We start from the raw sequence: 144,179 nt of genomic DNA on the forward strand, positions 1-144,179 counted from the left end.
TTTGTTTGAATGCCTTCAAACAGGCCAGCACCGACTGGGCACGCTCGTTCGTAAGGCGCGCCGTCAAGGAGACTGAGTCCAACTCCAAACCGAGAAAAGAGATGCTCTGAACCGGGAGGAGCTTGCTCTTTTCCCAGTGTGAGGTGTGAGAGCACAAAACAGCCGCGCCCCGCTCTAGTGCCATTCTTCCCGGAGGTGCATGAGGAGCTGACAAAGTCGTGGGAGGCATGAAAAGACAGTGATCATGACCATCCGAAGTTGAGAGAAAACGACCGCAACCAGGAATAACACACGATCGGAAAGGCATCTTTAGAAAGATGCGTCTTTAAAAAGACGTTCCGTGTGTGCGCTCTTTTAGAGAAATATACTCTTTTAGAGGGGAAAAACGCTCTTTCAGAAGATATACTCTCTAGTTTTTCTGCCGAAGCACCCAGGGGCGTTCTCTCCAGTGCATCAGTGCAGAGGAGGGAGAAGCCGCTGAAATGCGCCATCAGATCCAGCATAGGTGAATGAACAGTGCTATTCAGCTCAATGAGCATGACCGTTCGGCTCCGAAGAGAAAATCTGAATGAGTGGTTGCATATCAGCTCCTTTTATGTCCGGGGGAGTGGCATGCAAATACCACTCACCAATTTTCATTGGCCTTTTATCAAAGACCAGAGGTGTCTCGGGCTCCCAAGAGTGACCCCTAGTGTCACTACATGGACACCAACGTCGAGTGAGTGACAGATAGGGAAGTTCAGCTACACCCATTCCAGCAAAAAATGCACTATGTGTCTTTTACTTGAAGCTTTGTTAGGTTCACAATAATCAAGTGTACTTGTAAGCAAGCTACAAAATTAAAACTGAAACGTCCTGCTCAAGTCGTGCGAAGGTGGTTCGGGTCGATCAGCTTTTTCTTCCAAACTTTCATTATCGGACTCAAACTGGTACAACAAAAACCAATGCCACTCTTACTATAGTTACAATAGTGTTTACAGAGCTGCTCATGAAGCCTCGGGAGCTGAAACTCGGTTATGGTAAGGGGCGTTACATTTCTGACACACGCTCTACGTGGTTGACCAGTCACAACAGACTAGGCCAGACTAGGGCTTTTTGGAAAGGGGGGCTTTAAAGAGACAAGAGTTAAATCAGAGCGTTTGAGCCAGAGGATGAAGAGAGGGGAAAAGAAATATACAGTATGAGAAAAATAATGTGTTTTTTGAACATTAAAGCATGTAAACCTATTCTAGTAGACCCTCAAAATAAAATTATGAACCTGTAAATTAGCATAATATGGGCTCTTTAATTTCTGTTCCACAGAAGAAAGAAAGTCACAAGGGTGAGTAAATGATGAGAGAATGATAATTTTTGGGAGAACTATTCCTTCAAAGTCACTGTAAACTGCCATTGTATTGAATAGATGGAGCAGGATATTCATTAAAACATCTCCTTTTGTTTTCTGCTTAAGAAAGGGATTATTCATGGGGGGCCTGGGTAGCTCAGCGAGTATTGACACTGACTACCTCCCCTGGAGTCACGAGTTCGAATCCAGGGTGTGCTGAGTGACTCCAGCCAGGTCTCCTAAGCAACCAAATTGGCCCGGTTGCTAGGGAGGGTAGAGTCACATGGGATAACCTCTTTGTGGCTGCAATTAATGGTTCTCGCTCTCAATGGGGTGCGTAGTAAGTTGTGCATGGATCGCGGAGAGTAGCATGAGTCTCCACATGCTGGGAGTCTCCAGGGTGTCATGCACAACGAGCCATGTGATAAAATGCGGTCTTAAGAAATGGAGGCAACTGAGACTTGTCCTCCGCCACCCGGATTGAGGTGAGTAACCGCGCCACCATGAGGACCTACTAAGTAGTAGAAATTGGGCATTCCAAATTGGGAGAATAGGGGATAAAAAAAAAGAAAAAAAAGAAAGGGGTTAATTGGGGGCCTGGGTAGCTCAGCGAGTATTGATGCTGACTACCACCCCTGAAGTCACGAGTTCGAGTCCAGGGCATGCTGAGTGACTCCAGCCAGGCCTCCTAAGCAATCAAATTGGCCCTGTTGCTAGGGAGGGTAGAGTCATATGGGGTAACCTCCTCATGGTCGCTATAATGTGTGGTTCTCGCTCTCGGGGGGGGTGCGTGGTGAGTTTTGCGTGGATGCCGTGGAGAATAGCGTGGTCCTCCACATGCACTACGTCTCCACGGTAACGCGCTCAACAAGCCACGTGATAAGATGCGTGGATTGATGGTCTCAGATGTGGAGGCAACTGAGACTCATCCTCCGCCACCCAGATTGAGGCGAGTCACTACACCACCACAAAGACTTCGAGCTCATTGGGAATTGGGCATTCCAAATTGGGGAGAAAAGGGGAGAAAATAAAAAAACAATTGTATTGTTAATGTAACATTGTTTGTGAGTGTAACTTTGTTGGATGGTTCATGTCATGTCAAGTCAAGTTAAAGTCAAGTTCATGTTTATGTTTTGTTCACATTTGGATTTATATTCTTTGGAATTTCACATTTGATAATAAACTGCACTTGGGTTCATCACACGTCATCATCTTTGTCATTGCCAGCGACAGCGTTACAGAATACCTGACCATTGCAAGATGAACTCAGCAGTTCAAATCCTGCATCTTCACCAGGGGAATCAATCCCTGGAAAATTATGTGGAGGACTTCTGCGCTCTGGCCTGCCGGGTGGACTTTAATGATGTTGCCCTCATGGACATTTTCCGGGGGGGATTGAGTGAGCCGGTTTCCTCCTTGATGCCTGGCGGTCGCAGTCCCCTCAATCTTGCTCAGTATATCGAACTTGCCCTGCAGATAAATGGTTCTACATTCACTGTGGGGGAGGTGGATGCCGAGCCGGAATTCCACGTCATGGCCGCCAAGCCCGAGTTCCACGTCATGGCCGCCAAGCCCAAGTCCCACGTCATGGCCGCCAAGCCAGAGTCCCATGTCATGGCCGCCAAGCCAGAGTCCCACGTCATGGTTGCTGAGCTATCACCATCTTTTGCCCCGGATCCTGAGTCTACTCCATGCCATGTCACAGCCACGAATCAGTCTGCTCCATGCCATGTCACAGCAACATATCAGCCTGCTCCATGCCATGTCACAGCAATGCCTCAGCCTGCTCCATGCCATGTCACAGCAACGCCTCAGCCTGCTCCATGCCATGTCACAGCCACACCTCAGCCTGCTCCATGCCATGTCACAGCCAAGCCTCAGCCTGCTCCATGCCATGTCACAGCCACGCCCCAGCCTGCTCCTTGCCACGTCATAGCGATGCCTGAGTCTGCTCCATGCCATGTCATAGCCACGCCTGAGTCTACTCCATGCCACGTCACAGCCATGCCTGAGTCTGCTCCATACTATGTCACAGCCACGCCTCAGTGTGCTCCGTGCCATGTCACAGCCAAGCTTCAGTCTGCTCCATGCAAGGTCACAGGCTCACCTCTGGCCAACAAACCAGCATTGCAGGCCTCATCCATTCCAGAGCCATCTCTCGCTAAGCTCTTTGAGCTGGAATTGGTTCCCGCCCTTGTGCCCACCCTTAGTTTTCCTGATCAGGCAAGGGGAACTTTCAACCCTCTGACCCCGCCTAGAACCTCAGAGCCCTGGACTCCACCTTGGTCCTTCGATCCCTCAGTCCCACCTTGGCCCTATGTCCCTTGAGCTCCACCATGGTCCTTCAGCCAATCGGCTTCTCTGGGGTCCCTCATCCCTCCGGCTCCGCCTTGGTCAGTCGGTCACCTGGCTCCGCCTGGCCTCTCCTATCCTCCAGCTTTGCTTCGTCACTCCGAGCCTGCGGCTTCACCAAGGACCACCTTCCCTACGGCTTCACCTTGGTCCTCAGTCCCACCGGCTCCGCCTCTGTCTTCCGATCCCCAAGCTCCACTTCGGTCCTATGAGCCTACGACGCTACCTCGGTCCTCTGAACCTCTGGCTCCACCATGTCCCGTTGGCTACTCTCTGGGTACCAATTTCCCTGGTGTCGCCCTTCAAGTCTCTCATGGCTCCGCCTTCCATGGCTTCGCCCTTCAAGTCTCTCATGGCTCTACTTTCCATGGCTTCGCCCCTCTAGTCTCTCAAGGCTCCGCCCCTCGAGCCTCTCATGGCTCCACCTTCCACTGGTGTTGCCCTGATCCCATGTTCCATGGCCTGTCTTGCCAAGCCATGCCTCAACCTCCCCCCCGCAGCTCCCTACAGAACTTTTTGATTATGTCATGTTTCATGTGTTTGTTCATGTTTTGGGGTGTCGGGAGCCACCCCTAGTTGGGGGGATATGTAATGTTTAATGTGTTTGTTCATGTGTTTCATGTCATGTGGTCCCCTGGTCATGTGATTTCATGTTTCCCTCCATGTCTTGTTTTCATTGGTTTATTGTCTTGTTACCTTGTTATCAGTTCTGTCTTGTCATTGGTTATCATTTTCATGTTTCTCCCTTGTCCGTGTATTTAAGCCTCATGTTTGCCATTGTCCATTGTCAGGTATTGTTAATGTAACATTGTTTGTGAGTGTAAATTTGTTGGATAGTTCATGTCATGTCAAGTCAAGTTTAGTCAAGTCAAGTTAAAGTTCATGTTTATGTTTTGTTCACGTTTGGATTTATGTTCTTTGGAATTTCACATTTGATAATAAAACTGCACTTGGGTTCATCACACGTCATCGTCTTTGTCATTGCCAGAGACTCTTCAGTAGAAGAGTAATCTCTTCAGTAATCAAAATAATTTTTGAATGTAACTGTATTCTAATTACCAATGATATAAATTGTAACGGTAGTGGAATACAGTTACTTATGTTTTGTATTTTAAATACGTAATCTCGTTAAAGGTATTCCGTTAATCGCCAACCCTGACTATAAACAACATCATCTTATAAAATAATATTAACCAAGATTAATAAATGTTGTAAAAATATTATTGCTCATTGTCAGTTCACGATATCTAATGTATTAACAGTTAACCTTATTTTAAAGAGTTACCTTAGAAAATAATATTTTTCTCTAATGACGTGTTTTCTAAGTAATTCTGTTGTGCCCTCTTAGTAAAACTAACTAATTGTCTTGTCTATTTAGCTTTGCTACTCTACAAACTGTTTAATGTAAGGTGGAAGTGAATCAAGGACAGGTGCCTCATTCCTGCTGATTGGCTCTAAGCAGTTATTTTAAAGCTACAATGAGTGATGTCAAGGAAGTCATGTCAAGGAAAGGGTTAACCTCCCTTTTAGATTTTGTTGAATCCTCATAAAGAAAGTTGACAGTGTTGTCAGAGACGTGTTTAACATTAGCATTGGAAGTTAAAAAACACCACTCGAGTGTCCTTGCCCAAACAAGGGCATTATTACATTATAATGCAGAATACAGTATTGTTGGATACTTTACAGGAGTACAATAATTGTGCGTTGGTGTAAATGTGAAGTGCTCATTCATAATGTAATGCTTTTTCAACAGTTGTCCTTCATCAGCAGGTTAAGATTTCACAGAAACTGTCTTTAAAGGTTCACTATGTATTTAAAATGTGAAATAAAAAAGGGAAAATAGAACCTCAGAATCACAGTTGTCATTCATTATGCAAATGTAAATATTTCCTGGATACAATGCAGGATGAAAACCCAGGTCTCCCATATGGTTGATGCAGCATGCTGTCACTCCACAGGAGAAGGTAAACACATATGAACCAATGCAAAAATGTAAGCAACATGCCGACTTCATGTGTAATTATTTTGGTTACTGAAGAACTGACATGTGAAGTTGGAAAAGCGTAAAGGGAAACTGGTCTTACATGAGTCAGTGGGCTGCAAATTGACCCTTATGGATTCAGTGATTAGTGGCTTGTCCTGTCTTGATTGCTGTGGCATTTTCAACTTTCTAAGAAATATGGTTTAAAGGCAGACCCTACATTTAAATCTTAGAACACAAGCATATTACTTAGTATGCACTGCACTGCACAAGTGCACAAGTAATGGATTTTGAAGCAGCAGAATAAATGTTTTTCAGTGTCTATAAACATTCTAATATGTTATGTAGCTTAATATGCAGTCTAGCTGCTCCACAGGTCTATTTCTGCTTTGATACCAGCCTAACCTAGAGAGAGAGAGGTGAAAAAACAAACAGGGTTAATCAATAAGCATGACAAACAAATGAATGCAGAATGAATGTGTCACCTTATGTGTTGTTTACCAAGTAGCTTTAAATAACCTTCAAGAAGGAAGATGGCATTTGTGTGTGTGTGTGTGTGTTTGTGGGTGGGTTTGGGTGGTTTACGAGGACATTTTTAAGGTTAAAAACTGGTAATTACAAGGGTATTATGCTATAAATATGGTTTATGAGGACATTTCTAGTGTCCCCATAATTCAAATCGCCTAAAAAACATACTAAACAATGTTTTTTTGAAAATGTAAAAATGCAGAAAGTTTTTTTGTGAGGGTTAGGTTTAGGGGTAGGGTTAGGGGATAGAATCTATAGTTCGTACAGTATAAAAATCATTATGTCTATGGACAGTCCTCATAAGGATATCCACACCAACGTGTGTGTGTGTGAGGGTTTGGGTGGTTTATGAGGACATTTGTTTAGGTTACAAACTGGTAATTACAAGGGTATTATGCTGTAAATGTGGTTTATAATGACATTTCTAGTGTCCCCATAATTCAAATCCCTAAAAAAAACATACTAAACAAGAAGTCACGTGACACCATGTGAGGATCGGACTTGTGAACGGCGAGCTCTGCGCACTTTGCTAGTTTTAATACCTTTTATGACATAAACCGGTGAGATTTGATACACTCTGTTCCATAACTGTTCTAGGAGGACAATATGTCAAAGAATTCAAAATCCTCAGGCTCTGGAGACATTAAAAGACACTTACGTGCTCAAGCTGACACTCCCGAGCAGGCCGCGGGCCTGGGAGTCAATTTAGTCGGAGAGATGCAGGAAATGTGGCGGGAGATGCTGAATATGTCAGCAATGCTGATGAAATTTGTTGCTGACTTGGAGGATCTTGCTGTGATACGTAAATCGATGACTGCCATGGAGGCAAAGTTTACTGATGTGGTCACAAGAGTGGGGGATGTCGAGAAACAGAACGATTATCTGGAGTCATCGGAGAGGGAATTATCTGCTACTATGCTAGCAACCCAGGTGGATTTGGAGCGTGTCTGGGAGAAGTTGGAGGACATGGAAAACCATAGCCGGCGGAATAACGTCCGCATCGTGGGAGTCCCAGAGGGAGTAGAGGGACAGGATATGGTGGAATACCTGGATGGGCTCTTTCTGAGTCTGCTCGACATAGCAGGCCATAAGCTGGAAATCAAGCGAGCTCACAGGGTTCTGGCTCAGTGATCCGCGGAAGGAGACAGGCCCCGATCAATTCTGGCCAAATTTCTGAGATCATCTGATAAAGATCGTGTTATATGAGGTGAGGAGTAAAGGAAGGCTTTCTTGAAAGAACCACAGCACTTGTTCCCAGACATTGCGAACTCGACAAGAGAAAATGTGATCGATTCAAGGAATGCAAGAAACTTTTACATCAACGGAAGGTCACTTTTGCACTGATATTCCCGGCCAAATTGAGAATAGATGTTAAGGATGGCCATAAAACATTCACATGCCCACAGCAAGCGATGTCCTTTATAAAGTCAATGGAGTGAGTAAGTCATCTTGTGGTACTAATGTTGCAGCCGAGTGGACCGGCTCACTGAACATTCGCTTGACTGTTTCTGCATGCTCTTTATGTGCTGGTTCCACTTAGCGGCTGGAGTTTATTTTGTAGAGCGACACACCTTCGGGACGGTTTTGTGGATGAACCTACACACTTTTTGTGCTTATTCCGCCTATCGGCTGGAGTTTATTTTGTGGAGTATTTCTGGAAAAGTCATTGGAGTAAGTCATTTTCTTGCACTCATGTTGCAGCCGAGTTGACCAGCTCACTGAACATCCACTTGACAGTTTGAGGAACCTGCACATTTTGTTTTGTGCTGGTGCCGCCTATCGGCTGGAGTTTATTTTGTGGAGTATTTCTTGCAAAGTCATTGGAGTAAGTCATTTGCTTGCACTGATGTTGCAGCTGAGTGGACCGGCTCACTGAACATTCGCTTGACTGTTTGTAGAATCTGCGCATTCTTTTTGTGCTGGTTCCGCCTAGCGGCTGGAGTTTATTTTGTAGAATAACACACCTTCAGGACAGTTTTATGGATGAAGCTACAAGCTCTTTGTGTTTAATGCGCACGTTTTTCTTTTTTCCGTTTATTTTTGTTAGTTCTAGGGGATGTTCGGGGTTTGATTGTTGCACTAATGTTGGAATCTGGTTTTTATAATATTGTCTTTGACACACAATCTATTTTTTCTTATATGTCAAAATGTCAAATGTTAATATGAGTGGATTGTCTGTCTCCACGTGGAATGTGAATGGGTTGGGGCACCCCATAAAAAGAAGGAAGGTTATTTCCCTTCTTAAGCATTAGAAATATGATATAGTGTTTCTTCAAGAAACGCACCTTTCTTCGCAGGAAGCTGAAAAATTTGGAAAGATATGGGGTGGGCATTTTTTTTATAGTGTTGGCTCATGTAAGAGCAGGGGAGTCATTACACTGATAAGTAAACATCTACAATTCAAATGTCTCAAACAGAGTAAAGATAAATTGGAAGAATCATTATTGTTTTAGCTGAAATTCAGGGACAAAATCTTAATTTGAATAATATTTATGCATCTAACATTGATGATCAGGGATTTTTTATAGATCTTGAAGGGATGTTGTAAGCCGCTGGCACCCCTCATGATATAATATTGGGAGGAGACTTTAACCTTTTAATGGACTCAGACCTTGATCACTGTGAAGCAAATCAGTGTCTATATGGAGACCAACTGGGTCTCAGTATCCTCTGTGGGCATGGCTTGGGAGCCACTTAAGGCGGTTCTTAGGGGCCGGATCATACAGTATGCCGCATTCACCAAAAAATCCAAAGTATAAGAACTCGTGGAATTGGAAGGGGATATTAAAAGTGCTGAAGTGCCGAATGTCATCTAATGGTCTCAGGGAGTTGACCAGACTGAAATACAGATATAATACTATTTTGTTGTGGAAGGTGGAGTTTTGGCTATTCAGGGCCAGACAGTCATACTTTGAGTCGGGAGACAAGGCAGGGAAACTTCTGGCTAGATATATAAAACAGAGAGAGTCTTTTTCTACCATTCCCTCAGTGAAATCTGCTGGTGGTGAAATATTTACCTCGGCCATTGACATTAATAATGCTTTTAAAGAATTCTATCTTGATCTCTATAGTTCCACGTCTTTGTCTACTGATGAGGGTATTAGAAACTTTGTGGAACCATTAGGACATCCTAAACTGATGACTGAGCAAAAAATAAATTCTTGATTTTGAGATAACTTTGGAGGAGCTTGGTGAGGTAAGTAAAGTCTTGCCTACAGGCAAGGCTCCAGGGCCAGATGGCTTTGCTGCTGAATTTTTTTTAGATCTTATGCTACAAAACTGGCTCCACTTTTGCTAGAAGTTTATACGGAATCATTAAAGAATGGTAAGCTTCCACCAACCATGACACAAGCCTGGATCAGTCTGATTCTTAAAAAGGACAAAGATCCAAGTGAGTGTAAGAGTTACAATACAATTTCCTTGATCCAGCTAGATGTTAAAATATTTGTAAAAATTTTTGGCTAACCGATTAAGTAAAGTTATGACATCTCTTATACATATAGACCAGGTGTGGTTTATTTGTGGCCGTAACTCTTCTGATAACATTAGGCATTAAATTAATGTCATGTGGGCAGTGGCAAACAATCAGACTCCGGTCGCTGCCATCTCACTTGACGCCGAAAAGGCGTTTGATATGGTAGAATGGGATTATATTTTTAAGATTTTGGAAACGTATGGGTTTGGGAATACTTTTATTGGGTGGATTAAGTTACTTTATAGACACCCGGTAGCGGTGGTTCAAACAAATTGATTAATTTCAGATTATTTTACACTGAATAGGGGCACCCGGTAGGGTTGCCCTCTTTCCCCCTTATTGTTCTGTCTCTACCTGGAACCATTAGCAGCCACGATAAGAAAGGATGATGATTTTCCAGGGGTGGTGGCGGGAGTGTGGCGCATAAGCTTTTGCTTTACGCAGATCATTTTATTTTATTATTCTGCTCCGATCCTACTATATCTATGCCTTGCCTCCACAGAATTATTAATTCCTTTTCTAAGTTCTCACGAAACAGAATGATTTGGTCTAAATCCGAAGCTTTGGCTCTGACAGTGTACTGCCCTGTAACGGCTTTTCAACTGGGCACCTTCCAGTGGCCCAAGCAGGGCATTAAGTATTTGGGCATTTTATTTACAGCAAATTTGAGTGATTTAGTTAGAGTTCATTTTGACACTTTAAAAAAAAGGTTTTCAAGTGATGTGGACAGGTGGGCTTCACTACATTTATCTATGACTGGGAAGGTTAATGTTATAAAAATGAATTGTATTCCAAAATTCAACTACCTACTACAGTCTCTCCCCATTGAAGTTCCCCTCTTTTATTTTAAACAATTTGATAGTATAGCTAAATCCTTTATTTGGAATGGTAAACACCCTCGGTTGCATTCCAGTAAGTTACATAGGCCAATTGACAAAGGTGGGTTTGGTCTCCCCATTATTTTGTTTTACTATTATGCTTTTGGTCTCAGACATTTGGCACATTGGTTGCTTCCACCTGAGAGAGCCCCTCCCTGGCTCTTTATTGAACAGGAGGTCTTTGCCCCTATCTTGCCATTGCAAAGTCTTTCTACCAAGCTGCTCGGAGAAGTAAAGATACATCCTGTTATCTCGCACATGCATTTAGTTTGGACAAAAGTTTCCCGCGTGTTCAATTTGGACAATTACCTGAACGTTGCTGCAAGTATTTGGTTGAACCCTAAATTATGCATTAATAAGTCCCCTTTCTGCTGGACAGAATGGATTGAGAAGGGTGTTGCTACGATGGGTGACCTGTATGAAAATGGAATGTTGAGATCCTTTGAAAATATAATACAGCGGTTTGGGATTCCCAGATCTAAATTCTTTAGGTACTTACAGCTGCGCCATCTACTCTGTACCACCTTTGGGTTATAGTACGCAGCCCTCTAAAGCGGAAGACGCTCTTGAGATGGTACTTGCTGCTTTTAGAAAAGGTCATGAAGCTTCAGCGTACTATTCCTGGCTAATTCAGAGTCTAGGGGATGGGGTTTTATCATCTCTTAAGAAGTTATGGGAGAGAAACTTGAATTTAGTACTAGAGAATGGAGTAGGACTTGTCAAGTCTATGTCTAGGGCTGCAAGGGTGCACCTCATTCAATTTAAAATTCTGTATTGTTTTTATTGGACTCCCTCTAGATTTTACAGGCTTGGCCTTAAAGACACACCTACTTGCTGGCGATGCCAGTTGGAGTATGGGGACATAGCCCCTCTAAGATTCAAGAGTTTTTGTCAAGAGTTCCGAATTGTATCTATTAGGTCTTGAGCACTCAGATTTTCTTGGCTTGGAATGGCATAGCGTAGGGCATGGGACCAGGGCGGAAGGTGGATGGTCAGTGGAAGGTGGGGCCCTGAGAGGCTCGAGGGGTGGAGCTGTGGAAGGTGGGGTTGTGAGAGACTTGAGGGGTGGAGCCATGGAAAGCGGAGCCGTGAGAGACTTGAAGGGTGACACCATGGAACTTGGTGCCCGGAGAGTAGCCGAAGACTCGAAGGGCCAGGGTGGAGCTGATGGCAGAGAGGACCAAGGTGGTGCTGGAGGCTTGGAGGAGCAAGGCGGAGCTGGGGGATTGGAAGACTGAGGTGGAGCCGGTGGGACTGAGGACCAAGGCGGAGCCGTAGGGAAAGAGGTCCCCGGAGGAGCTGACGGATCGGAGAGCCAAGGCGGAGCCAGGTGACCGACAGACCAAGGAGGAGCCGGAGGGATGAGGGACCCCAGCAAAGCCGACAGGCTGAAGGACCGCAGCGGAGCTGAGGAAACTCAGAGCTGAGGCAATTTTGAGAGCTCGGAGGGTTCAGGCAGGGTCGGAGGGTTGAAAGTTCCCCTTGCCTGCTCAGGAGAACTAAGGGTGGGTACAAGGATGGGAACCATCTCCAGGTCCAACTGCTCAGATGTGGCCATGACATGGCATGGAACAGACTCAGGCATGGCAGTGACATGGCATGGAGCAGGCTCAAGCCTGGCTGTGACGTGGCAAGGAGCAGGCTCAGGTGTGGCTGTGACGTGGCATGGAGCAGGCTCAGGCATGGCTGTGATGTGGCTGTGACATGGCATGGAGCAGGCTGAGGTGTGGCTGTGACGTGGCATGGAGCAGGCTGAGGTGTGGCTGTGACATGGCATGGAACAGGCTGAGGCATGGCTGTGATGTGGCATGGAGCAGGCTCAGGCATGACTGTGACGTGGCATGGAGCAGGCTGAGGCATTGCTATGACGTGGCATGGAGCAGGCTGAGGCGTTGCTGTAACATGGCATGGAGCAGGCTAAGGCATTGCTGTGATGTGGCATGGAGCAGGCTGAGGCGTTGCTGTGACATGGCATGGAGCAGGCTGTGGTGTTGCTGTGACATGGTATGGAGCAGGCTGAGGTGTTGCTGTGACAAAATATGGCGCTAGCTCATCGACCATGATGAAGAACTCTGGCCTGGTAGCCATGAAGTGGAACTCTGGCTCAGCAACCATTTTGTGGAACTCTGGCTCGGCGGCCACGTCGTGGAACAAGGCTCGGCAGCCATGTCGTGGAACTCTGGCTCGGCGACCATGATGTGGGATGCTGGCTCGTCGTCCGACTCCCCCACAGTGAATGGTGAACCACTCATTAGAAGGGCAAGGTCGATATACCGAGTCAGGCTGTAGGTGCTCCGACCGTCAGGCATCAGGAGGAAGCTGGCTCACTCAGACCTGCCTGGAAAATGTCCTTGAGGGCTACCTCATTAAAGTCCACACGGCAGGCCAGAGCGCAGAAGTCCTCCACATAGTCCTCCAGGGGACTATTCCCCTGACGTAGGCGGAGGAGCTGGATTGCTGAGTTCATTGTAGATCAGGTATTCTGTAACGAGTGGCTGCTGGCAATGTCGAAGATGATGATGTGAAGAACCCAAGTGCAATTTTATTGACAAACGTGATATCAAAAAAACCCTAAATAAAAACATGAAACATAAACATGAACTTGACTTGACTTAAAACTTGACTTGACATAAACATGGCTTGACATAAACTGACAATGTTACATTCACAATACCTGACAAAGCACAATGGAAAAACATGAGGGCTTAAATACATGGACATGGGAGAACACATGACAAAGATAACCAATGAACAAACAGAACTGACATCAGGATAACAAGACAATAAACCAATGAAAACAAGACACATGAACATGGAGGGAAAACAGGACATCACCTGACTAGGGACACATGACATGAAAAAGGAAATAAACTTTTCAAAATAAAAGACATGAAAAACATGAATCAACAAAATACACATGACAGTGATGATCGGCAGGCAGGTAATTCTTAGGGGATGGAAGTTGGGCAGAGTGGCGGCTTTTGAAGAGATGTCACATAGACGGCTGGGCAGTTTGGGTGCTTATTGTATGAAGTGGGGCACTTATTTGGCCTTCCTAGAAGGTTGCCAGGGAGGAGCAGTAGAGAGGGACAATTTTGATTAATAACTGATAAAAGTTGATTCCGTGTATTCTTGTGCTGTTTGTTTAAGCATGAGTATGGAATCAATAAAAAAAAATTTAATGAAAAAAAAAAAAACAGAACAACAACAACAAAATACTAAACAATTTTTTTTTTTTTTATGTAAAAATGCAGAAAGTTTTTTGTGAGGATTAGGTTTAGGAGTAGGGTTAAGGGATAGAATCTATAGTTCGTACAGTATAAAAATCATTATGTCTATGGATAGCCGCACCAACATGTGTGTATGTGTGTGTGGGTGGGTTTGTGTGATTTCTGAGGTAATAAGGAGGTAATTACAAGGGTATTATGCTATAAATGTGGTTTATGATGACATTTCTAGTGTTCCCATATGCTTTAAAACATACTAAAGAATGTTTTTTGAAAATATAAAAATGCTGAAAGTTTTTTATGAGGGTTAGGTTTAGGGGATAGAATCTATAGTTCATACAGTATAAAAATCATTATGTCTATGGAGAGTCCTCGTAAGGATAGCCGCACCAACATGCGTGTGTGTGGGTGGTTTATGGGGACATTTTTTTAGGTTACAAACTGGAAAGTACAAGGGTATTATGCTATAAATGTGGTTTATGAGGACATTTCTAGTGTCCCCATTATTCAAATCGCTTAAAAAAACATACTAAACGATATTTGTTTGAAAATGTAAAAATGCTGAAAGTGTTTTTGTGAGAGTTAGGTTTAGGGGTAGGGTTAGGGGATAGAATCTATGGTTCATACAGTATAAAATCATTATGTCTATGGAGAGTCCTCATAAGGATATCTGCACCAACATGGGTGTGTGGTTAACTCAATCCTTAAATGACTGCCTCTGTCTGTACAGACTTCTGTACAGCACCGAGTCAATGTCTGCTGCAGAGATGGTAATCAAGCCTCTGTGAGTAAGTCAAGTCTCTCCCTCTCTCTCTCTCTCTCTCTCTCTCTCTCTCTCTCTCTCTCTCTCTCTCTCTGTGTGTGTAACTTGTGTGAATGTGCATCATGTTGTACTGCTTCCACCTGCCACACATGAATTTTTCATAGTCCCTGCACATTCATTTATGAAAATATAGTGCTGCCGTAGTGGGCAATAAAGTTGATATAGCAATTGATCTTCAACACACTGTCAGTGGTTGGTCTTGCACATGGATTGCACTGGTACAGCAATGAATCCCTTTGAGTTTTTCCAGAAATACAGACCGGTCCTCATCGTTGTTATGCTGTTGCTATGGTAAGAGCAAGACTCAGGGAATAGTGTGTTCTGACTGGAAAAACATTCACCACAGCACGTTTGCTTTTCACATGATGGTGTACATGTTTTTTTTTTAAATAATATTACCGTGGTTGAGTATGGATGATGTCATAGAATGTTTTAAGTGTCTTATGCCATCTTTACACTACAAAAGGTGGCACAGAAGCTATATCTAAAGTAGCATTTAGGTGTATTTACACAGACAGTTTTCTGTTCAATGCTGCTCAGAGCTCATAAATGCATTTACACAGCGATTACAATTACATATATAATGTTAAATAAAATTATGAATAAAGAAATATGAAATGAATAAGAATATGAATTATACCTTAAATATGAAACTAAATTATGAAATATATGCTCCATCATGACAGCAACAAAGATTAAGGCTGCTCTGATGCTGCATTTCATTTACACAGAACCAAAGCAGCATCAGAAGTACCTTTGATACTCTAGGCTGAGGTGGGTCAGAGCAGGTTTAATTTATTCTGGCTTTTATGCAGCATTGCATATCTACACATAATTTTAAGCAGGCACAGAGTAGCATTAACTCAGCTGTGTAAAGATGCCTTTAAATGATTTTAAGTTTAGTCATGAAGCTCTATATGGCGCAACCTGATAGGTCCTTTTACATGTCTTCTGTTGCTAATAACCTGGCATACTCCCTTTTTGTAAAGCATTTAAATTGTATTGCCTTAGTTGTTTGCTGGAAACTCAACATTATGAGTCAGGAAACCAGCTTTGTTAAGCCATTAAGTCAAGCTGGCCCAGGCACATGGCAAGTCAGTCCATTAGCGATACGCAATTCAACCAAGCTGGCCAGGCCCACATGGCTTATATATATGTGGTTAAAATGGCTTTTTACAGTACACAAGTCTTGGCTTGCAGATTTGCATTGTTGGGAGGTTTGCGTTTTGTGTTCGTGAAGCTTGCCTGCTTTGCTGAGGGGATCTTATGTCTAACTGTGCAGCAGCGGCATGTTTTATATGCTTGATGTCTGTGTATGTTCTTAGCATTAGCACATCTTCGTACTTGCTCTGCAGCAGCAGTGTAAGCAGATCTAGCCTTCCAACACCAAACTTCTAACTTTTTGCATCCATTATAATACCTTAAATATAGTATATTGTCATGAATGAAATTATTTAAGTTTAGTCATAAAACTCTACATGGTGAAAGCTGACTGGTCCATTGACATGAAATCATTAAGCCAATGGGCTCACATACTTCATCATGCAAGCCGATAAGTCCTTGACATGTAATCTATCAGCCAATAAAATTGCATATTCCGAATTTGTCAAACATTTACAGTATACTATCCTGATCTCATGAAAAAAATTTTGACTGTGGTGACATTTTTGCAAAATGATTAAGTGGCTCCTTACAGATATTATGGCAGTTCCAAGAAATGTACGCTGAGTGGCACTAAAAGCGAATAAACTTTTCCAACCCGATCTCATGAGAAGTCGTACGAATTCATATGAAATGGCTAATTCGTATGAAATCATACAAGTTTGTTCATATGGATTTGTACAAATTGTAGACATGCAAATCCCTGGATGTGTGTAATGCGCAAGTAAGTTAAAGTTCCGCATCAGACGTACATGATTCTTAATTTTATGCCCTTACCCAAACTCCATATCTAAATCTAACCATAGAGTCCCAAAGCTTGATCTGAAGCGGAAAGAGTATGTTATTTATGATGGAAGAAAGTTATTGTCACGTTTTAAAAGGAGACGATGGAGAGTCACCTGATTGGCTGTTGTAAAATTCATACAACCCCAATCATCCGATTTCATAAGATATAGCCTCTCTGTGAGACTATGTTGAATTTTCTCCCAAACAGCTGAGGTTTTTAAGGTTATCTTAAAACTAAACCTAACCGATAATGTCTTAAAAAGCAAATGTGAGTCGAAAAAAAACCCCACATTTCTAAAGCAACCATGCCATTTTGTGGTGCTTCTATGACACTTTTGACCTACATGCTCTTCGGGACTCATATCTCGCTTCTTTGCATCTCAAGTGCAATACTCTATCAGTTGAGCTAGTGCTCAAGTCAATCACACTTGAACAAGCTTATAGAAGTTGGTTACATAATGCAAACATTAAAATTGTTTGTGTTTTCTCTCTAAAGCCTTCCTCCTGAGCACCACTTGTCTAGATCTGCTTCAGGGGGATCTTGCATACAGTATGTCTAATTGTGCAGAATGAACATGACTTACATGCTTGATGCAGCATGTTTATGTATGTCTTAGCAGAAACAAGTCTTCGGACTTGCTCAGCAGCAGCAGCAGTGTCAGTAGCTCTAGTCTGCACACACCAAAACTTCTACCTTGTTTTATGCATTATAAAACTTTACATTTTATTCTGAGTTATCATGACTGAACTGTATATGATGAAGCCATGCTGTGTCTGGCTTTTGAGATATTATGTCTTTAGTTAAGTCTTTTAAGTCTTTAGTGGGTTATATCTAGTTCACAGACACTAACTGTAACTTCTTCCACTGCAGGATATTTGTGCAACGGACCTTGGGAGAAGTTTGTGTGATATGATTGTTATTTTAAGCAAGTCAGAATAAAATGTGTAAGCAATTGAAAACTATGAATTTAACACATTTTTCTGGTGTTGTACATGATGTGTCTATTAATTAGTTGAAATATTGACTGAGTAAGGTCCCCAAATAAAGATAATTTAACATAAAATAATGTAAAATATTATAGAAATACTAAAAATAAATATTATTATTCAGATAATTAAAATACATTACATCATAAACATACAGTATATTGCGGCAACAGACTAGTATTTAGACAATACAAAAAAAGTCAAAAAAAAAGGCTTTAAAAAGTCAAAATACTGTTTGTCTTATTTCCATATCACTGAACACAACCCTATTATTTGCCTACTTCCCTCTGCGCTATTTTTAATTGTTAGTCTGCTGTATGTACTCATGCATCAGATGGACAATTTTGGAGCAACTCACTTTGGTTGCGTCACGCATCACTAGTTTTCAGCATTTCTAGTCATTGGCGCTGTGTTTTTAGGATGCTGTGTCAAGTAAATGTAGTTTAAAACCTTTAAAAAAATGTGTTTCTGCATTCTGTTTGTTGGTTTGACAGGGCTTGTTGGCTGTACAGCTGGAGCGTTGACTGCCCCAAACTGCCACAGATTTGCAAAACCATCAAAGTGGTACATCAAGCTTGAATTGCTCCAATGGAAGGAACATTCCTATTATGGAATTTACGTACAGGTTACTTAGGGGCATGATTATCATGGACGGAAACTAGAGCAGGGCTACCGGGGATTTAGCCATGAATGTTTTCAGTAAAGCCCAGAATGTTTTTCTCACCTTGTAGTGATGTCAGAAGTACCAGTGCTTAGGTATCAAGTTGATACTAAAACATACTTTATTTTAATATTTAACAATATACTTATATGTAAGGCATAAGGCACAGTCAGCCGGTTGTTATCGCACAATAAACCCAGACAAGGTGATCAGGACCCCATGGACATAAAATATTGATTTGCTTTAAATGATTGAATTTGAGAATAAATAAATCGCTGAACAGCTAAAATCAATCTCCGGTATGCGTCGGAGTTCTGTTGGTGTTTATTTTGTTATTAATGAATGTCTAAATGTTCACTATGCATCTTATTACAAGACTACTTGCCAAATAAATAAATAACTGCACATGAAACATTGATTTTAGTTTAAATTATGTTATTAGCTTACTTGTAGAGATCGCAAAGTGCTACGTGAAGCAAGAGAGATGGCTCGCAGACCCCGGATGAGCGGTCTGATACGTGGAGCTGCGGTTGTTACAGAGCAATAACAGACCGCTAGATGGCGCCATTGACCAATCAGAATTGAGTATTCCAGGCCGCCATGTAATAATAAGTAATAGGATATTTAAATTAATTATTCCTGTCTTTCAAAAGTATTGATAACACCAAATACAGACTCGATTCATTACACACATACTGTCTTGTTTTTAGCTGCTTTCCAGCAGCACTCATGTGTATGTGTACGCATGCAAGAAGAGTGCTCGCAACACGGCTGTGTGTCTGGTCAACATTCCTATCATGGTGAGCTACTGGAAACTGTGTTGTGTTGGTCCATCCAGATGCAGTAAGTACCAAATATTTAGATATATAACCCTGAAAAAATAGAGTAATATAAAGATGTGCTCAAAGAATTTGCAACCTTGAAGTCACAAGCCAGGACATTTGGGTTTTTTGGCTAAATTTTTGCCAATAAATATAATAAATAAATAATTTATAAAATAAATAAATAAACATTTATCTAATCAGTCTGACCTTAAGATGTGAGTTTAATTGACTGGTCTGATGACTCACCATTCAGCTGCTGGTTAAGGGCACTTAAAATGGCTGATTCAGGAAAAGTCACTCTTGCATCTGTAGCATCAGGCCTTCATTGCTAATTTAGGTGTGTAAGCTCATAGTGGTACCTCAGAGGTATCACTTGTTTCTTGTGCTGATCTAAGTTCAATATGAGAGAAGAAAATAAGCATCAGATGCAGTGCCATCTCTGATTCTGCCACACTGCCCCATGACCACCCCTCTGAACTTTGCTGAATCTATGATTTCCCTGGCGACCATCAGCATAACAACAACCACTCCACTATAAGAAATCCATGCAATCTAAGGCCTGCTGTATTCCGTATCTCTTTCTGTATAATGGATTCTGTTCTCCTATCAATTTATTCATCCATCTATGATCCTTGTTGTCTCTCTCTCTTCCATTTTCCAACTTTGTGCAGAGTCAGAGTGTATGTCTTACACTGGAATCAAGATGGGCCCCTTCTCACATCTGAGTACCAGCTACAAATTTTCATAAGTGTCTGAGGATCTGATTTACATTCAGGCATGTGCTTGACATTTCAGAACATACATGGAAATTAGTGAATAAATTAGGAGAGCAGTAAGGTGGAATTTAATTTAACCTCACTGACATGATTGACTATGCAGTATTTTGAATTAGATTAGTGGTCAAGCTACTTAACATGATAAACCTCATTCAAATTAATTTTAATGAAAAGGCATGACATTAATGCACGTACATATTGGAGCCCATCATAATATGCCTGGTTGGTTATGAATACATCTTTATGTGTGACCGAACAGGTGTGCCCTGGCAAAACCTTCAAATAAGACAAGTCAAGCACTATGTTTTTGAAAGACAGTATCTCATATCCTGGTAATGATAATCTCTATGTTGTCTCATTGTTTCTGGACAATCAAGACTAAGGACAAAAAAAATTAAATAAATAAATAAGTATGGCATGGATTTAAAAAAGGTGCTGGGCACATTTCTGTTCCATGTTGACATGATATCATCACATATTTGCAGATTTAGCTACACATTCATACTGTGAATTTGCCTTTCCACCACATCCCAAAGATGCTCTATTGGATTTCAGTTACTGTCAGGCCATTGTCCAGTAACCTTTCTCTTTATCAAAGCGTTTTCACCCGCAGAAATGCTGCTCACTAGATTTCTGTTTTTCACGCTATTCTCCGTAAACTCTTGAGACTGTGTGAAAATCCCAGGAGATCAGAAAACGAACAGTTACTCAATCCACCCTGTGTTGGCACCAACAATTGTTCCACAGTCAAAGTCACATAGATAAAAAAAAGAATGTCCCCATCCTGATGCCTGGACTGAACAGCAATTTGACCTCTTATTTGCATTAACAAGCAGGTGAACTGGTTTATCTAATAAAGCAGTCACTGTGTTAATGTGAAAAACAGGATGTATTCCATTCTGAAGTGCTCATCCCTATCCCCTAATCCTTTTGAAATGCTTTACCCTCTGAGTGAGAGCTTTGTAGGGTTGAAGCTTAAAGTGTAGGGCTTAAAAAGATAATCAGTCAGAATGCTCTAACGCAGTGTTTCCCAAACTTTTTTCTGCTATGGCACACTTTTTACAATTAAACAAATCCCATGGCACACCTCTATCCCACTGTCCCACATAACCATCGTTGATAGTTTTCCTTTTCAAGAACTTCCATGTTTTCTGTCCATTTTAGTTGCGTGTTTACTCATAATGTTTGAAATTCGGCTATGCAAAAAGCGCAAGTCACGTAGGTAGCTAGGGTGTAAAATGAGATCACAGGTGGCAAGAGTGCTAATTGGGTAACGAATAAAACAACAAATTTGCATCTTTTCTTATTTTTAGATTTGTTCTTGCAAATTAATTCTTGCAATGCCACAGCAAATACTTTTTTATTTATCTATTTATTTACATGGCTCCAGACTAACATTTAAGAGTGGTAGCACCGGAGTTAAATTCTACAAATGGTCGCACCAGCACTTGAGTTGGTCGCACCGGTCCAACTGAAAGAAAATTAGTTTTCTTTCACGGTTTCTTTCTTTTATCAGGATCTTGATGATTAAAATACAGTCATCTGAAGACAAACAAAGCCTTTTCCTACAATCAGAGGGCATTAGAAAAGACTTTACACAGAAGGCAAGTTCCACTGTATCCATAGTTTTAACTGTGGTATTTGCAATAAGATCATAGTAACCAAAAGTTAAAGTAAATTATGATTAGCAGTAACCATAAAACAAATTATGGCAGTTTTCATAAGAAAAACACATCCAGAAATTTAATTGTATTCTCTCACTACTATATTGATATAATTTCATGGTAAATATTTTTTTAATATCTGTGATGTGTGGATTGAAACCTTACAATTTCTGTCTGTTCATTGTGCAGATTTCTCCTTTATTCCTTTTCAATGATGTTTAGAAAGTTGGGGCCATTTAATACAATTTTAAACTGGTTTAATCATCGACATATTATGGGCTTTCATAGAGGTTTTAAACAAATAATCAATGCTGAATTCGCAACCCAGCCAATGCTTCTTACAGCTCTGTTTATGATGACCTGCATGGCTGAGCGCTCGAGACCGGTCCACGTGTAAATGCACGTCTCTGCGCTGATCTGTCCATTGAGCAGCGCTGACTGATCCGGGTAAAGCTGTTTCCTTTCGCGTTTGGAACATTTGCCGTTTGATATTTTTCATATTGAACAAAAAACGACAGAGCACAACTAGAGAGTCAGCCAACTTTATAGTCGCACCAATGCAAAGTTCAATTGCACTGTTAGGAAAAATGGTTGACAAATTAGTCTCAGTCCGGAGCCCTGATTTATTTTATGGAATCTGATCATTTTCTATGGCACACTAGCACAGTGGTTGGGAAACACTGCTCTAATGGAATGCAGTAACATCATCAATTGGTTCGTGCACACTCTGATGATGTGGCCCGGAATGCCGTCTGGACCCGTGGCTTTACGGATATTCACCCGTCGGAAGGATCGGGTGACATCTGCTACAGAGACAGAGAGCGAACTAACCTTGCTTAAATGACTGGCGTCCTATTGCTCTGACCTCCATCATCAGCAAATGCTTTGAGAGGCTAATCATAGATTACATCTGCTCTGTGCTGCCTCCCTCACTGGACCCACTGCAGTTTGCATACCGCAACAACCACTCCACTGATGATGCCATTGTATCTACACTACACACTGCTCTCTCCCACCTGGAAAAAAGGAACACTTATGTAAGAAAGCCGTTTGTAGACTACAGCTCAGCATTCAACACTATAGTGCCCTCCAAGCTTGATGAGAAACTACAGGCTCTGGGCTTAAACAGCTCGCTGTGCAGCTGGAATTCCTGTCAAGCAGACGACAGGTGGTTAGAATGTGCAGCAACATCTCCTCATCACTGACCCTCAACACTGGAGCCCCGCAGGGCTGTGTTCTCAGCCCACTCCTGTATTCCCTGTACACACATGACTGTGTGGCAACACACAGCTCCAATGCCATCATTAAGTTTGCTGATGATACGACAGTGGTAGGTCTGATCACTGACAATGATGAAACAGCCTACAGAGAGGAGGTGCACACTCTGACACGCTGGTGTCAGGAGCACAACCTCTCCCTCAACGTCAGCAAGACCAAGGAGCTTGTGGTGGACTTCAGGAGAAAAGACAGAGAACACAGCCCCATCACCATCAATGGAGCACCGGTGGAGAGAGTCAGCAGCTTCAAGTTCCTGGGTGTCCACATCACAGAGGAACTCACATGGTCCATCCACACTGAGGCCATTGTGAAGAAGGCTCATCAGCGCCTCTTCTTCCTGAGATGGCTGAGGAAGTTTGGAATGAACCGCCAAATCCTCACATGGTTCTACACCTGCACTGTAGAGAGCATCCTGACTGGCTGCATCACTGCCTGGTATGGCAATAGCACCACCCACAACCGCAAAGCCCTGCAAAGGTTCCCTCCCTCCAGGACATATATACCAAGTGGTGTGTGAAAAAATCTTGGAGGATCATCAGAGACTCCAGCCACCCAAGCCAAGGGCTGCTCTCACTGCTACCATCAGGCAGGCGGTATCGCAGCATCAAGACCTGCACCAGCCAACTTCATGACAGCTTCTTCCCCCAAGTAATCAGACTTTTGAACTCTTGATCTCTCACGATCAACATACATCAGCACTGCACTTTATTAATCTTCTTATAGCTGGACAAGCCGCCTCTGCCCTGCACACCATGGCTCTCCTGCAAGTACACCAAGCCAAGGCGCTAAAAGAACTGCACAAGGGTAGTTCTGATCCGGGATTGATGCAGGAACTGCGCTCGGCGACCGACCTTGTTCTCCGGGCCAACATACCCAGGAGGCTGCGACACCCAAAAGCCTGACAAAAGAATGGTTCCCTCATCTCCTGGGTCACGTATCCGTTGCACACGGCCGTCGACCACCGTCCACTGTCCCATTTTGTCAGGTATGGTGCTCCAGCGGTGGACCCCCCACCCCTGTGCGCCCAGCTGTGGCACAAACACGCCCACACGGGATTGGTTCCAGTGGACTACAGGGACAAGATTCCTCCTTCCCCTCCTCGGCCAATCTTATGGTGGGCGGCAGGAGCCAGGTAAGTGCTTCGATGTCCCTGGACTCAGCACAGCCACGGGGCTCGAGTCCCCTTGATGTGGCACTCGAGCTCCGCCCCGCCGCGAGGCCCCACCCGCTGGTACGTCCCCCTCCTCCCCGCGATTCAGTTCGGCAGGCGCCCGCCCAGGTTCAGCGATGTCCGCTTTACCTCGGTGAAGGGCGAGAACACCGCTACCTTGTGTGCAGAAATCGCTACCCTTCTGAGCAAGGGCGCGATAAAGCCTGTCCCTCCAGCCTAGATGAAGAAAGGGTTCTACAGCCCTTACTTCATCGTACCAAAGAAAGGTGGTGGGTTGCAACCAATCCTGGACCTGTGAGTACTGAACCGGGCTTTGCACAGACTCCCGTCCAAGATGCTGATTCAAAAACGCACTCTAATGAGTGTCCGGCATCAAGATTGGTCCGGCACAGACCCTTCTTGCGGTTTGCCTTCAAAGGCCAGGCATACCAGTACAAGGTCCTCCCCTTCGGCCTGTCCTTGTCCCCTCGCGTCTTCACGAAGGTCGCAGAGGCAGCCCTTGCCCCGCTAAGGGAAGTGGGCGTCCGCATCCTCAACTATATCGATGACTGGCTAATCCTAGCTCACTTTTGACAGTTGCTGTGCGCACACAGGGACCTCGTGCTCCGGCACCTCAGCCGACTGGGGCTTCGGGTTAACTGGGAAAAGAGCAACTCTCCCCGGTTCAGAGCATCTCTTTTGTCGGTTTGGAGTTGGACTCAGTCTTGATGACAGTCAGTGCTGAACTGTCTGAAGGCATTCAGACGGAGGACACTGGTTCCACTGAAACTTTTTCAGAGGCTCCTGAGGCATATGGCATCCTCAGCGGCGGCCACACAGCTCGGGTTGATGCATATGAGACCGCTTCAGCACTGGCTTCGAGTCCCGAGATGGGCATGGCACCATGGGACACATCGCATGACCATCACGCCGATCTGTCACTGCCTCTTCAGCTCTTGGACCGACCTTGCATTTCTACGGGCAGGTGTTCCCCTAGAGCAGGTCTCCAGGTGCGTCATGGTTACAACAGACACCTCCAAGATGGGCTGGGGCACTGGATGCAATGGGCACACAGCCGCCGGCTCCTGGACTGGCCCATGGCTGCGTTGGCACATCAACTGCCTAGAGCTTTAGGGGCAGTGGTGGCTCAGCGGTTAAGGCTCTGGGTTACTCATCAGAAGGTCAGGGGTTCAAGCCCCAGCACTGCCAAGATGCCACTGTTGGGCCCTTGAGCAAGGCCCTTGGCCCTATCTGCTCCAGGGGTGCCGTATCATGGCTGACCCTGCACTCTGACCCCAGCCTAGCTGGGATATGTGAAAAAGAAGAATTTCACTGTATATGTGCAAATGTATAATGTGTGATAAATAAAGAAAATTAAATTATTATAATTATAGCTGTTGGCAGTACTGCTCACCCTGCGGAGGTTCCGGCCATTGATCCAGGGCAAGCACGTGTTGGTCCGGATGGACAAAACAGCGATGGTAGCGTACATCAACCGTCAAGGCGGTCTACACTCCCGTTGCATGTCACAACTCGCCCACCATCTCAGGGGACCTACAGGCATTCTCTGTCAGCGAGTTCGGTCCGGGCTACTCTCACGTGATCCTGAGACCCCGGCCAGGCTATGTGCCCAAGGTTCCCACGACCCCTTTTAGGGATCAGGTGGTGAACCTGCAAGTGCTGCCCCAGGAGGAGGCAGACCCAGCCTTGGCGTTGCTGTGTCCGGTGCGAGCTTTACGCATCTATTTGGATCGCACGCAGAGCCTTAGAAGCTCTGAGCAGCTCTTTGTCTGCTTTGGTGGACAGCAGAAAGGAAACACTGTCTACAAACAGAGGATCGCCCACTGGGTCATTGATGCCATCGCGATGACATATCAGGCTCAGGATGTGCCACCCCCTGCGGGGTTACGAGCCCACTCTACCAGGAGTGTGGCGGCCTCCTAGGCCCTGGCCAGTGGCATCACTTTGGCAGACATCTGCAGAGCAGCTGGCTGGGCAACACCCAACACTTTTGCGAGGTTCTACAATCTCCGGGTTGAGCCGGTCTCGTCCTGTGTATTGGCAGGCACGTGCAGGTAAGTTCCAGGATAGCTGGCCGGGTGTACCGCTTGCGCATAGCGCCTTTCTCCTCCCTTGAGGTGAAGTCGTGCACTCTTTACGCCCAGTCGTGTTCACAGACTGTGATCCCTGGATGACTTTCCTCCTTAGCCCTCTGGCAGTTGAGTTTGCGGAGAAACTCGCTGACCGGCCCATTACGTGTGCTAATGAGCCCCTGTACTGAGGTAGTTGCTCCACATGTGCTGGTTCCCCGAAGGCGACCCCATGTGATAGTTTCCCTGTCGGCAAACTGCGTCTTCCTTGGGCAGAGGCCCCTCTGCCCCCGGCCGCCATGCTCTGTAGAAACTCCTCCCCCTTCGGGTAGGACCTACCATGGGACCTCTCCACATGACATACTTCCGACAAGACTTGGTAAGACCATGTGACGTATTCCACTCAAAATACCCCCCTCTTTTTGGGTGGGGTGTGGTCTCCGCGGTATCTTCCCCTTGGAAGGGACACCCCCCAACGCAGTTAACAAATTCCACTCTTTTTGGGGAGAAAAGAGAGGGAAAGAGGCCTCGGCTGGGCTAGCCTGTCCCTGTAGTTGGGCAGTCGACTTGTTCCTGATGGACCATTCGACGCTCATAAGAGTGTTGGGGAGGTTACGTGACGGCCTGGTGTGCTGGCTACGAGGCACACAGTGGTCTGCCCATCACACACCACCAGTTCACATAACACAGTTCAGGTAGTTGTGGCGTTTTGTATAGGGACCCCTTGTGTCACTACATCGACACAACGTTGAGTGAGTGACAGATAGGGAACGTCCTGGTTACTTTCGTAACCTCCATTCCCTGATGGAGGGAACGAGACGTTGTGTCCCTCTTGCAACAGTGCTGAACTTCCCGCTGAAATGGCCGGGACCTGGTCTCGGCTCCTCAGCATAAAACCTGAATGAGTGGTTGCATACCAGCACCTTTTATACCTGTATGTCCGGGGGAGTGGCATGCAAATTCCACTCGCCAATTCTCATTGGCCTTTTTAAAAAAAAAGCAGAGGTGTTTGGGGCTCCCAAGAGTGACCCCTAGTGTCACTATATCGACACAATGTCTTGTTCCCTCCATCAGGGAACGGAGGTTACAAAAGTAACCAGGACGTTTTTCTCAATGCTTTCGCTTTGGCAGTTTGTTACTGTTGCACAAAGGCTGACGCTAATGAACATCAGTTGTATCTAATCAGAAATCTTTATACATGGTTTTTCCTCACTATTAACTACTTTTAGAATGCAAACAAAAAAAGAAATGCTTTAAAATGGTTAGAGTTTATGAAGAAATGTAAGCATCATGCTTTAAATGTTTTATTTATTTTAATTAAAAATATTAAACCAGTAGGCTAAACAAATGTACAATTTGCACGTTCAATTAAATAAATAAAAGGCCACTGTGTATACTACTTTAATTGAAACTTTTTTAGAATTACAGATCAAATATAACCACTTTAAAACAAAACTAAAACAAACAGCCAGGAGTTTAAAAAGGGCTTATAAAAGTATAATTATAACAATTAAAGGCTTTTATAAACCAAGAAGATAAATTGTTGTGACACAAATTGCTAAACAAATGAATGTATTAAACAAAAATGGCAAACAAAAGGAAAACATTTTTGTATTATTTTTTTTTTAATCTAATGCAATCAAATTCATACATTTTTCATACACTATCTATCTATCTAAATTGTATTTGATTGCAATATAATACACATTTTACTAAGATGCGTGCTTTGTTTATCATCAACCCTTTGTATATCTTGTAACATGATTATTCAAGTGCTTTATCCACCACATAGTAATCTTAGAAAGCAGTCTCCAGGCAGGCTGTACCCATAAATATAGCCTACACTGTAAAAAATAAATAAATACAAACAGTAAAAAGTCTGGCAGCAAAGTTTCCAGATGGATACCGTCAAATTACAGTGTATAACTATACCACAAAATTACATGCAATAAACTGTAAAAAATACAGAGCAGATTTTACAGTCAAAATTAATTAAATTACAGTATATTATTGTTGATAAATGTTCATTAAACTGTGAAAAAACAGATATATTATGTCAAAATACATTACAGTTTTTATCAATCGCTTTGGCTCATTTTTTGAAACAGTCTTAACATTCTCTAAACTTTAAGTGCAGTTGTCACAACTGTTTTATGGGACATCACAACTCTATTGCATGTCTGCAAAATGTAGTAACACCCAACACATTTAATTCATGCTTCAAAACTTAGTTATTGTGTAAATTGGCCAATGCCACCAAAATGAAAAGATTTTTTTTGACATTGTGAGAGCTGTACTGGTCAAAATGTTTTGATGTTTTTTCACCAAGGCAGTCAGTTAATTTTTGTTCTACTTTTTTCTAAGTATTATACAAGAATGTCAGTTTTGTCTAGCTGAATGCTATTGTGTATCACACTGAGCTTTTTAGATACCAATTTCAACAGTAGGTAAAAGTATACTAGGAAAAGTCAATACTGTACAATACTGTAGTACACAGAAAAAGGATAGGCACATTTGTATTGTATTTCTTACAAGTAAATTCATATACACCTATCAGCCACAACATTAAAACCACCTGCCTAATATTGTGTAGGTCCCCCACGTGTCGCCAAAACAGCTCCAACCTGCATTTCAGAATAGCATTTTGAGATGTTATTCTTCTCACCACAATTATACAGAGCAGTTATTTGAGTTACTGTAGACTGTCAGTTCGAACCAGTGTGGCCATTCTCGGTTGACTTCTTTCGTCAACAAGGCATTTTCATCCGCAGAACTTCCGCTCACTGGATGTTTTTTGTTTTTGGCACCATTCTGAGTAAATTCTAGAGACTGTTGTATGTGAAAATCCCAGCAGATCAGCAGTTACAGAAATACTCAAACCAGCCAATATGGCATCAACAATCATGTCACGGTCCAAATCACTGAGATCAGATTTTTTCCCCATTCTGATGGTTGATGTGAACATTAACTGAAACTCCTGACCCATATCTACATGATTTTATGTACTGCATTGCTGCCACACGATTGGCTGATTAGATAATCGCATGGATGATTGCTGGTGCCAGACGGGTTGGTTTGAGCATTTCTGTAACTGCTGATCTCCTGGGATTTTAACACACAACAATCTCTAGAATTTACTCAAAATGATGCCAAAAACAAAAAACATCCAGTGAGCGGAAGTTCTGCGGATGGAAATGCCTTGTTGATAATAGAGGTCAACAGAGAATGGCCAGACTGGTTCGAACTGACAACGTCTACAGTAACTCAGATAACCGCTCTGTACAACTGTGGTGAGAAGTATATCATCGCAGAATGCTATTCTGAGATGCAGGTTGGCGCTGTTTTGGCGGCATGAGGTGGACCTACACAATATTAGGCAGATGGTTTTAATGAAAAAAAAAACATTCCATGTCATAGATATTTATTGAATATACATATATGTCTACAGATTTTGATAACTGAATGGATCATTTTGCATGCGATGGCTCACACGATGAAAGAATGTTTCGAAGTTGTGAAGAGTATGACAGTTTCACTGAGAATCAACTCATCAGATTTGATCAGCGTATTTAGTTATTGTGCAAATTGTAGACATTTGTACTTATTCTTTTGCACACATGTGCCAAAACACGTGGAATTTTCTTAAATGAATAAGAAATTAAAATCTGGTGTGAACAAGAAACTAATTGTTCAGAGATTTGAATTTAATGTTTAATATATATATATATATATCTCATTTGAGAATTGAGCCAAAGCGATTGAGAAAGTGTAAAAACAACTACCTTATGTTCATCTCTGTAAATATAGGGCTTTTATTGGTTACTTTATGAAACTGCCCAGTCTATCTAAAGTCATTACCTATCAAAATAGATTTTTTTTTCATGTACAATATCTAAGAAATAATATATAAAAACGCAATAAGTACATAAGACCAAACACAAATGTCTGCACATTTACAGTATTAATCAGTCATTTTACAGAACTATTATATTTTAAAAAGTTAATTAAACAGTGGAAAAAAAAGCATAGTACATAAATACATCGAAAATAGCTACATTTATGGCCAATCTATCTAAATTAAAAGGTATTCAGTAGTTATTTTATGAAACTGCTCAGTCTATCTACAGTAATTTCCTATTAAAATATAGTTTTTTTCCCCCATGCACAATAACTAAGAAATAATATATAAAAATGCAATAAGTACATAAAATCAAAGACAATATCGGCACATTTACAGTATTAATCAGTCATTTTACAGAACTATTATATTTTAAAAAGTTGATTGGACAGTAGAAAAACAAGCATAGTACATCAAAAATGGCTACATTTAAGGCCAGTCTCTGTAAATTAAGGGTATTTAGTGGTTACTTTATGCAAATGCCCCATCTACCTAAAGTTATTTACTGTAAGACTTGGAGAAACAAGTAAGAAAATTACAATTTATAAACACATAATATGTACTTTTAATTTATGGCATTAAACAGTCATTTTAGTGAATTGCAAACAAATATTTATGGTTAAAAATGTTCATTTGACAGTGGAAAAACAAGCTTAGTGTGTCAGAACACATGAAAAATAGCTACATTAAAAGGCAATCTCTGTAAATGTAAGGTATTCAGTAGTTATTTTATAGGAAATAATCAATATTTTTAACCCTGGGCCCAAATGACATGCTTTCATGATCCCTATTAGTAGAAACGTTCTGGTTACTTGCGTAACCTCCATTCCCTGATGGAGGGAACGAGACGTTGTGTCGATGTAGTGACACTAGGGGTCACTCTTGGGAGCCCGAGACACCTCTGGTCTTTGATAAAAGGCCAATGAAAATTGGCGAGTGGTTTGCATACCACTCCCCCAGACATACGGGTATAAAAGGAGCTGGTATGCAACCACTCATTCAGGTTTTATGCTGAGGAGCCGAGACAAGGTCTGGCCATTTCAGCGGGTAGTTCAGCGTTGTGGCAGGAGGGACACAACGTCTCGTTCCCTCCATCAGGGAACGGAGGTTACGCAAGTAACCAGGACATTCCCTATCTGTCACTCACTCGACGCTGTGTCGATGTAGTGACACTAGGGGTCCCTATACAAAATGCCGCAACTGGCTGAACTGTGTTATGTGAACTGGCGGTGTGTGACGGGCAGACCACTGTGTGCCTCGTAGCCAGTGCACCAGGCCAACACGTAACCACCCCCAACACTGTTATGAGTGTCGAACTGCCCTTTGGGACAAGTCGACTACCCAAAAGCCCAGTAGCCCAGTCGTGGCCTTTTATCCCCTTTTTTTTCCACTCCCTAAAAAAAAAAAAGGGGGATTATCCGACTGGGCCGGCCAGGTCTAGTTGGGGGGGTGTCCCTCCCAAGGGGAGGACACCACGGAGACCACACCTTGACCAGAGAGAGGGGGGTATTTAAGTGGAAATACATCACATGGTCTTGCCGAGCTATGTCGGAAGTATGCCATGTGGAGAAGTCCCATGGTAAGTCCAACCCTTACTACAAGCATGGAGACTGGGGCAGAGGGGCCTCTGCCCAAGGAAGACGCAGTTTGCTAACAGGGAAAGGAATTAACGGAAGATATATGTCGCATGGGGTTACCTACGGGGATCCGCCACATGCGGAGCACCTACCCCAGTACAGGGCTTTAGATAGCATGTGTACTGGGCTGGCAGCGAGTCTCTCCAAAAACTCGACTGTCACAGGGCTCGGAGGAAGTTAACCAGGGAACACCGTTTGTGAGCACTACTGGGAGAATACGGCGCACGTCTTCAGCTCAGGGGAGGTGAAAGGCGCTATGTGCAAGCGATACAACCGGCCGGCTGTCCCGGACTTACCTGCTTGTGCGTGCCACTACACGGGATGAAACTGGTTCCACCCGGAGGTTGTAGAACCTCACAAAGGTGTTGGGTGTTGCCCAGCCCGTTGCTCTGCAAATGTCTGTTAGAGAGGCGCCCCTGGTCAAGGCCCGTTGGGAAGAACCCCACTTAGCCCACAGATGCCACTTAAAAGGCATACACGTGCCTCGTAGAGGGGACCCTAGCCTGAGTGATTGTGTCTAGCACCACGGGTGGTAGACCACTTAGATCTTCCATGTCCCGGCCAGGGGCCAGACATGGAGATTCCAGAGGTCTGGTCACGGGTGCCAGATGGCGCCCCGTCCCTGAGAAAGAAGGTCCTGAGAACCACATCTGGGTGGGCCAGTAGGGTGCTACCAGGACGACCTGCTCCTCGTCCTCCCTGACCTTGCACAGTTGGCTCACTGGGGGAAATGCATATTTGCACAGTCCAGGGGGCCAGCTGTGTGCCAGCGCATCTATACCAAGAGGTGCCTTGGTCAGGGCGTACCAGACCCAGTGGGAGGATTCTTGGGAGGCGAACAGGTCTACTTGTGCCTGTCCAAATCAACTCCAGATCAGCTGGACCACCTAAGGGTGGAGTTTCCACTCTCCCCTGAGGGTAACCTGTTGTGACAGCGCATCCGCTGCAGTGTTGAGGTCGCCCGGGATGTGAGTGGTTCGCAGTGACTTGAGGTGCTGCTGACTCCAGAGGAGGAGACGGAGGGCAAGTTGTGACATACAACGGAAGCGCAGACCACCTTGACAGTTGACATATGCTACCATTGCCGTGTTGTCTGTCCAAACTAACACGTGCTTGCCCTGGATCAATGGCCGGAATCTCCGCAGGGTGAGCAGAATTGACAGCAACTCAAGGCAGTTGATGTGCCAACACAGCCACGGGCCTGTCCATAAGCTGGCGGCTGTGTGCCTGTTGCAAACAGCGCCCCAGCCCATCTTGGAGGTGCCTGTCGTGACCATGACGCACCTGGAGACCTGCTTTAGGGGAACGCCTGCCCGTAGAAACGTGAGGTCGGTCCAAGGGCTGAAGAGGTGGTGACAATTCGGCATGATGACCATGCGATGTGTCCCGCGGCGCCATACTGAGGTGCGAGAGCACCAGGTCCCTGTATGCACACAACATATCCCGAGAGTGAGCTAGGATTAGCCAATCATCGAGATAGTTGAGAATGCGAATGCCCACCTCCCTTAACGGGGTGAGAGCTGCCTCTGCAACCTTCGTGAAGACATGAGGGGACAAGGACAGACCGAAAGGGAGGACCTTGTACTGATACGCCCGACCCTCAAATGCAAACCGCAGGAAGGGTCTGTGTCGAGGTAGAATCGAGACGTGGAAGTACGCGTCCTTCAGGTCTACCGCCGCGAACCAATCTTGATGCCGAACGCTCACTAGAATACGTTTTTGCGTCAGCATCTTGAACGGGAGTCTGTGTAAAGCCCGGTTCAGTACTCGCAGGTCCAAGATTGGCTGCAACCCACCGCCTTTTCGGTTGTAAAACCCCTTCATCTCGGCCGGAGGGACAGGTTCTATCGCATCCTTCCGTAGGAGGGTAGTGATCTCCGTGCGCAAGGTAGCAGCATTCACTGAGGTGAAGTGGATACCGCTGAACCTGGGCGGACTCCTGGCGAACTGAATCACGTAGCCGAGTCGGACGGTCTAGATCAACCATCGCAACGGATTGGAAAGCGCAAGCCATGAATCCAGGCTCCGAGTGAGGGGGACCAAAGGGACAATCTTGTCAGACGTACCGGCAGGTGGAGCTCAAGTACCTCACAAGTTGCTTTTGAAAGCAAATCTCTTCACATTTACAGTGTTCAGCTAACATTTACATCTGTCAAGCTCCTTAAGTTTGCAGACGACACTACTGTCATCGGCCTCATCCAAGATGACGAGGAGTCTGCATACAGAAGGGAGGTTGAACGGCTGGCTCACTGGTGCAGTCATAACAACCTGGAGCTGAACACACTCAAAACAGTGGAGATGATAGTGGACTTTAGGAGGAACACCCCAACATTGACCCCGCTCACCATTCTGAACAGCACTGTGGCAGCAGTGGAGTCATTCAGGTTCCTGGGCACTACCATCTCACAGGACCTGAAATGTGAGACCCACATTGACTCCATTGTGAAAAAGGCCAACCTGACACAGGCGCTGCTAATCCAGTTCTACTCAGCAGTCACTGAGACTGACCTCTGCACTTCAGTAACTGTCTGGTTTGGTTCAGCTATGAAATTGGATATCAGAAGACTACAAAGGACAGTTCAGACTGCTGAGCAAATTACTGGTTGCCCCTTGTCCTCCCTTCAAGAAATGTACACTTCCAGAGTGAGGAAAAGGGCTGGTAAAATCACTCTGGACCCCACTCACCCAGCCCACTACCTTTTTGAACTGTTGCCTTCTGGCAGACGCTACAGAGCGCTGAGCACCAGAACCGTCAGGCACTAGAACAGTTTTTTCCCTCAGGCTATCCATCTCATGAACAGTTAAAACTATACTATAATTACGTGCAATACACAGCCTTGCCAGTTATATTACTTAACATATCCTACCTCTTCTGCTTCTTATTGTGTATTTCTATATATATATATATATATATATATATATATATATATATATATATATCACTTATTTCTAGCCACAATTTATTTTTTATTCTATTTTTTTTATTATTATCTCTGTCTTGTTGTTGTATTGTTTGTGCACTGGAAGCTTCTGTCACCAAGAAAAATTCCTTGTATGTGGAAGCATAATTGGAAATAAAGCTCATTCTGTTTCTGATCAGCAATCCACAGTCTTTACACATTAAAATGCAAGTATACAAGCTTTACAAGTGTATAAAAACTAAATAGTAAAATCATCAAGGAATGCAACTTGAAACTCGATTACGCAAGGAGAAAAGCAAAACATCAATTCTATGCAGAAACGCCACTGAGGTGGGGGCCTGGGTAGCTCAGCAAGTAAAGACGCTGACTACCACACCTGGAGTCACAAGTTTGAATCCAGGGCATGCTGAGTGACTCCAGTCTGGCTTCCTAAGCAGCCAGTTGGCACGGTTGCTAGGGTGGGTAGAGTCACATTGGGTTAACCTCCTTGTGGTCGTTATAATGTGATTCTCGCTCTCTGTGGGGCACATGGCGAGTTGTGTGTGGATGCTGCGGAGAAAAGCATGAGCCTCCACATGCGCTAGGTCTCCGCAGTAACATGCTCAACAAGCCATGTGATGAGATGCCGGATTGACTGCCTCAGACGTGGAGGCAACTGAGATTCGTCCTCCGCCACCCGGATTGAGGCAAGTCACTATGCCACCACGAGGACCTAGAGTGCATTGGGAATTGGGCATGCCAAATTGGGAAGAAAAGGGGAGAAAATCCCCACCCCCCCAATATAAAAAAGAAACGCCGCCGAGTTCTCTCTGCCTGAGCTCATCTCAGATAGTCCAAAAGACAGTGGAAATGTGTGCTGTGGTCAGATGAGTCCACGTTTCAGCTTGTTTTTGGGAAAAACGGGTGTCGAGTTCTCCGTGCCAAAGACGAAAGGGACCAACCTGACTTTTATCAGCGAAAGGTGCAAAAGCCAACATCTGTCATGGTATGGGGTGCATCAGTGACCACGGCATGGGTGACTTGCATATGTGTGAAGGTACCATTGACACGGAGGTGTATATTGGGATTTTAGAGAGACATATGCTGCCATCAAGACGACATCTTTTCCCTGGAAGTTAATGGTTACTACAGCAAGACAATGCCAGGCCTCATTCTGCACGTGCTACAACAGTGTGGCTTCGTAGACACAGAGTACGTGTGCTTGACTGGTCTGCCTGCAGTCCAGATCTGTCTCCTATTGAAAATATATGGCTCATCATTAAGAGGAGTATCAGACAACGACGACCACGGACTGTTGAGCAGCTGAAGTCTTGAATCAAGCAAGAATGGGCAAAATTTCCATTTGCAAAACTGCAACAATTAGTATCCTCAGTTCCCAAACAATTAAAAAATGTTATTAAAAGATGTAACACAGTGGTAAACATGCCTCTGTCCCAACTTTTTTTGAATGTGTTGCAGGCATCAAATAAAAAATAAAAAAAATTATATTTACAAAATACAATTAAGTTGGTCAGTGAAAACACTGGAAATCTTTTCTTTGTACTTTTGTCTGTTAAATAAAGGTTCGAGAGAATTAAATCACAGATTCTTGTTTTAATTGCATTTTACAAAATATCCCAACTTTTCTGGAAATGGGGTTTGTACATTTATACTTATTGTCACCATGGCCTATGAAAAGAGCAAAACCTACAGTGCATTTCAGCTATGGCCCATATAGCCACCATCAGAAACACCTTATATTATGTACTGTAACTAATTGAACTCCACTGTATTCCAAAAACCTGTTAAAACAAGTCACAGACCTATGTTTTTTCTTTGATCAGTATAATTCACCATTACACTTTTCTGGGATACAACTTCATGAAGTGTCATCGTAACTATAAATTATGCAGACCAAAGCAAAATTGCAAGTTTGTGACTTGTTTTAATTTTAGAATACCATGGAGTTCAATTAGTTACATGACATGAAGTATTTCTGGTGGTGGCGAGATGGACCATAGTTGTTAGTAACAGAAAAGCAATGCAGTTTTTGCTCTTTTCACAGGCCATGTTTACGATAAGTAAAATACAAAATTACACTAGGTGTTGTACTGTCAATTACAATTTGTGTTGTACTGTCCATGCTGTAAGTCTAAAATATTGATCTTCTCTAGCAGCTGATCCTATGCTCCACAAGTAGGTAATGTTGAACAGGCCTCCATACACATTCATTGCATAGCGAAACTGGAAAAAGAAGCCGAGTGGATTCTGTTCAAATCCACACAGACTGAGTGGATTCTGTTAAAAGTATCCCATTGCAAACTTTTTTCACCTATACGTGGTAAGATTAGCCTACCATTTCCTTTTTACCATCTGTATACTGAGTCAGTAATGTTTTGCCCTAGCAGGGGGCATGTCACAATTCAAAAGGTGGCCTAATTTGACATGATTACAGGAGTCTTTGTAACATATAATAGCAGAATCTGCCTTTTACCCATTATGTTCAATAAGCATCATTTTGAGACCTTTTTCCCCAATGCAATGAATGTGTATTGGGAGTCTAAACTCCGTTCCACACTTGTGAAGCACAGGTGCAGCTGATGAAGATGATCAGCAATATTTGGACTTATGTCATGGCCACTAAACTCCACAACCCAAACTTCAACAAAGTTCAATATCACTTCAAGGGAATTGGCCCAGTCCTGATGTTAATAAACCAAAGGTATGAGGATATGCCCAGCAATGAGTGCAGGTCTCAGATAAAAAGCCTGAAGACATTGTAATGAAGATGTGATTAGACTGTACGATTTCAGCAATCTTTACATTCAGTCACAAGATAAAATGTTACTATCAGGAAAGTGACAGGGGCTATGACTGTGATTAAACGAATAGTTCACCCAGAAAGTACTGCCAGGCGAGCTTTCTTCCAAACAATTGCAGTAAATGGAGTCCAGACCTTCGGCTTCAAAAAGGACAACAAATGTCCATAAAATGACTCCATATAGCTCGTGTAGTTTAATCCAAGTCATCTGACACCATGCAATCACTGTTTGTAGAAAAAAAACAATTTGATCCACTAATTCATGAAAATCAATTCGATTTGCATTGTATTTGCTTCCTTATAACCAAACCTCGCAAGATGGAGGTCTCACTGTTGCAATACCAAACCTCGTGCAGCCACAGTGGCCCCACAAGGATCAAATGGATAAATAATAATGGGTATTACTGGATAATGGATATACAGTATAGATCAAATGTACATTTTTGCCACTCTCAGAGTGATTGTATGGTGTCATTCACACACACCAGCATATGTTCCACAGACACAATGCAAATCCTCAACCAGAAATTCAGTTCTAATGAGGGTTGAAAAGTGAAGGGGGTTAGCCCTAGCAAACATCTCCCCTGTGCTTCTGACTACGGTCTGGAAGCTGAGCAGGAAAGGCTTACAGTAACATTAAGTTTTTTTGGCTGCTATGTAACGTTAGCTAAATTTATAGGAAGCAACATTATTTACTTGACTTAGCTGCATCATATTTATACCTACTTGTCCAGTGTTAGGAACGTCAGGTACAAGCTTAGACTAAACTGGTGCACAACTTTGTCCTGTACACATACATCTTGATAATTAAGTTATATTTCCATTTTCACAGGCTACAGGGAGAGCATCTGACCACTTGCATACGTGTGAGCATCAATGGGCCCCCACCACCCAATTCCCCTATAGAGTCAAGGAATCAAAGGAAAAAAGAATTTCGTTTCTAGGACTCATGGTTCAAAAGTTATTAACATAAACGTGAGTGCAAATTTGGGCAATTGGTGGCACTAGAGTGTTTGAGGTAGAGATGCCAAATTTGCTGTGGTAACAGATCAGTCCTCTATCTGTGTGCTACATTTCATAACTTTCCTGCAAGTGGTTCTATGGGCTGCCATAGACTCAAGAGTGGAATAATAATAATAAATATAGCTGCAAGCAGTGATACTGGGGTCAAGACAATTATCGGCACCATGAGCAGCAAAAGAAGCTTTGTGACATGTTTTTGTTAGAGTCCGATCAACAATGTATGAGGAGTTGAAAGTAAACTTTCAATCATAAAAAACACATTTATTTGAAAAATAACTAAAAATAGTTACTTCTTAGAATTTTTGTCCAGTATGTGGTGCTGTTCTGAAACTGCTCAGGTAGTATCTGGGGACGATGGATATCATGCAGGAAAGCGTTCAAGAGTTATAAGCCAAAATAGCATTTTTTCTATATCTTGACCAGTAGGGGGAAGTGTGCTAAAATGCTGCAGGTAACCTCAGGGCCTAATGGTGATGAAACATACCAAGTTTCGTCCCAATCCCTCAAAGCGTTGCAGAGATACAGCCTCAAGTTCAATTTTGCACGTTCTTTGGCGAATTCGTCAAAGTGCCTTTCGAAAACGGTATGGTTTATCAAAATTCTGTGAATTAATTTTTGTCGTGAGTGCCTCTAGATGATGCAGGCCAATTTTCGTGCAAATCGGACAAACAGTCTTGGAGGAGTTCAAAAAAGTATGTTTTCAAAACATTAAAAAATGGCAGACAGGAAGTTTGCTCGATCATGACATAATTGGTACCATTGTTCTCGGTATGAACCATGGAATCTATCAAGACCAGTCTCATGACAGTAGGCAAAAGGAGTCAATAGCTATTAGCATTTTTAGAAATAGCATTATAATTTGACCACAAGATGGCACTAACCTGAAACTTTGAGTCCTTTCAGAGCATAGTGCCAAAGACACATACCGAGTTTCGTAACGACATGCCAAGTCTTTCGTAAAATACAGCATTTTATGACAAAATTCAAAATGGCCAACGTCCAAAATGGCTGATATAGGAATCTTTCATATCGCTGAACTCGCTATACTCCACTGAATCTAATGAGACCAATTGATGATTTAATGACATACTGTTCAGAAGTTATAAGCAAAAATTTGCTTTTTTCATATCTCGTGACCACTAGGTGGCACTGTTCCAAAACTCAGCAGGCACCCTCGAGTCATGGTGCCTATGACAAATAATAAGTTTGGTATGAATACACTAAAGCGTTACGGAGATATACCCTCATGTCCATTTTGGCGTGCTGTTCGTCCAATTCGTTGAAGCGCTATTCGAAAACGGTATGGTTTATGAAAATTCTGTGAATAAATTTTTGTCGTGAGTGCCTCTAGATGATGCAGACCAATTTTTGTGCAAATCGGACAAACGGCCTAGGACGAGTTCGAAAAAGTATGTTTTCAGAAAATTCTAAATGCCGTAAAAATTTACATGACGGAAAATCAAGAATTTCATTTCTAGGACTCACGGTTCAAAAGTTATTAACATAAACGTGAGTGCAAATTTGGGCAGTTGGTGGCGCTAGAGGATTTGAGATAGAGACGCCAAATTTCTGTCCTCTATTTGTGTGCCAAATTTCATAACTTTCCCGTAAGCGGTTCTATGGGCGGCCACAGAGCAGGGACAGGGTCAGGAGGCCTGGGAGGTGGCTACAGAGCAGGGACGGGGTCAGCAGGCCTGGGAGTTGGCCGCAGAGCAGGGACGGGGTCAGGAGGCCTGGGAGGTGGCCACAGAGCAGGGACGGGGTCAGGAGGCCTGGGAGGTGGCCACAGAGCAGGGACGGGGTCAGGAGGCCTGGGAGGCGGCCACAGATCAGGGACGGGGTCAGGCAGTTTGGCCACAGAAAATGGAACTACAGGGGGTGAAGGCGGAGCCAGGAGCACGGGCGGTGACTGGGGAATGACCTCCATGGTCGTGAGCACGGGCAGTGACTGGGGAACGACCTCCGTGGTTGTGAGCACGGGCAGTGACTGGGGAACGACCTCCGTGGTCGTGAGCACGGGCAGTGACTGGGGAACGACCTCCGTGGTCGTGAGCACGGGCAGTGACTGGGGAACGACCTCCGTGGTCGTGAGCATGGGCTGTGACTGGGGAGTAGGAGCCCTTCTTCTCCTCCTTTTCTTCCGGACAACTGGGAGTGTTGTTACAGGAACGGTCGAGGATATTGGCATTGGCTCTGGGACGGTTGAGGCTACTGGCACTGGCTCTGGGATGGTCGAGGCTACTGGCTCATTAACCATGGCAGGAATGGGCACTGGCTCTCTAACCGTGGCAGGGATGGGCACTGGCTCGTTAACCGTGGCAGACATGGACACTGATAATTGGTGAGGAAGGGTCTTCATGGCCCTATGTACCGACATCAGTGGGGGATCATTCAACTTAGAAGTGAGAGCAGTAATAAACGGGATAAACTCCTTGGTCCCTGAAGCAGGCAGCGGTGGTGGCACGGGGTTCCAGCCATAACCCACAGATTATGAGGGGAATATATGGAGAGTTACCTTGGAGATGGGGGCCGTTGCAGGCTTGGAGACAGGGGCCATGACAGGCGTGGAGACAGGGGCCATGGCAGGCGGCATGAGGTTCCCGCCATAACCCACAATGTGAGGGGAGAAAACTGGGAGAGAAATCACCTTCTCTGTCATGCATATCGATGCAGAAGAGGGGTAATGGAGGTTCAGTGTGGCTAGGACATAGTTCACAAAGGAAAGATTCTCCTCTTGCAGAAGGGCTGTGGGATGATGAAAGTTCAAGCCCATTCGGTAAATGGCACAGAGGTAGGGGTCCGAGATATTGGTGTTGGTGATGAGTTGACAGAACTTGAGGGTGTGTTCAGGGAGTGGAATGTCTTGTCTGAATAAATCCATAAATAAACCGGGAAGCTCCGTGACTCAGGTGAAAGTGGTGGGTGCAAGGTCCGTTTGTCAGTTAGTTCTTCTGTAAGGTGTTGTATGGATAAGGCGAGAGAGCAGAATTAAAGTGCAAGGTCGGGAGTGCGGAGGAGTTCAGAGGAGGATCGCTCAGAGCTGACGCACCAGTTCCGTGAACGGAACATCATCCATGCTGGCGGTAACCCCCGCTGGGTGGCCTGGCCTTTCTATAATGACACGCCAAATCAGGAGCTTGAGATGAACCCAGGTGCGGGAGTTTATTATATTGGACACAGGAAAAGCAGGTAAGCAAGCGAGGTAAATATTCAGGTACAGTACAAAGTCTTTGGAGACAGTCTATGATTAAACAGGGAACTAAGGCAGAGGGCACAAATCCATAAATGGTAATTTATGGATTAACACGTGCCCAAACAGGTAACTTCAACATCAGACAGGGTCACAGGTGAGTCATGTTCATAAACAGAGGAGCAGGTTAGTATATCAAACACAAAGTATTTTCAGAGTTCTCAAAGTCACGTTTCCTGAGCATTCAGAGAGGCTCATAGTATAACAGGTGAGTGTCAAACAGGTAAGTAGATATGCAGTAAACTCGGGTTTCACAAAGTCACTTATCTTGCAGGTCTGGAGCAGACCGTAGACAAACAGGTGAGATTAACACAGGTGAGTAGAAACACAGTGTTCTCAGAGTCACTTGTCGTGTATATCCAGCACAGATCATTGACAAACAGGTGAGGTTAACACAGGTGAGTAGATATGCCGTATTCACAGAATTCTCAGAGTAACTTATCTTGTATCTCCAGAACAGGTCGTTGACAATCAGGAAAGTAATAAACAGAAAAGCAGTAGAAGGGAGAGCGAAAGGGAAGTCCAAGGTATCTACAACAAGGCCAGGCACTGACTGAGTGTGAGAGTGAGACTTAATTGCAAGTCTTAATGAGGTGATGATAAGCTGCAGGTGTGGGTGGTTAAAACTCGGGCGAGTGAGAATGGGTGACTGACGGTGAGGGAGAGGCCGGTGCACTCATGACAGTACCTGTATGCTAGGTTAGAAATCTCAAGGATTAATAGTGGTGTTTTCCTTATTACATCACGTGTTGTTCTGAAAGCAAAAAGAAACAAATGAAACACGGAATGTAGGCTGTCATCCGCGGAGCCTGACCGAAGCAAAGCGGGCGCATTTACTTGTGTGATTAACCGAACGTGAAGCGCTGCCGGCTCATGATGCGTGAATGGCTTCACGCACTGCACGAGTCTGGTGGGTATACTACAGTCTTGTCACATTTTTCACAACAACTTTTTGTTTAGCCTCCCATTCAGCTCATGAAAACACGGTGCGTGATCATGAGGAAGGATTACATCAAGACGTAGACTGGAATGCAGGTGCGGAATTTCATATGAATAAAATAGTCTACTCCTCTCTCGTCATTGCTGGCGTGCCAGTGATTACCCCTCCGCATGCATAGGTAGCGACCCCTGATCTAACGCTTCTCTACTCATTCTTGACATTTTTACAGTGTTTTAAAAGCTTTTGCATAGGCCTATATATTAATTAGCCTACATTTTACAAAATTTTACATACAAATTATTTTATGAAATCAAATTAAAAAAACTAAAAATCTAAATACACATTTAATATATATATATATATATATATATATATATATATATTTATTTATTTATTTTTTAAATGTGTATTTAAAATTTTAGTTTTTCAATTTGATTTGTTTTGAATTTTTGAAAAGAGCGCTTTGTAGTGAGCTGTTTAACTTTACCTCCCGTTTTTTTTTTTCGTTTTTTTTTTTTTCGAAAAAGAATTGAATTAATGATTCTGAATTCGACTCTTCCAATGATTCCAAAACCAAGAATCAGAGTCGATTCCCAAATTTCTGGAATCTAACAGCCCTATTGCTATGTTTGTGCTGTAGGCTATAATCTCTAATATTCTGGGTGGGCCTGGGTCTAATTTGGCTACGCCACTGGTTAGAACAAATATTGTTTAAAACAGACCTGGTGAAAACCACTTAGATTTCTGGACCATTTTGATGCACAAAAGTGAAGGCCTGTGGTGATTCCAGCATTTCTTTTGTATATGTTTGACTATAAAGGAACCCAAGGAAATAGGCAAGGGTAAACTATAACCTGACCATTTATTTGAATGTTTGCTTCAAAGTCAAAATGTGCATTTCCTGAAGAATGTGGGTGATTGCTAATCAACAATGCTGATGGATGCTGCTGCAGTATAGTTAAATTCAATTCAATTCAGTGGGGCTTTAATGGCATGAAAATTTGGAGAAACAATGTTGCCAAAGCATCACAATAAAATTATGTCCAAATATTTGGACAGGACACAATAACAGTAATATAAAAATTAATATAACATTAAGATTGGTATATATTGATTATATATGTACAGTGTAACATATGCATGCATGCTGTCAAACAGTGAACACATATTCTGTTTTCTTTTGGTTGCCATGATTTTTTTTGTGTCTTCCTTTTTTGATTTCCAATTTGTGGCCACTGAGCCTCTACTTGGTTAGGATCTGTCTCTGCTTTTTAACTCTGACAGCAGAGATATATTCTGCCCATTCATAATTTCTTTTTAGGGCCAGATAACATTCTAATCTACTTTGGCTTTTAGTTTCTTCTTTCCAATGTTCCAAATAGGGTTTTTTATATTGCATTATAATTTGGTTTACTCTGATTGGGGTTTGGAAAGCAGTGTTGTTGTGAGACTGGTCATAGTGTGTCTGAGAGGGGGCAGTTAGTCTCAGGACCAACTGACATAAGGACTCTTTTCTGGGCTCAGCTCTTGGGTTTGGATGGCTTTGGAATGGAGGGTGTCTAGGGGGCTGGATTTAAGGTGATTAAAACATTTGAGTGCTCTCTTTTGAATGTTGATTATCAGGGGGTATCTGCCCAATACTGCTCTACATGCATTTGTTGGTGTTATTCTGTGTATGTGTAAAATGTATCTGCAAAATTCTGCATGTAAAGAATCTGTTGGGTGTTTGTCGTAACGGGTATAGCTATGATGACTGAGTGGACCCCATACTTCACTATATAGCGCAATGGGCTGGATAACACTATGAAATATTTTAAGATGGCTATAAGTAGAAGTGGTTGCTAAGCTGTTACAAGGTGATTGCTAAGCATTTAGTGGTTTCGGTGTTACTTGGTGGTTGCTCTGTGATTTCAAGTGGTTGCTAAGGTGTAAGTGGTTTATAGGTTTATGGCAATCGAGGGCAGACCATAATAAGCAATACCTTGCCCATAGCAATCACAGGATAGACCATAATTACAATGCAGAGCCCATAACAACAATAAGATCTCCCATAATAATCAATATCTAGCACATAGAAACCAGGGAACATCCTACATTTATCAATACAGAGCCTACAGCATGCACAAAGTATATGCAACACATCAAATGAAATGACCTTAATTACTATTTCATCAATCTGTGGCCTTTACAAAGCAGGATTGCAGAGCAGAATTTGTGAAATAGCCTTTGATTCAAAGCACTGTCACAACCCTGACTGTGGTAATTCTCACAATTTTTCACTGTATTAAATAATTCAACTATTTAAGAAAATCAATTATTTTTTTTACAGGGTACCATGACAACTAGTCCCCCCTCCACAAATTACATAAATCCATAAAGTCAAGTATCTGTAATTTTACATTCATTTCGTTGTTATCACAAACAGGAAAAATGTGTAAAATATTACTTAACATTTTTTGTAAAATTACATTTTTGAATCTGTACAAGTACTATAAATTGCCATTAAAAAACATAATATTGATGTAATCTCAAATTATGGTTCTTTACCTGTAATTTTAAAGGGTAAAACCTTAAATTATGGCAAATATCTGTAAACAACAGGCATTTCATTGTTTTATGGAAAATTGGGAAAATCTGTAAAGAAATGAAATAAAAAATAGTACAGAACATTTCCTGTAAAATTACATTTATTTTTACGGTGTAAGTTTAAGAGGTGAGACACTTGATATGGGTGATATGAGTTTAATGGAAGACCCTTAAATAATTTTATATTACATTTTTCATACATTTGTAAACGTCGGTAACATTGTAGGCTACAATAAAAATGTAAAGTAAAAACACAAAGAAAGAGGATTCAATATTGATGGCAATGCAATATTCTTTATTAACCACTAAATAATATGCATGGTGCAGACTCAGTAACTGTTCTGTATGCCAGCATCAGAGCCTTGAAATTAATACATGTAGCAACCGGCAGTCAGTGTAGAGAGAAGAGTGTAACATGCACTCTCTTGGATTCGTTGAAGACCAGATGTGCTGCTGCATTCTGGATCATTTGATGGGTGGCATGTTCAGAGTGTGGCATGTTCAGAGAGGAAGGGTCTTATCTTCTTGATGTTGTAAAATCAAAAAATCAAAATCAAATCACTTTATTGTCACACAGCCATATACACAAGTGCAATGGTGTGTGAAATTCTTGGGTGCAGTTCCGATCAACATAGCAGTCGTGACAGTGATGAGACATATACCAATTTACAATAACATCAAATTAACACAACACAATTTAAACATCTGTTATACATAATTACACTCAACTTAAAACATCACATTAACACAACACAATTTAAGCATCTGTTATACACATAATTACACTCAACTTAAAACATCAAATTAACACAACACAATTTAAACATCTGTTATACATAATTACACAACTTAAAACATCAAATTAACACAACACAATTTAAACATCTGTTATACACATAATTACACTCAACAATATACAAATAATAACATACACTGTACAGTATACAATATGCTGTTTTTTTTTTTTTTTTTTTTACTATATAGATACTATATAGATACACATTATTCAATAAAAATTAAAAAATATATAAAAAAAGTATATATATATATATATATATATATATATATAGAATGTACAGTATTGTACTGTATTGACATTCAGGCTGTCGGTTGATAGTCAGTTGTTAAGAGAGACATAATATAATAACAGTAATATAATTTATGACAGTCCGGTGTGAGATAAAAGAGTAATAAAGTGCAGGGCTGATGTATTTTGATCGTGGGAGATCAAGAGTTCAGAAGTCTGATTGCTTGGGGGAAGAAGCTGTCATGTAGTCGGCTGGTGCGGGTCCTGATGCTGCGATACCGCCTGCCTGATGGTAGCAGTGAGAACAGCCCATGGCTCGGGTGGCTGGAGTCTCTGATGATCCTCCGAGCTTTTTTCACACACTGCCTTGTATATATTTCCTGGAGGGAGGGAAGCTCACCTCCGATGATGTGTTTGGCAGTTCGCACCACCCTTTGCAGTGCTTTGCGGTTGTGGGCGGTGCTATTGCCGTACCAGGCGGAGATACAGCCAGTCAGGATGCTCTCCACAGTGCAGGTGTAGAACCGTGTGAGGATGTGGTGGTTCATTCCAAACTTCCTCAGCCGTCTCAGGAAGAAGAGGCGCTGATGAGCCTTCTTCACAACGACTTCAGTGTGGACGGACCATGTGAGTTCCTCAGTGATGTGGACACCCAGGAACTTGAAGCTGCTGACTCTCTCCACTGGTGCTCCATTGATGGTGATGGGACTGTGTTCTCTGTCTTTTCACTTGTAGAGTGCAAATCTACATTATTGGGCTATGTGATGAGGAGGAGGGCGGGGCCGGGCCATGACTATGCACGCCCGGCCCCCAATCGGGCTAATCAGCCGAGGAGAGGGATAAGTGCAGCGGAATGCAGCAGTTGGAGAGAGAAAGAGAGAGAGAGAGAGAGAGAGAGAGAGAGAGAGAGAGAGAGAGAGAGAGCCACACGCAGCTGCTGTGTGTGCGTTTGTGATGTGTGTCTTTTTGTTTTATTAAATATTACTTTGACTGATCAGCCAGTTCCCTCCTCCTCCTTTCCCATTTGAACCTTGTTACATTGGTGCCGAAAACCCAGGAGGGAGGAGGGATGCGCTGTCATGGAGTCATCGCCATTGCCGTCCACCCAAAGGAGCAGCCGCGGTCGTCTGCCGGGGGACGGAGAAGTCGCTGCTGGCCACCTGGGCGCGGAGGAATGGCCGCCATCCACGAGGGGAGGAGGGGCTCACTGGCCACCTGGAGGGGTGGAGCCGTTGCCAGGGGCGGAGTGGCTCCCCATCGGCCGCCAGAATGCGAAGGGGCATTCCATCCACCAGGGGTCGGAGGATTTGCTCCGATTCACCTGGGGAGGAGCAGCTATCGTTTGTAAGTTTTTTGTTTTGTTTTTTCTCTCTCTCCTCTCTCTCTCTCTCTCACTGTCGCTCTGCCTTGCCCTTTCCCTCTCCTCTTTTTTTTGTTTTTCCCTCCCCTTGTCCCACTCCCCAGCTCTAGAGAGGCAGGGCCGGAAGGGCAGCGAGTTCATTTTTCTAGCAAACTAATGAGCTAAGGGCATTAAAGGCCTAACTTTCCTTAGGTAAACATAATGTTAGGTGACAGGTTATTCACAAGCTGTTATTGACGTCTTCCCACTGTTCAAACAAAAATTTGGTGATTACACAAGAGACAATACATTAAAGTAAGTTGTACTGTATCTTTCAACATGCCCTCCGATGTTCATTCATGTTTTATTTCGTGTTATAACTTGTATTAAAATGCAGAAAAATGATCGGTTCACTCACACTCGTTGGACATACTGTACTAAATTCTATACTCTTGTGGGTTTTTCTTTTTTGACATTGCAGGCTATACTTCGTACACATTATTATTATCTCACACTATTTGTCATTTGTCAGTATTTATACCTTAAGTTGTCCAATTGAAAAAAAAAACAATTATATCCTCTTTTAACTGAAAAGTGTCTTTGGCTCACAGAAAATATATAACATATGATTATTATTATAATTAGTAGTATACTGTATGTTAGTAAATGTAATAGTAGTAGTAATAATAATAATAATAATAATAATAATAATAATAATAATAATAATAAATGCATGAACTTAAATCCAGCATATTTCGTAGGTAGTGTAAGACTAAATAAAAAAAAAGAAAAAGGTTTTATGCCTTAAAAAGTATACTATTTTTTTGTTTTGAAAATTATTACATGACAAAATTATTACATTTTTAATTCAAATGTTTTTGGTGAGTTCATAATGTAATACATTTCTCATATTGTAATATCACATTTTGCCAAAAAACTTTATTACATTATGTAAGAGTGCATACCTATATATAAGACCTATATTTTGAGAAAATTATAACGTTATTATATAATGTTTATTACATTTAACTTTTTACGTTATGTGCAGTTATTAAATTATGCTTTGTTGTTACGTTAGTTGCTACACATATATTTTTCCACTTTTTGAAATGTCTATGTTAATGTTTAAAACCTTTCGAGTGAGATAAGGGGTGTTGATTATGATTAAAAAGAGCGATTTCTTTTTAAAACAAAGCAAACACAAGACACCTACAAAGAAGGAGCTCTGACGGTTATGTAGGGCTGTATCAGGCTGCGACATCATCGCAATGAATTTGCTGGCCATATTCACAATATTGTGAATATCACAGTCATTTGAATGTTTTTTTTTTGTTGTTTTTTTTTTACACTTTATTTCCTAAAGTGCTCATCTTTAGACTAATTTCATGATCCTTCAGGCCTGCACAATTAATCAAAATAGCATCAAAATCGTGATACTGCATATGCGATTATTAAACTACAAAAAGCTGAGATTAGGCTAAATGAAATTACATTTATATATATTTTTAAATATAGATTTTTTATTTCATGCATTAAACACTTTGAATCTACAGTACTTGTCTGTTAGGTTGAAATCATGGTGCCTCTAATTAAAAAAAAAAAAAAAAATCACTTTCAAGCAATTTCAGAGCAAAAACATAATTATTGAGATATACAGTATATCCCTACTATACTGTATAGCTAAATTATATTGGCATATGTACATTTATTGTAAAGCCAAAGGATGAAGGATGCTCCCAGCTGAGTCTTATTTCTCTCAAAGTTTTTTAATCCACTAACTACATTTTATGGAGTTCTTTTTTTTTTCCGCTTGCCACAGTCGCCTTTGGCTTGCTCACTGGGGTCTTAAAGACATCTAGGCATTATTTTCTGTAAAACTGTTCAAAGAGGGCTTTAAATGCCGGTGATTTAAACACTGGCCACTACAGCACTCCTGTTATAGCCCTTTTACACCAAAGGTTCGGCTGGTTCACGGCCGGCTCAATCTGGAGTCTATTGCAACCCGCTTTCCAACTGACTTGGCTCAGCAATAGTTTTACGCAACTACCTCACCTGCCCACAAACAAACATGGCACAACACAGTGTTTGTATACAGCTTTTACTCCTGTTTTTAAGGACATGTTTAAACGTACAGAAAAAAGCAGTCCAACATTATTACATTGTTCAACAAGATTGCCAGAGAAGACATCTACACACAAGACGACAGGTAACATAATTACATGATTTTGTATGATGTTTTTAATGTGGCTTAACTTGCTAAGTACTATAAACTGTAACAGTGGAATCGTTATTAACACTGATGTAGTAGCAGATGGTTATATTTTGCCATAGCATATAATATCAAGTTTACATCTTGATTGAGAATTTCATCCGTTTACTTAACAGATAGCCGCGATCTTCCTAACTAAGTCGTCCCCTCCTCCTCGTCACATCCCCTTACTCAACAAAAACAATGCACAAGTAAAATGAGAAGAGTGTAAGGAAAGCTAACAATGTTGGCAAATTTAATAACTTACTGAGATCAGCTGCAGAGGACACTGGCGATTCAGTGTTTGTCTCGAGCGTGACTGTTGCTGAATTCAGTGTTAGCTGTTAGCTGGCTGTAAGCTGGCATTAGTTAGCTGGCTGGTCAGTGTCTGAGCACAAAGTCCAAGACATCATTGCTCCCTCCACTGCCGCTTTTGCTTAGGTACTTTGCATGGTCCCTGTACTCTCTTTTAAGTTTTTTTTTCAATTTGTTCATGATTTGGTCAATTGTTCGATTGAAGCCGCGTGCATCCTCCTCGTAGAGTATTTTATTTCCTTTGTGATTTCTCTAGTTCATCTTGGATCTCCGTAGAAGACCATATCGCAAGTAGTGCACTCGTTTCCTCAGCATTTCCTGAATGGTTTTGATGTCTGACATTATTGTGATTTAAAAAAAAAAAAAAAAAATGTATTGTTGTTCTAGATAAAATAAGTACTCCTTCATGCAGAAGGTAGCTAGCCAAACTGTTGTTGTATGGAAAACTTTACCTCGTGATGAAACATTATCTCGACCTCCGCCACCTGATGCAATCGGTTCCTGCGTTTGGGGCCAGTTATCTCGCCCAGTTGGTTGATATTGCTCTGTTTTGGATCCTGACCAACTTTCTGCTCAGTCTGCACTTGTGTCCTTATGCCTGATAGTACAAACTGGCCAGAATTGGACTCAGCAAACGATCAACATGGATATTTTTTTAACCCTCTCCCCTGTCACAGTGGCCAGAGTGCAGAAACTTCTCTTGCTACTACAAGGTAAGAGATCTGTGGAGGAGTTTAATGTGTTGTATGGGCTACAATGATTCCTAGCTGAAGGACCTCTTCAGTGCCAAACTCAATGAGCCCTTGAGGTTGTGCATGTCTGACAGACAGAGCGAGATGAGTTTCTCCGAGATGATAGATTTGGCCCTCCATCTAAGCTATTTCTTCTTAGTGTTTTCCTCGGTGGACTGTCTCAATCTGCCCTCCCTTGAGGACCACTGTTCTTCCTCACCTAAGGCATCCACCGCTGCCTCCCCCCTGGAGGTGTTTACCCTCACCACTACAGCCCCTCTGGTTGGATCAGTCCCTGTCCTGAGGTCTTGCTTCCTGCTCTGTTGGTCCTGGCTACAGAGATCCCTCTTTTTCCACTGTTGTCTGCCTCGGCCACAGGTCGTGGGCCCCTGTCTGCCAAGCCAGGTCTTGCTCTCCTGTCTCAAGCCTGTATCTGGACTGCCAGGCCTCGCTGTCCTGTCTGCCCCACCAGGTCTTGCTCTCCTGTCTACCAAGACAGAGTTTGGCTCAACAGGGGTCTCCAGGGCTGCTGCCCTCTTAGTCCTTCACTTACGATCCGGAGCTGTCTGATCCTGCTCATGCACAGGAACCCCCTGACCACATCCCTGTTTCGGGAGCTGCCCATCCCTCTTCTCACTCCAGTACCGCCCAACCTCATCCCTGCTCTGGAGCCTTTGGACCCTCTTCCTGCCCCAGTGCTGCAGTGCTGCCCTGGATCTGTCACAGCCTGGACTTTAATGGGGTAAGACCAAAAAAAACCAAAACGGTTGGTCAAGATAATATCGGACAACAGTTGGATCATAAATTGTGCTTTAGCTCAGACCACACAAAAAAGATTGGTCCAGCTAATACGCATGAGTGTTCTCAAGTTAACTGACAGGCGGTGTCTGTATGTTAAAGGTGATTGGCTCTTTTACCTCTAAGATGGGACTTTCTTTTCTACAATGGCCATACTGGGTGTTCCAATTTCTCCCATTAATTTTAATACAAGTGCTCCATCTCGGGCTAAATAGTCTCTGGTAGGTGTTTTTTTTTTTTTATTATTGCTCATCAAGTATTGCACATATGCAATGTAAATAAACATCACATATATATTACGGAAATAAACAGTTATCTCATGTGACTAAAAGTAATCATATAACCATTTCTCTTTGAATAATTAATCATCATATATCTCAGCATGCTTAGATTCACAAACAAAAATCAAGATAAGCTTAACATGATGAATTACAAACAAACATTAAAATCATTAATGTAATTAAGCAATAATGTAAATTATATGGATTTTACTTATTCTTTTACTCATACACTGTCCATATAAACTTGAGCAATCATGAAAAAACTTCTATAGCTTTAATCAAGTGCAAATGCACCATTGCATAATGCTACGCTTAATTAACACAATGCATATTGCTCAGTGCTGCGCTAATTAATGGACCTTGTGTAGGGCTTATTCACATTTTAAGTAGTTGGCAAGGTTTGTTTGGTTAATGCTTTGTTTGTAGACTGTGTGAATGCATACATTTATTTGCAGAAAGGCACTTTTGAGCTATTAGTGTTTCCTCTTTTTGCTGTTTTCCGCAGACTCCTACTTCCTTATAAATCTTGGTACAGGTTTCAGGTGTTCAGGGCATTCAGTTCAAATAAAAACAAATTTGCTCCACAAATCTAAATACATGTCTACATACAATTCTGTGCCCACAAATTCTCTAATAACAAACAGACATAAAAACTTTTAAAATCCAACATAACGGAATGTCACAGATCACTATTTTACAATATATGAAAAATCTTACTCCTCATCTTACACCGCGGGTCTTCTTCCTCCATCTTCCCCATATCATAAGCATATTGTCGACTCTATTGAAGGTCTGACCTTGAGTCAGTGCTTGTCAGCAGACAAAAGATAATCTTCATCCATTCGTCCTATGAAAACACTCTTAGTTCATGGTGAGAGATCTGAGAGGTTAGAATGAATTATGCAGAAAAAGGGTTAAACACACAACCTGAAAAAGCCCTTTAAGTCTTTCTTTAAGAATGCAGAGCCCTCTGCACTCAGAGACGGCGAGGAAAAGCCACAGCATAGGACAGCATGGACTCCTGACAGCTGTGTGCAGTGGGTGGTGACATTTAAAGTCCAGCTGATGTCACCGTCTGCCTCAGGGTGTGATGCATTTGTCCATGAAACTATTGCTTTAAGTAAAAACTGCCCTTTTGAAATGATCTTGGATTAGACGTAACAATTATGTCAAGAAATGTACTATTTTAATAACTGTAGATCAGTAGCAAGATGCAATCTATTAAGAGGAGATTGTTCGAGATTTAATTTCAAAGATATGGACTACACAGAATAATGAAAAAATAAAAATCAGAAATAAATGTCTACGTGATTCTTGAGTGTTTGAAAACATGGGAATGAATGATGACAACATAATCTTCTCTCTGGCAGTCCAACAATGACAAAGTGAAAATCTACAAATTTATTTGCTAAGTAAACTACAATTTGTTTGGAAAAGAGGAATTTCTTGTTGCTTATGAATTGGTCACCTGTTACTGGGGATCTAAAGAGAGCTGGCTTCATTTTAGTGTGTTAAGTGTTTTGCATTCTTTGGCATTATCCTGCTTGCACAGACATATAATCTGATCTGTTTCAAAAAAGTTTAAAAAAAGACATAAAATTGAGAAAATTGAAATAAACAGTTTCTCAATATTCTATCTTTTTTGAAGCTTTGTTTTTAATTATGCTTTAACAATAAGCTAACTATAAGCTAAATTGCTTGACTGCAAGCTCAACCTAATATCATGAATACACAGAATAGTGGTGAAATAAAATCCATGTAAAAACAAATTTAAAGGGAAAATTAATTAATTAATATTATTGAATACAATTATGAAAGAATTGTGTTCATTGATGGAAATATGTTTGAACTGGTGACCATCTCTTTTTAAAAATCCAGTTTTAATTATTGGTATTAATAATAATACCAATTAGATGCTCCCCCAAATCATACATCTGATTCAATATATATCTATTCATTGACTTAAAGTAGCTGTATATGGTTTTATCTAGTTCAAAATTATAATTTACCTGGAAACAGTAATGAGTATATGTAATATGTACAAATGAATTTTGCCAAGTAGGTCTTGAAGGATTCCATGAAGCAAAAAATACAGTGGGATTGCATAGAGCCCTATCAATCTCACCCTCAAATCTCTCAGTCATAATGTCTACTGCCATACTATCCCCTGACCTAAAAAGCATTTACAAATTCATTAACAGCTGAATGTCTTAATATATGAAGAAACCCAAGAATCTTTTTTTTTTTTTAACAGACTGACAATACATACAAATCTGTTAGTAAAACATATAAAAACAATTGATCCCTGTATGTATGTAAATTGTATGTATTTTTATTCATTTTATTTATTTATTATTTTTTATTTATTTTATTTAATCATGTAAGATTCAACATTTAAGTAAAAGCATCTGTTAAGTGGATTTTAGTTCACTAGTGTAGTGCCAGCTGTAAGCACTACTACGCCACCTTCTGGAAAAGGGCAGAAGGATTCCAGTCTACCCAATACAGATAATATAGATCTAATCTCACATAGTCTAATCTTGTGGATTGATCAATTCACTGTTTGTTGAGTCAGGGTATCTGCATCTATCAGCATATCCAGTTTAATACTTTTTAATACCCTTTTGAAGACCTTCACAATCAATCACATTCTCTGTTCCTCACTGATGGAAAGCTCTTCCAACAGATATCAGATCTATACAGTATACTCTAGATATCATAAACATAGTTGTCTTTTTTTTTTTTTTTTTTTCAAATTGTAAATAGACTGTTCTTGATATGTACAGTTTTACTATTAGCTATGTAGCAGATATTAAATTTTTTTGTAAAGCATATGAAAATAATGTTAATTTCACTATATTGAAGGATATCCTAAAATAATCTGTGTTGTAACATATTTAATTTTTACATTGTAATTCATGTTCGTATTAATTTTAAAATGAGTTAATTCAATGTGGGATTTTTATTTTGGAAAAAATGATGCCCAGAAGTGCTTGCCGGCATCACACACACACACACACACCAACGCAATGAAAACACAGGACAGCGCCGGTTACTGCAAAATATGCACAAATTGTGATGCTCCATCATTTGAGTCAGATGTAGTTTATGGGAGAAACACGATTTTAGTCTCAGCTTTCAAATGATGTCATTTTATCTCGAAATTCAAACAATAAATGTTGTATTCATGCTCTTTAATGGTGTGTGTGACAGATTGCGGCAGTTGGCCGTTCAAACAGAGCGGGGAACAATGCTCTCTCTCTCCAACTTATAGCACGAAAAAACATGATTGAACATTTGAGGTTTTGATGAAAGATACGGAACAGCTTACTGAAATGCATCTTCTCTCTTGTTATCGCCCAGTCTCTTAATGTTGGAATCATAGGTGAATTACAGACCGGGCCAATGGGGCCAGTGCCCAGGGGCCCTTGATTTTGAAAGCAAATGTTTGTATATGCTTAAATATGTGGGCCCCACAGCTTATACAAGGGCCCCTCCACAGGGCCCTGTGACTATGAGGGCCCCAGCCCTCTTATAGGACCCTTTTGCCTTCCGATTTCTAATGACATTTTTTGAGCCACTCTTTAATCTTACAATGCCACCTGGTGAAAGTTTCCATGCTCTTCTGGAAGTAGAAGACCGTGTAAAATAATTTCCATAGTGTAAACAGGTTTTAAAAATATATAATTTTCTGACTATTATTCCATATATTAGGCTTTATATGGTTAAGCTTTATTCTTTGTATAAAAGGGCTGTTGAACAAAAACATTTATTACACTATTCATTGCTTTAACTGCATGTTTGCCCTACATTACAAAAAATAACTTGGCTTAGATGGTTGGGAAAAAGAAAATACTGATATTTTACTTTGTGTTGTTCAAAAGCATTGATTAAACTAGACATGTAAAGTTTGTTGAGACAAACTGTAATGTTGGTCTGACAAAACCTTGTCTGAAAGTTTAAAATAGTTTTAAATGCTTGAATTTAGAAATGTTTTACAGGTTTAAAAGTAAGAAAGAAAGAAAGAAGAGAACATCTTACAGTAGATTAAAGAGCTTGTGTGTACGTTTTGACAGTTAAAGTTTGAAATTATGAACATTCCAAAACAGACTCGTAGCTCATTTAAATATTCTGTCAATGTAATGTAGTCTAGGGGATTTTTGGACACTTTAAAAAGGCTTAAATGATGCCTTAGCAGGGCTTTTCGATGGAAGAATGATAGTGGTAGCCAAGCATGTAGGGTCATTCCAAACAGAATTTCCCCAAAAATGATCACTATTTTTGAGTCCCACACTTTTCAGTCCTTCAAAGCTCTCACAATAGAGGGTAAAGTCTTTGAAGGAAATAGGGTGTAGGGATGATCACTTCTGAATGGAACACACCCCATCATTCAGATGAGTAAGAAAAGATATAGCAGCGTGAGCCAGAACTGCCTGAAATCTTTGCCGAATTTCACCAAACCCTTGCATGGATACTGTAGGAGCCTACTGTATTTGTTAAATTCATCAATATTTAAAGTGTTTGATGAAGTTAAAATCTTTCATAATTTATTATGGCCCCTTTCAATATATGCATTTTGTATGTAGAATTTGTAGAATTTACACTGAGTTTACAATATGTACAACAAACGTTAAAATGGTACTGTCTCTTTAAGAACAGTGGCTGTTCAGTGAACGTGTTTCGGTTGAGCGGTTTCTTTACCACATCCGTGCTGTGTGTTTGAATGAATCTGACTGTAAATAACAGAACAGGCATTGAAAGAGACGATTGCTATGATTGCGCAGATCAGTGTTTCCCAACCACTGTGCCGCAGCACACTAGTGTGCCGTGAAAGATTGTCAGGTGTGCCATGGAAAATTATAAAATTCCACAAAATAAATAAATGCATGAAAAAAAAATAATAATAATTTCAGGGATCCAAACTCCTCACCTTTCGGAGAAATTCGCCATTTTGAAACAATAATCGGTCACTTTTGTGATTGTAAAGAGCAATGATTAATGTGCAAAAGTGACTAATATTTATACACGTTAAGGTTCTTTCACATGAATCGTATCAGCGCTGCAGAATACATTGAAGTCTATTACACCAAAGTGTTTTTCACACACATGTTTTTGCTTCACCAATAATGTCTTTCAGAGCACTAAGCAACAAGAAATATTTAAAAACTGTCCAAATTTGTGAAGAGATATTGAATGTCTCATCATTTTTTTAATTAAATATTATGTCTCTGATATTAAAAATGTTATTGTGTTATTGTGCACACCTCCCGCTTTTTTACATGGCAAACTTGTAAAATAGCCCCTCCATGACGCTCTCTGCAGCGCTTGTCATGTGGAGGGAAATGTGGCGCTTGACACTGGCATTGAATGGAGCGTTGACGCCTTGACTCAACTCATGTGAAATGCGCTTTACAATGACGAAAGAACATTATTGAAACTCAAAATTATTATTATTTGACTATTATTGTGGTCTTTTCTGATAAAAGCCATGCTCAGCAGTTTAAATGTAGGAAAATGATACCGTAGATCTGCTTTGTGTTTATAATTCTTATACTGAAGTCAGTAGATTTGTAGCCATGCAAGTTTTAATAAAGGAGAAGGTAAGGACGTTATTGAAACTCACTATTATTAAACTATTATTGTTGTCTTTTTGGATGAAAAATAATGCTCAGACTGAAGGAAGACTATAGATCTGTTTTGTTCTTTAATGCTTAAACACTATAAAATCTCTTGGTATGACTCAAAATGATTCACTGACTCACTCATAGCACATAAGATGCTCATTTGTCACCAGCTAGTGACATTTCCAGAAGGGGTCACTGAACTAATCAATTAATAAAATTGAACAAATTTGTGAAACAGAAGCAAGCCTCACAAAATACTCTTTATTTTGCAGCTAATTCTGCACAATTGTAAATTTGAATAAACTTGAATCACTAAAATAGCTGGAATTGGTGCTTTTAGCTTATTCTTTAAAAAAAATATCCCCAGAAAATTTTTTTGTGGACCAGTGATTGTCTAACCTTTTTTGCCCCTCATCCCTGTAATATGTTGTGGCATTGCAAGAACAAATATACAAATTAGAAAAAAGCAAATGTGTTGTTTTTTCATTACCAATTTAGCGTTCTTGCCACCTGTGACCTCACACAGGGTTTTTTTTTTTTTTTTTTTTTTTTTTTTTTTTTTTTTTGCATAGCCGAATTTCAAACATTACAAGTTAACACGCTACTAAGACGGACAGAAAACATGGAAAAGTTCTTGAAAAGGAAAAATATTGACGATGGTTTGCCTATGTGGGATAGTGGTGTGCCATAGAATTTTTTAGTTGTAAAAAGTTGCCATGGCAGAAAAAAGGTTAGGAAACACTGACGTAGATCTCAACCTTAAAGAAAATTGGCCCTGGGGCCCTTGCTAGTCATAATACGCCCCTGGTTGAAATGACAATGAAGAAAATGAATGGGTAATATCTCGAGCCTTGGAGCACTCACAGGATCAGATTCAGTGCTTACTGTATGTACACTGAACGCACACACACAAGTGAAAATCGCGTGCCCACTCTTGCTGCAGTCTGCAAGGCATGGAAGGTTTTCATTCAACCTTACAACCCAAGGAGGGAAATGTAAAAAAAAACAAAAACATTGGGAAATGTAATTTAAAATTTTTTAATACTTTTTAGTGGCCTTAATTTTCACCAAATAGATTTAATACCTTTTAATACGCTTTAATGGCCAGCAAATACCTTGTAAGTGTGAGCTGTACTAAATTGATAAGGTTAACCAAGCACGCAGTGATCATGAGTTGCGCTAAGCGGTCTTTTGGCGCAGGGACATTTACATTTTTAAAGAAACATTACAAATAGCCTGAAAATACATTTCAAAGACATGAATTATTGTAAATAATGAATTCATGAAATTTATTGTATCCTAACTGTGTAAATTAAACTGTATTTGTCATTATTATCTTTACTTAAATAAAAATATTTGGGCTATTTAAACAGTTGTGTGTATGAATAACGAATGCAGACTCAAAGTTAATGTACTTTAACAGAGAAAAAAACAGAGAAAAAATGCAACAGAGACCCACTGACACATAACTGCAACTAAATTACAAACCTAAATGACTTTTGTACTTAGACCAGCTTAACACCTAATGCCTTGAATTACATTTGTTAATTTAATTTAAAGCTATTTTAAGGATATTTAAAAATAGTTAATGACATCATTACAATATAATCTTTAGAAGATCTATGTATTTTTCCAAAAAATAATTATATTAAATTATAGCAAAAATATAAAATTAATAAGTTAGCAAAAAAATTTACAATTAAAAATGAAGATAGATAGATAGATTATATTACATATACATTTATTTGAACAAATAGCATCAAACATATTAACATGCCTAAAAGCTTATCCTGTATAATACACTTCCGGTATAAACATTTGTTATAATGTTAGCGGACATTTCAGGTGATTAAAAATGCCAAATAATCACAGATGCAAAAATATTAACAGAACTTCAAGTAGAAGGTAATAATGTTACTTAACCAGTCTGATGTGGTTGTTGAACTTTGACCCGGGGGTGCAGCTGCTGTCTTCTGCATTTTGGGTTTGGTCCTGTTGCCATGGCAACTGCACTGCTAACAGTAATATATAATGGTAAAAAACAGGTTTTATGTATTTATCGTCTTTCCAAAGGTCAAGGAACCTACACACACACACACACACACACACACACACACACACACACACACACACCATATTTCAGTCAATTTTTAATAAAAGTCTTTTATTTGTTGTGAAGTAATGTGTTTTACCTCAGAAAAACGAACTCTCCTGTCAGACGAGGCAGAAGTAAAAAAGTGCCTCAGAAATGCACATTGTCAGAGGAGATTTTGTCAGGTTTTATGTAAATATAGAAAAATTCTAGTGTTATTTTCATAATTTAAGACAATTTTATATTTTGTTGTGAAATAAAAAGTGTATTACCCAGGGGTGTAGCCAGAACTTTTTTTCAGGGGTGGCCAGGTAAGACCCAGTGATTTTATTGGGTTGGCCAAAAAATTTCACTACTGGCTGTGACATGCTGTACCAAAAGCAAATTCTACAGACAGAAATTCTACAGAATTTATAGATCACAAATGTACACAAGGAATTTAAAGTTATCAATTTATTTCCATTGCCGAACAAAAGAAGGAAAAAATGTAGGCTGATGATTTCAGAATAAAATGACAAAAAGCTTAAAGTCAGCAAACAAAAAATCTTATGGGACTCTCATTAAACAAAATGAACAAGTCTTTCACACATGAATAGTGTAGACAGTCTTCCCCTGCTTACTCTGAACATGAAATGTGAAAAGTTTGAGAATAGACAAAGGGTTTGGCTAATCAAACTTTTGCCCTAAAAACAGAAAACAGCTGTCAAGTAACATTACAAAAAGAGAAATGTTACAAATTATAGGAACATTAGGAAAGTTATCTGAAACAACATAGAGAGAAGTGTGTAAAAAAAGAAACTATAGCCATTTTCTGTGTCCAAATGCTAAATTAATTATTAAATAAACTCATATTATCCTATGTCTCCTTGTAAAGAAAAATCTAAATGTTAGTACTAAATCTCTGGACACTGACAGGTGAAAATGCTCTTTATTTACCAAGAAAAAGCAAGAACCATGAGTCTTTGCAAGACTATATGTGGAGACAAAGTGCATTGTGTAAGTAACAAATCATTGCATTTCTAAACAATATCAGTTTACTCAAGGAACTTAACATTTTACTTGTCTCCAGATAAAACAATTATTATTATTATATATTTTTTTTGCAGCATATTTTAAATGTGTTTATATATTTTTGATTCATGCTTGTTATTTTTTGATCTGTGCTTATTATTTTTATCTACGCTTATTATTTTTTATCTGCGCTTATTATTTTTTGATTCATGCTTATTATTTTGATTCATGCTTATGATTTTTGGAACCGTGACTGCAATACATTTGGCGGGATTTTGATCCTATACACTGCAACGGTCGTGATATGATGTCACACCTCTACACAAAGAGGTTTGTGCCGTGTGGGCGGTTCGCAGCTGTTCAGCCTGAATAGCGCAGACTGGTTGCATCATAGAGTGATGAAAAAAGTCACCTGTCTATCAGTGTTGTCAAAAGTTCTTTGCACAACAGGGGTGGCCAGAGGGGTGGCCAAGCTTCAATCAGGGTTGGCACTGCCCACCCATGGCCACCACGTAGCTACGCCCCTGGTATTACCTCAGAAAACAAACGGTCCTATCAGACACATTTCTGTTGTGTGCATGCTCAGTTTAGATGATGCACGCAAGAGTTCAGGTGGAGGCGCGTGCAGTTACATTACAGTATGTATTGTGTATTTACCATCCATCACTATATTAAAATATCATTGTTTATGCGTATCATGTCAAATATGTTTTAACTTTGCGAAAAGCAACACATTCTATCTTCAGAGAGATTTTCTTTTTCTATGTTGCGACTGGAGACTTTTTATACATTTTAAATAGCAAATTCTGGTCATCATAACACATGCAAAGTTATTGTGGTTTCAATTTGTTATTGTGTAAATATGTAGGCACTTGATTTATGCACATTTTGTGGATGTCTCCCAACAGATCTAATTCAAATCACTGATATTTTTATTTTATTTTTTACTTGAATTTGACATGCAGGCTCTTATATTGTGCAGAGGATTCAGGATATTTAAGGTACAAACAATTAATCATCTAAGCCTGTAAAGCAAACAGATACAAAAGCAAATGATGCATGAAATACTAATTAGTATGTAAACATTTTTGTTTTAGAATGACACATTTTGTATTTCATGTCCACTCAATCATCCAAATAATTTGTACAAAACTTGAATGATAGCAATTATTAAACTGTTACAACACAAATCTGTCATAGAAATGCAATTTTCCTGTGTTGCAACTGGACTTTTTTTTTTTGGATCACATAGGAGATCGTAAAAAAGTGGAATTGGAATTTGAAGTGGTAATTATATTACGGACCTATGACGATGCACTTACGTTGCCAATAAATCACAGAATTACCCAAATATTATGAGAACATTATGTAACTGGACCATTCTGGGTAAGCTTGGGACATTAGGAGGATGTAAAGACGACGTTGTGAATTAGTAATTTAATGGTAATGAAATTATGGGCCCAAGACGTTGCAGCTACGTTGTCAGTAAGTCATGGAATTACCTAAATATTACGTATATATTACGTAACTGGACCATTCTGGGTAAGCTTGCAACATTAGGAGGACATAAAGATGACGTTGTGAATTGGTCATATAATGGCAATGAATTTACGGGCCTGTGATGTTGCAGTTATTTTGCCTGTTAGTAAGAAATGAAATTACCAAAAAGGACGAATAAATTACGTAACTGGTATATCATGTGTTAGCAGGGTTATGGGGGGGTCCTGGCCCCTAGCACCCCTCAATTCAAGCATTGTGTACGAGTCTTCATTAAGTGTGCTGATCCCAACACAGCATAGAGGACCAACAACTAGCAGGAAGTAGATCTAAATGAAGAAGGGATCATGAAGTTTCCCAGGTGAGAAGAATCCTGTGTGTTTACTGCTTAATTAATGTCTTACCATCTGTCTGTCTTCATCACACACTGGGGGGACAACCACCAGCTGTTTCTTTGATCTCACCTGTCTGTCCTCACCCTCTCATATACAGTACTGTCTGTCTCCACCTGAAACAGCAAACTCCTCTCCTTTTAATGAGTTTGCAAAGTCAGATGAAAAGTATTTTTTTCCTGTTGGTAACCTTTTGGTTAAAGTCACTACACAAGCCTATTATAATTAATTCTGTGCCCCAGAAGCAGGTACAATTTTAATCCTCCCATTCTTCACATTCACTGTTGCATTAAGACCATAGCCTGACCCTAAAACTAATTTCAATTTCCAAACCTTTACAGAAAAGTACACAGGTACAGGGTCCAAAATGATAACTTGCCAAGCACCAATTGCAAGTAAAAATTGGCACTGGCAAGTTAATAGATTGATGAGTTACTGAATTTACAATTTGGTCAGTAACTTAGGAATCATTACATAATGCATTCATTAAATCACAAGAACTAAGTCTGACCCTTGATGTTTTCAATGTAATTCAAATCAAAGACATACAAATGCTCTAATAAAAGATCCGACAATGTGTTTAAAAATATATAATTTTTTAATAAATGTCAATATGGTGGAGAGGCAGTATGGCTGATATGGGAAAAACTTGAAATCAGTATGTCCTAAGGAATCCACAGACACCAACCGCATAATTTTAGGTCATACGGTTCAAAAGTTACGGGCAAAAAAAAAGCAATTTTTCAAAATTCTTGACCCAGAGGTGGCGCTGTCACAAAATTATGCATGTGCCCTCAGACCATGGTCCTCATGAGACATACCAAGCTTCGTTTTGATAGGACACAGCATTGCCGAGATACAGCCTCAAATCCTTTTTCACAGCCAACTCATTAACTATGATTTTGCGTAACTTTTCTACAAAGGCAAAAATAAACATTCGTATTTATTCAATCTGAATGGCTTAGTCTGGAGATTATTTTGAGACCTTGCTTGGCAGAATTGGGTAATGTTTGAAGGAATAGCAGTGAAAAAATGATGAAAGACATAATCCAATATGGCGACCACTGTAATTGGTAGATTTTTAATGTAAGGGTGCATCTGAATCATCAAGAGGAGAGTAATCAGACAAAAAAAAAAAAAAAAAAAGGAATTATGTCTCTAGGCCAAATGGTTCAAAAGATACATGCAAAAGAAAAGTGCATTTTTGACATGGTGGTGGTGCTATAAAGTATGTCCTAGAGACCCCAAATTTGGTATGGGGCTTTTCATGACCACCCCTATCAGTGTGCCAAATTTCATCATTTTCCTATATACGGTTCTATGACTGCCATATACTCCCATTGGGGAGGATTAATTTATAAAAAATAATACAAACGAAAACAATAGTAATAATGTTATTAGTACTGAATCACAAATGCAGTTAACAATATTAATATTGCATATTTTTTGTCACATAGAAATCCACAATTGACAGTAGTGTATTTTATTTGGCATGCAGATGTAAATTTGCTGATATTAACAACAATAAAATCTGTAAAATATTTAATTAACACCTTTTTAATATATGTTCAAACATTCTGACAGTTGGACTTCTTAACTGATATTGATCTTTCATCAGGCTCTTAATTATTGAATTTACTATTTAATTAAAGTTAATCAGAACAGAACATATTTACAGAGGAGAAAAACTCTATATTTGCCCATAATTCATGGGGCTCCAGGCTTTAAAGCTCTTTTGTTAAATTCTCCTTTGTACTTGCCCTTATGAAAATTTTACATTTTTTTTTGCATAATATCCAGAGTTTAACTGTGGTATTAGTAAGATCATGGTAATCACAGGTAAAACCAGGAATTTGTAATGAAAAACAGTATCCTTAACACATGTAGAAACTATTTGAAAAAAACCTTCGTAAAAGTGATTTGTATTCCCCAAATATACAATATGCAATTTAATTATAGTAATAGTAACATTTATTGTATACATACAACATTTATTCCACAACACCATAGCTTCTACAGTTTGTGTTACTACTGTAACTGCAAGGTACATTTGTATGTGTGGAGTGAAAAGCCTTGTAATTGTGCATGGCACAGTGTTTTCCTGTTTACCTCGTCACTGCTGGTTAGAATGTCGGGGCTGTCTATTTTGGTTTCTAGCTTCAGCACGAAGTTTTTAAGGTTCCCATATCAGACGGGTGTATAATAATTCTGTGTTGAATTTAAATGGGTCTTGCAACTTGCGTTGTTTACCACTGGACAGTGCAGTGCAACAAGTGCAGAGCAGGTTCATCGGTGCTGCGCGGGTGAGAGAGACTGGTTCCGCTCTGCTCTCGCGCTGCGGCTGGCGGATGCAAGTAGATATAGCTACAGGCCAGAGACCTCCAAATGGACCAGAATCTCCAAAAGAGGGCGGGGTTACTCCAGAAGAGTGCAAGGTTACTCCAAAAGGGGCTTACGCCAACTCTAAAAGGGGGCGTCACTTCCACTCGCTGTTAAGGTTAGGGAAAGGGTTAGGTAAGGGGCTCCCTATATCTTTGCTGGTGGTTGGGAGCTCCCACCCCTTTTTGGAGATCTGCCTGCAGCTATATCCTTCTCGGCGGATGCACCGCATGGTTTAATCGAGAAGGATATACATTAGCTACAGGCAGAGCCCAAAATGGTGCTGGAGCTCCTAACCGCCAGCAAAGATATTGACCTGTTTCATGTGACGGCACTGTATGACCGCGCCGCCATGTTTGTGACCAAAATACCATATTTCTTCATTGTGCTGCACTGTGGGATGTGGCAAAAGTCAATGAAATTTTCTGTTTCTGTTTATAAATCTTGAAAAGGTGATACTGCTGTTTAATTACCAGAGCCAAAATGTAATTTTTCTTTCAGTAAGTGACACGGATTAATTTCGCCAAAGACAGGCAGGGATGAAGGGGATAGCACGGATAAAATCCCTTGTGGGTCTTAAAAGTAGCTCTTACATTCATACAGACAGGATCATCACAGACATTTTGTAATATTTTGACCAAATCATAGCAGAAAACAACACAAATATTTATAACTTCTGAATGAGAGATGTTCACAGTGATGTACCGGTAGGCGTGTGCACACGCCGTTCACACAACAAACTCGCCGCCGTACGGAGGTAATTTGAGGATAAAATATAGTTAAATGTCCACAAAAGTCAAATTTGGTAATATTTGTTCTGACTTTAGACCTGCATACACCTTTCCTGGGACTTGGCATGGATCAAAAGCATTTTTTGAGGTTTTTCTTTATATCGTTTTACGGGTGTTTTCCATTCACCGCCATTGTTTCCTCCCGCTGATGGTCACAAATATGGCGGCTGTGGGGAAAGAGTGACGTCACTGAAACAGGTCAATAGGGTTAAAGGTGTGGAGTAACCCCACCCTCTTCTCGAGGGTGGCAGGTTCCCCTGATTGGCTCACTACTCGAATGGCCCACCAGGATGGCCAGTCCATCCCTGCCTTAAAATATTTGTTATCAATCCCATTCATTTCTTACAACCCAGAAGCATTTATTTAAAGCAGAGGCTTTTTGCACTAAGTGTATATAGCAACAAAAAGCATCTTCTTTGCATTAAGTTTAAATAGTGTTAGATGCTATTTGCACCCCGGTGCAAATAGTGGCAGATACTATTTGCACTCTTAATTAAATACTAACAGTATCACTGCAGTGTTTTATTGTGTTTATTTAAAGTCCCATAGACACCCTACCCCTAAACCTAACCCTAACCTTAATTTTCAGAAATTTACCATGGTATTTTGTAGTAAAATCATAGTTACCAAAAAATAATCATTATAAGTAGTATTAAAGGAAATATTAAGAGTTGAAACAGGATGGAAAAAAGTAGGACAAAAGGGAGAATTGAACCCAGGTCATCCGCATGCAAAAAGCACATCCACACTGTCTTGACAGACAACGTCATTGCAGTGCCACTTGGGTGGCAGATTGTCTTCAATTTCTGTGTTTTCACCAGACTATTTGAGTGCAAATAGCAGCACTATGTGGCAGGTGCTATTTACACTTAACCCTGAATGTGAAATTGTTTTGTAGCTAATCTGCAGATTGGAATTTGTCCCTCTCTCTCTCTCTGTCTCTGTGTGTTTCCAAATGTCATCGGTCACAGTGTGTCTCATAAGTCAAGGTGAGATGTAATTATCCAATGTGAGTCATCATAGATCTTAAAATCTCATGTCTTTAACAATTCTGAAGATACATTTTAATTAATGTTCCATTAAAGCATAAAAAAGGGGGTTTAACTATGTGGGTAACACAAAAGACTTCTGCGCCAGAGTCACCAAACAGAATTAGATAATAGTCTGCAAAAATAAGTGTTTTCAAAACAGGTCTCCAGAACACACAGAAATATTAAGAAATATTTACTTCCTCCATACTCTTTGAACATAATATGCAAAGGATAATAGGACTTGTGGGGATCCCAATTATTTTCAGAGTGAGATTTTCATACTTCAAAGTCTCCAATGCTGTCATACAGCCATCAATGCCATCATACCAGTGCTTTCACATTAGGAATTCAAAGAGATCCAGTATTGATGCAGCACAGAAAGCTTTGTAAAAGCCTGCTACTGATTTCATCAACTCTCACTTTTCTCAAAAAGGGAGACCAAGAAACCTTTATCATTTTAGGTATAAACACAGCTGATAGGTATTTAGGGGCAACAAAGGACATCACTGAAATGCAACAAAATGGAGTATGTATGAGCATTAATGAACAGAATTTCTAATTACCCTTGCTGGCAGCTTGTTTATGATCCCATATGTGTTGTATTATTATAATTAGCTTCCTGCAGAGAAATAATGATTACATATGTTCTCCAGTGTTGGAGAACAAATCTTCAGCAAATGTTAATTCAGCACTCTACAAGAAAGCATTTATTTACGAATTATTATGGAACGTTTGATAACTCAAGCAAAGATTACGTATGTATGCATTCCGTCATTGTTTATTAACGGAATAAAGTATTTGCATTGGATCTATTATAGCAGTAGTTACGGTGGAACGGTGGATTTGCCGCAAATTTACAATCATGTGTTTCATCAATATTATTACTAATTTACTAAGCGACATACAAATGAGGAATACAACATAAGCGATTCATCCTTAGGAGGCAGTAATATGAGAAGTGCTGAACTACAAAGTTCCAAAATTACTCGGAGTACAGGCTAATGCAAAGATGAAAATGAGAGACAGTGAGACAACACTGATAGCACACGTACATCACCCAGACGTCTATTTTATGTGTGTTTACATCTGGAAGACATAATTTTTAGAACGTCTATAAGACTTTTTCTCAGATGCCAATAAGACATTAAGTAGATGTCTTCGAGACATTTATTTTTTTAAATGTTTGTAAATCTGATCTTTTTAAGATGTTTAGCAGAAGATGTTTAATTAGATTGTGATGCTTTAGAGATGAAAAGATCTAAAACATACATCTTGTGGTGGGATGTACGTAAGTAGGGGATGTACATAACAGATTTGTGGCACCTATTGTTTTCGTTAGTATTATTTTTATAATTAATCCTCCCCAATTGGAGTATATGGCAGTCATAGAACCGTATATAGGAAAATGATGAAATTTGGCACACTGATAGGGGTGGTCATGAAAAGCCCCCATACCATGGGATCTCTAAGACATACTTTATAGCACCACCACCATGTCAAAAATTCATTTTTCTTTTGCATGTATCTTTTTAACCATTTGGCCTAGAGACTTTCTTTTGTCTGATTACTCTCCTCTTGATGATTCAAATGCACCCCTTACATTAAAAATCCGTCAATTACAGTGGTCGCCATCTTGGATTATGTCTTTCATCATTTTTTCACTGCTATTCCTTCAAAAATACATAACAGTGCTGTGAATATCTATATACTCTGTGTGTGTGTGTATATATATATATATATATATATATATATATATATATATATAGTAACGTCTGAATGAAGTCACAAGAGCAGGATCTAGATGCAGCTAATATTTAATAAGAATTATCCAAAGTACAAAACAGGGTAAACACTGGAACACAGCAAGACTAGAAAACTGGGAACTTAAACAAACATTACATCAAACAGGAGCAAAACACACAACAACTGACAAAGACTGAGCAGACATCAGGGCATTATATACACAAGGATACATGAGGTAATGGAAAACAGGTGAGAACAATTGGGAACAGCTGGCAGTGATGAGGACAGTGAATTATGGGAAATGTAGTCCGGGGAAAACAGAAGACAGAGGCTAAACACAAGGAAAAACAACAGTGAATCAAGGCAAAGATGGAGCCGGAGACCAAAGAGGCCAAAGCAGATCAGGCGAAAGGCCGGGAGACCAAGGAGACCAGAGAAGATCGGGCGGACGGCCGAGAGACCAAGGAGACCAGAGCAGATCAGGCGGATGGCCAGGGGACCCAGGAGACCAGAGCAGATCTGGCGGATGGCCATGAGACGAAGGAGGCCAGAGCAGATCAGGCAGAAGGCCAGGAGACCCAGAAGACCAGAGCAGATTAGGTGGATGGTCATGAGACCAAGGAGACCAGAGCAGATCAGGTGGACGGCCAGAAGACCAAGGAAACCAGAGTAGATCAGGCGGATGGCCAGGAAACCCAGAAGACCAGAGCAGATCAGGCGGATGGCCAGGGGACCCAGGATACCAGACCAGAGCAGATCAGGCAGACAGCCAGGGGACCCAGGAGACCACCTCAGGGTAGGGAATGGATCAGGAGGCCTGGCTGGAGGCAATAGGGCTGAAACAGGGTCAGAAGGCCTGGGAGGTGGCCACAGACTAGAGACTGGAACCGTGGAAGACTCTGAGGGCGGAGCCGTAGGAGGCTCAAGGGGCAAAGCCGTGGCATGTGGAGTTGTGGGAGACTCAAGGGGCGAAGCCGTGGCATGTGGAGTTGTGGGAGGCTCAAGGGGCAAAGCCATGGAAGGTGGAGCCATGGGAGGCTCGAGGGGCGAAGCCGTGGAAGGCAGAGCCGTGGAGCATGGACAGAGACTCGGGAATGACCTCTATGGTCGTGAACACTGGCAGAGACTTGGGAACGACCTCTGTGGTCATGGGCATGGGCAGAGACTCAGGAATGACCTCTGTGGTCATGGGCATGGACAAAGACTCGGGAACGACCTCTGTGGTCGTGGGCATGGGCAGAGACTTGGGAAATACCTCTGTGGTCATGGGCATGGGCAGAGACTCGGGAACAACCTCTGTGGTCTTGGGCACAGGCAGAGACTCAGGAACGACCTCTGTGGTCATGGGCACGGGCAGAGACTCTGGAACGACCTCTGTGGGCATGGGCAGAGAATCGGAAATTACCTCTGTGGTCGTGGGCATGGGCAGAGACTCAGGAACGACCTCTGTGGTCGTGGGCATGGACAAAGACTCTGGAACGACCGCTGTGGTTATGGGCATGGGCAGAGACTCGGGAATGACCTCTGTGGTCGTAGGCATGGACTGAGACTCGAGAACGACCTCTGTGGTCGTGAACACTGGCAGAGACTCGGGAATGACCTCTGTGGTCGTGGGCACGGGCAGAGACTTGGGAAATACCTCTGTGGTCATGGGCATGGGCAGAGACTCGGGAACGACCTCTGTGGTCATGGGCACAGGCAGAGACTCAGGAACGACCTCTGTGGTCATGAGCATGAGCAGAGACCCGGGAACAACCTCTGTGGAGGTGAACATAGGCAGAGATTCGGGAACGACCTCTGTGGTTGTGGGCAGAGACTCAGGAACAACCTCTGTGGTTGTGAACATGGGCAGAGACTCCGGAATGACCTCTGTGGTCGTGAACGTGGGCAGAGACTCGGGAATGACCTCTGTGGTTGTGAACACTGGCAGAGACTCGGGAATGACCTCTGTGGTCGTGAGTATGGGCAGAGACTTGGGAACGACCTCCGTGATCGTGAGTACAGGCAGAGACTGGGGCACAACCTCCGTGATCGTGAGCATGGGCAGAGACTTGGGAGCAGAAGCCCTTCTTCTCCTCCTCCGCTTCCGGGCGGATATGTACGCTGGCTCTGGGATGGACAAGGCTGGCAACGCTGGCTCTGGGACGGATGAGGCTGGCAACGCTGGCTCTGGGACGGACGAGGCTTCAAGCTTGGTGGCTGTGGCAGGCGTGGCCGTTGGCTCAGTGGCTGTGGCAGGCGTGGCCGTTGGCTCGGTGGCCGTGGCAGGCGTGGAGCAAGGAGCCATGGGTGGCTTGGCTATGACGTGGCATGGAGCAGACTCAGGTGTGGCTGTGACATGGCGTGGAGCGGACTCAGGCGTGGCTGTGACATGGCATGGAGCAGACTCAGGCGTGGCTGTGACATGGCGTGGAGCAGACTCAGGTGTGGCTGTGACATGGCGTGGAGCAGACTCAGAATTGGCTGTGATCTGGCGTGGAGCAGACTAAGATTTGGCTGTGATCTGGCGTGGAGCAGACTCAGACTTGGCTGTGACATGGCGTGGAGCAGATTCAGGCATGGAAGTCTTGGAAGCCGGGTTCAGGGTAGGGAGAAGAGGATCCTCTGAAGCGAGAGTTTCTAATGTTAGCTTCACATATTCCTCCCAAGTGTAGTGAAAAGATGGGAGTATTCCCATATGGGTAAATCTGCCTGGCTCAATTGAATGAAATATGCAGCTAGATTTATTTGGTCAATTGCTCTGTAATGTCTGAATGAAGTCACGAGCAGGATCTAGATGCAGCTAATATTTAATAAGAATTATTCAAAGTACAAAACAGGGTAAACACTGGAACACGGCAAGACTAGGAAACTGGGAACTAAACAAATGTTACATCAAACAGGAGCAAAACACACAACAACTGACAAAGACTGAGCAGACATCAGGGCATTATATACACAAAGATACATGAGGTAATGGAAAACAGGTGAGAACAATTGGGAACAGCTGGCAGTGATGAGGGCAGTGAATTATGGGAAATGTAGTCCGGGGAAAACAGAAGACAGAGACTGAACACAAGGCAAAACAACAGTGAATCATGACGTGTATATATATATATATATATATATATATATATAGAGAGAGAGAGAGAGAGAGAGAGAGAGAGAGAGAGAGAGAGAAAGGATGAATAGATGGTAGGTAGGTAGGTTGGTTGGTAGGTACCATAGTAATAGTCAGGTTTCAGAATACCACCTGTCCATAAATTTTAATTTCCAGCAAATATTTCTGCCTCTGAGGTGGTAATTGTAGCAGCCTGGAAACTTACAAATAATAAAAACCTGTGTACTCTGGCTGTTGTCATTATATTGAATACTATGTATCAGAATTTCATCTGCAAATTAATTTTACCCAGAAAGAGTTGAATACCCATATTATTCAAGTTATTACCATGCATATGATCAGTCTTTTCAGTAAATAACCTGGGTATCTCACTGCCATCGCTAGACAAACTCATACAAGCTAACGCAGAGTTTAAAGTTGATTGTCGCTTCCAGTTTTTTTGCCATATTGATACAGTTGTGCTCAAAAGTTTGCATACCCTGGCAGAAATTGTGAAATTTTGGCATTGATTTTGAAAATATGACTGATCATGCAAAAAAACTTTTTTCTTTTATTTAAGGATAGTGATCATATGAAGCCATGTATTATCACATAGTTGTTTGGCTCCTTTTTAAGTCACAATGATAACAGAAATCACCCAAATGGCCCTGATCAAAAGTTTATATATTCTTGAATGTTTGGCCTTGTTACAGGAGCAAAATACTTGTTGACCCCTCTCCAAACATAGCGCTTATGGTTGTGACCATAAAGCTCTATTTTGGTCATGTCACTCCAAATTACAGTGTGCCAGAAGCTGTGAGGTGCGTCAAGGTGTTGTTGGGCATATTGTAACTGGGCTTTTTTGTGGCATTGGCTTCTTTCTGGCAACTCGACCATGCAGCTAATTTTTGTTCAAGTATCGTCGTATTGTGCTCCTTGAAACAACCACACCGTCTTTTTCCAGAGCAGCCTGTATTTCTCCTGAGGTTACCTGTGGGTTTTTCTTTGTATCCCGAACAATTCTTCTGGCAGTTGTGGCTGAAATCTTTCTTGGTCTACCTGACCATGGCTTGGTATCAAGAGATCCCCGAATTTTCCACTTCTTAATAAGTGATTGAACAGTACTAACTGGCATTTTCAAGGCTTTGGATATCTTTTTATATCCTTTTCCATCTTTATAAAGTTCCATTACCTTGTTACGCAGGTCTTTTGACAGTTCTTTTCTGCTCCCCATGGCTCAGTATCTAGCCTGCTCAGTGCATCCACGTGAGAGCTAACAAACTCATTGACTATTTATACACAGACACTAATTGCAATTTAAAAAGCCACAGGTGTGGGAAATTAAACTTTAATTGCCATTTAAACCTGTGTGTGTCACCTTGTGTGTCTGTAACAAGGCCAAACATTCAAGGGTATGTAAACTTTTGATCAGGGCCATTTGGGTGATTTCTGTTACCATTATGATTTAAAAGGAGCCAAACAACTATGTGATAATGAATGGCTTCATATGATCACTATCCTTAAATAAAAGACAGTTTTTTTGCATGATCAGTCATATTTTCAATATCAATGCCAAAATTTCACAATTTCTGCCAGGGTATGCAAACTTTTGAGCACAACTGTAACGTCTGTGTAAGATCAGTGATGGCTAATTACACTTTGTTTAAAAAAAAAACCTTTTAGCCTTTTGACATTTGCATATAAATTACTGACCTGGCCTCCGTGTTTACATTTATATGGGTGCTAAATTGCAGATGGTCTTTATCACTATCAAAAGGATGCTAAAACAGGTCGCCTCTGGAGTGTCTCCATCAAGCTTCAAACACATTCCACAGAAAGGGGGGTGACCCCCGTGCCAGGCACCAGAGCAGTTGTCTGTCTCCAGTAATTCCAATACACGTCACACACACACACACATAAAGACATTTTCTCTATTTAGGCCATAGTAAGCAGTTATAAATGTATCTGCTATATGCATGTGTCGTATGTATATTCCCCTATTATATTAACTTAGTTAAAACCCTTTACTTGTATTAGTTAGACGTTAAATGCCTATATTCAAGTGTGTGAGTGTATCTCTGCGTTAATATCGTCTGGAGGTTACCTTCTTGGTATCAAAATGATCTTCTCTTTATTTCTCACACAATAATGTACACCATGTGATCGTGAAATGCATCGAACAATTCTTACTATGTTTTGAATTAAAAGCTGCACTAGCGGTCCAGATCAGCAATAAAATGCGAATGGGCCATAAACGGAGACAAAGGATGTCTCTCCCGCTCAAAATGCATGCCTCTGATTGGCCACTCCACCCACAAAATGGGTGCGGCAATGAACTATTAAAACTCCAGAACGCAGACTAATCATCGCTCAAAAACTCTTCTTCTTGAGACCAACACACTCCAAAACTCTCCTCTTGAGTTTAACCTTCTGGCAGTGTTTACCTTCAAGTAACTTTGTGGATTTGCTGTGGACTTCTTCAACTCACTCCTAAAGAAATCGTTGAGAACCTCGTCTACCGCATCAAGACTCTTATTCAGCAACAAACCAATGCAAGTAACCATTTACAACTGATTAGATGCGTGTTTAAGTTTGAACCCCTTTTAAGGTGAATTGTGCCTCTGATGATTCTCATTTAGGTTGTGGTTAATTGATGTGAAATACTGCCATTCTTTGCTCTCTCTCTCCTTTCCTTACTTTCCTTCATTCTATATATGTATGTTTTGCTTAGTTTGTTTGTATGTTAGTTATAGTTTCATTTATTAAATCCCTTATATTCACAATTGATTGTCTCTGTGTTCCGCTCACAATTCAAAGTCACTGAATGTTGCTCCTTGCTACATGCTAAACTACTGCTAGCACTGTATAAGTAGGAAGGCTATTGTTCCTTGGCCAGGAAAGTAATCTTCCTAGAATTGATGAATAATTATATTGTCAGCTCGGTGGGCGGACAGATCAAATAATTGTAATATCGATTCTGCTACAGTTAATTCTAAGATCTAATCTAAATATTTATTATTAATTATAACCAGTTATAATTAATTATAAATAATTCCCTTTTTAAGCTAATTTGCTACACAACTGTATGTATGGAGAGGTATTGATTTTCAGAGAAGGCTGAAAATGTGTAGTATGTGTACTGACCTTGCAGTCATAAACACAGCCTCATCACAATTTTATACACCTTTCAAAAACCAAGGACAAATATTTTTAAAGAAGTAGACACATGTTGGGCCTCATGTATTCAGATAGAAGACAAAGGCAGGCCTAACACAAGTCGTAAAACCTAACTCCCCACACATTCCATGTCGTAAATTTTACTGATAAAAATCGCGCCAAAATCAAACAAAGGGAGTCCAAAACAGACTACAAATCCATGAAGCCTTGCTCACTAAAGAATCGAACTCTTAACTCCTATTGGATGAGGTAGACAACAGAATGTCCCTCAAACATGACATCATCAGGAGTTAAAATACCTCTGAAATGCTTCCAGAATTTGCTTCCAGCAACTTTGTTCACCGAATATAGATGTAGTTTTTTTGCTGCTCTCCGGTGCAACCTCGTGGCACGGTCCGACTTGAAACTGTAGCCATACAATCTCCATCTCGCTGGACGAGTTGAGATTACTCTGTGTTCAACCAAACACTCTAACGGATCCGAAGGAGACCGCCGAGCAATTCGCATCTTCATCCGTTTGCCTACAGAAGTGAAGAGATTAAAGATTTCTCTTCCATCTTCAGTCAAGTCGACATTTCTGAGTTCTCCGCCAGCCCACCGAGAATCAACAGCCGTACCACCCGCCGACAATCAACAGCCGTACCGCCCGCCGACAGAGCGAGGAAACGGCCTCCCGTCATCACCCAAGCCTCAAGGAACTGGTTCAAAGTTAAAGGACGGAGGAAAACACATTCTACCTGTGTCCTCATGCGATACAAGTAAGAGGTTTACGTCTGGGCAGAGATAGAATATTATATCGTGTTATTCTTGTGTTTCAAGGTTTTTGCTTGTACAGTTTACGGACCGCCATGTCCGCTCATTATTAACACTCAGGGTATTAATTATCACAAATTTGTTTTGCTGTATTGTGGTCCAACCAAATTGGATTGTTGTGCAATTTCGCCATCTCGGGTGAGACAGCAACTGAGTTCATCCACTAAATAGTCAAAGTACGCGGGACTGTTTACGAGCCGTCCACCGCGTCTCTGAGCGATGAACTAAACAGCTGTTTTCTCTCCCACGATCGCGAAATCAGCTTTGGGCCTGTCACTTCTCTCTCTCTCGTACTAACCACACACACACACACACACACACACACACACGCAGGCACGCGACCCCTCACAAACATTCTGGCACACATTTTGTCCCTAAGCTATCGTACAAGCGGATATACGCGGTAACTGGTAGACGCCATCTCCGCCCCCATTCGCGGTCATATTCCCTGGCCGGAAGTCTCGCGTGACATACTCTCCACGAGAGTCACGTCCGCTATTTTGTGTGTGTCCCTCCTTACACACACACTGTCACACACACACACCCTATGTGTTATAGAATTATTTTTATTTCCATTTCTAATCATATCACTGTTTAGTTTGTAGTTGTAAGTCGGAAGTTTATTGACTGCATTGTATTAATTATTAATTGATATTACTGCATAAATAAACTTTTGTTTATATTACAAAGAGAAGTGTTTTGGTTTGTTTTGCATACACCTGTGTCATGCTGACGGGATGTCAGTGCTCGGATTCAAACCTTCATTCATTGTTTCTTTTCCCGAAAATCGATATTCTTCGGATGCCGATTTTCCTAAGAAAACAATCTAATATTGAGACTGTTTTACTATTCGGTTATTAGTCCCTGATTTCAGGGTGGTGCCCTGTCAGTGTTAATCCTTATTAATATTCTATTGATTTTTGATAATTGATAATTATCTTTGATGATTGAATTTAAATGATCAACAAGCTAGTATTCATTTTAATTAATGTTTCATCGATGTTAACAATTAACGATTATCTTTGATAACTGTTGATTTAAAGGATTTAAAAAAGCTAACATTGATTCTAATCAATGTTCTATTGCTTTTAATAATTAATGGTTATCTTTGATAATTATTAATTATTGCTAATAACGAAACTTGCTCCTAAACGTAGCACGCTACATTTACTGGAGTCCCATATGAGGTTTTAATGAGTTAGATTCAACTGATTAATTTAAATATTAATTAATAACTACAGAAATAATTATTAATTATTTCTGATAGTAACACTAATCTAAACAACCAGTAAAGCCCTACACACACATGGGGAAAAACATGCTTTATAGATTTATATATATATATATATACTTTTTCTGCCAACTCCAATTCCACCTCCCTCCCTTTCTTTTTCTTTGTTTAACACAGGTTTTGTTTTTCTGAGCTGTTGCACATGGTCTTGCCCTGGCCAGTAATCAGATCATTGTTTTGTCTTCTGCATTTCTATCCCTCCAAAAAAAATAAAAATAAAATAAATAATAATAATAATTAAAAAAAATAATATATCACCCAAACCTCTTTATTTTATTTATCTATTTTATTTTATTTTATTTTTAATTTTTATTTTTGGTATTGTCTGTAAACAAAATTGGAGATGGGCAGGTGAATCCGTAATCTGAAATTCAGTGATAAAAGTGCAAATAAATGAGTGGTGGAAATTCCAGAGTCATTAATGTTTCTCTAGTACTGAAAGTTGAACTTAATACAATGCTCAACATATCATTATTTAATGTATATTCAAATAGTTAGGAATATGAGATAATGCACTTGTTAATGTTGACTAATGAATTTAACTAACATTAAATATTGTTTAACAGATAATTTGTTAATGCAAATTCATATACTTACAAATGTTATTACATTTTCATTAATATCTGGCCTTGCATTTTTAAACATCTGAAATGTGTTTTAACAAATTATATATAATGATTAACAGCTCTTTTGTTGCCAACTCCAACCATAAGACATGGGATACTTCATATGCCATAGCCTGAACCTTGGATTTAGGATAGACCTCACCGAAATTACCGGCCAGGTTGAATTGCGATGCACCTAACTGACCTCTGCCTGCATCACCTCGGTCTAATGATGGAATACACTCTTGAAATGGAATACATAGACTATCAATTAATTGCTAACAAAACCCTTCATCAGCCAACTAACAAGGACAATTGCATCTATGTGAACTTCTGCAGTTAATCCAGGATGGACTTCAAAGACATTAGTCATTAATCTTACAGTTCATACAAAATCTTTGTTTTAAACACTGACCCTTAACACTTACTTAGTTTAATAATTTTAAACCATGACTTGCACTATACATAAGTAATATTGCCATTATATTCATAATGTTAGCCAGAGGGGAACTGGCCCCCACATTGAGTCTGGTTTCTCCCAAGGTTATTTTTCTCCATTAACCAACATCTTATGGAATTTTGTGTTCCTTGCAACAGTCGCCTTCGGCTTGCTAACTGGGGTTATAAAAATTGTATTTTATGAAACTACACAATGATGACTCTAAGACATTATTGATATTACAGTTGTATCTTCTGTTAATGCCTGATCTTCTGTAAAGCTGCTTTGAAACGATGTGTGTTGTGAAAGGTGCTATACATATAAAAATGACTTGACTTGATTTGTTAATGTACATTTGAATGCTTACAATTGTCATTAATCTTTTTCATAAATTATTCATAAATGAGCTCATGCACTTTTTAACATTTACAAATGTTTTCTGAAATAATTTGTATTTTTCACCACTAAACACTATTCATGCTTCCAAATTATTAATTAATGTCCAGCATAATAAGTAATAATCAAGGTCTGTAAAGGCCACGCATTTGCATTTTTGTGGTAACTGTATGTATGCATGCTTTTACTATTTACATCTTTACAAATTATTTCCTAATTATTTGTTCATATTTCTGTGATACCCAATCTAAAATTAAAATTATTAATCTATTGTAATTATTTATAAAGGTTTACAAATAAATATTTAGTACCTTTATGGGCACTGGAATTTGAGCTACTCTACCAAAGTTTGTGTAAGTGGTGCATTGTTAAATTTAGGGGCCGTTTACACGACAACGTTTTCAACTAAAAACGGAAAACTTTTTATGCGTTTTGGCTGTTCGTTTACACGACAACGGCATTTTGGGGCCTGAAAACGCAAACTTTTGAAAACGGGTTTCAAAGTGCAAGTTTATGAAAATTATGCCGTTATCGTCTCCGTGTAAACATACAAAAACGCGAATTTGTGAAAACGATGATGTCATGCGCATGCGTATTACGTGTTCAGTCTATAGGCATGCGAGTACTTCAAAACAACGCACGAGACATTCAAAACTACAATGGCGGACTACAGGACTGTGTTTGTGCTGCTCAAGATTTTGAGTTTATTGACGCTTCTCCAGCAAAGTAATTGTAGTAATAAAGCAACCTCATCTTCCGTCTACACATTTGTCTAGTTTGTCTAGTACAGGAAAGAACACGTACTTTAAAATAAAGTGCTACCGAATTATGTCTGGGAATGTAATTATACTAATACCTGCATACCTAAAGATTGAATTTTTTTAACAGCCGAGAAGTACGTTATTCATCAAATGCAGTACATACTCTGAGAGCACGCAAATTTGGACTTGGCCAGTGTATTCTTTACACGCCTGGAAGCCTGGCTTCTCTATATGATGACTGGCCAAGCTCTCAAAAGAGTGGAACTTTGCAACAAATGGCCAGTATCTAAAACGACGATGTACATCATTGACAGCATATGAAATGTAAAAGAAGTGTGTTCCGTGGCTTGGAGATACACGCGCAATTTGCAGTCTGATGTCACACATTTATTTCAGCTTTCATAATTGGTTGTTTTGCCTATTTTGTTGCAAAAAAGAGTTTTGAGTTTAATTTCTTTAAGAAATGTTACTGTTCAAGAAGTTTGAGCAGCTTTGGGAGCAACATTGCAGACAACATAAACTAACAGTCTTCCCATGGTGCTTCCTCAATTTTGTAAAGCACCACCACTGTTATATACCCAATAGAAACCCAAACAACAGGGCCACACTATGGTCATTTAATTTTCTTGTTACATTACCAAAAATATTATAACAGTAACATAAGATCCAATCGCATGATGGGTCTACATATAATTTTGTGGACTAGATTATGACACTACGATGCCACTGCAGATGGTATGTCTGACTGTGTTATTAGTGTGTATTGACTTCAGACCAGCAACTCTTATGAGCACCTTAAACCCATTTGATTAACATTGATGGAAATAGATTAATGGCTTTTTTCAAAAGCAGCACTTAGAATATACTGGTGGAAATTGGTTGTGTCTGGAATTACTTTTCTTTATTAGGCCATTCTCTGTACTTAGTGTTTCTGTTGAAATTATTTTAAACTGACTTATCAGTTTTGTGTATTTTATTATAATGTCTATGATTCAGATTTGAGAAGGACAGGCTGGTTCTAGTTAGCACAGATTAATGCATTAGAGAAGGAATAACAGTGTTTGTAATAATAGCTTTGGACAGAATAGAGAGGACAAAGAGAGTTGCAATAAGCTAAACCTCTCAAACACTAATACTAATTGAGGAAACATTCAGTTTTATGAGTACCGAACTAGCTGAGCTGTAGTAATACAAGAATAGCTAGATTAAAACATTTTCACCCATAGTTTAACTTGATTTGAAGCAACTGACACCAGCATGAAGCCTAAGGATTACTCTCTCTGTGAATGAACATGGTCCACATCTATTCAAGCAAAAAACAATAATTAAATGATAAGACTAACCAGCATTAATGCCAGCAAGTCAATGACTCTTATGACAGCATTATCCAATTTTCTCTCCTTTGTAAACTAAATGGATTTTGGGTCTATTTTACATGTAAAAAGGAATTAGTCATACTTGTAGGGTATTCTTTTTTGTGGGAAAAAAAATATTTGAAATTGTTTAACACTTTTTCCCCTGCCTATATAAGGGTTTAACTTTTACCATCCCACCGATAAAATGTATGCTTCACAATTTATTGTCAGTTACCTAACATCATGCCCATTTTCTGAAATCATTAACTAATGCACAATGACATTTTGTGTAACCCATTTTCTCTTTTTTACACACCTTCCTCCTGCTCATTTTCTAACCTAAATGTTAATTGAATTCTGATCCGCATGTGATGTGAAGCTGTCTGTCTGCGGATGTCTGACAGAAAGTCTCAGTGAGGAAGTCTGTGATCAGTGGAGAGTGACTAAGATGGAGTGAGGAGCCACGAGAGTGTGTGTTCAGGCCAACCGCTGATCGCTGTTTAATAGCTAGGATTTGTCAAGGAGAATAGCAGATAGATGTTACATGTGAGCAGAGGTGGATATTCTCTTGAGTAGCACATTGCAAAATGCTATGTTTTTTTATGTTATTTTGACTTTTTCTGATTATGGGTGGTTTTATTAAAGTTTTGTTTACTTTCTTGCTTCTTTTCTTTTTTTCCACACCCTAGTATGTTTACGTATACAAACCTTAGCCCCTCCCCAACTGGGTAAATTCCAATTAGCTCAGTCAATTATACCTCAGTCGATCTAGCAATCACTGCAACACTACACCAACGAGCAGTGATTTATAACCACCTGCTTTGACACAGTACATATTCCTGTCCTAAACCTGCCTTCTGCCGATATGAATTAATACATTGGTCAAAGGAATAATACTGGACTCTCTGTTCTTACTGACACTCGTGCTGGTATCAAGCCAGTCATCAGTAATGCATAAACTCCCTAACATATGGTCCTTCGAGCCGAAACATTAATTAATTATCAGTACCTTCAGTCACTTCTTCGCCCCCTAATGGTAGCCAATCACTAGTGCAGCCTTCAGACTCTTCCTTGTCCTCTAATGTTAGCAATTCACTAGTGCAGCCTTTAGTCCACTTGCCCTTTAATGGTAGCAGGCCGCCGGAGCAGTCTTTAGATCCTTCCTTGTCCTCTGGTGGTAGTGAGCTACCAGTTCAGGCTTTAGTCGCTTCTTCACTCTTTAGTGGTAGCCAATCACTAGTGTTGCCTTCAGTCCCTTTCTTACCCTCTAGTGGTAGCCAGATGCTAATACAGTCTTCAGTACATGCCTTGCACCTTTATGGTAGCCAACTGCCTTTGCAGCCCTTTTGCCCTACCTCAGCCCCTGCTTGCGAAGAGAAGCAAGCATGTGGTCCTGCCTTGGCCTCCACCCTCACCTGTGGTCCCGCCTTGGCCTCCCCCTTGCATGTGGTCCCTCATTGGCCTTGCCCTTGGCTATGGTCCAGCCTTGGCCTCGCCTCTGGTCCTGCCTTGGCCTTGTCCCTCACCTGTGGAACCCTTACCTCTCCCATGACTCTGTAATCATGCTTGATCCACGTCTTCCTCGTGGGAGGGGTTGCTACAATTTATCCCATTGGGAATGGTCGAGTCAGATTGCTGAAGTGAAGGACAAGAGGTACATAAGACCCATAGCCCGTCTTGTCCTGATAAGCAATAAATAATTGATATGAATTATTTGAATAATAATTGCTGAATAAGCAAAGCCGATTTATTGCAACATAACAAATGTTAAATACAAATTTAATATTTTTTACATTTTTACATTTTAAATACGAATACAAACTTGCTTCTGTCCTTTTTTCCACACCCTAGTATGTTTATGTACACAAACCTTTGCCCCTCACCAATTGAGTAATTGACAGTTAGCTCAATAAATTATACCTCTGTCCATCCAGCAATCAAAGCAACACTAGACCAACGAGCACTGATTTATTTCCTCCTGCTTTGACACAGTATTCAGACACAATTGAGAAGCAACTTGTGAAATACTGTATCCTTCGTTGTGCACGTGTATGACTTAAAAACCATACATTGCCCTTGACTTACCTGCAATTTAATTTGGAGGTTCTTCTCCGGATATTGCAGTGTCTGCATTCTATTATATAGTCCATTCCCTCAAGCACCAGTAATATAAACAAAGACAGCACATTCACAAGATGTTGGTAGAATAAATGGATTGTAAATTCATTTACTGAAACTCAAAAACATTAAACCAAAAATATTTCTAAATTCAAATTACACTTCAAATGAAATGAAAATATAATCACAAATAATAAGTTATCAAAAAAATCATACCAAATTCAAGCAATTTACCCTCTCCAACTTCTTCCACCTGCCCCTTTTTCAGTGACTTAAAAATCACTCTACCACAACAGGTGTAAAAATACCAATACAAATTAGATCATAAATACAATTGTAAATATAAACATAATAATAATAAAAATAATTAAAAAATAAACCATGACCTATAGATAGTTTAACACAAATCAACAAATACATTTTTGTTTCATAAAACATCCTCAACATTGATTGTCATGTACATAATTTGATGTTCCACTATATTTTCAGAGTTTGTACATTAACTTTATTACCACCTGCTGGTGGAATATCCAAACTGCAAAAGTAGGAATTGAATTTGAAAGTTTAAAATTGAATAAGACATAGCACACGGTCTTTGCGCATAGTGCAGTGTTCTGTGTGCTTACAAAAATAGAGCCCAAAATATTGATTTGCATTGAAATATTATAATTATGTGAGAAGAAAGAAATCACTGAACAGCCAAATTCCAACTCCGGATTACATCAGAGTTCTGTTGGTGTTTATTTGGAGAAAATGTCCGACTGTTCAGTGTCACATTTTATAGGGATGAGGCGAGAGCACGATCTAAATGCAGCTTTAGTTTAATCCACAAAGAAGATGAGAATACATTGAAGACGATGAAGATAAAGGTTACAAAACATAACAGTCATCTATAGTGACATTCACACATGTAACAATGAACAAGAACTGACAAAGAGGGAACAAAACTAGAGGGAATGGAGAACAGGGCCACATGAGAGCTAACAAACTCATTGGCTAATTATATACAGACACTGATTGCAATTTAAAAAGCAACAGGTGTGGGAAATTAAATATTAATTGCCATTTAAACCTGTGTGTGTCACCTTGTGTGTCTGTAACAAGGCCAAACATTCAAGGGTATGTAAACTTTTGATCAGGGCCATTTGGGTGATTTCTGTTACCATTATGATTTAAAAAGGAGCCAAACAACTATGTGATAATAAATGGCTTCATATGATCACTATCCTTGAATAAAGACAGTTTTTTGGCATGATCAGTCATATTTTCAAAATCAATGCCAAAATTTCACAATTTCTGCCAGGGTACGCAAACTTTTGAGCACAACTGTACATATATACATACACACACATACATACACATATACATACATATACACATACATATACATACACACACATATATATATATATATATATATATATATATATATATATATATACATACATATACACATATATGAATATATATACATATATATATATATATATACATACATACACACACACATACACATACGTAGTGCAAATCTAAATACAAATCGGTTATGTACAGTGCAAGGGAATGTAATGGCAGAAGAGGTGGGATGTGTTGGATAATAAAAAAAGACTAAGCTGTGTTTTGGCTCAGTAATTATTGTTCAAAGGGGCAGTTTTATCTGTTCATGAGATGGATAGCCTGGGGGAAAATTTTTTTCCTGTGCCTGACGGTTCTGGTGCTCAGAGCTCTGAAGCGTCGGCCAGAAGGCAACAGTTCTAAAAGGTAGTGGGCAGGGTGAGTGGGGTCCAGAGTGATTTTTCCTGCCTTTTTCCTCACTCTGGAAGTGTATAGTTCTTGAAGGGGGGGCAGGGGGCAACCAATAATCCTCTCAGCAGTCCGAACTGTCCTTTGTAGTCTTCTGATGTCTGATTTCGTAGCTGAACCAAACCAGACAGTTATTGAAGCGCAGAGGACAGACTCAATGACCACTGAATAGAACTGTATCAGCAGCGCCTGTGGCAGGTTGAACTTCCTCAATTGGCAAAGGAAGTACAACCTCTGTTGGGCCTTTTTCGCAATGGAGTCAATGTGGGTCTCCCACTTCAGGTCCTGTGAGATGGTAGTGCCCAGGAACCTGAATGACTCCGCTGCTGCCACAGTGCTGTTTAGAATGGTGAGGGGGGACAGTGTTGGGGTGTTCCTCCTAAAGTCCACAATCATTTCCACCGTTTTGAGTGTGTTCAGCTCAAGGTTGTTTTGACTGCACCAGACGGCCAGCTGTTTAACCTCCCTTCTGTATGCAGATTCATCATCATCTCGGATGAGGCCGATGACAGTGGTGTCATCTGCAAACTTCAGGTGCTTGACAGTGGGGTCCTTGGTGATGCAGTCATTGGTGTAGAGGGAGAAGAGTAGTGGGGAGAGCACACATCCCTGGGGGGCAACAGTGCTGATTGTACAGTTGCTGGAAGTGAATTTCCTATCTCACAAACTGCTGCCTGTAATCCACTGACAGATAGACGTGGGAACAGAGAGTTGGTGTAATTTAGTCCGGAGAATAGCTGGGATGATGGTGTTGAAAGCGGAACTGAAGTCCACAAAAAGGATCCTTGCATATGACCCTGGTCTGTCCAGATGTTGCAGGACATGATGCAATCCCATGTTGACTGCATCATCCACAGACCTGTTTGCTCGATAAGCAAATTGAAAGGGATCTAGAAAGGGTCCAGTGATGTCCTTCAGGTGGGCCAACACCAGTCTCTCAAATTACTTCATGACCACAGACATCAGGGTGACAGGTCTGAAGTCATTAAGTCCTGTGATTTTAGGTTTCTTTGGGATGGGGACGATAGTGGAACGTTTGAAGCAGCATGGGACTTCACACTGCTCCAGTGATCTATTGAAGATCTGTGAGAAGATGGGGGCCAGCTGGTTAGCACAGGATCTAAGACATGCAGGTGAAACGCCATCTGGGCCCTGTGCTTTCCTTATCCTTTTTTTTTCGAAAGACGCAGCTCACATTATTTTCACAGATCTTAAGTGCAGGTTGAGTAGCAGGAGAGGGGAGGAGGGGGGTTGCAGGAGGTGTTGATGTTTGTGTGAAGTGAAGGTCAGAGTGGGCGTGGGGTGTGAGATTGGGCCTTTCAAATCTACAGTTGTTGGTCCACCACAGGTTTGGGGGTAGGAGTCCTGTAATTCGTAAATTGTTTCATGCCACTCCACACTGATGCAGGGTCGTTAGCTGAAAACTTGTTTTTCAGCTTCTCAGAGTATTTTCTTTTAGCCACTCTGATTCCCTTATTCAGTGTGTTCCTGACCTGATTGTACAATACTTTATCCCCAGCCCTGTAAGCATCCTCTTTGGCCTGATGAAGCTGCCTAAGTTCCGCTGTAAACCATGGTTTGTCATTGTTAAATGTTAAATAAGTCCTAGTAGGAATGCACATATCCTCACAGAAATTGGTATATGATGTAACCGTATCTGTGAGCTCGTCCAGGTCTGTGGCTGCAGCCTCAAAAACACTCCAATCAGTGCAGTCAAAGCAGGCTTGTAGTTCCAGCTCTGCTTCATTGGTCCATCTCTTTACAGTCCTTACTACAGGCTTAGTAGATTTTAATTTCTCTCTGTAGGTTGGAAGAAGATGAACCAGACAGTGATCAGATAGTCCCAAAGCTGCTCTAGGAACAAAGCGAAATGCATCCTTTATTGTTGTGTAGCAGTGATCCAGTATATTTCTGTCTCTGGTTGGGCATGTAATGTGCTGTTTGTATTTGGGCAGTTCACGTGTGAAGTTTGCTTTGTTAAAATCCACAAGAATAATAATAACTGAGTCCGGGTATTGTTGTTCTGTGTCTGTGATTTGATCAGCCAGCTGTTGCAGCGCGGTATTCAAACACGTGTTTGGCGCGATATACACACTCACCAGAATAAACGAGGAAAACTCCCGCGGCAAGTAGAAAGGCTTACAGTTAATAAAGAGTGCTTCCAAATTAGGACAGCACATCTTCTTTAACGTTGTTACATCTGTACACCAACTTTCATTGATGTAAAAGCATGTTCCACCACCTCTCGTTTTCCTGTTAACTCCACGATGCAATCCGCTCTGAACAGCTGAAAGCCCAGCAGATGTAACGTGCTGTCCAGAATGGCTTCACTCAGCCAGGTTTCTGTGAAGCACAAGGCAGCAGAGGTTGAAAAGTCCTTGTTTGTGCGGGTGAGGAGATGTAGATCGTCCGTTTTTTTAGGAAGAGAGCGGAGATTTGCAAGATGAATGCTCGGCAGCATTATTCGAAAGCCCTGCCGACAGAGCTTGACCAGCGTGCCTGCTCGTCTCCCTCGCCTGCATCTCATAGCACGTTTAAACAACACAGCCGCGCCTCTGACTAAAATGTCAAACAAAACGTCCGAATATTCAAAATCTGGGAAAAGATTGACTGGTATATGCTGTCGAATGTTCAGCAGGTCGTCTCTGGTAAAACTGACTGGAAAAAGATTACTAAACACAGGACAAACAAACAAAAACAACAAAACAATAGAAGCGCTCCACACCGAGGCGGCCATCTGCGGCGCCATCATGAGTCTTACAATTCAGAGACCAGTGTAATAATAAACTATACCAGCATGAAACTATACAGTAACATTGCTGTTACAATTGTAAAATCGAGATAAATTTTAGTAACCGTGATAATATGCCATTTGAAAAACCTTTATTTTGGCAAATGCACAGTTTTGTCTCTTATCCCCAGTGCTGTATAGCATGTAAGGGCTGTCTACTGTTTGAGAAATCTTACTTGCTCCATAGCATGTTATACTTGAAAATTATCAGTAGAATTCAAATGGGTTGCATCAGTTTTGTGGTCTTAGGCCCGATATTTTGGGAAGCCCAGCTGACACGCACACGCTCCAGAGATGAAGTAAAGCAGAGCAGAACACTTGCACGAATGTTTCTGTAATTCTCATGCCACACTCACGCAAAAACCAGGCATCAATTTTGGAGTAACCCAGGTATTAATCTTTCCCTGCTGTCCATGACTCTATCCGAACAGATCTGCGACCCATTTTTGTGTCGTGACCAACCAGTTGAGAAACACTGCCCTATGGAACATAAGTGCATATTAAAGTAAGATGTGGAAGAGAGATATACTGCAGAATGGAAGGAAGATTCAGGTTAGATAATTGCCATTACATCTATGGTGGACAGCCCCTACCAGTAACACTGCTTTATGATGACCAGTGGAGAAAATGCTGTAACATCTTTATAAATAGTATCCCTGCTCACTCCACAGAAAGTGAGAAACCCATATATAATAAGCGTAAAATGTAGAAAATAAATCATCCCAACTACCCAACATACAAACATCAAGACCAGAGAATACAAAAAGAGGGATTTTATTCCCAGGGTTGGGAGGGTTACTTTTGAAATGTATCCCACTGCAAATTACAGAATACATGCTGTAAAATGTAATTTGTAATGTATTCTGTTAGATTACCCAAGATCAGTAACGTATTCTAAATACTTTGGTTTACTTCTTCAGGACTGGTAGATTTTTTCACTTGTTTTGACTATAAAAACTCTGCCAGTACAATAAGACAAAATACACATTAAAAATACATTCTCTGAAAAACCTAAATATCTTATGCAGTGTTGCTTCTAAAACAAGATCAATCAAATTGATCTTGTTTTACAGATTTTTTGATATTTTTACAGGAAAACAATAAAAAAAATTATTATCAAGAATTTTTGCCCTAAGATCAAAGGTCTTACTAGAAAAAAAGAAATTATGATCCAACGTGAATTTTCTTGATAAAAAAATATGATCGTGCCTGGTAACGTGCATGTAAATGGCTAGAAATAGCATTTTAGCTTAGTGTAAAGCTGACAATTTACACAAAATTTATTTATATTTTCGCTGCTCCAAACTTACTTCAAAACTTCTCTGTCTGCTCCTATGAATGTAACACATCTTAAAGTGTTTCACCACTGTTCAAATGCACTTTGGATCGCATCATTTATATGTATACATTTTTCTATCTGAAAGGACTAAATATTAAATGAAACAAATGACAATAAAATGCAAAGTAATCTCTTCAGTAATCAAAATACTTTTTGAATGTAACTGTATTCTAATTACCAATTATTTAAATTGTAACTGTAGTGGAATACAGTTATGAATATTTTGTATTTTAAATACGTAATCCCGTTACATGTATTCCGTTACTCCCCAACCTTATTTATTCCAGACTGAATTACAGGCTGCAGTAAAAGTGACACAAATATAAATAGGGTTCAAGCGTCTTAAGTACACAATATTATAAAACCCCAGCATATACAGTAAATCAATGCTAAATTTTCATGAACTTGTTACATTTGTCTAAAAACCCTATTAAAAGCAGCAGTTAACAAGTTCAACAGTAAGGATGCATGTCTAATTAATAAATTAAAGCAGCAATTGATTAAAACAATATTCACACTATAACTTAAAATGACCTATGTTGCACCAACAACTTCTTCCAAAAATAAGTACAAAGACCCATCCACCATGCTATGCTGTACTCAAATCACATCAATTTGTACATAAAAACAACTAATGTACACACAGTGAACAAAAGAATCTCAAAACACCACACACACCACTTAAAATAACATTTAATACAAATAAAAAATCCACAGTCATTATGCCCATTACAAAAGCAACATAATCTGCTAAACTGACATCAAGATGTGCAAGGTTGGCATTTTAGCTCTACTCAGTAAATCAGTATTTAGACATGATCCCTAATATAGTCTTTCATGCTTCATAGCCATATTGTCTGTGTGCTGCTTTGATATTATTAGTACAATGCAAATGTTGCACTAAATGAAAGCAGGCTGTTAAAAGCTAGATCTAAACAGTGCAATACCACTGTATTTTCTGACTATTGTATTTGGATGTTAATTATTTCCCCAGACATGCATTAAGTTCAGAGAAAATATTGAGGCAAAAAAGCAAATAGCTGCTGTAATGCTGTAAGCAATTATGACTATTGAGAGGCCAACTATTCATCAGCAAAATCCTGCTATGAGGATTGTCTATGCAAGGATAACACAAGATTGAAAGTAGGGTATGGAAGTTACTGGTAATAACATGTAATGGGTGCTGGTATCTTAAATTCTGCATTTTTGAAAATTGATGTTTAAGTTTAAGAGAAGAGTGGGTAGATGCAACAAAGAACCACAATAACAACTTTTGTGTTCCTTTAAAGCTACAAAGCTACAGTAATAGCATAATTGTTATGTTTTATCTTTTTTATTTTATGATTCTTTCACTGTGCAAACCCAACAAAAACTTTGTTTACAATGTGAAGCCTCCATTGTAGACACAAAACATACATACATGATTAAAATACATTCATTTAATCATATAATTTCGGTCTGTTCCCAGTTATCTCACATTTTTGAACCAAGCACTTTTCTAGTAATATATTATATAGATTACATAACTGCAGGGCAAAAGTCTTCATTTGAAATTTATCATACACTAAAAATACAATATGTATCATGGCAAGCAAATGGTTGGAGTAATTAAATCATCAAGGGAAGCAAAGAGAGGTCTTAATTAAGTTACAAAGACAGCATATGCTAGAGCCCCAGAGGAATTTCTACTAGAATTTAACATACCGTGACTTATAATGTAATCATTTAGAATCTTGTAGAGTTATAGAGTTAAAATGGGTTGGTGATCATAACCTAATGGCAGGCTTAGAGCTGGACTGGTATCACAAGCATTGCAGATTTGAATCCAGGACAAGGTAGGGGTTTCTCTGAACAGGAGAGTATGCCACATCATTATTGTGTATGGTAATTGCTTTAGGGAGACTGTAATTTAATGTACTGCAACTTGTTTAGATGAAAAGCATCTGCTAAATGACTTGAATGTTGTACTGGGGCTGTGTGTGGAGAAGCACATAAAGTGAAGAGGGCATGAGTCAGCATATTTCAGCTCCACACTCACAGACAGACTCTGAAGACCAAATTTCCTCATTTCAATCACTCAAAATTTTATGTAATGTAGTTTTTATACAAACAGAACATATATTAGAAGATGAGGAACACCAAAGCAATCAAGAATCTTGGAGTTCATGCAAGTCCAAATAATGAATGAATTCAATGTGTTTAGCTTGAGTAGGTTTATTGCATATTAAATCTACCCAGCTCTTCCTATTAGGCAAATTACCTTAGGCAGAGGGACTATAAATAGCAGGTGCCTGTTCACAAATACTCCAGCTGAAGTTATCCAAATACATTTGAAAAGAATCTGCATTTACATTAACCTGTTAAACAGCTACCAGCAATTAGGAGCATCCAGTTGAAGTTGAGCATTCAGTTTTGATGTAATCTCACCCTGTCCTCTATTAGCAAGGTGCAGTGGCATCTCTACATTAGGGGTAGGTGGGGCATGCTGTTGTGCAAAATGCATGGCATAATCATAGATTTATTTGAAAAAATAATATACTTTCCATATCTTAAACTTTTTTATGCCTATTATACAAGACAGTATATATTATTTTGAAAAAATTAAGTTATTAAGGTCTACTGTGTTAAAGCCATTTAATCATTCTCATTTACTCTGCATGGGGCTAGCCTGTCATCTTCAGTGTGAAACAAGGGAGATCTAGAGAATGACATGTGCATGGCAACGAGCGTTTAATGCCTGAGGGGCACTTTGTCTTTGCCCCTTAGCCAATCAAAAGGCAGGCTTTGATCATATGAATATCAAGCTGACTGTCCTTGGAATTTACTGCTCTTGAGTGCAAACCTGAATAGTGAACTTCATTGGTAAGTTTAAAATTTTAAATAATTCTGTGCTGCTGGTTGACTTAGTTAAAGGGCACTGCTCAATGAATAAATGCCATTGTGTTGAGGTGTTGTTGATGAATTGGTTTGTATTAGATTACAATAACTCCAAAATATTGAGAGTTGTTCGTTTTGATTAGTTTTGTAATGCTGTTCATGTGAGTTAGTGAGATAATATGCACAGCTTTTGCCGATTTGCCTATATCTGGTTTGCTTCAGGGGCATCGCTAGACTTCAGTGTCATCCGGGGTTTAGCCCACAGGCCATATTATAATATAAAAATAAGAAGAATCATTCCTTCCATGACTTAATATAATTATTATTTGAAAGGTAGGGTGTCATTTTTTTAAGCGCAACACTGATACCTGTTCAGAACTTTAGATGAGCAAACATCAGGTGCACAATAAACTAATCAAACATGTTTTAATTTAAATTACGGATGATCAAAGCTAGAATTACAATTTGTTGGCTCATTGTTCTTTGCAGAAACTAACGCTAACAATAAAATCAAAGTAATTTAACAATTTAAATTTGCAATTGTCATTTATCATAATGTTTTGAGAAGTAAAAATTAGGAGAAGTTGAAGCATTATGAGATTGAAATTGTAATATTTTGAGAATAAATCGAAAGGAAAGTGACATCAAAGTGATGTGGTGGACAACAGCAAAGTGGAGTGTCTGGGTCTTTACATCATCACTAACCAGGGAGATAACTTGGCTATGCAACTGAGCTGAATTTGTGGGAAGTTTTTTCAAGCTCTCTGTTCATGAATGAGGTGTGTGTAACACTTGTGTCACCTTAGTGTTAAGGTACACTGGACCAGTTTCTAGAGTTGAAGTCAGAAGTTTACATACACCTTAGCCAAATACATTTAAACTCAGTTTTTCACAATTCCTGACATTTAATCATAGAAAACATTCGCTGTCTTAGGTCAGTTAGGATCACTACTTTATTTTAAGAATGTGAAATGTCAGAAAATAGTGAATTATTTATTTCAGCTTTAATTTCTTTCATCACATTCCCAGTGGGTCAGAAGTTTACATACACTTTGTTAGTATTTGGTAGCATTGCCTTTAAATTGTGTAACTTGTTTTGTTTTGGGTAGCCTTCCAAAAGCTTCTCACAATAAGTTGCTGGAATTTTGGCCCATTCCTCCAGACAGAACTGGTGTAACTGAGTCAGGTGTGTAGGCCTCCTTGCTCGCACATGCTTTTTCAGTTCTGCCCACAAATTTTCTATCATGTTGAGGTCAGGGCTTTGTGATGGCCTCTCCAATACCTTGACTTTGTTGTCCTTAAGCCATTTTGCCACAACTTTGGAGGGATGCTTGGGGTCACTGTCCATTTGGAAGACCTATTTGCGACCAAGTTTTAACTTCCTGGCTGATGTCTTGAGATGTTGCTTCAATATTACCACATCATTTTCCTTCCCATGATGCCATCTATTTTGTGAAGTGCACCAGTCCCTCCTGCAGCAAAGCACCCCCACAACATGATGCTGCCACCCCCATGCTTCACAGATGGGATGGTGATCTTCGGATTGCAAACCTCACCCTTTTTTCTCCAAACATAACGATGGTCATTATGGCCAAACAGTTAAATTTTTGTTTAATCAGACCAGAGGACATTTCTCCAAAAAGTAAGATCTTTGTCCCCATGTGCACTTGCAAACTGTAGTCTGGCATTTTTATGGCAGTTTTGGAGCATTGGCTTCTTCCTTGCTGAGCAGCCTTTCAGGTTATGTCAATATAGGACTCGTTTTACTGTGGATATAGATACTTGTCTACCTGTTTCCTCCAGCATCTTCATAAGGTCCTTTGCTGTTGTTCTGGGATTGTTTTGCACTTTTCGCACCAAACTACGTTCATCTCTAGGAGACAGAATGCGTCTCCTTCCTGAGCGGTATGATGGCTGCATGGTCCCATGGTGTTTATACTTGCGTACTATTGTTTGTACAGATGAACGTGGTACCTTCAGGCATTTGGAAATTGCTCCCAAGGATGAACCAGACTTTTGGAGGTCCACAATTTTTTTTTCTGAGGTCTTGGCTGATTTCTTTTGATTTTCCCATGATGTCAAGCAAAGAGGCACTGAGTTTGAAGGTAGGCCTTAAAATACATCCACAGGCACACCTCCAATTCAGTACACCTCCTATCAGAAGCTAATTGGCTAATTGACATCATTTTCTGGAATTTTCCAAGCTGCTTAAAGGCACAATTAACTTTGTGAATGTAAACTTCTGACCCACTGGAATTGTGATATAGTCAATTAAAAGTGAACGAATCTGTCTGTAAACAGTTGTTGGAAAAATTACTTGTGTCATGCAGAAAGTAGATGTCCTAAACGACTTGCCAAAACTATAGTTTGCTAATATGAACTCTGTGGAGTGGTTAAAAAATTTGTTTTAATGACTTCAACCTAAGTGTATGTAAAATTCTGACTTCAATTGTAGGTTCAGAGGAGCAGTAATGAAACTTGGAAAAAAGAATAGCGCACACAGACCATCAAATGTTTTGAACTGCTGGCTTGTATTAACAAAAGTGAGAAATTTTAAATGTCATATTACACATTAAGCTTAAAAAAATAAAAATATTGCTATCCAAAAAAATGACCTTTTGACCTTATCTGCACTTTTATCTCTTCTTAAGCTACTTTCATTCGCCTTGTTGGTTTATATTGTTTTAGTTCAGATCTAATAAAATTCTATTTTATTCACTTTTAGGCCTAATTGATATGTTTATTTGTGTTTTTCACTAAAGTAATATTCAGGATGTTCCAAAATACCTTTTCTGTTTTAACACAAAAAATACAGCACCAAACTCAACATTCAAGAGAATAAGAAAATGCACAAAAGTTGCAATATTCACATCAAAACTGGTTTCATATCAAAAAACATCAGTAGCACACAACTCTGGGTACTGTCAGTTCTCTGTAATCAACTCAGTCCAATTGCTGTCTGCAGGAAACAAAGTGGAACAGTCTTTACAGTCCTACCAGGATGAAAAATATCCAAGTAAAGTTGCCTTTTCTGCAGATGGCTGATATGAAACAGTTTCTGTCCTCCTTAGTGGTTAGTTGGGTGGCTCGCCATCTCATTGAAATGAATTATCAGATGTTCAAAAAGACCTGTCCTGTTTTATAAACAGTACCATACACACAAGAGCAAAAATACATTAACAATACAACACAATTTACCACAATCGACAAGATGAAATATTTGCTTGAAACATAAAATACTCTCCCAGTTTCTAACAACCATAGAGTTTTCTCAAAATGATGGCTGCACATGTTGATTAACACAGCACATGTGGCTCTGGATAAGCATTCACATATAATTCACATCTCATCCTCACATAAATGAACTAAAACACTCACTTTTCATCAGTAACAATTACAAAAATACATATTTTAAAGAAAAACATCATGGTTACTTGTGTAACCTCCGTTCCCTGATGGAGGGAACGAGACATTGTGTCGATGTAGTGACACTGGGGTCACTCTTGGGAGCCCGAGACACCTCTGGTCTTTGATAAAAGGCCAATGAAAATTGGCGAGTGGTATTTGCATGCCACTCCCCCGGATATACGGGTATAAAAGGAGCTGGTATGCAACCACTCTTTCAGGTTTTATGCTGAGGAGCCGATATAAGGTCCAGCCATTTCAGCGTGTAGTTCAGCGTTGTGGCGGGAGGGACACAACGTCTCGTTCCATCCATCAGGGAAGGGAGGTTACACAAGTAACCATGATGTTCCCTATCTGTCACTCACTCAACATTGTGTCGATGTAGTGACACTAGGGGTCCCTATACGAAACGCCACAATTGGCTGAACTGTGTTACGTGAACTGGCGGTGTGTGGTGGGCAGACTACTGTGTGCCTCATAGCCAGCACACCAGGTTGACACGTAACCTCCCCCAACATATTTCTGAGTGTCGAATGGCCCTTTTTGGGGACAGGTCGACTACCCAAAAAGATAGAGACAGGCTTAACCCAGTCGTGGCCTCTTTTCCCCTTAATTTTTTCCACTCCCCAAAAAAGAAGGGGGATTATCCGACTGGGCCGCCAGGTCTAGTCGGGGGGTGTCCATCCCAAGGGGAAGACACCGCGGAGACCACACCTTGCCCAAAGAGAGGGGGGGATATTTAAGTGGGAAAATACGTCACATGGTCTTTCCAACCATGTGGGGAGTCTTCAAGGTAGATCCTGCCCAATGGGAGAGGAGTTACTACATACATGGAGACTGGGGCAGAGGGGCTCTGCCCAAGGAAGACGCAGTTTGCCAACAGGGAAATGAATTAGCGGAAGATATATAATCGCATGGGGTTAGCATTACAGGGAACCGCCACATGTGGAGCACCTACCCCAGAACAGGGCTCTTAGTTAGCGCGTGTACTGGGCCGGCAGCGAGTCTCTCCGAACACTCGACTGCCACAGGGCTTGGAGGAAGTCAACCAGGGAACAAAGTTTGTGAACACTACTGGGAATTAATGGTGCACGTCTTCAGCTCCAAGGGAGGTGGAAAGCGCTATGTGCAAGTGATACACCCGGCCAGCTATCCCGGGCTTAACCGCTTGTGTTGCGTGCCATTACCTGGGACGAAACTGGTTCCACCCAGAGGTTGTAGAACCTTGCACATGTGTTGGGTGTTGCCCAGCCTGCTGCTCTGCAAATGTCTGTTAAAGAGGCACCCCTGGCCAGGGTCCAGGGAGCCGCTACACCCCTGGTAGAATGGGCTTGTAGCCCTACCGGGGGCGGCATGTCCTAGGCGACATATGCCATAGTTATGGCGTCAATGAGCCAGTGGGTGATCCTCTGTTTGGAGACAGTGCTTCCTTTCCGCTGTGCACCAAAGTAGACAAAGAGCTGCTCAGAGATTCTAAAGCTCTGTGTGCGATCCAAATAGATGCGTAAAGTGCGCACCGGACACAGCGATGACAGGGCTGGGTCTGCCTCCTCCTGGGGCAGCACTTGCAGGTTCACCACCTGGTCCCTAAAGGGGTGGTGGGAACCTTGGGCACATAGCCTGGTCAGGGTCTCAGGATCACGTGAGAGTAACCTTGACCGAACTCCAGGCATTTCGCTGACAGAGAACGCTTGCAGTTCACCTACCCTCTTGATGGAAGTGAGCGCAGTCAGGAGGGCAGTCTTTAAGGAGAGTGCCTTAAGCTCGGCTGACTGCAAATGCTCAGAGGGGGCTCTCTGTAGACCCTGAAGAACTACAGAGAGGTCCGATGAGGGAACGAGGCATGGTCTGGAGGGATTCAGCCTCCTGGCACCTCTTAGGAACCTGATGATCAGGTCGTGATTCCCTAAGGACATACCGTTGTCTAAGGACATCGAAGCACTTACCTGGCTCCTTGTGACCACCCCCGGAACAGCCTGGGATGGGGGAGGAAGAGGCCTGTCCTCGTGACACGTGGAGATTGTCACATCGGGGGCGGGTTTGTGCCACAGCTGGGTGCTCAGGGGCGGGAGACCGCCGCTGGAGCGCCAAACCTGCCAAATAGAGTGGTGGACAGTGGTCGTGATGACGGCCGTGCACACCGGATACGTGACCCAGGGAACAAGGAAACCGCTCTTGCTGAGCTCTTGAGTACTGCAGCCACTTGGGCATGCAGCGCAATTAAGTGCAAAGGGTAACAAAAAGATGGAGAGATCTGCTTAACAGCTCCAGAGCAGCGGGTTTCATTGTCCCTGGGTCGCCCGTCTCAAGGGCGCTTTGAAGCCTTTCACGGGTTCTGGGCAGCCGCGAGACGGGTGGTGTCTGCTTCCTGCGGTGGGCTCCATGCCGGGGCCAGGCCGAAGGGGCGGGCTGCGGCGGAGCCAGTGCAGTCACCGCAGGGGGACGCCCTTGGCGATGAGTAGACAGGGTGCGGGATCTTGAGCCGCGCCGGGGCAGGATATGCCAGCTAACATCCATTTACTGCTCCACCATCAAAAACTCCTGGGCAAAGTCCTCGACAGTGTCGCCGAATAGGCCTGCCCGGGAAATGGGGGCAGCAAGGAATCGTGTCTTGTCGGCCTCACCCATCTTGACCAGGTTGAGCCAAAGGTGGCGCTCCTGGACCACTAATGTGGCCATCGTCCGCCCGAGAGACCGCGCCGTGACCTCTGTCGCTCGGAGAGCGAGGTTCCTGCATCAATCCCGGGGCGGAACTACCCTTGTGCAGACTTGCAGGAGAGCCATGGCGTGCAGGGCGGAGGCGGCTTGTCCAGTGGCACCGTAGGCCTTGGCCGTCAGAGACGACGTAAACCTACAGGCCTTGGACAGGGGCTTTGGGCACCCGCACCAGGTGGTGCTCTGCGGGCATAAGTGCACCGCGAGCGCCTTTATCCACTGGGGGATTGCCGAATAGCCCTTGGCCGCCCCACCATCGAGGGTAGTGAGGGCGGGGAAGCTGAAAAGATCGGGACCAGGCAGTAAAAAGTGCCTCCCGCAACCTTGTCAGCTCTTCATGCACTTCCGGGATTTTCGCGGGCTCCGAATAAGAGGTCGAACTCGCCATGAGATGAGCCGGCGGACTCATCCGGAAGCCCGATCGGGGCAGACGAGCATGCTGGGGAATAGGAGGTTCGTGGGGGGATACCCGGCGGAGGCAGTCCCATTGGGGTCCCCAAATCACCCCTAGTGCTAGCCGCACTGGCCTCATACCCGTGGGTAAAAGGACCGAGGCAGGGAGCCTCTGGGGTGGCTTGCTTTCTTACGAAGGCGAGCCGCGACCGCAACGTTGCCATGGACATATCCTTGCAATGAGAACATGACCATCCACGAACGCTGTCTCCGCGTTAGCAGTGCCCAGACACGAAAGACAGTGATCGTGACCGTCAGAAGGCGAGAGATAACGAGCGCAACCAGGAATAACACACAATCGGAAAAGCATCTTTAGAAAGACGCGTCTTTAAAAAGACGTTCCGTGTGTGCCACTCTTTTAGAGAAATATACTCTTTTATTTCTGCCGAAGCGCCCAGGGGCATTCTCTGCAGTGCACCAGTGCAGAGGGGGGAGAAGCTGCTGAAATGCGCCATCGGATCCAGCAGAGATGAATGAACAGTAGTATTCAGCTCAGTGAGCATGACCGTTCGGCTCCGAAGAAAAAATCTGAATGAGTGGTTGCATACCAGCTCCTTTTACACCCGTATGTCCGGGGGAGTGGCATGCAAATACCACTCACCAATTTTCATTGGCCTTTTATCAAAGACCAGAGGCGTCTCGGGCTCCCAAGAGTGACCCCAAGTGTCACTACATCGACACAACTTCGAGTGAGTGACAGATAGGGAAACAATTTTATGAACTCACCAAATCCGTTTCTTTTGAATTTACAAACATGAATAAACTCCAAGTCAATCCCACAGGTGTACATGGAAGGATTTCGAAACTATAGCATTTCAGAACAACTTAGTTACTTTTTCAAACATATAAACAGTTTTCTTCTTCACTCAACCAGTCAATTCCAGCATCTCCTCTCGTCTGCTAATCTAGCACTTTCATTTAATCAGCGCATGTGCCTGGTTCTTAAAGGGCCCATGTTCCTTTTTTATCACTCACGTCAAAACTGTGTTTTATACATTTTAATTGCTTAGTTTAGTATCCTAGAATGTTATGTTAAGGTTTATTTTTTATTTTAGATACTTGAAGGTGCATATTTATATTCATGTGACTGTTAGAATTTTAACCTGGGTTACATGTGCATTAGTACAGGAGTTTTCAACATGTGGGCACCTGTCAAGGGAGGCACAAGATATAGGCTCGCACTCAAGTGAAGCGAAAAATTATTGTAACTGCTGTGAATTATATAAGTCCATATCAAGATGTGGTAACATCCCCTCAGTTACAATATTGTTTAGAGAGGAAAACCCAACACCATTCGGGACTGCATGAAACTGTCTGGTTCTTTCTCCTGAATAAATGAAATGTACATAACCATTGCAGAGTCCATATACTAATAACTCTGTGCTGATGAGCCAAAAGGATTTCTTAATTGCTATATCCTTTATTAGACTTTACTCTAATAATCTTGACTTTATTCTCAAACGAAATTTAATAGCATAATGCTACGACTTTATTCTCAAACTATTATGACTTAAATCTCTTAATGCTACAAGTTTATTCTCGTAATTTTTACTTTATATGCAAAATATTATGACTTTATTATCGAAATCTTAATTTTTTGCATTTTATTTAAGGTGGCAAAAAAACACCATTGTGGGATCACAGAGTAAAGTTAAAAATAACTTACATTTTTTAAACGCATCTCGAAACATCTGCGTGGGGTTTCATGACTGCTATTAAACATGATTCCAGGTTGTTTTTAACAAGCACATTTTCAGTGCTTGATAAACGGTAAGAGAGTGTTTTGTTTCCCCTTTTGCTCTGGTGTGCAGACTTAAGTACAATTATTAGATAAGTTCAATGTCATTTGATTTTAAACCATTTAAATTCAAGGTAACCCAAAGAGGCTATTTCAACGCAGAAGTTTAACTTCACACACATGACATGGAAATGTGAACCAGCACGGGCAGAACGCATATACAGGCAGTGACAGTTTGATCATTTTTGTATGACTTTTAGTTTGACTTTTGGGAGATTTTTCATTTTAAGACCTATGTATTGTGCTATTTACGCTTATAGCTCACTGGACTGCTATTTTGAGTTGTGTTTGAGGAAATTCCATTGCAATAAACATTCTTTATACCGGCATCCCTACTCCCGACTAAACCCGAATAACTGAACAAGTTGACAGGCGTATGCATTAAAATCTTGGTGTGTGGATTGTTAAAAACAAATTTAGATTAGAAATGATGCTTATAGATTATCTATTTACAAATAAGGCTTGCATAATAAAACCTCAGTGCCTCTGATACAGAAAAGCTGCACACCCATGAGAGAAAACAGAAAGCTCCCACTCGAGGCATTCATAATGTGTCTGATGAACTTGAGCACAAACAGCAGGTAAAAGTCAAAGTGTGAACTGTCAATTAATGCAAGTTGGGCTCACTGATCGGAATTCATTTACATCTGAAGCCAGAACTGCAGACTGCCTTGTTGCTTTTGTACCCTGATATAATGAACATTAAGCTTTACTTCTTCTTCTTTCTTTTTTTTTTACCACAAAAAAACATTATGGGGTATTAACAAAAAATCCAGGGCTTCAGCCCTATTAGCCAGGTTCTTGCTACGCCGCTGGTTTGCTTTCATGGTCATTTGAGCTTTGGACATGGATGTGTATGTTTTAGTGGTGTTTTGTGCTCAGATGAAATTATTAGGGATGTTTGTGCATGACATCATGTTCAGAGGTTGCACTAGAAAAAAATCTTTATCTGTCACTTTGATGGACTGAGTTTCCGTTGTGAAATTAGTCTATTTTTAACTGTCATGCTTGTTTAAATTTTTTAAGTACTAGGGGCGTAGTATCCGTTATAATGGCATATACATTACAGTGAATAGGCCTATATGATATATTTTTTGACTCCTCATGCTTGAGCATGGTGAAACCAATGAGTTCTAGGGTGACCTTTCAATCAACCGCTCAGTGGTGCCCTGCCTGTACGCAGAGTATGCACACTGCGTACCCTAGCATTACCAGCATTTCAATATAAATTCTCTGTGACATCATTTCTAAATGAAAGGTGATGTGTGTATTTTTATGTTAAAATGCATTGGGAATGTAACAGAAGTTCGTATTTGGATAAAAAGGAGGAAGCGGAAGATGGCGATTCCCACAATATAATAAAGCTGGTGCTTCAATATAAAAGAACAACAGCAACAGCCAACACACATGCAGCTTCTCAGCTGGGATCTCTCTCCCTTTCAGTGGATGGGGCTGTCTTTTATCTCCCCCGACTCTCACTGTGAACATGGAAATGGTAATTAGTCACAGTTCATCTCAGGTGGATGTCCTTAATGCTTTCTCTCTCCCCAAATGGGCGCTCGACCACGCCCTCACCTCCACATATCCCCACCGCCCGACTCAGGCCGGCGGAACCGTCCGGACTGCCCACTCCCCCACCCTTTTCTGGAGAGGAAGTCCGCGACAGCCATCTGTGTCCCCTGTCTGTGGACCACCTCGAACTTAAATGGCTGGAGTGCCAGATATCAATGGGTGATCCAGGCGTTGGCATCCTTCATGCGGTGGAGCCATTGGAGCAGGGCATGGTCCGAACAGAGGGTGAATGCTCGTCCCAACAAATAGTAGCGGAGAGTGACGACTGCCCACTTTATGGCCTAACACTCCTTCTCTATGGTGCTGTACTTCATCTCTCTCATAGAGAGCTTTTGACTAATGTACAGCACCGGGCGCTCCTCTCCCTCCACCACATGGGACAGAACAGCACCCAGCCCCCTGTCCGATGCGTCCATCTGTAAAAAAAAAAGGAAGAGAGAAATCAGGGGAATGCAGAAGTGGCCTGCCACAAAGTGCAGCTTTTATCTACGTGAAAGCTTGTTGGCATGACTCCATCCACTGGACTGGGTCTGGGGCTCCCTTTTTAGTGAGATCAGTCAGCGGGCTGGTGACATTGGAAAAATTAGGCACAAACCTTCGATAGTAGCCGGCCAGCCCCAGAAACTGTCTCACCTCCTTTTTGGTCTTGGGACTCGGGCAGGGTGTGATTGCTGATGTTTTATCAATTTGGGGTCGCACCTGCCCAAGACCCAAGTGGAACCCCAGATACCGTACCTCCACCTGCCCAATTGCGTACATCTTCGGGTTTGATGTGAGCCCCACTCGTTGCAACAACCTCAGAACCAACCTCAGATGCTGCATGTGCCATTGCCAATCATTACTGTAAATAATGATATCATCCAAATAAGCAGCGGCATACGCAGCGTGCAGTCTGAGGATTCGGTCCATAAGATGCTGAAACGTAGCTGGGGCCCCAAACAAACCGAATGGAAGGGTTACAAATTGGTGTAAGCCAAACAGTGTCCTGTTTTCTCACGGGACATCAGCATCAAGGGGATCTGCCAATATCCCTTTGTCAAATCCAGTGTTGAATAAAAGTGAGCCGAGCCCAACCGATCGAGCAGTTTGTCAATATGAGGCATTGGATAAGCATCAAAATTCGACACACCGCACTGACTTTTCTATAATCCACACAGAACCAGACCAAGCCATCACTCTTAGGCACCAGAACCACCGGGCTGGCCCAATCGCTGTGGGATTCTTCTATTATGCCCATACCGAGCATGGCCTTTAATTCTTCCCGTACTACTTGTTTCTTGTGTTTGGGTAAGCGGTAGGGATGGCTATGTACCACTACCCCTGGGGTTGACTCGATGTGGTGTTTTATGAGATTAGTGCGGCTGGGGAGAGGCGAGAACATGTCAGAAAAATTATTTTGCAACCTGGCAACCTCTGTACGTTGTGACGGCAAAAGGTTGTCTCCACAAGGGACCGGGGTGAACTGATTGGCTTTTAGACCCACCTCCATACCAAGCTCCTCCATCTCCGGAACTACCATTGCCAAGGCTATGGGAACCGCCTCTCTTCATGGTTGTAGTAGGTTGAGGTGGTAAATTTTATGAGTACCGCCTTTATCCGTATGCACTACCTCATAATCGACTTCCCAAACGTGCCGTGTGACCTCAAAAGTCCCTTGCCACTTGAGTAATTTAGAGCTTGATGTGGGTAGTAATACAAGTACTGCATCTCCCTGTGCAAACTCCCGTAGCCGAGCTCCCCTGTTATACAACCGGGACTGACGTTCTTGCGCCTGTAGCAAATTCTCCTGTGATAGTCGTCCCAGTGTGTGGAGTTTTGCTCTCAGGTCAAGAACGTATTGAATTAAATTTTTGCTCTGTGAAGTTCCCTCCTCCCAATTTTCCTTCATGACATTTAACGCGCCACGGGGCTTACACCCATATAACAATTTAAATGGGGAAAACCCTGTGGAGGCTTGTGGGCACAGCAAAAAACAGAGGTTCGAGCCACTTATCCCAATTCCGAGCATCTTTGTGCACAAACTTACGAATCATATTTTTTAAGGTCTTATTAAATCGTTCAACCAAGCCTTCTGTTTGTGGGTGGTACACACTTGTCAAATAGATTTAATACCCAATAATTAATACAGCTCGCGTAAGGTACGTGACTGCCCTGTACTGCCCTGACCAGTGAGGATTTCTTTCGGAATCCCCACTCAGGAGATTCTTCTGAAGAGTGCCTCCGCAACACTACATGCTGAGATGTTGCGACGAGGCACTGCTTCCGGGTATCGCGTTGTGTAGTCCACCAGAACCAACACAAAGCAATGCCCACGTGCTGACTGTTCTAATGACTAATAGACTAAGGTCTATGCCAACTCTGTCAAAAGGAACCTTGATCAACGGAAGAGGGCGCAATGGCACTTTTGGAGTGGCTGGCAGATTCACCAGCTGACATTCGCGGCATGTCGCACACCACCGTCTAACATCCCCGCGAATGCCCGGACAATAGAAACAGGCCATGAGATGGCTTATTGTTTTCCCCTGTCCCAAGTGACCTGCCATCTGATTATGATGAGCCACTTGGAACAACATTTCCCGACGGCTCCTTGGTACTAACAACTGGGTTGTACCTTCTTTTGTCTGAGCGTCCTGCGTCACTCGATACAACTGATCGTTTATAATTGAAAAATATGGATATGTGAGTGCAATGCATGGCTGAAGGCGTTGACGATCAATGACTTTCACTTGGTCAAACGCGTGCTTAAGAGTCTCATCTCGCGTCTGCTCCAGAGGGAAATGCCCAGCGGGAATTCCCCTAAGACCTCCCTTATGCCATCCTGACGCGGAGCTGATGTAGACTGCCCCAGCTCCGCCTCCCCTGTCAGTGCATTTCACACCCCACACTGTCCCACTGTATTACAGGACCCATCCACACACAACCCCTTTAACAATTCGGGAAAAGCTGGCCAATTAGTACCCAAAATTAGTGGATGGGTGAGGTGGGAACTAACCACAGCCTCAATGTTATGCTTTTGACCCCGAAATAGAATAGTGACGATCACTGCAGGATAATCGTAAATATCCCCCTGTACACACCTCACCTTCACCCAATTATTTGTATCCAATGCCTCATTTTGAATCAAGCATTGATGAATGGATGTTTGGTTACAACCTGAATCCACCAAGGCTTGGTATGTACCCCCCCAACACTCACGGGTATTTGGTACGTCCCGGCTCGATTGGGGGCGGCCTGTGGAGTGTCGGGGACCCAGATCAACGTCCACACCTCCATCACGGGCACTGTTCGTGGACATGTGCCGGCTCCCTGCAACTCCAACAGACTGGCCCAAACCTCACACCCACACCAGTGGCGGCAGCTTCCTCCACCTGAGAGGAAGAATGGGTAGAGCTGGGGGAGAGAGAGACAGGAGTGTTAGCACCCGGGTATGCCACTAAATGGTCCTCCGCCAACTGCACTGCTTCATCCAGCGACGCCAGTCGGTGGCAATGGACCCACTCCGCAGTTCTTTTCGGTAGTTGGGAGAAAAATTGTTCCAGTACCACGAGATCGATGACACCCCTGATGTCGCCGGGCTCTTCAGCCAGCACCCACCGCCAGTAGCCATTGCGGAGCTGTTGAGCGAAGGCAAATGAGCGGCTGAATTCGCTTAGCATCAGGGATCTGAACCACTGGCGATGCTCTTTGGGACTGCGGCCGACCCGCTGCAGGATGGCTTTCTTCAGCTCAGGGTACCTCAAGTTGTTGTTGACCGGGAGTTGTTGGGCCGTGGGTTGGGCCCAACAGTGGTAGGAGGTGGTCTGCCCATTGTGACCACGGCCATTCCAGAGTTTGGGCCATGCGCTCGAAGAGATCCAGATCCTGCCGGGGTCACGGTGTGCCTCCCCCCAGGGTACCAAGCTCTGCAACGCCCGTCGGTCCTCTTCTTGGCCTCAAAGGAGCGCCTCGAAGTGCTGTTGCTGCTCTGCCCGCAGATCAATGAGGGCCTGGTGTTGAGCCTGGTGGATGATGGCGAGGGATCGGAACACTTCCTCCAGTGGCGAAGACAACTCCATAGCAGCGTACCCTTCCTCCTTATCCCGGGTTTCGGCACCAGTGTAACAGAAGTTTGTATTTGGATCAAAAGGAGGAAGCGGAAGACAGTGATTCCCACACAGGAAAGTCTTTTATTAAACTCAAAAACTTGTTTGCTTTACAGTGCAACGTTACAGCTTCACCCACACACAAACTCAAGGTGCTTCAATATAAAAGAACAACGGCAGCAGCCAAAACACATGCAGCTTCTCAGCTGGGTTCTTTTTCACTTTTGGTGAACTGGGCCATCTTTTATCCCCCCGAACATGGATATGGAAGCCCAGGGGTGCCATTTACAAAAGAATGAAGGAATAAATTATCAATCTATTAATTTGAAAAAACAATATTAATAAATAAACCAATTTATAAATGGACAAATAAATAGATACATTTAAATGTGAACAAACCAATTTAAAAATGGACAAATATATAGACACATTTAAATTGATTTAATTCATGTTTTAACCCTCTGAGGTCTGAGGGTGTTTTGACATGCCTTGACATTTGTTCTTTTTTCAGTTGCTTAATAACACATTAATGGATAAAGTCTGATAAGTGTATTCAGCACAAACTGGGCTACAATAATATGTGAGCAACATGTATGTACATGTTTGTATTTTTGAGAAAATAACGTTTATGCGTGGTTTTTGAAAAAACACAAAATTTAAGTCACTGAAATAAGGCCATATAACACATACTAAACATTTGTTCACAAGACTTTTGAGAACTGGATCTTGCAGCCTAGAGTTTTTGCTACAAAATGATGTGAAAACCATCCTGATCACTCATTCATACAAAACAATATAGTCATTTAACGTTTGTAAGACACTTTTAGTGTTAGAAAGGCCATATGCGAGGAGGCGTGGATGATCATGAATATTGATGTGATTCACACCTGAGGAGACAAAATCCCCTCCCCTGAGAGAGGATGAATGTGAGGAGACTTAATGATTGAATGTATTGTTTGTAACTTATTCATAAAATCAAATTTAAGTTAATAGAATCTGACTATACATTTTCTTTACATAAAGACTTTACTTAAAAACTTTAGACCTACACTAATGTTTAAAAGTTTTAGATCGGTAAGATTTTTAAATGTTTTTAAAAGAAGTCTCTTCTGCTCACCAAGACTGCATTTATTTGATCGAAAATACAACAAAAACAGTGATATTGTGAAATATCTTTACAATTTAAAATAACTGTTTTCTATTTGAATATATTGTAAAATGCAATTTATTCCTGTGATCAAAGCTGAATTTTCAGCATCATTACTGCAGTCTTCAGTGTCACATGATCCTTCAGAAATCATTCTAATATGCTGATTTTCTAATATGGGCATATTTACAGCACATTTTACACATTTACACCCGAACAGATATTTGCAAGCACAAGCTTCGTTGATGATAATGAGGCAGCATAAACACTAGTTAAAATATAAACTAAACATTCATATTATTTTTATATCATATTACATATCATATTTATATCATACAGCACACAATTTAAATACCTGCTTTAGCCGAAACAACATTTAAATGTAACAAAACTTGCCTATTAGGACATATTTCAAATTTCAATATACTGAATCCTGGCTGGCAAGTCTGGAAATAGTCCAACTAGTAAAATATGTACATGTTTATATAAAATAGCATGTTTTTGTAATGTAAGTAAACACTTACTCATCCGAAATTGTATCCTCGGTTGGATCAAGTCGCTCTTCAAACGTTCATCGTCGGAGTCCCGCCCTTCTTCTGAGGAAAATGTAAACTCTTCGTCACTATCCAGGAGCTTCCTCGCCTGTGTAGCGTGCCATCTTCCAAACATGCAGGAAAGTGCATGAACTTGATGTTTTTTAAGGCACTGTTGGGGGCATTTACCATTTGCATTGATCGCCTCAGCACATAACCGTATGAATAGCATGCTCTGCTGGTGGGTGGGATCACATTAGCGATAATTAGCTGAGCCAGGAGAAACTGTACATCGCTTTGTACAATACAGATTACACTGCAGGAGAATATTTGTTTTAAATTTGAATCGTTTTATTTAAAAGTAGACATTTTAAGCTTTTTTAGACATATGTTTCATGTTTGTCTGATAAGTATTCGCAGAGTTTCAGTTCATTTTTGTGACGTGTTTCAGAAAGATGCTCACGGAGACAGAGACGGCTGAAAGCGCACCCTGTTTATTTTCTTTATTTTACAAAAGCACAAGGTTTTGTTGTTATTGTGAGTGTACACAAATAAAAGTAGACCCTTTGTAGTCTCTAATGATGTCTTACACTTATCTGTATGCCCAAAAATGACGGAGTATTTTAAGTTGTTTCTGCTGTTATGAGGAAAAAATCCAGCAGGTCGTGCCGGCGCGTCTGTCGGCCCCTGAGGGTTAAAATGTTCTTATATTTAGCAATAAAACAGTACATTAATAAGTCATTTTTAAATGCACCTTTTAAAGTGAGTTTTAAAAAACATTTGGCAATTGCTTTTCTTCATCCATTTGCCAATTGCTTTTCTTTATTGTTTGATTTTTCCTTTTCTTTTGCCATTTGTCATTTCATATCAGCTGAAGCCCAGGAATGCCAATTAAAAAAGAATGAAGGAATAAATTATCAATCTATTAATTTGAAAATAAAAACTTGAATAAATCAATTTATAAATGGACAAATAAAAAGCCACATTTAAATGTGTTTATTTAATTAATGTTTAAAAATGTCATTATATTTAACAATAAAATTGTGCATTAATAAATCATATTTATTTTATTTTTTTAAATGTCATTAAACGTAGCAATAAATGAGTACATTTATGAGTCTTTTAAATGCACTTTTTAATGCACTTTAAAAGCATCTTTTCAATTGAGAATTGAGTTAAAAAAATGCCATTGGACTGTTGACTCGTGAGAGCAACCAATGAACTTTCGACTCAGTTATAAGACACTCCCACGTGCCACTTGAAGAGGATGTAAGACGGCCTGTCATTGGACGATGGTACAAGCAGTTTACATTATATTATTGGATCTGTGAATCCTGTGCATAAGAAACAGATGCGAACATAGAAGTTAACGGTGGCTCGTTCATTGTTGCTGTTAAATACTGAATGCGGCCCTACATGAGCATGCACAGTGATATGTGTCCAGGATGGGAGCTGGTAATCGTGATGCTGTCAACAGAACCAGCCTCCCGACCCGCGCCCGAACTGAAACACGCGACAGAGGTGAGCAAGGGCAATGGCTCGAGAAAAGCTGATGGACTTTCCAGAACTTATACTGAAGAAAACGCGCATACTCTTTCAGTTATATCACATTCATTTTAAAAACACTGTATGATCATCTTTAAATATTTTAATTTTTATTAAAATAATTACCTGTGTATGATCGAAAAAAGGCGGACTGTCGGAATGACGGTCAGCTGATGATACAGAGAAGGCAAACGAGCACACTTTTGTGGAACAAATGGTAGTGTTTAAACTAATGTTGTGTATTACTTATGTCAGTGGTTCTCAGACTTTTTCAGCATGAGGCCCCCGTTGTGTAGGGTGCATCCCTGTATTATAGTATTGTGTTGAAACTGATACTTTCAGAAATGTTTGTTTGGAAAAGTGCAACAAAAGTGAATAATATTTCCATAGTAGATGAATATTGAACATTTAATTTACATATATTTAATCAGAATTTTCATTAAACCCATAAAATTTTGATGTGGTAATAAAATAAGCTTTTTTTAAGCACTGTAGTAAAATGTCAGTGGCTCAGTGGTTTTGTTTGCAACTTGGAACGCATATTTGAATTTATTTATTTATTTTTTTTGCCATGAAACAAAAAAAAAATGTCTACTAAAAAAAATAGCTTTAAAATATATTTTTTAAAGAAATTATACAATGCAGGAACATCAATTTAATAAAAACTGCTGTACAAAAGCACACAGCCTGTCTTAGTGGGAAGGGTGAGACTGTCTTTCTTTGCAGAGCTTATCAATTCTGGGTGTTATTGGTGACAGGCAAACTCTCAAGTCATCTTCCACATTAAGCCGTGCCCTGTATTTTGTCTTTATTGCATCATGGCTGAGAAAGATGTCTCACAAAGATATGTGGTTGGGAAAGGCAACAATATTCTTATGGCCTGAAGAGCAACCTCCTTGTACTCCTTTTCAACCGTGGGCCAAAATTCCACTGGGGTCTGCTGATTAAATCTCATCCTGAGAGTGCGATCACTGGATAATTCCAAAAGTTCATCCTCAGCCTTTCTGCTGAGGCCACTGGCCATCACATCACAAGAAAAGGGATCTCGAACCCAGTCATATTTCTCCATCTCAATGTCTGTGAAGTAGTGACTGAAATGTTCACTGAGTGAGGTGAGGTGAGTGGTAACAGTGTCGAGCATGAAGTCCACTTCCATAATATTTGTGTCCAAAAATTCAGATAGATTTGGAAACATGTCAGTGATGCCTGTTTGTAGTTTACGTATCCACAGATTCATTTTTCTCTTGAATGCATTTATTTTGTCACTTGCCTCCAATATTGTGGAATAAGACCCCTGAATAGACAGATTAAGTCCGTTGAGACTAATAAAAATGTCTGCAAGGTAGGCCAGTTTTGCCATCCACTGTTGGTCGGAAAAGAGTAGTGCCAGGTCAGGTTTATGTGCTTCCAAAAAGTCACTCGCTCCAAACTTTCCCACGTGAGAGCCACCGCACCTCCGAATGGAACAGCAGCCGATCATGAGCTGCCCCCATCTCCGTGCATAGTTTTGCAAAGAGACATGACTTCAGTGGTCTTAACTTTACAAAGTTAACAGCTGCTACTACTGCTTCCAACACATCATGCATTGATTTTGATTCAAGTGCTTGACGATGAAGCATACAGTGAGTGGCTACGATCTTTGGATTTACGGCTTGAATTTGGGTGACAACTCCACTCGTTTCCAGTCATTGCTGCCGCACCATCAGTGCAAACAGACACACTCTTTTCCCAGCTCAGATGTTCGTCTACCATGAAAGTGTCCAACATTTTGAAAATTTCCTCACCCGTAGCTCTTACCTCGAGTTCTCTGGAATATAAAATATCTTCCAAAATTTTACCATCCCATGAATATCGAACGTACACTAATAACTGCATACGTCAGTGCATTCATCAAGCTGAAGCGCGAACTGCTCACACGATCGCAATCTTTCAGTCAGTTGAGATTTCACATCAAAAGAGAGGTCCTTGATCCATTTGCCTACTGTATTGTTGGACAGTGGTATGGATTTAATCTTGTTTGCAGCCTCCTCCCCGACCATCACTCTGCACATATCCACTGCTGCTGGAATTATTAATTCCTCCCCAGTCGTGTGCGGCTTTTTACATTTGGCTATTCGCAGGGCTGGAAGATAAGATGCTTGCTGCGCTTTCTCAGGAATTGTCATTATGTTAGTCAGTCATACCTTTTGCTTTACATATTCTTTCTTTCTCTGGAAAAAATCCTCACCTTTATTTGCATGCTTTGGATGAATTGTTGCGAGATGCCAGTTGAGTTTATATGGTTTCAGCGCTTCAACGGATAAAATCTTCAAGCACAACGTGCACTGTGGTCTGCCGTATCTACATTCCATGAAGCCATATTTTATGTATGAGTCATCAAATTTTCGCAATTTAGTCTTCTGTATTAACTTTCTCAGCTAAGAGACCACATCCTCTATCTAAAAACATATCCATTTTAAATAGTCTTAAGTTTTATCAGTGTGTAGCTAACAGTACTTTACACTGTACAGTATATCAACGGATGTCTTTGTTTGGTGACGTTGCAGCTTAGTGTGCTGTGTATAATTGATTTAATTTATTAATATTTCTCATTTTTATGTACATCATAGTTCAAAGGTTGACAATCCCGATTTACATACAGGTAAAATTACTTTTAAAAAATCATGTTCTAGAATTTCTATTCGGCCCCCCTGGTGCCATCTGGTGGCCCCCCAGTTTGAGAACCACTGACTTATGTGTATTACAAAAGTGTCTCTTTCAAATAAATATATATTTTCCACACCAACCTGTTATGTACATCTGTTTATAACGTTGCAAATAAAGTTTGTGCTTCATCTTTTGCTGTGCTCATCTTCATAAAGATGTTTATTGACTGACAGTAGCCATACACAAAGTAAATACACAATATACACATTCTTTTATCACATTCCTCTTTTACAATTGTAGTTTGGGTCTTATGAATTTAACAATTTGAATTTAATTTTTGAATGAATTTACATTTTAATTGTACCTGAATCGATTATGTTATAGGCAAAATTTTATTGACACAGATAATGGCAATTAACATGTCAAAGATGTTTTAGGTAAAATGTCCAAGATATAGACCAGACATTTTCTGAGAGCAAAAAAACAATAACCAACAAGTGTTTTACACCTTCACTGCTAGAATTGTGTGAAATGAAACAGTGGCTTGACATAACTTTTACTGCAAGAAGAAAAAAGACCTTCTGATTGTGTAAACGAAAGATAACACTTTATTAAGCTTTATAAACAGAAACAGTTCAGCAATGTTTCCTTATGTCCCAGTGCTTATGATTGATGATCTCACAGTGCACAGAAGGTACAGTATATGGGCTTTGCTCATAAATATGGCAGAGAGAAAGAGAGTGGTCATGCAGTAATGAAACAGGTGAATAGCTGTAAGGTCAGGCAGTGCAGAGAAGCAATTGCTTTAGTAACCTCCATGAAGTTTGCACCCCATATAATTAAATCATTACCAAATCTATACCATTCGTTTGTGCCGCAAAAATGAACGCTTGTGCTGGTTCGGTGTTTGAAATATTAGACATACATTTTTTAACTGTGTGATGTCACTTTTCACCCCTTGTGGTCCAAATAGCTCCAAATCGGTGCTGTTCATTTGTGCAGTTTTGTGACGTTAAAAGAAACACTGTAACTATTTCCCTTCCTTAGATATAGCAAGAAACTTTTCGGAAGCAGTGACGTCACTCTCCACCCCATGTGGTCCTAATCGTTCCAAGCCGGTGTCATTCATTTGTGCTTGGTTTGTGTCCTTAAAAGAAACATCATAACGTTTTCCTTTCTTTGTATTAAACAATATACTGTACCGTCTGTGCACTGTAAGATCATCATCGATCATAACACTGGGACACACTGAAACTCTGCTAAACTGTTTCTGTTTATAAAGCATAATAAAGTGTTATCTTTAGTTTACACAACCAGAATGTATTTTTTTTCTTCCAGTAAAAGTTATGTTAAGTGACTGTTTCATTTCACACAATTCTAGCAGTGAAGGGGTAAAACACTTGTTGGTTATTGCTTTTTTTCTCACAAAATGTCTGGCCTAAATCTTGGACATTTTACCTCAAACATCTTTGACATGTTTATTGCCATTATCTGTGTCCATAAAATTTTGCCTATAACATAATCGATTCAGGTACAATTACCAGCCGCGGGCGATCTGGATGTGGATATGGGAGTGTTCCCACTGGCTCAATCCCCGCGGACCTCCCAGCCCCCAGCATGCGTGAGTTCACGAACGAGGTAGGCGGTCCGCCTCAGGGCGGATTTAATATCTCGTACAGAGCTCACGACAAGGATGAGTTATCGGAGGATGGGCTACTGCTTTCAGAAGCAGACGAATCTTCTGAGCTCCCGCTCTCGGGCGGTAGAGCTCAGGATGAGGCGGATGCTGAGTTGGCAGCCATGCTTGCCCGGGTGGCCGCGAACATCGGGCTTGAGTGGAACCCTCCACCCTGCCCTGAGCATTCACGGCTAGATGATTGGTTTCTGGGCTCGGAGTGAGACTCACGTTCGCGCCCCGCCCCAGTGCCCTTCTTCCCGGAAGTGCACGAGGAGCTCACAAAGTCGTGGAAGGCACCTTTCTCTGCCCATATACGCTTCGCCGGCTCGTCCAACTATCCTCGACGGCGGAGCGGCTAAGGGATATGTTGAGCTTCCCCATGTAGTGTGTGCCGTTGTGGTGCATTTATGCCTGCAGGGCACAGCCACCTGGAGGAACCAACCAAGGCTCCCTTCCAAGGTGTGTAAGTTTTCTTCGTCACTCATGGAGAAGGCTTACAACACCGCGGGTCAGGCCGCTTCCACCCTGCAAGCCATGGCCATCCTGCAAGTCCATGAGGCCAAGGTGCTCAAAGACTTGCACGAGGGTAGGACTGACCCAGGGCTTATGCAGGAACTGCGTACCGTGACAGACCTCGCTCTACGGGCGACGAAAGTCACGGCGCGTGCCCTGGGCCAGACAATGTCCACCTTGGTGGTCCCATCTCCCAAGGGGGGCTCCTTGGCAACACTGTCGAGGATTTCGTCCACCAGTTCTCGACAGTGAAAAAACAGACGGAGGCCATCAAACACATCCTGCTGCGGCGTGACTCGGCCACCTACAGGCCTCCGAAGTCCCGTGCTCCATTTGCCTCTCACCAGGGCCGTCCTCCTGCGGTGCCGGCCCCAGCTCCCCCACCATCGGAGCCCGTATGGCGGTCTTTTAGAAGAAGATCCTCCTGCAAGAAGGCTGGTCAGGACAATCCGGCTCGGCAACGCGATCCAGTTCGCCATACGGCCGCCCAGGTTCAGTGGCGTTGATGCATATGAGACCGCTCCAGCACTGGCTACAGACTCAAGTTCCAAGGTGGGCATGGCACCATGGCACCCAGCGCATGACTTTCACGCCATGTTGCCATCAAACTTTCAGTCTTTGGTCAGACTGCGAAACTGTGCGTCGTGGTCATGACAGATGCCTTGAATTCAGGCTGGGGCGCTGTGTGCAATGGGCAGGCAGTATTGGGGCTCTGGACAGGGCCCCGCCTGCAATGGCACATCAACTGCCTAGAGTTGCTGGCAGTATCGCTGGCCCTGTGGAGGCTTCGGCCGTTGATTCAGGGCAAGCACGTGTTGGTCTGGATGGACAACACAGCGACTGTGGTGTACATAAACCGCCAGGGCGGGGTACGCTTACGTCGCATGTCGCAACTCGCCCGCTGCCGCCTCCTTTGGAGTCAGCATACGTTGAAGTCTCTCCGAGCCACTCACCTCCCGGGCGTCCTCAACCATGCATCGGACATGCTCTCACGGCAGGTAACACTATGCGGAGAGCGGAGACTCCACCCCTGCGCAGTCCAGCTGATTTGGGAGAGATTCGGAGAGGTGCAGGTGGACCTGTTTGCCTCCCAAGAGTCCTCTCACTGCCCCCTTTGGTACTCCCTGTCCGAGGTTCCCCTCGGCACGGATGCCTTGGCGCATAGCTGGCCTCGGGGGCTGCGCAAGTACGCATTTCCTCCAGTGAGCCTCATTGCACAGATTTTGTGCAAAGTCAGGGAGGACGGACAACAAGTCCTGATGGTTGCGCAATACTGGCTCAACTGGACCTGGTTTTCAGACCTAATGCTCCTGGCAGTAGCCCCTCCCTGGTGCATTCCCCTGGGGCAAGACCTTCTCACCCGCGGCCAGACCTCTGGAATCTCCACATCTGGCTCCTGGACGGGACGTGGAGGACCTAGCAGGCCTTCCGCCAGAGGTGGTAGACATGATCACTCAGGCTAGAGCCTCCTCCACGAGGTGGCTGAAGTGGCGTCTCTTCGCGAATTGGTGTTCTTTCCATGGGGAAGATCCACGGAGATGCGCAGTTGGGTCTGTGTTGTCCTTTCTACAGGAGGGACCGGAGAGACGGCTGTCTCCCTCTACCCTGAATGTGTACGTGGCTGCTATTGCAGCATATCACGATACACTGTATGGGAGACCCTCTCAACAGCACGACCTGATCACCAGGTTCCTCAAAGGCACAAGGAGATTGAATCCCCCTAGACCGCGCCTGATTCCCTCTTGGATCTCTCTGTGGTCCTACCTGCCTTACAGAGAGCCCCCTTTGAGCCCCTGGAGCAAGCCGAGCTCAGCACTTTGTCGCTGAAGACAGCCCTCCTGGTGGTGCTCAATTCTATCAAGAGGGTGGGGGACCTGCAGGCACTCTCTGTCATCAGTGAATGCCTGGAGTTCGGGCCGGCACACTCTCACATGATCTTGAGACCCCGGCCCGGTTACATGCCCAAAGTTCCCACCACTCTCTTCCTGGATCAAGCGGTGAACCTGCAAGCGCTCCCTTCAGAGAAGGAAGACCCGGCGTTTCGTATAGGAACCCCTAGTGTCACTACATCGACACAACGTCAAGTGAGTGACAGACAGGTAACGTCTTGGTTACTGATGTAACCTCTGTTCCCTGATGGAGGGAACGAGATGTTGTGTCCCTCCTGCTGCGGCACTGAACTGACCACTGACTGGCCGGGACACTCTCTCGGCTCCTCAGCACAACTTTGAATGAGTGGTGCATGCCATCTCCTTTTATACCTGTATGTCCGGGGTGGAAAGTGGCATGCAAATTCCACTCACCAATTTTCATTGGCCTTTTCTGAATAAAGCAAAGGTGATTGGGGCTCTCAAGAGCGAACCCCTAGTGTCACTGCATTGACACAACGCCTCGTTCCCTCCATCAGGGAACAGAGGTTACATCAGTAACCAAGACGTTTTTTCACTCTACGGAGCGAAGAAAGTGTTTCACTTTGAAAAGTTTGATGCTGCAGCATTGATGACTTGAGTAACAGTCTGTGTCAGCAGTGCAGGCAGCTGTGTGAACTTCCGTTCTCGCTAAAGTCCCATTCAATAATCTCTCAATAAATTACACATTAATTAAAATTAAACCCAGTAATGTAATGACAGGAACGCCACCCAATTGTAAAGTAAAATGAAAAAAATGTCATTAGAAATGTACTTGAGTGAGAGTAAAAAGTACCCATATTTTTTTTCTTCAAAATGTTACTCAAGTAAATGTAACGGAGTAAATGATTTAAAAAGGAGCCAAACAACTATGTGATAATAAATGGCTTCATATGACAGTTTTTTTGCATGATCAGTAATATTTTCAAAATCAATGCCAACATTTCACAATTTCTGCCTGGGTATGCAAAATTTTGAGCACAAATGTATATACACTATATGGACAAAAGTCTAAACACCTAAAACACCTACAGGAGCTTTTATGACATCCCATTCTAAATCCATAGGCATTAATATCGAGTTGGTCCCCCCTTTGCCACTATAATAGCTTCCACTCTTCTGGGAAGGCTTTCTATAAGATTTTGGAGTGTGTCTGTAGGAATTTTTGCCCATTCTCCAGAAGAGCATTTGTGAGGTCAGACACTGAAAAGGGCCTTCCCCAAACTGTTTCCACAAAGTTGGAAGCATAGAATTTTCCAAAATGTCTTGGTAAGCTGAGGCATTAACATTTCGGAAAATTCTATGCTTCCAACTTTGTGGAAACAGTTTGGGGAAGGCCCTTTTCTGTTCCAGCATGACTGTGCCCCAGTGCACAAAGTAAGGTCCATAAAGGCATGGTTGGATGAATTCGGTGTGGAAGATCTTGACTGGCCCGCACAGAGCCCTGACCTCAACCCTATCGAACACCTTTGGGATGAACTAGAACGGAGATTGCGAGCCAGGCTCTCTCGTCCAAAATCAGTGTCTGACCTCTCAAATACACTATACACTACCAGTCAAAGGTTTTGAAACACTTGACTGAAATGTTTCTCATGATCTTAAAAATCTTTTGATCTGAAGGCGTATGCTTAAATGTTTGAAATCAGTTTTGTAAACAAAAATATATTTGTGCCACCATATTAATTTATTTCATTATAAATCTAAAATGTAATAAAAAAAAATAAAAAAAACGTTTTTGAAATTGATGACTTGGACCTAATAATAAAGAAAAGCAGCCAATAATGCCCAACATAGATGGGAACTCCTTCAATGCTGTTTAAAGAGCATCCCAGGGTGATACCTCAAGAAGTTGGTTGAGAAAATGTCAAGAGTACATGTCTGCAAATTCTAGGTAAAGGATAACTACTTTGAAGATGCTAAAATATAACACAGTTTTGATTTATTTTGGATTTTGTTTAGTCACAACATAATTCCCATTGTTCTATTTATGTTATTCCATAGTTTTGATGATTACTATTATTCTGAAATGTGAAAAAAAAAAAAAATAATAATATATATAGAATGAGTAAGTGTTTCAAAACTTTTGACCGGTAGTGCATATAGGGAATGTTTTCTATAATTAAATGTCAAGAATTGCGAAAAACTGAGTTTAAATGTATTTTGTATATATAATATATATATATATATATATATACAAAATACATTTAAACTCAGTTTTTCGCAATTCCTGACATTTAATTGTAGAAAACATTCCCTTTCTTAGGTCAGTTAGGATCACTACTTTATTTTAAAAATGTGAAATGTCAGAATAATAGTAGAGAGAATTATTTATTTCAGCTTTAATTTCTTTCATCACATTCCCAGTGGGTCAGAAGATTACTTATTGGTTAGTATTTGGTAGCATTGCCTTTAAATTGTTAAACTTGGGTCAAACGTTTTGGGTAGCCTTCCACAAGCTTCTCACAATAAGCTGCTGGAAGTTTGGCCCATTCATCCAGACAGAACTGGTGTAACTGAGTCAGGTTTGTAGGCCTCCTTGCTCGCACATGCTTTTTCAGTTCTCCCCACAAATTTTCTGTCGGATTGAGGTCAGGGCTTTGTGATGGCCAGTCAAATACCTTGACTTTGTTGTCCTTAAGCCATTTTGCCACAACTTTGAAGGTATGCTTGGGGTCATTGTCCATTTGGAAGACCCATTTACAACCAAGCTTTAACTTCCTGGCTGAAATCTTGAGATGTTGCTTCAATATATTCACATAATTTTCCTTCCTCATGATGCCATCTTTTTTGTGAATTGCACCAGTCCCTCCTGCAGCATCTTAAATCTGTGGAGTGATTAAAAAATTTGTTTTAATGACTTCAACCTAAGTGTATGTAAACTTCTGACATCAACTATTTATATATATATATATATATATATATATATATATATATATATATATATATATATATATATAAACCTGGTATCACGATTACTAGTCAATCCACAAAAGAGATTTTAGAGATTGAAGTTTGAAATTACTTACCTCCTGGCGGAGAATATCGCAGGCCTGGACGAAACTGCTTGCTGAAATAAACATGTAAGTCATAAATGACAATTGGAGTTAGGTCTAAATAAATAAAAATAACACAAAATTAATCAACAAATTAATTTATTTCTCTTACTTACCAGGGTAACGTCACCCTCAAGCTTTCAGCTCAACCGACTTTCCGTGACCGTTAAAATTTGAAATAGGATGCTAGTGCGTTTTGATCGCTTGTGCGAGTTGCGCGCCTTTGCTCTACATAGATAGGAGAGGGGAAACAGCGCTACACTTTAAAGTTGTTTGTTTTTTTATGATAAACTTTTTTTTTTCGTTGAGTTTGATTATTAACAGTGTTTCTCAAGAATCGCTGAGTGCACCTTTAACTCTTAAAATGATCATGTAAGCTCAACTTAAATACTTACAGGAAAAATTACTAGCTAGCAATCACTAAAACTAGCTAGTACAGTAACTGCTAGCATGCTGAATGCATGCTAATTGGAAACACTGTGCTTTGATTGGCATAGCAATTACTCAATGAGAAAAACAATATACTGTAATATAATCTTGAAATTGTACCTGTCCTCAACCTAAGCTCAAGCTTCACTATTCGCCGTAATGGTAACCCCCAAAAATTTTAACATAACAGAAACTCTTCTAAATAACAAAACAAAATATTAAACACTAACAAGTCTCCCCCTTTACATTCATCTTGCACAAAAACACACTGTCACTGTCGAGTGCCATGCAAAGCATGCTGGGAAATAGAAATTCAGATTCAGAAATTCAGGTTACTTAAAAAGTGTCAGTTTTCTGAACTCAAAAGAAAGAGAAAGTCCTAACTACTCATCAAGGTTAATTTATTTGAACTATTATGTATTATTAAATTTTTCCCTACATCAAAACAATTAATTATTTTGAGCATTAGGGTTTACAGTGCATGTGTAAATGGCAATGGTGTCTGTTAATATGCATCTTAATACCAGGGAATAAACAGGGCATACACACACACACACATACACACACACACACACACAAACTTATTTTTATTTCATTGCGAGGACTCTCCATAGACTTCCATGCATTTTATGGATTTTATACAGATCTAATGATAATTTCTATCCCCTAACCCTATCCCTAATCCTAACCCTCAAAGAAACCTTTTTGCATTTTTAAATTTTCACAAAAAAAAATAAATAAAATTAAAATAAAAAATAAAATCGTTTAGTATGTTTAATAAGCCATTTCCCTTGTGGGGACCACTAGCTGGGCCCCACAAGGTAGGTGATCTCAGGTTTTACTATCCTTGTGGGGACATTTGGTCCCCACAATGTAGTATAAACATGTACACAAACACACAGTGTGTGTGAGAGAGAGTGAAGTCAAAATTGATGCACTAGGTTAAAATTATTTCCTTGTTTATTTTTATCTGTCAAAATGACTGACAGCATTTGGAATTATCTGTCAATTTCTCAAAAATTGTCAGTCAACCCCTGAAATGTGGGGTTTAGTGATTGTTTGTGCCCCACCTGAAATAATGAGCCTGAGACACCACTGACAAGTGTTATGACTGATAAGGCAGACACAAATCAAAGCAAAACAGCCTGCCATTTAATCAAACAAAGGAATTAAGAGTGACTGCATCAATAACCAGTTTACAATTACAGGACACAGGATAAGGCATGGAAAGGATTAGATACTGAATTGAATCCCAAAGGCCACAAATTATCCAACAGATAACAATTCATTTTTTTGTTAAAATGAGAGTATGTGTAAATGGGCCCCCATGCACTGCACATTTTGGATGTCTCTCTTACACACACCTGATTGATCTCATCATATCTTCAGTAGAGTGCTCCATGACATGAATTGGGTGGCAAATCAGTGAGTGAGACACCTAAAATGTGGAGGGGCCCAGAAGCAAGATTTATAAAAGCTGAATCACATCTCTGTGTTGTTGATTTAAACCAGTGTTTGCCAACTGCACTGTACCTTTTGGATTTTTTCATTTAAAAAAGTGTAATAAAGAAAAAAATTATAATTGTACTAATTGTTATTAATACTAATACAGACTTGATGGGACAGACAAAAGAATAATGTTGGAGCTGTAGTTCTAGTTCATCATGACAGCTTGAGTACCTTTAGTTCTATGAGTGGTCTGGGAAATTAGGGGTCAACCCCCGAAGGGGCGAAAACCCCTATTGTTTTCGTTAGTGTTCTTATTAGGGGTCAAGCCCTGAAGGGACGAAAGACCCCTATTGTTTTCGTTAGTGTTCTTAATATTCTTCTTCTTCTTCTGCACTTGAGTCTATGACAGCCCATAGAACCCCTTACGGGAAAGTTATGAAATTTGGCACACAGATAGAGGACAGTCTGATCTGTTACCACAGCAAATTTGGTGTCTCTACCTCAAACCCTCTAGCGCCACCAACTGCCCAAATTTGCACTCACATTTATGATAATAACTTTTGAACCGTGAGTCCTAGAAACTAAATTCTTTTTTCCTCTGATTCCTTTTTATCAAGGAATGACGTCATTTTCCGTCATGAAAATTTTATTACGCCATTTTGAATTTTCTGAAAACAACTTTCGAACTCGAACAGTGCCACCTAGTGGTCACGAGATATGAAAAAAGCACATTTTTGCTTATAACTTCAGAACAGTTTGTCATAAAAGCATCAAATTGGACTCATTAGATTCAGTGGGGTATAGTGAGTCCAATGATATGAAAATTCCTATGTCGGCCATTTTGGATGTCGGCCATTTTGAATTTTCTGAAAAATATACTTTTTTGAACTTGTCCTAGGCCGTTTGTCTGATTTGTACAAAAATTGGCCTGCATCATCTAGAGGCAATCATGACTAAAATTCATTCAGAGAATTTTGATAAGCCATATCGTTTTCGAATGGCGCTTCAACGAATTTCGACAAAGAGTACGCCAAAATGGACGTGAGAGTATATCTCCAGAATGCTTTAGCGTATTCATACCAAACTTACTATTTGTCATAGGCACCATGACTCGAGGGTGCCTGCTCAGTTTCGGAACAGTACCACCTAGTGGTCACGAGATATGAAAAAAGCACCTTTTTGCTTATAACTTCAGAACAGTTTGTCATAAAATCATCAAATTGGTCTCATTAGATTCAGTGGGGTATAGCAAGTTCAACGATATGAAAAATTCCTATGTCGGCCATTTTGGACGTTGGCCATTTTTAATTTAGTCATAAAATGCTGTATTTTATGAACAACTTGGCGTATCATTACGAAACTCGGTATGTGTCTTTGGCACCATGCTCTGAAAGGAATCAAAATGTTTCAGGACAGTGCCACCTTGTGGTCAAAAATTACAATGTTATTTCTAAAAATGCTATAGCTATTGACTCCTTTTGCCTACTGTCATGAGACTGGTCTTGATAGATTCCATGGTTCATGCCGAGAACAATGATACCAACTATGTCATGTTCGAGCAAACTTCCTGTCTGCCATTTTTAAATGTTTTGAAAACCTACTTTTTCGACTTCCTCCTAGATTGTTTGTCCGATTTGCATGGAAATTGGCATGCTTCATCTAGAGCCACTCACAACCAAAAGTTATTCACAGAATTTTGATAAACCATACCATTTTTGAATGGCGCTTCAACGAATTAGACGAAGAACGCGCAAAATTGAACTTGAGGCTGTATCTCCGCAACACTTTGAGGGATTGGGATGAAGCTTGGCATGGGTCTAGATTCAGTGGGGTATAGCGAGTCCAATGATATAAAAAATTCCTATGTCGGCCATTTTGGATGTCTACCATTTTTCATTTAGTCATAAAATGCTGTATTTTACGAATGACTGGGTGTATCATTACGAAACTTGGTATGTGTCTTTGGCACCATGCTCTGAAGGGACTCAAAAAGTTTCGGGACAGCGCCACCTTGTGGTCAAAAATTATAATGCTATTTCTATAAATGCTAATAGCTATTGACTCCTTTTGCCTACTGTCAGGAGACTGGTCTTGATAGATTTCGTGGTTCATGCCAAGAACAATGATATCAACTATGTCATGATCGAGCAAACTTCCTGTCCACCATTTTTAAATGTTTTGAAAACCTACTTTTTCGAACTCCTCCTAGACTGTTTGTCCAATTTGTATGAAAATTGGCCTGCATCATCTAGAGGCGCTCATGACAAAAATCTATTCACAGAATTTTGATAAACCATACCGTTTTTAAATGGCGCTTCAATGAATTCAACGAAGAACACGCACAATTGAACTTGAGACTGTATCTCCGCAACGCTTTGAGGGATTGGGATGAAACTTGATATGTGTCATCATCATTAGGCCCTGAGGTTACCTGCAGCATTTTGGCACACTGCCCCCTACTGGTCAGGAGATAGCATAAACAGATTTTTTTTTGGCTTATTGAACACTCTTGAACACTTTTGCCGAAAATAATGAAAATTGTCTCTTTAGGTCAAGTGCTACATACTGAGTCGAACGATACCACATTTTCCTATGTCGGCCATTTTTAATTTAGTCATAAAATGCTGTATTTTACGAATGACTTGGCGTATCGTTACGAAACTTGGTATGTGTCTTTGGCACCATGGGGCTCAAAAAGCTTCGGGACAGCGCCACCTTGTGGTCAAAAATTATAATGCTCTTTTTAAAAATGCTAATATCTATTGACTCCTTTTGCCTACTGTCATGAGACTTGTCTTGATAGATTCCGTGGTTCATGCCGAGAACAATGATACCAATTATGACAACCTGCCAAAATAAGTACATTCTGCATTTATTTGCACAACACTACTGTTAAAGTTACTTGCTCAGCTTCATTGCACAGTGTTGTTTGTTTACTATTTACTTTGTTTTAGTGATTTTTTTAAAAGAAATTAAGAACTTCAGAAACAGTGTTAAACACTTTGTAATTTTTACATTTGTAAACAAAAGTTTGTACTTTTCAAAAATGTGGAAAAAAAGGAATGTTATTTTTTATTAATGTGCAAAGACAAAAGCTGTTTACATTGATATTGTTTGAAATTTCAGTAATTGGAATTTAGAAAAAAATAAATAAGTAAATTAAGCCATTTGTTATTGGCAACTGTAAATTAAAATGTACATCAATGTGAACAATTGTTAATGTTAATAAAACATTTTAATATTCTACAACAACTCTGCTGTTCCATACTATTAAACATGCATAAAATTCAAATTTAATAATTCAAATTACTACTTGGCAAATCTACACAACATTTTGTGTATCTCTACCCAACAATGACCAAACTACTGTAATACTGTAACAGCGCCACATAGTGATCAACAGTTATAAAGAATTACATCACAATACTCTAATTACAACACAGGCTGCAACTAACAGTAGTACGACAAGCCTAATGCTGCGTCCCAATTCGCCTACTTATACTATGCCCTAAAAGTATGTACTGTTTTTCTGATGAAAAAGTAGATACTTTTGAGTGTGTATCAGAACAGTATGCAAGTTTTGGGACATGCTAACACATCATAAAATTGCGTCTTGAAACCACAGACCACTCTGTCTAGTAACGTGCATCCTGTCATCAGTTAACATTCTTACATACGCACTTCACATTTCATTTACACTGCTTAACAATTCTTCCTACCTTAGTGTTTTATATATAGTATTCAACCATTAAACGTACGTGGCAATTAAGTTTTATAAAAACTATTTTATTTATATAAAACTATTTTATATAAACTGATCAAGCACCATTCAGCACCATTCATCTCACACACATCCACTGTTTTCAGCATCTCATGCACATCCGCCATGTTTGTAGTTCTGAACTTCTGTTAGTTCTGTTACTTTTTCTAACTCCTCATATACTGTTCACCGGACTCTAACCAAAAACATGTCACATAGCTTCTTTTGCTGCTCATGGTGCCGATAATTGGCTTGACCCCGGTATCGCTGCTTGCAGCTATATTTACTACTATATTTGCTTTTTTAAATTTTCCGTTGCTTTGACATAATGCCACATTTACTTAAAGCTGTACATAGGTTTAGTTTGTTGGCATGCCAACCAACTGGGACCAGATGTGTGGGTCTGTAGCATTTTGTCAAGGTCATGAGACACTCACTGACATTGAAAATGAGTCCAATGGAATGAGTCACTCACAATCACAAGCACACACTTATCCAGTTCTTTGATCTTGTAAAACTGTTGGTTATGAAAATACGTTTTTTGTATGTGTGTGTATTTGCATTTCTAAGTAGAGCTCAGAAGGCAGAACGGTTAACATGTATACATTAGCAGTCACATGCGTGACTGTGAGTGGCTGCACAGATACTGTAAGTGAGCAAAGATTATATTATACAATACTTGTGCTATATAAATATTGTAAAGGCTTATTTGAAAGCTTTTATTCTTACTGACACATCCACATTGTTTTCATTTTCATGAAACATTAACATTTAGAAAAAATCTGAGTAATTACATTTAATAAAAGCTTGGGTAAATAATGGAGTTTTACATAAAAATAAACTATTGAGTTTTACTGAAACAACAATAATAAGGTTAATAAAGTTAATAATAATTTTACCTCATTTACAGTACTCGAACACATTTTGCTGAAAACTGTGTTAGCTTTTAGTTAATAGCAATTACACTCATTTCAGAAATGCTCTTTACATGCTTAATTCAATTAGTGGACTGATCTACATAAGAAATATGAAAATCTGAGAATGAAACAGTTAAAGGGATTATTATGGAGAATTGACAGTCACATGCTCTGAGAAGAATCTGTCCTTTCTAACAGATAGAAGACCAGCTTCTTCCACCAAAGCTTCATCTTCAACCATCAGAACAGAAATTCACCAAATCTGACATCTGGCACCCTTGTAAAAGCACACTATTTACAGTCTGTAAATCCTTGTCATTGTATTGTATAAGGCAGTTGTTTGTAGTACTAATGTTGTCTGTAGTTATCATACATTACATTTCAAGGCTCGCATTCTCAGACAGATTAGGAGAGGCAGATACACTGTAAACGGGATGCTTTGGATTCCACAGTCAGAGTAACCCTACAGCTCAACTTCACCTGAACAGACCACAGTTTAGCCTAAACTAGGTTAAGACATTCTCTGCTACAGTGATCACACAGAGTGCTAGTCTCAGTTAAAGAGGAAAAATATATTTTTACAGACCTAAAATGAAAAACTACTGATAGCGAGTTGCTTCGTACACAATTTGGAACTAGTCAAAAGGTGCAGGCAAGATAAATGTCTGTGCTGACCCTTTCAATGTCTTCAGTTCAGATCTGTGGGAATGTGATGGACAAGGCAGGTATAGGTGATTACTGCAGATATTTGTCAGCTGAGAGAACAGATGCACATTCCATAGCTGTGTCTGCAGGTGCTGAGTTCTGTCTAATTAGACCTGGCCTGGCTGCCTCTGTCAGCCAGCTTAGACTGATGGCACACAATCAGCAAACTTAACTCTTGAACAGCTTATGTTGTTGAGCTGACAGCTAGCTGTACAGGCTTCTTCCTTCAATGAAAGCTTTGCCAACCCATGCTCACTCAGTTTACATTATCTTTGGCAGGCAGACACACAGAGAGTAGTTGTGTCTAAGCAACCTTATATCAGTATCACATTGCAGAACAGAATGCTTTAGTTTTCAAATGGAAATACTTGTAGAGTGTCAAAAAATTAGGCTTTGAGTATTTGCAGAGCCATGCAATGTGTTATAATGTTATGGTATCTCAAGAATATTTAATGCCCAGCTCCCCGTCTTGGTGTCAGTGGTTTAAAAGGGTCAGAAGGAGTCTGATACAAAATAGTGACCACGAGTTGTTTGATCAATAAACAAAGAGAGAAGACAGAGAAATTTGTCTTGTGTGCCTTTAAAAACAATTTTCATGCAAACATGAAGAAAAGAATCACTGACATATGTCGTTACACAATGTTTCAATTTATATTCCATAATAAAGTATCATATTGTGGCTCACATCCACACAAAATGTTGTATAATAAACCTGTGTGAAGGCAATTTGAAATAACTGTGTAATAAGTTAGCATTCCTGTGAAGCAATATCAGATCCATAGAGTATTGTGTACAATTAATAATATCATAAACTGCCCATTGCAAATGGCACATAAATGAGTTATTATTGCAATTACTTGTTTTTATTACTACTTCAGTAGTACTGAATATATATGTTTAGAATAGAGTTATACAGCTGCTAGTGGATTATGAAAGCTAAAAATCAGCCCCCAAAAATTAAGTCAGTCTTATTACAGAGGCAGTGGTACAGTGAATCTAGATGCTCTTAACTACTATTATGAAGTGAGAAACTAGATACAAGATTTTACAAGAGCAAAAACTTAACAAAACCAAGAAACAAGAATGGACAACGCCACTGCAATTTAAGGACAGGCCCTGATAATGAACTGAGGACGAAAAATGGTGTACAGAGGAGATCCGAGCTAGTTGTCACAATTTTTACTCCAGTGAATATTTCTCAGGGTAGGTTTATATTTGAAAGTCAATTTCTGCACAGTCTATGACAAATTTCTGTAAGAAGCTATGTTTTTGCCTTTCATCACAGTAATCACAAAACTAACAAACAAACAAGAAAATCACAGTAACACTTTCTATGAAGCCCATATTTACACAGGTAAGCCAAAATATTATGACCACCTGCCTAACAGCGCCGACCCGCTGAAGCATGGACTCTACAAGACCCCTGAAGGTGACCTGTGGCATCTGGCACCAAGACATTAGCAGCAGATCCTTCAAGTCCTGTAATTTATGAGGTGGAGCTGCCATTGATCGGACATGTTGGTCCAGCACATCCCACAGATGCTCAACCGGATTGAGATCTGGGGAACTTGGAGGCAGGGCAACACCTTGAACTCTTCATCATGTTCCTCAAACTATTCCCGAACAATGTGTGCAGTGTGGCAGGGCACACTGTCCTGCTGAAAGAGGCCACTGCCATCAGGGAATACCATTGCCATGAAGGGGTGTACCTGGTCTGCAACAATGTTTAGATAGGTGACACATTTCAAATTGACATCCACATGAATGACCAGACCCAGGGTTTCCCAGCAGAACATTGCCCAGAGCATCGCACTCCATCCACCACCTTGTCATTTTCCCACAGTGCGTCCTGGTGCCATCACTTCCCTAGGTAAATGGCACACACGGCCATCCACATGATGTAAAAGAAAATGGGACTCATTGGACCAGGCGACCTTCTTCCACTGCTCCAAGGTCCAGTTCCGACACTCGCGTGCCCATTGTAGGCACTTCCGATGGTGGACAGTGGTCATCATGGGCACTCTGACTGGTTCGCTTACCATCTAATCTACCCAGACCTTGACACGTGGCCTTGTTAGGAGATGATCAATGTTATTTGCTTCACCTGTGAGTGGTCATAATGTTTTGCCTCATCTGTGTATAATGCATTGCAAAGGCATTATAAATGCATTATACCTCATTTATTATGTCTCAGATATATTATATATACTTACCCTATATTAAGTAATAACTTCTCATAAATAATTATAACTACAGTTATAATACATTAAAAGACTTTCCCTATTCATAGTTATCCTTTAGAGTATAATGCATTATAACACAAGCAACATCCAATTTTAACACAGCAGAAGCTAATAAAGTTAATCTTTAATCTTAAATTTAGCTTTACAAGTGTTTTTCGTAATATCTCAAAATTTACATTGAATGTGTGTTATTTTGTATCTTGTGCATGTGTAATGTATATAACTTCCAAAATGACTTGTAATGTCTTAAAACCACTTTATAAGAAGACATTGCTTTTGTCACTTTACATAAAGCATATCTAGAAAAAGATTAAGAGACCACTGCAAAATTATCAGTTTCTCTGGGTTTACTATTTATAGGTACTGTATGTGTTTGAGTAACATGAACATTTTTGTTATATTCTATAAAGTACTGACAACATTTCTCCCAAATTCCAAATGAAAATATTGTCATTTAGAGCAGTGGGTCTCAACCAGGGGTACACTTCCAAGGGGGCAAGTTGACTTAAAATTTATTAAAATAAGAAATATTAAAATAATTAATTCAACTTAATTAAAATGCTAAAAAATACTTTAAGATGTATGCCTACAAATTATAAACAGACACTTTCTGAAATTTCTAGAATTAAAAATGATCCATGATTAATTATTTTAATCAGACATGTCTAGTTTCGGGCGAGGGGGCCTTCAAATATTGTCTTGGACAGTTGGGGGCCTTGGAGCAAGCAAGGTTGAGAACCACTGATTTAGAGCATTTATTTGCAGAAAATGACAACTGGTCAAAATAACAAAAAAGATTCAGTGGTTTCAGACCTTGAATAATGCAAAGAAAACAAGTTCATATTCATTTTTAAACAACACAATACTAATGATTTAACTTAGGAAGTGTTCAGAAATCAATATCTGGTGGGACAGTAGGCTATGTATTGTTATATGTTTGATACATTTTTTAAATGAGAAAAATTTTATAATTTTTCCCCCTAAATGTTTGAATATTTGATTAAAGTTTGGTCTGTTGCAGAGCATGTGAGCGGAGCTGAGCGTTGAGTGGAGCGGTGATAATTCCACCTGAGCGGAGAGCACCTTTTTGAAGATTCCACTCCGCTCTCTCAGGCCGCTCAGCGCCGCTCACTCAACCCAGAATGCACTTCGTGATATGATGGTTTGGAAATCTGCGAAATAAGCAATAGGCCTGAGGTTATGGAGCTCAAACATTGTTTTAGTGAAGTTGCAAACCTTGTAGCCTAAATAAATGCAAAGTATAAATCAAAGTTAAGAACGAGGAAATCAAAAGGGAGTGTGGAGAGACATTAGCAAATATTCCTTTTGGAATCGTACATGTCACATTACCAGAGAGCACGAGGATGTGCTACGTGAACATAGTAGAGCAGCAAAAGGTGAGCTAGTAGCCTACACTACCATTCGATATTAAATTAATAGATAAGTAAGGTATCTTGTTGTTTTGCCATCATGTCAGTGCAACTGCCAGCTAGATGCAGGCCCAGTTCTGCAGGGTTGCTAACGTTAGAGCACCCTCTAATATGTAAGCTTAATAATACTATATATTGGCAAAGCATTTTTCCTTAAATCCCGCCAAACACACATAAAAAATCCCTGCATCAAAACCAATAAACATATATGATCTTGCAGATCAGTGTGTCCTAATTTGCAGGCGGAGCATTCTGCTTTCATACCTCCATTGTACAATTGAGCATTTGAATGGTAAAGATTTCCGCTCTCGCATAGAGAATTTCATAGCGGAATTATCTCACTTAATCGACTGCCTGTTGCTTTCGATTTCTGCTTTGTGATAAAGTGGCACATAACTGCTGGTCAGTTTCCCAAAGCCAAATCCACACCTTAACGATAAGTGAAATGTAAAAAAAAATGGACTCTAGATTCGTGGTTGTGGATAACATCTTCGACATCGCTTGCTGCATTCATGCGCAGAGAAAAAAGCTATAAATGATTGTACATTAGAAAACGAAGGCAGTGTAATTTGTGAATTAAATAATTAGTATTTGTTTTGGGAACATTAAGCATGATTTCATCTAATATATATATATATATATATATATATATATATATATATTGGACAAAATCTGACTATGTAGGATGAATATTTTTTATTAGTTAAATCCATGGTTAAACCCTGCTGTACATATAAAGAGCGCATGCACAACACGATCGTTTGATGCATATACAGTCCAGATTCACTTTATGCTGCTTTAAAAATATCAAGGAAAAACAAAGGGGGCACATGGTATCTACTAACATAATAATTATTATATAATTAACCACAGTCCTTTAGATTGCATATGATTCGTATATATATAAAATTGTAGGGAATATTAATCAAGCAACAATACTGAAAAAGAGAAAAACATACACTGCTCTTTTCTGGATAACTTAATACGCCCTTTAAAACTGAACTCAAAATTAGGACGACAAATTGCTCATTTTAATTTACAGACCCAAAGTCTGATAACATTAAATCAGAAACATATTAATGTATCAAATCTACAGTATAATCATTCTGTGGAGACAACTGAAAAACAATTATGAATGTCACTTTTACCTGCAATATTTTTCCTGGTACGAGTCCATGTTTTCATTATTACCATAAAGACTCGAACAAACTTTAAAGTTGAAAAGATTGTGGTTTCCTAGGTCGGTTGTATCATACCAGTTTAAACTGAAAAGCGCAAATTTGCACGTATGCGAGTTTCCGCGATTATCCGAGACCCGATTATCTAACAGCCGTTGTAAACCAGTCCAAAATAAACAGTGAGATTTTATATACAAAATCACAACAATACAATCACATAATTTCAGATTTCAGAAAAAAAAAAAATTTTCTTTTTTTTTTTCTGATGAAGAATGAACTGATGAATTCCAGGCATTTGAAAAAGCCTAATTTTGACTTGTGTTTAAATTATTGATGAGCAAAATCCTCAAGAGAGCATATGCAGTGAAAAGAAGGGAAACTACTGTGAAACAGGACCACATCTTTTTTATAGCTCATGAATATTTTGTTTGAAAAGTTTGCAGGAGGATCCTTAGAATGTAACGGCCCTTTAAGTTTAATTATCGGGTAGGTTAGTTCCCTATAGAAATCTGAAATTATGCAGTTCATTATTTTTAACATGTATTTATGTTGGTTTCCCATTAATGAAACAAAGTCATTCTGACAATTGACATTCATGATGTTATGAGTTATATATTTACGGAATACCTGATTCTTTGGCTTCTGTTTACCCTGATGATCTAACTAGTTGCATGTTGGATTATTCCTATAGAGCACAGCGTCACTGATGTAAGGGATTAATTGCCCTTGTAAACTAGGATTGATCACTTCACAAACAGTAAACCATTTTTAAATGCATATAAGCAACAAATGATTTAGTTAATAAATTCTGCAACACAGTGAAGAAAGGTAGAGTTGCCATGGAAACATACAGCAGCTCTCCTCTCTTATTTGACATTGACAATATAGAGTTAAATCAAAAGAGAGATGCTAGAAATGCTTTACAGTTGAATACAACAGAGGCCAGGTCTTCTGACACACAAGTATTTATTTGATCAGTAGTATATCCTGTCATAACTTCATGAATATGAAATCTTTATTTTAAAAATGTAATGCAATAGGAGGCACTGGCTTATGCGCCTATGCTTTTAAAATGTATGCAGATCAAATTGTGGTTGAGGAAAAGGGTTGAGGAGCAACAGAATACATGTAATGGGATTTCGTATTTAAAATACAAAATATTAGTAACTGTATTCCACTACAGTTAAAATTCGGTAATCAGAATACAATGTAATTCAAAAAGTATATTGATTACTGAAGAGATTACTTTGCATTTTATTGTCATTTGTTTCATAACATTTTTAGTCTGCTAAGCGATCTGAGGAGTGTTTGAACAGCCGTGAAACACTTTTTTATGATGCGTTACTTACATTCATATGAGCAGAAAAAGCATGCTTTCCCACTTTTATGAATGAAAAGGTGGATATGATGTTATACGGTCAGAAGATGATGTTATTGTGTTCACTCTGTGGGTTTTTGAAGTAAGTTTGGAGCAGCAGAATAGTTAACCTTATGTAAATTGACATGTGAATCCTTAAAACAAGATTCATTTAATTTACCTTGTTTTATAAGCAACACTGCATAAGATGTTTAGGCTTTTTTTTTTTTTTTTTCAGATAATTTATTTTTAAGATAAGTGTATTTTGTCTTACTCTATTGGCAGATTTTTTTTTTCACTTGTTATTAACTGGTTTATAGTCAAAACAAGTGAAAAAAAGTATTTAGATTACGTTACTGACCTTGAATAGTCTAATGGAATGTGTTACAAATGATATTTTACAGCATGTATTTTGTTATCTGTAGTGGAATACATTTTTAAAGTAACCCTCCAAACCCTGTTGATGAAAAACCTCTTTAGTGTCTACTGTTATAGCTATAGCCATGATTTCATAGAGGGTGGCAAACCCATATTTGCTCACACACACAAACACACACTTAGGCAGCTGTATGAGTGTGTGAGAGAGGCAAGAGGGGATTTGGAGAACAGGAGAGACAATCTCTCTCTCTCTCTCTTTCCTTTTCCCTCTTTCTGTAGCACTATATTTTAAAGATGGACTGATATATTGTTTTTACCGATTAACTGGTGCTGATAGTTGCTTTTTGGAACTATCGGTTATCTGCAAAAATCAACACCGATAATTGCTGATCGTGTTTTTTTCTTAATGTTCCTCTGTGGCCAAAATCCTTAATTTGATGAATATATAGGTTTTAAAAAGCTTAATTTGGTGAATATTTACATACAGAGGATTGTAACAAAGCAAAGTCACTGTCACGATCACTGTTTGACTAAATCATGACAAAAATACGAAAAAAGACACAAGTGAAGCATAGACATTATTGAACGTTTGTCTATATAACATCTATTGATTGTTGTGCTGATGTTGATTTTGAGTGACAGTGTCGCTGGGGAAAGGAAAATAGTATTTTATAATACTGGATTACCAGACCATTGACAAGCAAACTCTGTTGATCTACTATTGATGATTGATGAATCTACTGTTAATGAATTACTGCTCATACAGTATTAATTAGCCCATATGCAGTGATGGATGTAATCCAATAACAAAGTAATTAGTTACTGTAATCTAATTAAAGTCCAAAAAGTAATGTAATGCATTACATTTTAAATTTGTCACAGTCTGGCCTGACTGTGCCTCCCCTGACTGTCTGTCTGTCTTGTCTGAGTATTTTCCTGTGTTTGTTTTGTCTCACTACCGCTTGTGTCTTGCAGGTGCCATATGGAGAATGCCAGCTCCATTGCCCAGGCAACAGCTCGTTGTCCAATTAACTATCATCGACGGCACCTGCTCCTCCCTACAGTTGAAATTTACATACACTTAAGTTGAAGTCATTAAATTCTTTTTTTTTTAACCACTCCACAGATTTAATATGAGCAAACTATAGTTTTGGCAAGTCATTTAGGACATCTACTTTGTGCAAGACACAAGTAATTTTTCCAACAAATGTTTACAGACAGATTGTTTCACTTTTAATTGACTATATCACAATTCCAGTGGGTCAGAAGTTTACATACACTAAGTTAACTGTGCCTTTAAGCAGCTTGGAAAATTCCAGAAATTGATGTCAAGCCTTTAGACAATTAGCCAATTAGCTTCTGATAGGAGGTGTACGGAATTGGAGGTGTACCTGTGAATGTATTTTAAGGCCTACCTTCAAACTCAGTACCTCTTTGCTTGACATCATAGGAAAATCTAAAGAAATCAGCCAAGACCATAGAAAAAAATTTTGGGACCTCCACAAGTCTGGCTCAACCTTGGGAGCAATATCCAAATGCTACGTTCATCTGTACAAATAATAGTACTAAAGTATAAACACCATGGGACCACGCAGCCATCATACCGCTCAGGAAGGAGACGCATTCTGTCTCCCAGAGATGAATGTAGATTGCTGCAAAAAGTGCGAATCAATCCCAGAACAACAGCAACGGACCTTGTGATGCTGGAGGGAACAGGTAGACAAGTATCTATATCCACAGTAAAACGAGTCCTATATCGACATAACCTGAAAGGCTGCTTAGCAAGGAAGAAGCCACTGCTCCAAAACCAGCATAAAAAAGCCAGATTACAGTTTGCAAGTGCACATGGGGACAAAGATCTTACTTTTTGGAGAAATGTCCTCTGGTCTGATGAAACAAATATTTAACTGTTTGGCCATAATGACCATTGTTATGTTTGGAGGAAAAAGGGCAAGGTTTATGAGCCGAAGTACACCATCCCAACAGTGAAGCATGTGGGGGTGCTTTTCTGCAGGAGGGACTGGTGCACTTCACAAAATAGATGGCATCATGAGGAAGGAAAATTATGTGAATATATTTAAGCAACATCTCAAGACATCAGCCAGGGAGTTAAAGCTTGGTCGCAAATGGGTCTTCCAAAAGGACAATGGCCCCAAGCATACCTCCAAAGTTGTGGCAAAATGGCTTAAGGACAACAAAGTCAAGGTATTGCCATCACAAAGCCCTGACCTCAATCCAATAGAAAATTTGTGGGCAGAATTGAAAAAGCATGTGCGAGCAAGGAGGACTACAAACCTGACTCACACCAGTTCTGTCTGGAGGAATGGGCCAAATTTCCAGCAACTTATTGTGAGAAGCTTGTGGAAGGCTACCCAAAACGTTTGACCCAAGTTAAACAATTTAAAGGCAATGCTACCAAATACTAACAAAGTGCATGTAAACTTCTGACCTACTGGGAATGTGATGAAGGAAATAAAAGCTGAAATAAATAATTCTCTCTACTATTATTCTGACATTTAACATTCTTAAAATAAAGTAGTGATCCTAACTGACCTAAGAAGGAAATGTTTTCTACGATTAAATGTCAGGAATTGTGAAAAACGTGATGGAGGGAACAAGACGTTGTGTTGATGTAGTGACACTAGGGATCACTCTTGGGAGCCCCAAACACCTCTGCTTTTTGAAAAAAGGCCAATGGGAATTGGCGAGTGGAATTTGCATGCCACTCCCCTGGACATACGGGTATAAAAGGAGCTGGTATGCAACCACTCATTCAAATTTTGTGCTGAGGAGCCGAGACAAGTTCCCGGCCATTTCAGTGGGTAGTTCAGTGTTGTGGCAAGAGGGACACAACGTCTTGTTCCCTCCATCAGGGAACGGAGGTTATGAAAGTAACCAGGATGTTCCCTATCTGTCACTCACTCGACGTTGTGTCGATGTAGTGACACTAGGGGTCCCTATACAAAATGCCACAACTAGCTGAACTGTGTTACATGGACTGGCAGTGCGAGACGGGCAGACCGCTGTGTGCCTTGTAGCCAGCGCACCAGGCCATCACGTAACCTCCCCCAATGCTCTTATAAGCATCGAACTGTCCTTCAGGAACAAGTTGACTGCCCAACAAATAGGGACAGTGTCCTCTTTTCCTCTGTTTTCTCCCCAAAAAGAGTGGAATTTGTTAACCGACTGGGGGCCATAAATGTCTACGTTGGGGGGGTGTCACTCCCAAGGGGAAGACACCGTGGAGACCACACCCTGCCCAGAGAAGGGGGGGGGGTATTTTGAGTGGAAATACATCACATGGTCTTACCGAGTCTTGTCGGAAGTATGTCATGTAGAGAAGTCGCATGGTAGGTCCTACCCGAGGGGGGAGGAGTTTCTACAAACATGGTGACTGGGGGCAGAGGGTCCTCTGCCCAAGGAAGACATAGTTTACCAACAGGGAAACGATTTAGCGGAAGATATCACATGGGGTCACCTACGGGGAACCAACACATGTGGAGCACCTACCCCAGTACAGGGCCTAATTAGCACATGTACTGGGCTGGCAGCGAGTTTCTCCACAAACTCGTCTGCCACAGGGCTAAGGAGGAAAGTCATCCAGGGGTCACAGCTTGTGAACATGACTGGGAGTCAAAAGCGCACATCTTCACCTCAAGGGAGGGGAAAGGCGCTATGCGCAAGTGGTACACCCGGCTAGCTGTCTCGGAACTTACCTGCTCATACCTGACAATACACGGGACGAAACTGGCTCAACCCGGAGATTGTAGAACCTCGCAAAGGTGTTGGGTGTTGCCCAGCCTGCTGCTCTGCAGATGTCTGCCAAAGAGGTGCCACTGGTCAGGGTCCAGGAGGCCACTACACTCCTAGTAGAGTGTGCTCATAACTTCACGGGTGGCCACACGTCCTGAGCGTGATATGCCATCAAGATGGCGTCAACGACCCAGTGGGCGATCCTCTATTTGGAGACAGCGCTTCCTTTCCGCTGTCCACCAAAGCAGACAAAGAGCTGCTCGGAGCTTCTAAAGCTCTGTGTGCGATACAAAAAGATGCGTAAAGCATGCACCGGACACAGCAACGCCAAGGCTGGGTCTGCCTCCTCCTGGGGCAGCGCTTGCAGGTTCACCACCTGATCCTTAAAAGGGGTCATGGGAACCTTGGGCACATAGCAGGGTTGGGGTCTCAGGATCACGTGAGAGTTTTATTTGTACAGAGAACACCTGCAGGTCTTCAAAGAGAGTGCTTTAAGCTCAGCTGACTTCAGGGGCTCAAAGAGAGCTCCCCGTAAACCCCGAAGGACTACAGAGAGGTCCCACAAGGGAATAAGGTGTGGTCTGGAGGGATTCAACCTCCTCGTGCCTCTTAGGAACCTGATGATCAAGTCGTGCTTCCCCAAATACTTACCATCCACTGCATCGTGATGTGCCAAAATGGCGGCTACATACACCTTCAGGGTGGAGGGGGACAGCCGCCCCTCCAGCCTCTCCTGCAGGAAGGAAAGCACCGATCTGACTGCGCATCTCTGGGGATCTTCGCATCGGGAAGAACAGCACTTAGCGAACAGATGCCACTTCAAGGCATACAGGCGCCTCGTATAGGGAGCCCTAGCCTGAGTGATCGTGTCTAGTGAAGTGGTAGGCCACTTAGGTCTTCTGCGTCCCATCCAAGGGCAAGACATGGAGATTCCAGAGGTCTGGTCGCGGGTGGTACCCCGTCCCTGAGAAAGAAGGTCCTTCCTCAGGGGAATTCGCGAGGAGCATGAGGTCCGAGAACCACGTCTGGGTGGTACCAGGATGACCTACTGCTCGTCCTCCCTGACCTTGCACAGAATCGTGTAGGTAGGCTCACTGGGGGAAACGCATATTTGCGTAATCCTGGGGGCCAGCTGTGTGCCAGCGCATCTATACTGAGGGGTGCCTCAGTCAGGGCATACCAAAGCGGGTCTACCTGTGCTCGACCGAATTGACTCCAAATCAGCTGGACCACCTGGGGGTGGAGTCTCCACTCTCCCCTGAGCATAGCTTGTCGTGACAGCGCGTCCGCCGCGGTGTTGAGGTCGCCCGGGATATGAGTGGCTCGCAGTGACTTGAGGCGCTGCTGACTCCAGAGGAGGAGACGGCGGGCGAGTTGTGACATACAACGGGAGCATAGACCGCCTTGATGGTTGATGTACGCTACTGTCGCCATGTTGTCCGTCCGGATCAACATGTACTTGCCCTGGATCAACGGCCGAAACCTCCGCAGGGCGAGCAGTACTGCCAACAACTCGAGGCAGTTGATGCGCTAATGCAGCCGCGGGCCATTCCAGGAGCCGGTGGCTGTTTACCCGTTGCATACGGTGCCCCAGCCCATCTTGGAGGAGTCCGTCGTAACCACAACGCACCTGGGGACCTGCACTAGGGGAACCCTTGCCCGTAGAAATGCAAGGTCGGTCCAAGGGCTGAAGAGGCGGTGACAGATCGCCGTGATGACCACGCGATGTGTCCCGCTACGCCATGCCCATCTCAGGACTCCAGTCTGAAGCCAGTGATGAACTGATCAATACTGGCGGTGGTGAATTGCAAGAATTCAGTAAAACTGTGTGGGATGATACAGATGCTCTAAGTAACAGTGTAATACAGTATATGGGGTCTCAGAAGACACATCTGCTGTAGAACGATATATCAATAAGAGATTAATGCCTGAAGAATTGCATGTGTTTTGTTTGGGGACATTGGGTCAAGTCAAGTCATTTTTATTTGTACAGCGCTTTTCACAACAGACGTTTCAAAGCAGTTTTATGGAAAATTATGCTGTAATATAAAATAATGCTAATGTCTATAATGTCTTTAAGTCCTCATTGAGCATTTAAAATAAAAATGTGATTGAAAATCATGCTTCAAAATTATTTTGTCTTTAGTGAGCAAGCCAAAGGTGAAGGAGACTGTGGCAAGGAACCCAAAATTCCATAAGATGTAGACAATGGAGGAAATGATGGGAGAAACCAGGTTCAGCTGGGGGAGCCAGTTCCCTCTGTCTATACAGCATGAATATAATGCCAATGTTAGTTATCTATGTGAAATACAAGTCATGAATTAACTGAATAAACTGAGGAGATGTTTAAAACTAAAGAATATTGACCATTAAAAACCCAAGATGTTCTGCATGATCGTGTGATTGCTTAATTTACTTGCTGATTTTCACTTCAAGTAAATTGGTAAGTGCTTTTTTCATTATTATAGCAACATAAGGAGTTTTCTAAGTGTAAATTAGGCTGGCTTGAGCATTCAGTGTCGGTTCAAGTTTTGAAAAGTAACAGTGTACCCTGACGAAACAAAATTTATTGCATGCAACATTTAAATTGCAAATATTATTAGATAGTTTTTTTCCAGGTATTATAGACCTCCTTGGTAGATTTACAGTTGTGCTCAAAAGTTTGCATACCCTTGGAGAATTGGTAATATATGTACCATTTTTAAAGGAAACATGAGTGAGTAGGCAAAACATATTTATTTTATTTCCTATGGGATTCATATTCAACTGTAGGTTATAAAAGAATGGCACAATCATAAAACAAAACATGGCAACAAAGAAAAAAATGAAAAGTCTGCATACCCTTAGTTCTTAATACTGTGTATTGCCCCCTTTAGCATCAACGACAGTATGCAGTCTTTTGTAATAGTTGTCAATGAGGCCCCAAATTCTTGCAGGTGTTATAGCTGCCCATTTCGTCTTGGCAAAATGCCTCCAGGTCATGCAAAGTCTTTGGTCGTCTTGCATGAACCGCATGTTTGAGATCTCCCCAGAGTGGCTCGATGATATTAAGGTAAGGAGACTGTGATAGCCACTCCAGAACCTTCACCTTTTTCTGCTGTAACCACTGGAGGGTCAACTTGGCCTTGTGCTTAGGGTCACTGTCATGCTGGAAAGTCCAAATCATCCCATGCGCAGCTTTCATGCAGAAGAATGCAAATTGTCTGCCAGTATCTTCTGATAACATGCTGCATTCATCTTGCCATCAATTTTCACAAGATTCCCCGTGCCTTTAGAGCTCACACGGCCCCAAAACATCAGTGAGCCACCACCATGCTTCACAGTGGTATTCTTTTCACTATAGGCCTTGTTGACCCCTCTCCAAATATAGCACTTGGTTGTGACCATAAAGCTCTATTTTGGTCTCGTCACTCCAAATTACAGTGTGCCAGAAGCTGTGAGGCGTGTCAAGGTGTTGTCGGGCTTATTGTAACCGGCCTTTTTTGTGGCATTGGCGCAGTAAAGGCTTCTTTCTGGCAACTCGACCATGCAGCTCATTTTTGTTCAAGTATCGTCGTATTGTGCTCCTTGAAACAACCACACCGTCTTTTTCCAGAGCAGCCTGTTTTCTCCTGAGGTTACCTGTGGGTTTTTCGTTGTATCCCAAACAATTCTTTTGGGAGTTGTGGCTGAAATCTTTCTTGGTCTACCTGACCTTGCCTTGGTATCAAGAGATCCCCGAATTTTCCACTTGTTAATAAGTGATTGAACAGTACTGACTGGCATTTTCAAGGCTTTGGATATCTTTTTATATCCTTTTCCATCTTTATAAAGTTCCATTACCTTGTTATGCAGGTCTTTTGACAGTTCTTTTCTTCTCCCAATGGCTCAGTATCTAGCCTGCTCAGTGCATCCATGTGAGAGCTAACAAACTCATTGACTATTTATACACAGACACTAACTGCAGTTTTAAAAGCCACAGGTGTGGGAAATTAACCTTTAACTGCCATTTAAACCTGTGTGTGTCACCTTGTGTGTCTGTAACAAGGCCAGATATTCAAGGGTATGTAAACTTTTGATCAGGGCCATTTGGGGGATTTCTGTTATCATTCTGATTTAAAAAGGAGCCAAACAACTATGTGATAATAAATGGCTTCATATCATCACTATCCTTAAATAAAAGACAGTTTGCATGATCAGTCATATTTTCAAAATCAATGCCAAATTTTTTTTAGCACAACTGTATATAAAAGATTATGATTTTTATATGTCAGTTCAGGAGAATCATGCTACAGTTAAAATTAGGCTTGCTTGATCATTCCATGTCATTTCAAGTTATGTTTTTCATGCGTGGATATGTTTTTAAAATGTCAGTTGGTATTGTTAGTTGGCTGCGACATAATGTATGATGTCCATAGGCATAGGGTCTTATTCATTGTGAAACTGTATTTTCTTAATGGCATGAATCACACTGAAGGCCAAGACTTAAAATGCATGGGCCGCCACTGATATTGACTGAACTGTAAAATTTATGAGGCTATGTCTTTGAAGTCCATACTGAATTGACTGTGGAAGTGCACGTAGATACAGTGTCCTTTTTTATTTGGCTGATGAAGGTTATAGTTGGCATTACTTTATTTTCGATATATTCCCTTTTTAAGAGAGTGTAGTCCATCCATGACCAAGATGATGCAGGCAGTGATCAGTGAGGTGTGCCTCGCAGTCCGGCTGGAAGCTTGTGGCAGTTAATTTCCAGTGAAGTCCATCCTATGTCTGCGGTGCAGGCAGTGATCCAGGACCAATAGATATGATGAAGCTTTCAAACCATGGCTGCTGACTTCCAGCACCATGGACAACATCCACACTACAGTTTGGTTTAGTTCACTCTCTCCTCTAGAGTACCATGGCCAGCTCTATTTCAGTAAACTGTCTGATGTTCACCTCACTAAATGTTTCACTAGAAACTCTTATATAAACACTTGAAAGAAGCTTTGGAAAAGTCCTCAATCAATAAAACGTAATTAGAAATGACTGATAGTAATTATCAGTTGCAACAGCAATCAAGAACCTCTTCACTATCTCCTCAACGATACACAATTCCATTCCTCCTTCATCCTCCTCATCTCACACAGTAGGTGGCATCTACTGAACTGTCACTCAAAATTGTTACTGTTAAAACTGAGTAATGGATATGGATGCTTGCCCTCAAGTTAACATCTCTCTCTCTCTCTCTCTCTCTCTCTCTTGCTTTCTCTCTCGACTTAATCTTAACTGCTTTGGATTCCACTTGTGGATCACTCACATGAAAAAACACATGAAGATGATAATCTCGGGTTAGTTAAATTGCAGAATAAGTAGTTATTCTGTGCCTTATTAATAGCTTTAACCAACATGGTATTTATTTGCCTTGTGATCCTAAAGTAAAATCTGGATGTCGATGTGTGATCAGTGTCAGCTGAAATTAGACGTGGCAGGTTAGTACAAGCAACATCTTCAAAGTACATACTCTGTTCTTTGCCCTCTCAAACTTGTTTTTTTTTTCTTTTTTCTTTGTATAATAATATACAGGATTATGTGACATTTTCTCATGTCAGATCAGAATACGTCAATGGATTAATCAGTCTGTTCTTTTTTTAACCGTAAGGGAAAGATATTTCAGAACTTTATATTTATGTAGCAAGGCTTTAGACATGGACAGAGATTACAGGGATATTCATGTCCAAAAAAAAAAAAAAAAAAAAAAAAAAATGTATCTTTTACTATGAGGCTGGCATATAAGGCTATGGTTGGCACTTGATTGGGTATCTGTATGCAGTGACATCATGGAGCAAGACTGAAGTAATGACATGCCAAGACAACTTAAGTCTGTGTATGAGTGTGTGTGTGTGTGTGTATTTGTTGCAACTTCATTAAGAGTATAATTTTAGTAACAAGCCCTTACACCAAAAAAAATCATAAAGTAAGGAAACCGTAATGGCCTCTGACCGAAATCCAACACACTGTTATTTTTTCATTCTTCAACTATAAATGTCTGGCAAAAAAATTAAATAAATAAATAAACTCAAAAAACAAATTGCATTTCAGTTTGTCAGCAGTAAACACAATCTAAAGATGGTCATTTTCCATAATGACACCAATTGTAAAGTTAGCTGAAGTGCAATTTCACTGAACAAAGGGTTCTCATCAGGTGACATAAGAACATCAATGTATTTGATGAATTTATTTACCACAAATAATTTCCACAAACTACCTGAGAAGAAATTGTCTAAGGGGTTTTGCATCAGAGTTTTTAACATATCCTTTCACAGTCATAATTACAGGGTTTGTCAAATTTGAATTAAGAGGGAGCCAGAAAAACAAGATCAAGGGAAAATGTCATCTGAGGTGATATTAAAAGCTACATGAAATGCCTTCTTTCAGACAGGGTCTAGAATCTCTTTCCATACACAAGTCTCAATGTACAAACCACTAAACAAGATGTGAAATATGTCTTTTCAAGTATATTGTAAAATGGAAGATCACATATCATCAATGATTTTATATCTTTTCTACAAATCTATTTCAACTTCAAACATATGAAAGCTAGATCAGAGAAAACATTAGATGCTAGACAAAAAAGAACTTTGCACATGCTACAGTTTAATTCTAGAACTGATTAATGGGTAGAGGCGTCCGTTAAGAGAGTAGCCTAATAGAAAACAATGCCTGAAAATAAAAAACATTGACAAAAAATGTGCGGAAACATATCCAAACATAAACCATTATAAAATTAATGTGGGATTATTTCTGTGGTAATGGAGTAACAATAAAAAGCACTTTTTTTGTGTCTTGTAATGGCATTTCCTTAATCCTCCAACACAATTTTACACACTATGCAATTTTCAACAAGCAAAAAAAGAGCCTTTTAAAAATAAACTATTTGCCTTTGAGACTCTTGCTGCACGTCATGCCTGTTTTTAGATTGTGAGGGATTATCTGAGGTATCAGAAGGTATTTCAGTAGTTCGCAGGTTAATGTAATCCTGCATTGAGAATAGTGTAAACGTGTGTGGCTCACAGTCCGAGGCGAAGGGCTCCAGGCTCGAGACTTGACCCAAGCTTGAATACCCCCCCAGATTTGGAATAGTATTGATATAAAATAAATAAGAGGAGATGGGGAGGTGGAGGGATGCCGGAAGACTCGATGCCACATAGAGGTAAGCAGCTGTTTATATACGCTTACAGTGTGATTGATGAACTTGCTCCTCCAGAACCTTGTTAACCTTTACCAGCTGGAGCGTTCAAATTTGGGAACAATTATTCCTATGGTTCCTGTCTCAGTATCTTCGCCATCCAATCACCGATTTTATTTCTGAAAAGTGCCAGATACTCATGACAATATAAGCTAAAAGCACATATGATTGGTTAAGGGATTACTGGGCGTGAATAATAAATGTATTGTCATCAGCGTCATCCTCCATTTGCCTGGGCAGAGCCAGAGAGGATATCCTGGGAGATTACCTCCAGTATTGGATTTACCGCTTCAAACTGAAAACTGAGGCGATCTTTTGAGGTAAGACAAGTTATTTAACATGTGTTGTCATTATTGTCTATTGAAAGTCAAAACGTTTTAGTTACGAAGCATTTATTTGTAGGAGTAATGCTAGTTATTTCTGGAAAAAATTACATGACTGCGTCTGCGTTCATCGGACAGGCAGCTAGCCTCTATTATTAAGCAACTTTCTGTGAAACTTGCTAAATAACCTTTAGCTAGCAATACTATGTACATTTTTATTTAAATATCACTAACTTTTTTGGCCAATTTTGTCACTTGTGGAAGATAGTCAAATCTTTTTAGTTACGAAGCACTTATTTGCACTAGCTAGTTTCTTTCTGGAAAAATTGACGTGACAATCATCGGCGAGCCTCTTCTTTTTATATAAAGATTTTTTTTGCCAATTTCTGTGAAACTTGCTAAATAAACATTAGCTAGCAATACTATGTACATTTTTAACTAAATATTAATAACTTTTTCTGCCAATTTTGTCACTTGTGAAAAATCTGCCTTAAGTAATGTGAGGCAGAGAGCAGACGCTGTTCAGACCTTTTTTTTTTTTTGATGCTGTTCAGACCTGCCTGGAAACTGGCCTGCTAGTTAGATATGTTATCTAGCTTGTTGATTTTCCCATGTAATAAAAAAAAATGGTAGATATCTTTCTATAATTTAGCAGATAGCCTAACCCATCCATCAAACAGACAATAAGTATGCTTCAAACAGACAAATGTAGCTTCCTGTTCACAAGGAAAGTGTGAGAGGGCTGTCTGCAGTTGGACATTCTGCTTAGTCTGCAAGCCTTTGGGGACTATTCAGTGTAAGGATTTGTGAAGAACACACTGCTGGCTACCAATTGTG

Source organism: Myxocyprinus asiaticus, chromosome 7 (assembly GCF_019703515.2).
Source record: "Myxocyprinus asiaticus isolate MX2 ecotype Aquarium Trade chromosome 7, UBuf_Myxa_2, whole genome shotgun sequence".
Classification (NCBI taxonomy): domain Eukaryota; kingdom Metazoa; phylum Chordata; class Actinopteri; order Cypriniformes; family Catostomidae; genus Myxocyprinus; species Myxocyprinus asiaticus.